This window comes from Adiantum capillus-veneris, chromosome 16 (genome assembly GCF_014529385.1).
Source record: "Adiantum capillus-veneris isolate H3 chromosome 16, ASM1452938v2, whole genome shotgun sequence".
In the NCBI taxonomy this organism is placed as follows: Eukaryota; Viridiplantae; Streptophyta; class Polypodiopsida; order Polypodiales; family Pteridaceae; genus Adiantum; species Adiantum capillus-veneris.
Genome location: NC_140946.1, coordinates 32593589 through 32737767, shown reverse-complemented (window position 1 = coordinate 32737767; position 144179 = coordinate 32593589). Strand labels below are relative to the sequence as shown.

Here is a 144179-nt window from a genome sequence, read left to right as displayed (position 1 = left end):
ACTCATGTGCCAGCTCTCGTTCACCGCATCACTCCAGGGGGGATTTGTTACCATATACTTGTGGTAGTGATGTGTGTGAACACACTAGGACCGCCGGGGCATTTTTTCCCTCTTTAGGAGGTTTTTTCCCCCGAGCATTGTATATATGCCCATCACTCTAGGGCTATCTATCTTTCCATTGCACACTAAGTTATACACTCTCTATTGTGTGCCTTGAGTTTCCTTCGTCTTCTCCAAGCTGTGTGCGTTTCTCTGCAACCCTAATTCCAATAGGGGGAGGTGCTTTGTTTTGTGTTTACCTCTTTCTTTGTAGCGCGGTTGAGCTTCGGCTAGGTGGAGCTTCCAAAGACGATGGCGGAAAACCCCTTCGACGAAACCCCCTTCAATGCTGTGCTTCCAAAGATGATGGCGGAAACTTGGAGGAAACCCTCTTCGATGAAACTTGGGAAGCTTGGAGAGAGAGAGAGAGAGAGAGAGAGAGAGAGAGAGAGAGAGAGAGAGAGAGAGGCCAGGAAGGGAGAGGGGGGGGGGGGGAAGCTTGGGAGCGATAGCGGAGAGCAAGAATGCAGAGTATGCAGCAAAAAATGCGGCATGTCTTCTTGCCTATTTTAGGCGCCAGGTATTACCATGGATATTACCGCGCCTATTGCCGCGGCCGGTCAATTCAAACGGATCGAGGTTGCAAAAGGGGGGGGGAGGTACAAACCACCCCCTCTACCCTTAGCTATCCATTATTTCATTTTTTAGCCTTTTGAGTTTTTTAATGAAGATTTTTAATTTTTTATGGATACTTTATTTTGTAGTACTTTTAAATGTTTATTGATTACATTTTTTAAGTTCTCTTTTAGTTAAAAATAAATTTAGCACTCATTGTCATTTATTCCATTTGACCTTAACTTTACGTAATTTTTTTAATGGAATTTAGGGCTTTTTGAATTATTTATTTGTTAAAACACGACTAAATAAACAACATTTCGCGTGTGCGGGGACATCGACTGGGATGATCGTGGTCCCCTTGGAGGCCTTGAGCGCGATCGTTGGTTCAAGGAAAAACTCCCTTGTCCTTCCACCAAGTGCAAAATGTGAGTGCACGGATGCGGTGCACGTGCGCACAGAGTGCGCAGGGGAGAGAGAGAGAGAGAGAGAGAGAGAGAGAGAGAGAGAGAGAGCACGAAATAGGATGTGGGGTGGAGCTCCCAAATCTCACTGTGTGAGCACCATGTGAGAATGTAAGTGAGAGCTCCTTATTCTTTGTATGTATAAAGAATAAGGAGATAAATGTGGGCAGCCGGACACTGGCCGGCGGACACGGGCAAAGCACGGTGAGGCACACCGCCTTTACCTAACATTCTCCCACTAAAGGTTGTGTGCCGATAAGTGGCGAGAAGACTAGCCTACAACTAGTATATACAAGAGGTGAGAGAAGACGACTCTCAACATATGCCCACTGGCTCACTCCAAACATGCTCTAGTGTAGATGCAACATGCATACCACTAGGGTTAGAGCTACGATGACACTCATGATGCAGGTATCGAGTGATGACCTGCATGGCTCCACAATGCAGAATGCCAGTGTCAGTCATCGCACGACTGAAAACTCCCACTACAAATGCACCAACCGCATAAGCAAGATCAGGTCTCGAAACCAAATGGTCAGACATGAGAGACCCGAAAGCCGATGAAACATGCACTATGTGTGCCAACCTATCCCTGTCAGCAACCTCAGTGCCATATGCATCCTCATCAGAAACCACCTGACTATGCATCACCATGTCAGCATCCTCTGGCAAAGGCATATCTACTGAGAATGATTGCAAAAACGAAAAATCAGCACCACTGCAATCACACACAGCTATCTGAAGGACATTGTCGCCCTCAAACGTATCAGACGCATCATAGAACAATGCATCAATTTGTGGCTCAATTGATGTCACCTCAACTGATCCCCAGAGATACCATTGTCTGCGTGTACATCACCACAAGACAAACGCACAACTTGCTCTCCATACAGCACATCCGCAAAAGAGACACGCCTCGTCTCTCGCTCCAAACATGGCTACAAATACTCAGATACTACACTCCCTCGTGTGTCAGAAATATGCAAAGGGTATACCAGACCACTCCAAATACCTTTGGCTATCACCAGTGATTCCCTATGCATCTGAAATGATCGCTCTCCAAGCAGTACACAATGTCCACTACTCTGCAACAACTGACGCACTGAAATGAGACTCTGACTGAGTCCTGGTACATAACGTACATCTCGTAGCGTAAGCAATGCACCGCTAGATAAAGACATGCATACGTCTCCAACACCCTCTATGTCATATGCTGAACCATCAACAAATTGCACACAACCAAGTCTCCCACTAGAGAAAGAGCAAAACAAATCACGACATGGCGTCACATGAAAAACTGCATGCTCGTCTAGTAGAAAACGTGTAGACAATGTGCTATCCCAAGACACAAAGTAGTATGAAGGCAAGCTAGACTCAAAAGTGACATGCTCGTCACATGCATACTCTCTAGCATCTGTCCTCATAGTAGCACCATGCATCTGCTTCTTTGGCAGCCTCATACACCTGAAGCAACGGTGCCTAATATGTCCCTTGTGGCCACAATACCAACATGTTAGTCGCCGTGAACAAAAATTACCTCTCATGGCCATGCCAAACAATGCTCGAGATCAAAAAACTCTCCCACCTGAGAGCAAACCACTATCTCAAACAGACAAAGTGAGCAAACTATTAAGCTCACAAGCCTCTACAATAGGCAAACAAATTTAACAAAAATTTGGCAGAGTTTCCCTTGTAACTGGAGCAAAAACTCAACAGTAAACCGCAAATGGAGACAACACAAAATGCCCAAATGGCCAAATCCGGGAATGTAGTCGTCTGAAATCACCTCACAGAGTCATACAAAGAGCAAGCACGCTCTAGTCGGAGTACCACTCAACAGAATATTGACAAAACCTATCAACTTGTTTGCATAAACAAGCTTCAATGGATATGCATAAACAAGTGCTCAATTGCGAGCATCAACCATGCATCCAAAATACTTAGCCATGATGGCTCCACATCTCCACATCTGTTCCCACATAGAGTATACATCAACACAAAACCATCTGCCGAGAAACTGCATACGGATGTGCCTTAGTCCAAGAACCATATCCAAATCAGTAATTTCAAGTTAAATCAACACCCAATGGACTCCACAATGTGACGTACATATCCCTAGACGCAATCTACACAACGATTTGCAATATACAAGCCCTTAACTGTCAAATCTTTTGTGTCTCAAAAAAATACAGGTTGCTGTAGAAAATTCAGAGATCAGAATTTCAAAATTCTAATATCACAATTACATCCGGAACGTCGACAAAGCCTGGGGTAGACCCCTAGATCATATATATCTGAGTCCGAGTGTGCAAGATATGCTCAAAAACACTGTTTTCGGCTCAAAAACGCAGCAAAAACTTGGTGCTGTTGCAGAATTTTCAGAGGTCAAAATCAGCTCAAATGGACATCACCATTGCGTCCGAAGCATGCTAAAATCCTAGGTTACACCCTAACCTTGCATAAATCGCATTCCGTATGCAAAAGTTATGCGAAAAACACTGTTTTTGGGGCTCGAAAAATGACCTGCGGAAATGAAAATCTACATTCTTACTGCAAATATGATTGCAAAACAAGCATACACACTTGCAATACACTCTTCCCTCAAGCTTGGGAATGTCCCTCAAGCTTCCATGAGCACAGATCTGGTGGTTGCTCACCGATCTCAAGCTTCCACCGAAAGCAAGCTCACCATAGCCGAAAGCTCACTTCTCTGCGGCACTCCATCTGCCGCAAAGCCAAAGCTCAGATACCAATTTTGAGTGCACCGGTGCGGTACGCGTACGCAGAGAGTGCGAAGGGGAGAGAGGGAGAGAGAGAGCACGACACAGGATGTGGGGTGGAGCTCCCAAATCTCATTGTGTGAGCACCATGTGAGAATGTGAGTGAGAGCTCCTTATTCTTTGTATGTATAAAGAATAAGGAGATAAATGTGAGCAGTCGGACACTGGCAAAGCACGTTGAGGCACACCACCTTTACCTAACACAAAAGGGCAATCCCTCGCTTGAGGCGCCTTGATTTGGAGCACGTGGAGAACGAAGGGCTTTGGCATCTTTGAAAAAGCGCTCGGAGAGATGAGAGCACGACTCACCCGTCGCTTGAGGAGGTGCCCCATTGGTTTGTGTTGGGTGGTGGGGCACCGGCGTGCAAGTCCAAATGGCAGAGGCAAGAGCAACTTGGCGATTTGGGTGCACCACATGGTGATCCTTCCGTTGGCTCTACTTCGGCAGCTCCTATGGCGTGTCCGTCGCACTTTTAGGAAGAGGATAGCACATATTCAACATGTGTGATGAGTTACTAGCTTATGAGCGTGACGTGTGCGAGGAGGATTGTCAGCCCTGCACTAAACGGGATGCCGAAACGAGGATAGATTGATGACGAGTGTCCGAACACCTCTTTACGATGGTGTACTGTACTCGGTGCTCCGCGCATCGTTGGAAGTCCTCAACTTGCAAGCAAAATTTGGCTGGAGTAATGCAAGTATCGATGCATTACTTTTGTAAGTATGGAATGTGGCTTTTATATACTCTCCACTCGCTTTATGGTGCCGTCTTCTAGCAATTATACTAATACGCATGTTTGTTGTAGTTTGATGGGCAGAATGTTGCGAGAAGATCACCGCATGCCTCCAGATCGTCGACGAGCTAGATCGTATGTCACTGTACTTGGAATGGAGTATGAGTGCATCGATGCGTGCGTCAATAATTGCATGATATACCGCAATGAGCATGCACATGTCCCGTGTGCGGGAAGGCATGATACAAGACAAGAGTGAGCGGGGCGCATCTACCCCGCAAGGTATTGAGACATTTTTCATTAATTCCTCACATCCAACACATGTTTAAAAGCAGGTCTATCGTGGAGCTTCTCAGGTGGCGCATGAACCATCACTCAAATGATGGAATGATGTGTGTTCCTAACGATTCACCTGCATGGAGTCACATCGAAACTCAATGGCCAAAGTTTGGGTTGGAGCCTCGACACTTGAGGCTTGGGTTAGCAAGTGATGGTGTCAACCCCTTCGGCACTAAGTCTACTTCATGGAGCACTTGGCCTGTGGTGATCGTCAACTACGATACTCCACCATGGGAGACAACCAAGAAGGGAAATATACTTCTTTCCTTGCTTGTGCAAGGGAAGTACAAAGTGTCAAATATTGACGTCTACCTCAAACCCCTCATCGAGGAGTTCGAGGAGTTATGGAGAGACATTTCTGTTGTCGATGTCTCACTTGCAAAGGGGGGGGGGGGGGGGGGGGGGGGGGGGGGGAGGCCATTGTGAGGGGAATCCTTATGTGGACTATGCACGACTATCCTGGGCTTGGAGAGATTTCTGGTAACCCCCTTTCCTCTATCTCTATCTCCCTCTTTCCCTCTCTCTCTTTAGTTCACTTTAGTTCACTCATATCTCTAACCATATGATATGTATGCAGGGTTTTCCACATCGGGGCACAATGCATGTCCTACTTGTGGGCCATCATTGGTGACGGAGAGGCTCGATTCCTAGCGTAAGGTAATCTATTCAAACAACCATTGTTTCTTACCCCAAGGGCATAACAAGCACAAGGCTCCAAAAAATGGGAAGACCCCTCTAAAGCTCACGATGGTAGATTAGGCAACCATTTGGGAAGAACACCATAACAACAATCCGGCTCCATGTCCTCCACCAAAACGTATGTCAAGGTATTCCATATTTTTAAGGCTTCCATATTGGAAGGACTTAAAAATACAACACCTTTTGGATACCATGCACATATTCAAGAATGTAGCCCAAACATTATGGGACCACATTATTGGCAAGAAGGACTCTTTGGGTGCGAGAGAGGATTTGAGGCTTTTAAAACGTCTCCCCGCCTCTGCTACTCCACGTCGTGCCCCAAATGGAAAGATTGTGCTTCCTAAAGCACCATGGATGCTAGTCAAAGAAGAATTAGACAAGGTGAAGGGTACTATTGCCTCTATTTGCACACCAACAGGATACATGAGGACAAAAGCGAAGAAGGGTGGAAGCATTCAATTGTATGGGTTGAAGTCCCATGATTAGCACAAGATGCTTCAGGTAATCTTCATACTCCCCTATTCTATCTATAGTTTGTGTGTATGACTATCACTCACTTTCCCTTCCCCTGATTTACATTGTAGTTCATTCTGTCGGTGAGTATGTGTATATGTCGGGACAAGAAAGTCAGGGACGCTATTTTCAAACTAGGAGAGCTAGTAGGTACACCACAAGACTCCACTCAACTACACCTTTTTTATGTACACAATAATTTCAACTAGCACTTAGTGTATCCTTGTGTATTTTCTTGCAGATTTGTGAGCTCCATGGAAATCGAAATAGATGCTATCCAAACACTTGCAACAGAAATTGTGTGTGCCATTGAAGATGCATTTCCTCAATCGGTCTTTCTTAGTCAAATTCACCTCTTCGTTCACGTGGTGGAGGAGATCGCTATATGTAGAGTAGTGCACGCACGATGGATGTTCTTATTAGAGATGTTTTTAAAGACTCTCAAAGATTTTGTGCGGCTATGGTCTCAACCAGAGGCATGTATGGCCAAAGGGTGGATTGTTCAAGAGATATTTGTTTACATATCAGAGTATTTGGCACAAGTTTATCCTTTAATGCCTCGCATGTGGTCAGACGAGGAACATTAGGAGAAACTTGGACTCAATTTTGGGCCCTGTAAGAAACGCCAACTTAGCATAGACAGAGGTAATTATGAAAAATACAAAAGTTTTTTTTGGAATTGTATTTCTCATAATACATGCGTAAAAGTTTGCTCGATCACCTAAATGCATGCTCGTACAAAATGCTTTTCGAGAGCTTAACTTCAGTGTACACAAAAATCCATGTCTGTGAATCTTAATGAGTGATGTGATGTGCGATGAGAGAAAACACATAAGAGTTGTTTTCAATATACAAAAATAATACCACAGATGCATCCGCAACGTCCAAAAACCTTAGGATAGCTCTTTAAAACACTGAAATCTGACGTCTCTAGCTCAAGATATAGCGTTTTTAAGCCTAGGGCCTCATGAGGTCAGTACCAAGCAAATAGAGGTCCCAGAGACCCCTCAAGGGCCTCTATTCGCTTGGTTCTTACTCTTTCATAGTTTTAAATAGTACCTATCAATCACTATCAAGTACGATCTGTTCGAATTTAAATTGCGAGTACTTCATAAAAAGGTGATTGATGCTTGTGCAAGATGCACAAGTACAAGTACTTCACTTTATAGGATAGCAACAGCGGGTCATAAGAAGGCGTTCGACGCTTGTGCAAGATGTCATTATGAAGCGCCTTACTTTTTGGATGATAGTGACAATTTCACCAAAATGATTTTCATGGACATTTTCAAAATGAGAAAAAAAAAAGTTTTTCTATGTAACGTTAGCCTTCTTCCTATTGGCTAAGGAGCATTCTCTCACTAGAGCTAAAAGGCCCAAAAATGAGTCCATTTCTTTCCTAATGGATGCAAGGATGACTCCACACTTGCCAAGTGGAAAGGGAAAACTACTTAACATGGATATGAATCTATCCCAAGTGGTCAATAACTTTTGTATTCTCAATGCAAAGATTATGACCAAGTGGGTGGACTTGTGGACAGTGGCAAAGGCAAGGCGTTTGCAAGAGAGGGAAGCATGGAAACAAGCACATGGAGGAAGGAGGGCACCCCCAATGTCTAGACATCTTGCATGTTTCCCAGATCTCATTAGTGCAGAGTGGATTCATGAGAGAATGACCGACCCGAAAGCGCGTGGAGAAGACATCACCAGCAAAGAATGGGAGTATGCACGAGGCTGCGTACCAAAGGTAGAGTACTCATATACCTAAACCGTATTGTAACGCTATTTCTTGAAATTATCTTTAATATACATTTGTTAAATTAATATATTTTTTTATTTTATAGTGCCTTTCCTTTAACTCTATGTGGTCAAAGGGTCGTCACTTTTGTACGTGCCACATTGACGAGCGTAGAGACACCATGGATTGTGCCATCATGGGAAACTTTGACACAGACGGTGATGAAGCCAGGTACTGTGGAACTATTGAAAGGATACTAAAGGTTAATTTTAGAACCTTTCATACCTTCATCTTCGAGTGCAAGTGGTTTGCAAATGTGTATAGACGACATGAGAATGGCCTCTATATGGTGGACTCTAGTGTGCATCACACAGGGAGGTATGACAATTTAGTTTTACCGCACAATTGTGACCAGGTGAGTGACATGTACCTTTTTTATTCTTACTTTCTTGTAGCATTAGTTATGCCAATGTTACTCGCTTTGAGCTTCTATTTTATAGGTCATCTATATCCCAACAATCCACCAATCAAAACTTTGGTTCATAACTCCAGTAACACCTCGGGGAAGAACCATTTTTTCCACTAATGAAGTGGAGACTATCTTTGACCCTCTTCCACCTCCGACTTTGGATGAGGTGGAAACAGAGGAGAGGGAGGTCGATGAATCAAGTCCGGCGGTAGCAAGTCTTAGCCAGGATGATTGTCATGATGATGAAGATGATGAGATGAAGGATGATGAACTCGAAGATGATGAAGGCAATGCATCCACAAACGACAATTCCGTTTCTCTCTTTATTGATTTAGGAGCCATGGGCTTGGAATTGGATGATGCCTCATGTAGAGATCTTTTGGAAGATGATTCATAAACATTTTGTAGTTATGAAGTTTTTTGGCTGTGTAATCCATTCATCTCTCTCTCCCCCCTCTTTCTCTCTTTAGATTTGGGAATATGCTCAATTATGCTAATCAATTGACAGTGATTATTTTAGTTGTAACCAAGTGTAATCTTATATTTCCTCTCTCCTCCTCCCCTCTCTCTCTCTCTCTCTCTCTCTCTCTCTCTCTCTCTCTCTCTCTCTCTTCTTTTTTTAATTTGAAAAATTTATACAATATTCTTTAATTTTTATTGAGAGGAGGGAAACACCAAAATTTTAAGGGGGGGGTAAGCCAGAATTTGAAAGTTTAGGCACTAAATTTGGTTGTCAAATATAATACGCGGTAATAACAGTGGTAATACACGCTGTCATGAGTTTTTTGAGCAACGGATTGCGCATATGTACATACCTATGCATGGTGCATCGAATAAAGGATTGCCCATTTTCCAGAGCCAGGTGGTTACGTGGGGCCCACATGTGTACAGGTAGGACAGCATGTATATAGTGCATCGATTTTCACTATTACCAGTACCAGTGTGTTTTTTCTATAATAATGAGAAGTTGGTAGCACGTAAAACTTCCCGAAGAAGCTATCCGCGGACCGACGACATGAGGTAAGCAGGTACGTCAGATGGCATCTAGTGACGTCAGGAGGTCGAATGGGGTCAATATTTGCACGTGGATGAGTACGAACACAACGTTGGTGTTTTCTTGTGATAATTATGCAAAAAAGGTCATCATGAGGACCATCTTTTGGGGCCACTTCACATGGTGGCGGGATGCATTATTGAAAAAAGTTGAGTGCCAGGTGTGTGGATGGATGCAAAAAGGTGACAACTATGCACTGCGAGGTCAGTTTTTGGCATGTTCGAGGTCCGTTTGAGGTCAACTAAAAAGGCCAAAGGTGCCCAAGTAATAAATCTAAGTGTGGGAACTGAAAAAATAGAGAGAAGATCAGAAAAAACATGGAGAGAACAAGAGGAACAACCGCAACTGTGGTTTTGCTGTTTTTGGAGCCTGTTTTGGCCATAAACTGCTCATCCGAGGTCAGATTTGAGCACTTTGACATTGTAGGCTGGGTTTAGGGCCGTTCCGGACATGATGGCGATGTCCATTTTGCCAAATTCCTCACTGTTTTTCTGTTGTTTTTGGCTGTGTAAGTTTCTCCTATGAGCGAAGCTTCTGGTCCAATTTATGATTGTATATGGCATATTTTACCCATATTGTGTGAGCTATTTGTCCCATTGGTGTTGGCCCAAGCTCAGTTGTATCTAAACATCAGAAATTCTCCTCTTTTGAGCTGAGTTTTTTGGGTGTGTATGTGTGTGTGTCTCTCTATGTGGAGTGGCTAAATGGGTAGTCTCTCTCCTCTCACTCTATTGGTGTGTTTCCTGTCTCGGCCAGGTGGGTTGTGTAAGCCGAGTTGTGCCCCATAGTGTGTGTGTGTGTGTGTGTGTGTGTGTGTGTGTGTGTGTGTGTGTGTGTGTGTGTGTGTGTGTGTGTGTGTGTGTGTGTGTGTGTGTGTGTGTGTGTGTGTGTGTGTGTGTGTGTGTGTGTGTGTGTGTGTCATCCCAAGAGTGTGTGTCGGGTCATTATAGAGGCGTTGTGTGTGTTTTATTCCCATCCACATTCTTTTGGCGCCCCCACGGAGGATCTTCTTCGAGTACCTTCTGCTTCGAGCTTCAAGCTTCGAGATTTGGGATCACAGGTTGCAGATTACAAGTTATAGGTTACAGGGACAGGTACAGGTACAGGTGATTCACACAAGTACAGGTAGCTGGAGTAGAGTGATACACTAGCAAGTGGGAGTCACTTGCAGTTGTTGTGGGTATGCATCATTTGGCACCTGTTTGAGCGCATTGTCTGTTGGATTGTACGTTACTTGTGGAAACTGCCATTGTACGCCTTTGTGGAGCCATATTTGGTTTTATTTGGCAGTCCTAGCCATTTCTGAGACTTGGTCTGGAAGATAGTCATTTCTGAGACTTGACTATACGAGATTTGCGTAAGCCTTCGTGTGAGGGTCGATAGTGTGAGGTTTTATTGAGCAAGGGGATTCTCAAATGTGGAGATCCTTTCGGTGATACAGGTAGCTGGAGCACCCTTTTTGTGACCTCGCCATAGGCTATGTACTAGTGATTCCTACTTGATGCTCGGGTTCTATTGTTGGTAGTTTATGCATACATATACAGTCTAGATTTTGGGTTCTCACTACTCTACTTCTGGGGAAACTCTGCCAAAAATTTTCCGAGTTAGGACGAGTGGTTTTTTGGTCTTTTAAGCCATTTATGCTGTTATGCTGCTGAAATTTTGGCAAAATCAGAGGATAAGTCAGGTGTGCCTTCTTGGGAGCTGTATGGTTGACTTTAATGGATGATCAAAATGGCCCTCAATTCACTCCTTTTCATTTAACTCAAAGAATCCAGATAAATGTTCATGTGTCCAGGAAGATTTTTTTCTAGCAGCGCATAGTCTCTATGTTCGGGCCAAGAAGATTAAGAGAGATACTGGAATGCCCTTTGCCTGTTGTAATTCCGATGATTAACTATGAAAACTCATTTGATGTGCATGTGTTTGTCCTTATCTAAAGTTGAGCTCCATTGAAGTTGCTAGGGATTGGGTCAGTCAAAAATTTTGGGTTCTTGCATGTGTGTTCGAAGGGATTCTCAAAGCATTAAAACTTGGGTAGCCATGGCTTTCTCTTATCCGGAGTTTCATGGAAGAAGTGATGAAGATGTAGAAGACTTTTTGGAAAAGATGGAGGTTGCCTGTATTAACAACCAGATTTATGACCCGGTGCAGATGTTACGTCTTCTCCAAATTTGTTTGAAGAGTGATGCACGAGTTTGGTCCAAAGCATTTGAAGAGGAGTTGCGTGTGGCTGATCCACCTGTAAGATTGAGTTGGGACAATCTAAGGCATGGATTGGAAGTGGAGTTTGTGAAGATAGAAGATCCTGACAAAGTGTGGCAAGAAGTAAGTTTGGTGCAAAAGGAAGGTGAGCAAGTAGATGCGTACATACAGAAGTTTTCATTGGCATGGGAGCGAATGTGCAAGGCCTTAGCACCACAAGTACCCCCACCTGACATGATGAAGAAGGACAGATTCTTGGCTGGTCTTTGGGAGAATATACGTTGGAGAGTGGAGCTAAAGAAGACTAGGACATATGAAGATGCATTGGAGGTGGCAAGGAACAAAGAGTGGAAGTTGAGAAAAATGAGCCAGTTAGGGGTGGAGTCTTTGCCCATGAGGTCTGAATTTCAGCTTATGGACTCTTTACAAGGTCGCATGCTAGGAGTCCAGCATGAACCAGTGGTTTCTATTACTCCTCAGATTATGGCAACAATAGTCACTACAGCAGTGCAAGATGATGGGCTAAGGCAAGACATAAGGCAAGTGGTAGATTTAATGAAGAATCTCAGCCTAAACATGCTAGTTCAAGTGGGAAATAATCGAGGTCGAGGGAGGTTTGCAAATCAACCAGGAGGTGAAGAAAGGCCCAGGAATGGTGTTGGACAAAGCAATGGTAAGTTTTGGAGGCAGACACCCACGTGTTATAATTGTGGAGAGTTGGGTCACATCAGCCCGCAATGTGATAAGCCACTAAGGATGGGGGGAGACATGTATCCATTGCCAAGACAGGTGCTAACTAGGTCAAATGATTATGGCATCGAAATTAAGGGACAAGAAGGAACCAGTGGATTAACCCAGGAGGAAAAGGGAAAGACAAAAGTGATAAGTGTAGTCACCTTGGAGAAGGCATCAAAGCTAGAGGATACATCAGTGATGCCTATTGGGAAGAGGACCACAGAGGACAAGGAAGGAAGAAGTGCCCCAGGTCCTAGTACGAAGCAGGGAAAGAGCCATGAAGGCGAGGATGTCAAGGCCAAGAGGAAAAGGAGGGCTCGTCGCAAGTTTCATGTTTCAGATTTTCCACTAGGGGATGGGCAATTAAGCTATGACTTGAAGGAGGATCTGACAAGCAGGAATGCAGATGTTACTTTTGGGCAGCTTATAGAGATGGTGCCTAAGCTAAAGCGAGAGTGGAAGAGGATGGTTAACCCAATGGAGAAAGAGCAAGAGAGAGGTTCAGTAAAGGTGTTGGCAATGAATGAGCTAGCAGATATTTGTCCAATAGTAGATGTGTTGTACAAAAGAAAAAATATGGGACAAGGTTATGTGGATGGTGGAGCGCAAATATGTGTCATAACACACTCATGCGTTGAGAAGATGGGTCTTATAGTGATTGGGGTGTCAGGCTTCCGGATCAGATTGGAAAACCATCAAAAGGTAAAATGTTTGGGTGTTGTAAAGAGCTTAGAAGTGGAGGCGTATGATGCAAAGGTAGTGGTTGATTTTCATGTGATGCCAGCGGGGTTGGGAGCATATCCTATTATACTAGGCAGACCATGGTTACGTGTAGTGGGAGCTGTTCAAGATTGGAGACGTGGTACTATTAGCCTCTATGGAAAGACAGGTGCCAAGAAGCTATATAATATGGACACAAGGAAACGATTGAAGGAGCTTTATGAGGATGAGGATGAGTCTAGTGATGAAGACTATTCCACAATGTCTAATGAGGTCAGTGATAGTACTACCAAAACAGTGATGAGTATGCTGATGTTGTATTTCTTTTGATGGACAAAGAAACCCAGGAGTCTGGTTTAGTCGCATTTGCAAATGAGGTTGAAGATGAAATTGAAGGGCCTTATGAAGTGATTGAAGGGCTGATGCAAACCAAGGTTGAATTGTCAAAGAAGCAGGAATTGATGGCACAAATGATAAGTGGAGACCTCTCAGCTATGGAGAAGGAGATATATTTGCACAAGCTGGCTAATTTTCCTGACTTGTTCATTACTTCATATGAAGAGATCAAAGGATTCAAGGGCGAAGAGATGCATATAGAGCTGAAAGAAGGTGCTAAGCTAGTGCGACAAAGGCTAAGAAGGATGGGTCAAGAGCAAATGGAAGCCTTGCGGGAAGAGGTGGACAAGTTATTGAAGGGAGGGTTCATAGTCCCAGTGGAGACCCCAGAATGGGTGAGTCCAGTAGTAGTTAGTCCAAAGAAGGATGGTAAGTGGAGGATTTGTGTAGATTTTAAACCCTTAAACGCAGCCACTAAGAAGAACCCATATCCTCTTCCATTCATCGATCAGATCTTGGATTCAGTGGTGGCAGGTTATGAGAGGTACAGTGTGTGTGATGGTTTTTCAGGCTATTTTCAATTGAAGATTGCTCTTAAAGACCGCACAAAGACAACTTTTATTACGCCATGGGGCTGTTATTGCTACACGGTATTGCCATTTGGGTTGTCAAATCGACCATATTTCTATCAAGAGAGAGCAAATTGGGTGTTGGAACCATTCATTGGTAGTTGTGTTAAAGCTTTTATGGATGACTTCTGTGTTTATAACAGTAGGGTTGAACACCATGAGAAGTTGCAGATGGTATTAGCTCGATATGATGAATGTGGAAGACAACTAAATCCAAAGAAATGTCATCTAGCACAGCCAAGGGTGTTATTGGGCCATATGGTGTCAGAAAATGGCATTGAGGCTGATCCAGACAAGGTTAAGTCTATTATTATTCTTCCATCACCTACGAGTACTAAGCAATTGGCAACCTTTATACACAAAGTAAAGTACATGGCGTGGTTTATTCCATTGTCGTCATAGCTCCTTTATCCATTACAACAAGTGGCAAAGCATGATCCATTGCAATGGGATGACAAGTGTGAAGAAGTGTTTCAAGAGGTGAAAGAGGTGTTAGGGGGGTTGTGCCATGTAGGCTCCTAATTGGGAGCAAGTGTTTTATGTAAATCCATCAGTAGGGGATGATGCCATTGGAGCCATGCTATTGCAAAAGAGGAAGGGCAGCCATTATATTCGGCCACTGTATTGTGCAAGCCGAGTGAAGTTGGTAGCAGAGAGAAAATTGTCGGAAGTAGAGCTAGTGATGGCCAGTGTAATATTTGCTTGTCGACGATTTCGTCATTACTTGCTACCACGACCTTTTGTTTTCTTGACGAGTTACGCCTTTTTGCCACAGTTAATTAATGGCACTAACATGTCAAATGTGGTGAAGAAATGGGTAATTGAGCTACAAGAGTTTGAGTTCTCTTTTCTAGTGGAAGACAGTACAAGAGCTACCCTAGCCGATTTGTTGACCTACAAGGAGAATCCCCTTCTTGTTAAGGAAGAGGTGGTGAGAAAGGTAGTTGAAGAAGTGCCACAGATCAACAATGCACATGTGTTGTTCTTTGATGGCTCATACAGAAAGAGCCATGATGCGGCTTCAGGGGCTATAGCACTTTATGATCCAGAGGGGAAGCTAGTATGCAAGAGAGGGTTCAAGTTGGATGCGCATAGTAATAATGAGGTTGAATATGCAACATTGGAAGCCGGATTACACATTTGTTTGAAGCATGGGATTAGAAGGTTGAGCATCAAAGGTGATGCCTTGTTAGTTGTGAAGCAAGTGCTGGGTGTGTGGAAGAGCAAGAACACTTCATTGAAGGAAATGTGTTTCAAAATTAAAGGCTTGTTAAAAAAGTTTGAAGCATGGAGCATTACACACATTGAACGTGCTCTAAATGGCGAGGCACATGAAGCAGCTCAAAGCATGATTGGGAACCTATTTGTGTTGAGGACCAATTTACCTCTTTATCATGGCCGGGAAAGTTTGGCTCAAGAGGAGGAGTTTTTGCTAACAGGAATCATTCCGAAGGACATTCAAAAGTCTAAGAAGTATGGTTTTGTGCGTAGAGCATACAGGTACAAATTGATTGGTCATGTCTTGTATATGAAAGGGGATGATCTCGTGTTGAGACGTGTACCTTGGCGGGAGGAGCTTTATAGAGTGTTGGAAGAGAATCATGAAGGTGCATGTAGCGGCCATTTTGCTCTAAAGATCACCTTGCATAAGATCTTGCAAGAGGGGTATGTATGGCCTAGTTTGCACAAGGATGTTCACCATTGGTGTAGGTCTTTCAATAGGTGTCAAGCATTTGGGAAGAGAGTGTTGAAGCCAGAGCTATGAAAAACCATTATGGCGTTTGATGTGTTTGAAAAGTGGGGAATTGATGCAATAGGCCCGTTACCTATCACAAGCAGGGGCAAAAGCTATATTTTGACTGCAGTGGACTATCTCTCTAGATGGGCAGAGGCTATAGCAGTAAAACAGATCACTGCAAAGGATGTGGCAAAATTTGTGTATGATAAAATATGTTGCAAGTTTGGGGTGCCACTAGAGCTACTTTCAGACAAGGGGCCAGGATTTAGAGCTAAACTGCTAGACTTTTTATGCACGAAGATGAAGATTAGGCATCAGCATACCACTCCTTATTATCCGCAGTGTAATGGCTTAAATGAAAGGTTCAATGGTGAGTTGGTACAGATTCTTTCAAAAGTGACAGAGCACCAAGGAAAATTTTGGGATTTGGAATTGCCTAGTGCATTATGCGCTTACCGTACTTCAGTAAAGACAGGTACAGGGTTTACTCCAGTTCATTTGGTATATGGAAAGGAAGCACTATGCCTGTGGAAGTAGAGTTGCCTGCAGTAAAGATGCTAGAGAAGTTTCTTGGGCCGCCTAGTGATGCATTCAAAGAGAGGCTGTTACAGTTACAAGAGGTTCAGCTGGATAGGATGAGTGCATTGGAACATTATGGGCAGATGCAGGATATGGCTTTGGCAAAGATATATGAAAAGGTCAAAAGTAAGGATATCAAGAAGCATGACTTGGTTTTGCGCTACAACAGTAAGCTGGACAACACCTTCCAAAAGAAGTTTCAAATTAAGTGGGAAGGCCCTTTCAAGGTAGTGGAGTGTTTTCCAAATGGTACTTATCAGTTGGCTAACCTGGATGGGATTCTACATAAGTCAAGGGTCAATGGATTGCGTCTTAAATTATATCATGCCAGGTTAATGATGGTGGAGCAAGATCAGCTGTCTGCAGAGCAAGTAAAGTCTGTGAGCAATGAGGAGACCTGTGATGCGGGGAGTCTCATATCTCTTTTTGCTGCTGTTGGTCATGAATGATCTAGCAGGCTAGGGGATGGGCAAATTATGTCAGGATTTTTTTGGAGCAAGGGATTGCTCATATGTACATACCTATGCATGGTGCATCAAATAAAGGATTGCCCATTTTCCAGAGCCAGGTGGTTACGTGGGGCCCACATGTGTACAAGTAGGACATCATGTATATAGTGCATCGATTTTCACTATTACCAGTACCAGTGTGTTTTTCCTATAATAATGAGAAGTTGGTAGCACGTAAAACTTCTCGAAGAAGCTATCCGCGGGCCAACGACATGAGGTAAGCAGGTGCGTCAGATGGCATCTAGTGGCGTCAAGAGGTCAAATGGGGTCAATATTTGCACGTGGATGAGTACGGACACAACGTTGGTGTTTTCTTGTGATAATTATACAAAAAAGGTCATCATGAGCACCATCTTTTGGGGCCACTTCACGTGGTGGCGGGATGCATTATTGAAAAAAGTTGAGTGCCAGGTGTGTGGATGGATGCAAAAAGGTGACAACTATGCACTACGAGGTCAGTTTTTGGCCTGTTCGGGGTCCGTTTTGAGGTCAACTAAAAGGCCAAAGGTGCCCAAGTAATAAAGCTAAGTGTGGGAACTGAAAAAATAGAGAGAAGATCAGAAAAAACGTGAAGAGAAGAGGAGGAACAACCGCAACTATGTTTTTGCTGTTTTTGGAGCCCGTTTTGGCCATAAATTGCTCATCCGAGGTCGGATTTGAGCACTTTGACATTGCAGACTGGGGTTTTGGGCCGTTCCAGACGCGATGGCGCTGTCCATTTTGCCAAATTCCTCACTGTTTTTCTACTGTTTTGGTTGTCCTATGAGCGAAGCTTCTGCTCCAATTTATGATTGTATCTGGCATATTTTACCCATATTGTGTGAGCTATTTGCCCCATTGGTGTTGGCCCAAGCTCATTTGTATTTAAACATCAAAAATTCTCCTCTTTTGAGTTGAGTTTTTTGGGTGTGTATGTGTGTGTGTCTCTCTGTGTGGAGTGGGTAAATGGGTAGTCTCTCTCCTCTCACTCCATCGGTGTGTTTCCTGTCTCGGCCAGGTGGGTTGTGTAAGCCGAGTGGTGTCCCATAGTGTGTGTGTGTGTGTGTGTGTGTGTGTGTGTGTGTGTGTGTGTGTGTGTGTGTGTGTGTGTGTGTGTGTGTGTGTGTGTGTGTGTGTGTGTGTATCATCCCAAGAGTGTGTGTTGGGTCATTATAGAGACGTTGTGTGTGTTTTCTTCCCGTCCACAATGCGGTAATAATAGCAAAAACAATCGCGGCAATATTTTAAACACAAAAAAAACCCCACCCTCCTCTCTCTTGTTTCTCTATTTGAATTTGCACCTTCTCTCTACCAAAAACGGTAAAACAATGTGGTAAACACTTGAAGATTTTCATAGTGACTTTCGGACGCAGGAGATGGGCCTAGAGGTTCTTGTTGTAAAGGACTAGCCCGATCTAGCAATGGTCCGTATAGTAATTCATACTGTTGCAGGTTGGCTTGGGCCTCTGATAGCTCTATCTCAAGCTCAAGGGTTCTTCCACACAAAATATCAGGTGTCTGTCCTTGGCTTGCAAGATCTTGCCCTTGGCTTGCCAATGCAACGAGCGTCTCTGATTCTTCGAGAAGTAGAAATGGGAAGTTTGCGTGTAGGCATTGAATTATTGGTGTGAGTTGGTGCTACTTTCTCCTCAATTCGACCATGCCCAATGCCAGAATTCATGGGGCAGTCTAACTAATCTACACGTCTCCTAAGGATGTCGTAAAGATAGCATTGCTGTATAAAGTAGAATGTTATTTGGTTATTGTTTGGCATAACTCTCTCTTGACGTATGAATCTTCGTAGCAATACTCGTGCTAGTCCTTTGTGTTGCAAATCTGATATCTTTATATGAGCTGATTCTTTGGCATTGCCGTTGATTCAAAATAAATGTTGACACACAAAGTGGCTTGGACATAGCTTCCTGCACTCCTTAGGGCTGAGAGGATTGCCTTGCAACCTGGACTCATCCTCTTTGATTCGCGCAATAGCTTCGAGGTCTTTCTCTTGGCCATGACGCTCTCTCTCTCTCTCTCTCTCTCTCTCTCTTCTTTGTAGATGGCATGTGCTTCAGCATGGTTAAGTTCTTCTTCCATATCTATCAATCAAGCGAACATGTCATCATTAGAAAGACTTATCGTAAAGTTAACAGGTTATCACTTTCAAATCTTCAAAGAAATAGACAAGATAACTTAATCATGCTGCAAGAAAGAGACATAATATTTATCACCATGTCGTATGAAAGACACAAGAAAACTTGATCAATTTAATAATTTACAAATGCAACACATATGGACAATAGATAATTCATTACTTTAATCATCAATTGGTCGTAGACCAGAAATCATTACAATGTCATAGCCCACTCTATGGGCATTGTTTAGACAGAGAGAAAGATCAAAAGCGTTAGGTCGGGTTGAGGGAATGTTTCGCTTGCCACTCTCAAGGTGGATAAGTACATTGCTTAAAAAATATCTTTTGTTTTGCTCGTGTGGCACTGACATGCACTTCAAGAGTCGTTTACAAGTATGATACATGGAGTAGATATCCATGACTCTATTCCACGGAGGGGGATTAGTAGATATGCATTCTGGGGTAGCCCATTGATAATATCTCTCGCTTTGCTTTTTAGTTTCTACTTGCAAGTTGCAGAGAGGAGGAAATCATTTCTTTGTTTTGGTCTTTGTACATGACCCCCAATCCACAATGCCTACATAGACCCCCTTCTGTCCAAAGTGAAGCATCATGTTGCAGGAGTGAAGTTCATTGTGGAGATGGTCATGCGCATGTAGATACTTTAGGGTCTGAAGCAAAGCGATTATTATCTGCAAAATGTTATTTTGGACAGCTAATTATGTACGATGTTTGGCCACAATCTGAGATTTTTAAATTATCCGTTGAAGGGTGTGTGATGATAAGATTGATTAAATTATCAATCAACATTACAACAACGTCCAATACTTGTGTTGAGTGTACCTCACACAAGCTGGGTTGTTCTCATTCACACTCCGATTGTTTATGTGTATTATGTAACACACATAACAGGGTCCAATTCTTCTGATGAGCGTCCCTCACACTCCTAGCCTGTTCACCTCTCTCCATCTCTCTCTTTGTGTATTCTCCTCTCCATTGTACATTGTATGTGTTGCAATCATAACTTATCATCGTTTGCTATGAATTATGTCAATTGTGTATGGATTAGGATCATGACATGATTTTGAGAGTTTTCCCTCCCCTCTGACAACGTTTATGTTTTAAAAATTATATCTTTGCAGCTATGGCGGACATTAGTCGACGAAACATCAACGAAAATTTGCCTTCGAAGTGATAGTACGTCACTTTCATCACATGCCAGAGCCTAAACTTCGTCATTGCCTAAACCCCTCTACTATGGAACATTATTACCAATTCACAGAGGCCTTAGTGAAGTCTGTATTTGAGCAACTTCAGCACGCATTTACGCCCGCTGGTTTTGACATATCTCTAATGACATCAGGTTCAATATTAAACATGGTCAAGCAGTCTATGGGACAGATTGCAAAGATTTTTCAAGATCTAAAAATCTTGAAATCATTACTTTGCCAGGCATAGCTACTCGCATAGAACTTGTGCAACATTTGTATACTGAGTTCAAGAGCAAGGGAAAGCTGGAAAGAGAAGCAAAGCGCACAAGAGTGGAATTCATCTCTTTTGATGCTACAAAAGAACCAGAAACTACAATTAGAATAGAGTTTGTTGCTAGTGCCACTCTCGCTCTCGATTAGTCTCAGCTCCCCCGTGTATTATATCTTTTGCCAGAAACAAAAATCTTCAACATACAGGCTCCGCAGCTGGAAGAAGGGAGATGGACACATGTGAAGCGTGTAGGTGTCACACATCCTGCATCTAAAGAGCCACTGTATGTGGCGAAGATCTTCAAAGTCCACTTGCATGGACCCATAGTGGATCAGCAGGTCATGGACAAAGCCACAATTTTGGACATCGCTCATCGCGGCATTATTTATCCACTTGCCATGGTCCACCATATAGTGGATAAATAATGCCATGGTCCACCATATAGTGGACGCTCATTTCACATTTTTGGAATGGCGGCCATGTAGAGTAGTGGATAAGAGAGTTCATTGTAGATGGCAGTCAACCTGCCATTCACTATTATGTAACCGCATAGGTATGCATCTCTCCACTCTTAGGTAGACAAACATATCTCTCATATTGCTATGTAGTAAGAACGATGATATGACTCAATCCAATCCGTGATGTATTTTGTGGAACTCACAACACAAACATCAGTGGACAATTCAACAATCTCAGATGCAGGCCAAATATTGTATGTATCTAGTAATGAACAATGATGTGTCTTTGAAGTTGGAAACACGAGAGTAAATAATGTGTCACATAGAAATAAAGAGAACATAAGCTATGCATCTCTCCACTCTCTGTTTGACGAGCAGAACTCTTGTGTGTCTACGTGATACAAACGATGATTTGAACCGATCTAAAATTGAGAATCCTATAGGTCACTTTGAAGTGAGAGGTGTAGCATCATGCCTACTGCACTCCACAAGTCGACCACTAAATTCTAACTCAGCCCTATGGTGAGAGATCAGACTACTGCACCACATGAGTGAGAATCTAAGTATGTCCTAAAAACTCTTCTCTGCAGTGAGCCAAATGGCTGCACAACACGAGAAAAGTGACTAGTTTCTACCCACTTCTGGAGTGAGTCGGATGGCTACACACCACGAACTGGCCTATAACCTGCAAGCCAACTCTGTGGTGAGACAAAAAAAATTGCACCACATGAGTCTGGCAAACACACAAAAACAAATTAGAAAAAAAAGTAACTTCAAAATTATACCTCAAGCTTTAGCTGCCTGATGTTCCTTCTCCTGCTGGTTTTGATCGAAATCAACGAGGGGCTTATATAAATATTTTTTCAAAAAATAAAACGACTATTCGGTGATTATTTGGGATTTTGACATATAATGATGTTTTATACAAAAAAAATTTTCGGTATGGGCATATAAATGCAGCGAAGACTGTAGGAAATCCTCAAGGTCCTACCAAACCAAGCATTCCATCAAAGGCCTAAGGGGACGCCAGTAGGGAGAACTTATCCCTTGGTAGCACTTACAAGTCCAAAATAACCATAAGTTTAAGTAGGGAGAACTTATCCCTTAGTAGCTCTTACAGGTCCAGAATAACCATAACCATAAGTTTAAGTTCCAACTCCAATTGGTTTAAACTCTACAAAAACCCAATTCCCAACGGGATTAGGATAGGGTATACCCTCTACAACATGCCATAATGGGGCTAGTATTTCAAACAAATGCAGGTATCACCAGATCATCCAAATCCTATTACAGGTCTATAAGAGGATACAGTACATGAGGTCGCCAAAGCTCCACGCAACCATAGCGTTAATGTGTATCCATGGACAAAGAGACAAGAGTCCTGAGATCATTAAACAAATGGTATTTAGGCATAGCCTTTACCTAACAAAGATCTTTAGCCATATCCATTTAAGAGGCCCGAATATCACGAGGGAGGTTTTCCATCCGTAAGTTAAGCAAAGACTGGAGAGTTCCAGAACTCAGGTCGTTGTTGGGGTATAAAGCCCAATGTGGTCGCCCAGGTAAGTGGGCGGGCCGCCAGGTATGTACACATATTCTTTTGTAAAAACCTAATAAGAACTCACTATGCTCTACACATTACAGTAGAGCGAGTTCACCATATCGTCGTGCTCTTCTTCTCGCACTCTCTCTCGCGTCGCACTTCCGCTCGTTCTCCTTCAACTGGTATCAGAGCTCAGATCGAGGCTTGGGGCAGCACTGCAGGAGGCTAGAGTCACCAACTCAGATTGGAGTGAAATTCGACAGGCGAAGACACGACCCCAAATCCTGAGGTGTTCTCAGAATTTCATTATGAGGTCATCTCGGCCACCGTTCGGCTTCAACAAAGGTCTGTGCATGCCATTTTCGACTACGTGGTCTCGACGGGTGCAGATCCGACTCTGCAAATTTGGCGTTTTCGGCCTACGACTGCAGGTGTTGAGGATATCGACACTCCCAGAGTGTTGATTTGTGGCTGTCTACACATCGAAGGACGGCTCACAGTTCTTGGAGGTGTGTCACATACGACACGGGCGCATCTACACACAGACTGTAGGCGACATCCACTAGTTCATCAGGTAGCTTGTGTTTGCTGCTTGATATTCCAGATTTCATCCTGACATTGCAGGTACTTCCACATGGGATGTATTGTCAGAGATGATGTATGTCTGTTGAGGGTTTGCTGGCTGTGAGTCACGCAGCAAACAACCGCCGCAGCGGTTACAGCATACAGTGGGAAATTTGTGGATGTATGACTTTGTGGGAAGTCTATGTACTGTCAAATTTACTGCAGCCTTTGTTGAGGGTCGAGTGAGGTTTTATTGAGCTAGGGGATTCTCGAATGTTGAGATCCTTTCGGTGATACAGGTCTTGGAGCGATCCCTCGAGCACCCTTACATAGGCAGCTAGGATGTATTGACTATGAGTTAGACAGTTGGGATTGCATCTTTGCTTTACTGCCGTTGAGGCATTGTCGCAGTCTATGCTTATAGGACAGTGACAGGACAATGAGAGACAGTACAGGTGCAGGACAGGTTTACCCGCAGCTTACAGTGTCAGAGAGACGGTGTTTTTTGAGCTGTTTTTTGGTCTGTTTTTAGTACACCAGAGCCATTTTACAAAGGAGACTCTGCCAAAATTTTTGTAGAATCTGAAGATTTCTTGGTTCATTTGACAGGTTGATATTGGTTCAGAGGTCAGTTTACAGGGGAAACTCTGCCGAATTTTTCCCAGAAAAGTAAACTACTGTGAAGCGTAGCTATGGCTGGATCATAGGACACTACTCTTTACAATATCAAGAAGCTGGATGGAACCAATTTTCCATTGTGGAAGAAGCAGATTTGGCACGTGTTGATACAAAAGAAGCAGATAAAACCTATAAAGCTCAAGGGGATAAAACCAGAAGATATGGACGAAGATGAATGGAGCGAAATGGATGAATTGGCACTTTCTACCATTATGTTGACTTTGGTAGAAAGCATTTACTTCAATGTAGTTGACGAGATGTCGGCTTATCAAGCATGGTTAAAGCTGAGTGATCTTTATGAGAAGCAGAGTGCAGCTTCACAGGTATACTGGCTTAACAAGCTTGTTGACTTGAAGATGAAAGAAGGGACACCTATGTCCAATCATCTGAATGAATTCAACACAATCTATAGTCAATTGTCAGCTCAAGGTGTCAAGTTTGATGAACCTGTTAGAGCTATGTTCCTGTTGATCACATTGCCGGAAAGTTGGGACACTTTTCGCACAGCTTTGAGTAATTCTGCACCTCCAGATGGTTTGAACATAGCAGGTGTAGAAGGAAGTCTGCTTACTGAAGAAACCAATAGAAAGACAATGGACAAAGGCAAAGGAACAGCCTTAGTTGTCAGGGGAAGGACCAAAGAAAAGTACAAAGGTGGAAAGAGGAATCAGTCTCGTAGCAAGTCCCGCAGTGCTAAAGGCAAGAGTGACATAGAATGCTACCATTGTGGCAAGAAGGGTCACATGAAAAGAGACTGCAGAGAATGGAAAGCAGAAAAAGGCAAAGAGAAAGCTGAAGACCATGGTGAGAAGAACAAGTCCTCAGTGAAGATTCAAGAAATAAATGTGACAAACATTGTTGCAGAGGATGACAGTCTAGTGTCAGGAGACATCTACTTCTTGAAGAATACAATGGACTCAGCTCTTCTTACAGCATCTGATGGAAATGCACTGAGTGACTGGATTATAGACTCAGGGGCATCACTTCATGTGTCTCCAAACAAGGAGTGGTTTACTTCTTATGTGACCACTAAAGATCATGTTCGGCTAGGCAATGGGCAGACATGTGAGATCTTAGGTGTTGGAGATGTTCAATTGAAGTTTCAGAATGGCTCTTCTTTCACGCTGAAGAATGTGAGACATGTTCCCGCAATTACAAAGAGCTTGATCAGCACAGGTTTACTTGATGATGCTGGCTACGTCACCACTTTTGGACAAAACATGTGGAAGATATCCAAGGGTTCTATGACAGTAGCACATGGAGTAAAGTCTGGAGGACTTTACATGATTTATGTATCAAATGTCTGTAAAAATGTAATCAATGTAACCGAGCAGGCGAACGTTTCTTTGTGACATAGCCGGTTAGGACATATGTACAAGAAGGGAATGGAAATCTTGTCTCGTTCTGGTTATTTGCCTAGCTTTTCATTTAATGATTTTGAATTCTATGAACATTGTCTGTATGGTAAGCAAACACAGCAGCCACATAAGCATAGAAGCAGTAGAAGAGATACACAGTTGGCACTTGTTCATAGTGATTTGTGTGGACCTATGCCTAACCTATCTCTAGGGGGAGCTTCTTACTTTATGACATTTATAGATGATTACTCAAGGAAAGTATGGGTTTACTTTCTCAAGCACAAGGATGAAGCGTTTAGTGTTTTCAAAACGTTTGTGACACTTGTGGAGAATCAGAGTGGCAAGAAGCTTAAATGCTTACGCACTGACAATGGTGGAGAGTATGTTTCAAAGGCCTTTCAGGACTTTTGTGAGTCAAAAGGTATAAAACGTGAACTTACTGCTCCTTACAATCCTCCTCAAAATGGTGTTGCTGAGAGGATGAATAGGACCATACAAGAGAAGGTCAGAAGTATGTTGTCTAATGCACAGCTGCCAAATGGGTTTTGGGCTGAAGCTATATCAACAGCTGTTCATCTTGTAAATAGATCTCCTAGCAAGGTTTTGCAGAAGGATTCAGTGCCAGAGATGTTATGGTCAGGAAAAATGCCCTCATACAAGCATCTCAGAGTCTTTGGCTGTGAGGCATATACTCACGTTCCAAAGGAATTTAGGAACAAACTTGAGCCAAAGAGTAGAAAGTGCATCTTTCTAGGCTATGGTAATTCTGGTGAGATGGGGTACAGACTTTGGGATCCCGAATCCAGAAAGGTTGTCCGCAGCAATGATGTTCACTTTAATGAATCCAAATATCATTCTAAACCAGAGAGGGTTGAGGAGATTAGAAGAGTTGTCTTCCAAGAAGATGGACCTGCACGTTCAAGACATAATGTCAGGGCTCAAGAGGAGCAAGGACAGGATAGAGTGGAACCACAGGTTGTGGCTGAGCCTGAGCCACCTATTGTGCGTAGATCTGGACGTGTCACGCGACCTCCTGATAGGTTTGTTCCATCTATGAACTATGCCATGTTGACTGATTGCAATGAGCCTTCATGTTACAAGGAAGCAGTGCAAATGAAGGACTCCGGGAATTGGCAATTGGCCATGCAGTCAGAGATGACAACTCTGCATAAAAACCAGACATGGAAGCTAGTTAAATTACCACGGGGCAAAAAGGCTCTACCCTGTAAATGGGTTTACAGGTATAAGATCACCGCTCATGATAGTCAGCCAAAGTACAAAGCAAGGCTTGTTGCCAAGGGCTTTAAGCAAGAACAAGGCATTGACTTTGATGAAGTCTTCTCTCCGGTGGTCAAGATGACTACATTGAGATGCTTTCTTGCATTGGTTGCCATATTAGATTTGGTGTTGCACCAAATGGATGTCAAGACAGTGTTCTTGCATGGTGATTTAGATGTGGAAATTTACATGCAGTAGCCAGAAGGGTTTGTTGAGAAAGGCAAGGAAGATTGGGTATGCCAGTTGTTAAAGAGTCTTTATGGCTTAAAACAATCACCGAGGGCATGGTACCATAAATTCCACAAGTTTATGCTTTCTCAAGGCTACAAACGTAGTGAGTTCGATCACTGTCTATATACAAAGAAGGCTAAGGATGGCAGTTGGCTGATCCTTATTTTGTATGTGGATGACATGTTGATTGTTGGCAAGCACTTGGAAGAAATTTCAGCTTTGAAGTCAAAGATGGCAAAATCGTTTGACATGAAAGACATGGGTGAGGCAAGTCATATACTTGGTATGCGCATTGAGAGAGACAGATCAAAGAAGTTGATTTGGTTATCTCAAACAGAGTATATTGACAAGGTTTTGCAACGTTTCAATATGGAGAAGGGAAAGGCATTGAGTGTTCCATTGCCACCATATGTGAAACTTAGCAAACAAGATTGTCCTGTGTCTGAGGAAGAACGGGCTGAAATGGATAAGATTCCATATGCATCTGCAGTGGGTAGTTTGATGTATGCAATGATTGCTACTCGCCCAGACATTGCATTTGCAGTGGGAGTAGTAAGTCGATACATGTCAAACCCAGGCAAGAAACATTGGGAGGCAGTGAAAGGAATATTGAGATACCTGAAAGCTACAAAGAGTATGCGTATATGCTATGGGAGTCAGGAGCTAAGTGTAAAGGGTTTTACAGACTCAGATTATGCAGGTGACTTAGACAACCGAAGGTCTACGTCAGGGTATGTCTTTACATTGGCTAGTGGAGCAGTATCATGGCGTTCTAGATTACAAGATTGTGTTACTCAGTCTACTACAGAGGCTGAATATGTTGCAGCATCAGAGGCATGCAAAGAATCAATTTGGCTTAATCGACTAGTAACAGATTTGGGAATCAAAGAAGAGATGCATGTGTTATATTGTGATAGTCAAAGTGCTATACAATTGGCTCGCAATCCAGTTTATCACTCAAAGACAAAGCATGTGGATGTGAAGTATCATTTCATCAGGGAAATGCTCGAGGATAATCAACTTCAGCTTGTCAAAGTTCACACCACAGAAAATCCTGCTGATCTACTTACAAAAGGACTTCCCTCAGAGAGCTTTGCGCATTTTCGCAAGCAGTTAGGTGTAGGGTAGTACATCACTTCTCTACATCTCTTGTATATTAGCTTGTATAGTAGCTTCTCTCACACTTAAAGTACCACATTAGACTTTAAGTGGGAGGTTGTTGGGGTATAAAGCCCAATGTGGTCGCCCAGGTAAGTGGGCGGGCCGCGAGGTATGTACACATATTCTTTTGTTAAAACCTAATAAGAACTCACTATGCTCTACACATTACAGTAGAGCGAGTTCACCATATCGTCGTGCTCTTCTTCTCGCACTCTCTCTCGCATCGCACTTCCGCTCGTTCTCCTTCAGTCGTTAGTGGAGAGCACAAGAGCACAAGTCGAGCACCTGCTAGGTAGAGAAAAATACGAGGAGAGAGTGAGAGAAGGGGAGGCAGTTATTGCCATATCATTTCTCGATGGTGCCAACTACCAAACCATGGTAGAGGGGAGTCCCACCAACCCCAAGTTTAGCCGAAGGTGAGGGAGGGCAAGGGCTCCCTAAGGGAGTTTCCCACATAAAAAGTATGTGAAAACGATCCTTCAACATAGTGAGAAACAAATTAAATTCATCATCAAGTCAAGCAAAGCCATACATGATTACTGTATGTATTCCAATCAAGGCCAAGGAACCTAACCAAATTTGAGAGGTAACAAGAAATGTTCACCCAATATTGTAAATCTCCCAAACTCAAAGCCTAGCGGACAGATGATGTTTATCACAAGTATTGACGTGTAAACTTAAACACCCCAATTGTATCAAGCCAAAAATTGTATTAGGGAGACAAGGTATCGTTACCAAGATATTTAAGAGTTAGATGGAGTAAGTACCAGCATCAGTACAGTGATAGTGTGTGTGTGTGTGTGTGTGTGTGTGTGTGTGTGTGTGTGTGTGTGTGTGTGTGTGTGTGTGTGTGTGTGTGTGTGTGTGTGTGAGAGAGAGAGAGAGAGAGAGAGAGAGAGAGGAAATGGCAAAACCTTTATGCTACCCAAGTGTGATAGATTTGTTATCCAAGTTCTTGAGTTTAAGACTCGTCCGATAGATCTCTTGGGATTCAGGTCTCTTGGGATTTTTCATATGTTTTAAAATCTTCTCTCTTCTCTCTTCTTCTTCTTCTTCTCTCTCTCTCTCTCTCTCTCTCTCTCTCTCTCTCTCTGTGTGTGTGTGTGCACCAAAAGTGATTGAATACTATGTACAAAGAGACCTCTGGGGATTGTAAGGAGCCTATCACCCAGAGGATGTATGAGATGACAATTATAGAGCGAGTGCTATGTATAGGGTAAAGGGGCCAATAAAAAACCGGGTCCCTGTGAAGGGACCCTGGCCCCCCCTGCTTTATGTACTTTAAGACCAAGAGCTAGGACACAAGTTCCTCCATGGTGGGATGGTTAGTCGAGCATGAAATGAAATCGTTGCCATTGGGTCTAGGTTCAAGCCTTGTTGGCCGCTTTGTCTCACATTGCACCCTAGGTGCAGCTTCTCATTCACACTAAATTTTGTCGTTGTCGTGCGTCGCCCTCGGAGCTCCAATCATGGTGCAATTTTTACTACAGGTAGGTGTTGCTCCGCTCTTTCGATCGCGCCCATTCAGCTCAAACAAAGCATTCATCTGCCGGCAATTTGCTTTGCGGCTTAGGTGGCCCTAAGTTGGCCCCTTTACCCTACATCAAGGTGGCATGTACGAAGAATGCAAAATGAACCACTGGGGAGGTGTGTAGTCCCATGTGATATGTCCATGGTTCGAAGTGAAAGGAATTGAAGATTCACCCATGTCTTGAGGAACAAGTATGGATGCCTCTCTTCCACCTTGGAGGAGCCCATTGAAGCATCCCATTGGCTGTGAAAAGTATCCAGCAGCTCGTGTCAAAAGTGGCCGATGTCGGGGAATACCGTGAACTCAAAACTTGAGCACACAAGAGCCTTCCACAGCATCCATAGAGTGATGCTGCAAATCATAGTAAGAACTGCATCCCTTGGAGAAAATTCTGGCTGTTGGACAGTATCTGGAACCAACTTTAAAGTGCCCTATCTATATCCCAATGATGTAAGCATGAGTGTCGGATCTGTCAGGGAGCCCTAAACAAGAGTGCGATCCCAAAAATCTCTCTCTCTCTCTCTCTCTCTCTCTCTCGTGGGTCCCAGCATGCAGGTCTCAACATGCAGCATCTTCAGCGCGCAGGTCTCTGCTGCTCTCTCTCACTAAGCATTAATGGGGAAGATGATCAAGGGTATCTTCACAGAGCTGTTGTTGGCAGCACGTCACAAAGAACATCCAGGTCGCGCTAAGGTTCTCCCCGTATCTGTCTCTCTCTCTCTCTCGCACGTGTAACCTGCAGTCCACCCCTTGCTCATTCTTTTTTTCATGCGTATATCAGTACATTCACAGAATTTTCAGAATTTGCAGAATTGACAGTTGCAGAAAGAGGGAATTTGTTTTGATTTGCAAAATTGCAGGAAAGGCAAAACGTATGCCATGTATGCATAGTGCGATGCACGTAGGTCGGTCTCTTGCTACCATCACAAATTTCCCTCTCGTTTTTTGCGGTGACGAAGCATGCGAAAATGGAATGATAAGCTTGACCCTTTAGGGAACAAAAATGCAAAGAAGAAATGGCCGAAACAATTAACAAAATCAATCGCAACTTATTGGGCACAATAAAAATGCTCAATGAATGCGTGTTGACCCAAGAAAGCAAGATAGCTACACTAGGAGATCGTGTGACGGCCCAAGACGAGGAGATTGTGTCACTCAAGAGGGAGCTCGCAGATGCACGGTCGTAAAATACACTTGAAGAGGGAGAATTACAACCTTCAGTAACAGAAGAGCTAAACATGATCAAAGAGCAAGTGCGAGCCATCAAAGAGGGGAAAGAGCAGCACAAAGAAATGACGACCTCTTGGGTGGACGTTATTACAAAGACTCAACAGAAGGCAGATGAGGCCGAGAAGTGTTGAGGTTTCCAAGAAAGGGAATAGCAAGGAAACAACTACGTCCACACCCACCATCATTAACCTGACAATTGAAGAGGAACAAAGAAGGCGTGTGCGCTTTCTACATGTGAGGATTTGCGGTCTTAAAGACAGATAATGTGGACGAAGAGGTAAAAGAACTCATGACTTTGAGGGGGGTTCATGAGCTGATGCACTCAAGAGCTTGGAGAGTGGGCAACAAGAAAAACGGGAGCAAGGGGGAAACCTCGAAAGAAAGGGCACTCATCCTTCATTTTCCCTCCATGAAAGCGAAGGACTTTTTGAAGAAGAAACCAACTCTTAAGAAAATGGGCATCTTCCTGGGGGATGACCTTACCCTCTCATAGATAGCTCAAATGCAGGAGGTAATGCTAGAGATTAGAGCGGATCCACGCTCCACATGACGGTGTGAGACCTATGGGACCACACTCAAAGCTGCTACCTGGAATTGTAATGGATCTATGCGTCGAGATTTAGGTGCTTTTGAGGAAAGTTTTCGTGGGAGAGATATCATCTTCTACTCTGAGACACATCAAGCCCTTGGGCAATCTATGCCTCACATTAGTGGATACAGATGGGAGACCGCATGTAGATAGGAGACACGATCAGAGCACAGAAGGCGGGGCTCAGGTGGAGTGACAGTGTTATTCAGGGAGGAGTTGCAGCCATTGATACATATAGCTTGCAGAGATGAGCAAGCTAGGTACATGTGGGTAAGATTGAGAGCAGAGACAGGCAAATATCTTTACATTGCTATTTGTAATTCCCCTTGATTACATTAGTGTATGCACCACCCAGAGGACAGTCCCCCTTTTCTATTTTGGATGATGACAGCTGGGAGTTCTTTAGAGATGGTGACATCATCATTCTAGGGGATTTCAATGCTAGGACAGCTCATCATCAGACAGGTTTTTATGATACTTCAGAGGAGATGGTGAGAGAGCTGGATGTTGCAGAGACGAGCCTATCCAGACTATCACAGGATGGAGAGCATACTAAGTATGGACGACACTTGATAGACATGGGGACTACACATGGATTGGTCATCTTGAATGGCCTACAGAGATTTCCCGTTGTGGCGGGTTTTACATGCTTTCCACACAGACATGGAGCTAGCACAGTGGATTATGTCATGGCGTAGCCGAGTCTCATCTCTAGTATCCAGGACCTCACAGTTGGACCCAGACCTGTTGGTGTGGCAGTGGACCATGCTCTTGTGTCGTTGACCATCTCTTTCGATTTTAGTGTAGCACACAGGCCACAGGCAAGAGCTCCTACTCGCTACACCTTCACGCAGGAGACGGACTCTGTATACATAGATGGGATCTACATACGCTTGTGTACAGAAGAGCCAAGGCGACCTTTGCAGGAGCTTACTACTGTACCGACACAAACGTTACATGATGCAGCAACAGAGGCATACCCACACACACAACCTAAGCAGAGACGCCATTATGGGAGCATGTCCCAAAACAGCTGGTATGATGAGGAATTCCGCAAGACCAGAGCTAGACATCAGAGGGAGGTTCTTTTGGGGTACATCACTCACAAACGGTCACAGATTGACTTCCGATGCCTAGTGCGGCGGAAGAAGAGGGCATTTTTGGCTTGCCTAGAGCGGGATCTATACCAGCTATTCTTGAGTCAGGTCTCACGTGAGGCATGGCGGCTCTTTCATGAGCACCCCCCCCCGGCGCCGCCATTAGCTCTACAGAGGCCTGGGGCCAGTATGCGTCATCTCTGTACACGGTTCTTGGACAGCCGCCCCTTCCCGACCCCCCCGATCCATGCCCCCACACGTGCTTTTTTCACCGCCGCTGAGATGGTGAGGAAGGCCATTGACAGGATGAGGACTGGGAGAGCATATGATCATGATGGCTTAGTGACTGAGCACTTCATGCATGCCAGAGATCTACTAGCAAAGCTCCTAGCAGTTATGTTTAATTGTGCCATGTGTGAGGGCTTGCCTGATACTTGGAGACTATCTACTATTGTACCTATCTTCAAGTCAGGAGACTCTATGGAGCCTGGGAATTATCGCACTATCATGATCGGACACACATTGGCACGGTTGTACGTGTCCATTCTTGAGCAACAGTTAAGTAGATGGGCAGATATGGAGGGGATATGTGCAGTCGGGCAGGCAAGATTCAGGGGAGGTTTTTCTACTCTTGACCATATCTTGACACTCAGAGCCATCATTGAGGAGGGCAGATCACATGGGAGATGGATCTATTGCAGCTTTGTGGACTTCCGCAAAGGATTTGACACAGTACCCAGAGCTAGATTGATGTGCAGATTACAGGAGATGGGAGTACCCACAAAGCTCATTTGGGGGGTCATGGCACTATACAGGTCAGTAGTGGGGCATGTACGCACCTCAGAGGGCCTATCTATAGCAGTTCATTCCACTATTGGGGTGAAGCAGGGTTGCCCGCTCTCTCCTAGTCTCTTTGGTATGTATGTGGACTACATTCAGAGAGACGGTGATAGAGGTGCACAACTGGCAGGAACATGGATTCCACTATTGTTATATGTTGATGATATTGTGTTGATCTTCGACTCTCCGGAGGGGATGCAATGTCACTTGGATGCTTTGCATAGGTTTGCCCATGAAAGTGGTTGTCAGTCAACCTTGGTAAAACCAAGGTCATGGTATTTAATACCACCCCATAGTGGATCAGGAGGTCAATGCCCGCATTCACATTTGGCTAGGAGATAGTGGAGTATATAGATGCTTACACCTACCTTGGAGTGGTTTTTAGTGGACCAGCATTTTCATTGAGAAGAGCAGCAGAGACTAGATTGACCAGAGCCCATACAGCATTGGGTAGATTGGAGAGGATGTGTTCACATGTTCAGTTTCAGGAGCCTCTGATGAAGCTCTGGCTCTTTGACACCCTGGTGGCTTCTGAATTTCTCTATGGAGCTGAGATCTGCGGACCTTCATTGGACCGATGGGGGGGCATGGAGAAGCCACTAGTCTCTATGATCTCATGGCTCATTAGAGCCAAGGCTTCAGTACCACGTGCCATTATCCGAGCAGAGCTAGCTTCCCCCCACTAGTGGTTGAGGTGCTCACCAGATCTGTCTCCTTCATACATCGCATGTGGGAACTTCCTAGAAACAGATATGCCCGCCTTGCACTTGAGTCCTCTCGACAGTTAGCCATGCAGGGAGATACAGCATGCTGGTATGGGGAGATGACATCATGGTTTCAAGCACATGGGTTCGCATACACAGATTGCCCCCCTTCCAGTACTCACTAGATGCACCCCCTCTGACGCTCACACAGGCCGAGATCACCAGGCTCATCCGCCAGGACCTGACTCAGCTAGACACCAGGAGGATATGGATACAGCCAACACAGGAGCTGGCACGAAGATGGCTTTCTATAGAGAGAATTTTCTCCAACTCATGGAGGACGGTTTGTGACGAGACCCAAATACATGGACACCCACTTGTCTCATGGGATACGATGTGCTATTGGCCAAATACACACATCTTCATACTAGCTGCGGATCGAGACTGGGAGATACAGGAGAGTACCAACAGAGGCCAGGACATGCCTCCTGTGTGACCTAGAGCCTGAGATAGAGTTGCACTACACATGCCACTGCCCCATCTACTACGAGATACGCGGCCGCTTCCACTGCTTGTTCAGAGAAGGGCTTTCGACCACTCTCCAACATCATGCGGTACGAGGATTAGAGATGCTTGAGTCTGTTTTTGCTCAAGCTGCACAGACACAGAGAAAGCTTGATGAGGGGAGAGGTCAGCCAATCTCAGAGAAAGGATCAGACTTCTTTAGAGCAGACACTGGACACCCGGAGGAGCTATTACCACAAGAGAGCTCGCTGCCTCACATCAGAGGCACACCGAGCGACCGAGCTAGGAAAATCCAGACACCCATGACTGCAAAGGACTACACAGCATTGATGGAGGCTGCATCAAAGGATTCAAATCACTTTGGCCCGACATGCATGATCCCCAGTCAAGCTATTGACCATGGAGGAGATTGATGAAATCTACCAACGACCAATGCTAGATCTTTTGTGATCTGTGATTTTAGCTATCCGACCTAGCTGTTTCGGATTCTATAGAATTTTATTTTGTCATTTTATTTTATTTTGTCATTTTCATTACTCTTAACTTTGTATCAAATCCACCACATTGTAACTTTCTGGTCTCATAGGTCATTCTAGCCTTCTGAAGACGTTAATATAACATTTCATTTCTCTCTCTTTGGGAGTCTGGTTTAAAAAAACACTAATTGCACTTGGCCTCTATTCCCCTCACTACTAAGAATTTTCCAGTCACAAGCTAGCTGAGACTGTATTCTTAAGCTCAATCTTTCATTATTGAGGATTAACAGTAGGGACAATGGAGTAACTTGCGGAGAATGCGAGAAGTGAAACTGCATGAAAAGAAACTTCACCGACATAATGACTTTATGAGCAAAATGCAAAAGAGTGACAACACAAGCAAGGAGTAGGAAGAAGAAGCTTTCTTTCTTGCAAAAACTCCACGAGACACCATACTGGTACATGTTACAACATACAAGGCATTACAACATGTCAACACTCTTCACCACAAGAACTGTTGTTTTTCTCTCTTTACACAGAAGCCATTTCCGAACGTCTACCTCTCCTCTCACTTATGTCTTTGCTGTAAACGGGGGTGATGAATTCTCACTTCTCCCCCCATGTAATTGTATTGCTCCCAGAAATCTCTTGTATTCTATATCTGATGTATGCTGGGACGCCCTCTTAAGATTTTGGGTTATAAGATGAGGTAGTGTGGTTGTGCTGCCAAAATCACATCTTTCATTAGCTAACACTCAGATTAATCCATCCAAGCATCCTCCATAAAATTGCATTGTGCCATGCTCAAGGCTCTGGTTGGACAAATTGTCGATATATGATGCCCATCGGACACAACAAAGGTCACTTCATAATGTCCTGAAATGTGTACCCGCTTGTGGGATAACATCCAAAGATCCGGATCTGGCCTCAAGCAGAACTTGTTGCGTTCGCATCATGTCATCACGAAGGAGCTGAAGCAGAGAAAAATTGCCTCCTGCAAAGAGCATGAGCGCAATTAGTAGGCCAAGCCAAGTTTGGCATTATAGAAAGGCATTGAAGATATGGGCTGAAACACTATGCTTACTTGCCTGCAAGCTGGAGCGTTTGCTGTTGCAGACGCTGAATATCCTCTTCTATCCCATCGCATGGCGGAGGATGAGCAGTCTCTCTCAACAGCAGGGTGGTTAAATGTGGCTCATGGTAAGCCTCTTGCTCAAGTATAGTTGGCTCTAACTGTAGACTTTCATGTGTGGGAAAGCTGTCATCAGCCAAGGCCATGGAGCTTGGTGTCATCGAAGAAACAGGAGCACCTTCCATTAGTATCACCTTAAACAGATGCTTGCATATATTTCCTTTAACTCCCCAATCACAAGTACAACAAGCCCAACCAGATTGAGCATTAAAGACCTCATGCCAGATTTCTCTCTTCGACTGGCTGCGCACATAGGCAACACTTGGAAAATGGATATTTCGAGAGTACCGTACATCCGTATCAGGAATTCTTAGCGCACGCGCAACGGAGCTCTCTACATTGGTAGGCATAGCTGCTAGAATTTTTCCATCACCCTCCTTAGCATGTTGTTGGTACCAAAAGTAAGGAGTGGCCTCCGTGGTCAACACATGAAACAACCAATCAATTGGTTGTCCATGTATGTTCTGCTTGCCCGTCAGAAAGCGTTGTTTCAGTATGCCATAAAATGCCTCCATCGATGCATTTGTCTCTAGGTTTGCATGACTGAAGGTCCTTGCTGCCCACACCCAAGTATCTGAAACGTAAAACCAATTATTATGCCATGAGCCCCAAAGACAAGCATCTTCTTAAACAAACCACATTTACCCAGCTTCACCTATTTCCTTTTCCCAACGCTCTCTAAAATAAGCCATGAACTCCCCTTGCGCATTGAACTGCGTCATGAATTCATTGACAAGCAGATCGGCAGGTCTCAATCTTTGCATGTTTCCTTGACCAAGCTGGCTTGGTACATTCATTATTCGTCCAAGAGCATTGAGCATTGCTGCTCTGATATCCCATCCTTTCACCTTCCGAATAAGGTGCTTTAACCAGCACCTCCTAACATGCCATAAGCATAGTAGCATGGGAATGTTGAAGACAGACCTGCAAGATTTGAAATTGATTAGAACGATGCAGGCCTTGAGATAGTTATCTACCAAAACAAGTTCTTTGCACAAAACCTAATTGCCTCCACATCAACAGCAGCATCATCTATGGCAAATGCATTTGGTTTCCACTCCCCGTTCATTGAGACAGCTCTGTTGTGTAGCACTTGAAGCCATCGCTTGACTGTAGGACCACAGCAACTAGATGTGATGATCCATGCAACTGGTATAGCACTTTGATGCTGATCCAAAACCACAATAGAGAGGAGGTAGAGCTGCCATCAACAAGAAGAAGATAAATAGCTTTGATAGCAGGGAGGCCTATGCAGACAATTGTGATACCACTCACCTTGTATTGATTTGCCCTCAAAGTAGAGTTCATTGCTATTAATCTATCATGCCCAAACTTAAGCATCACCTCCAGTTGCCAGTCTGTTTGAAGCCCTAAAATAAAATGAACATTGTCTGCTAGATTCTGTTCCTGGTAAATGAACACGTCCCGTGTGTTTAGAATGCACCATAATCGAGCACTTAGGGCATCCCCATTTTCTACCTCCTGTCTGATACGTGCTAGCTGCTTCGCAATGTTTGACACATCCTTGGGCGTTAAGAAGTCATCCCTACTTATCTGATAGCTGAGATTCCTCTGCCGTCTTTCATGTAGAGCACGAACATGTCTATCGAAAACTTGCTGCAATGTGAAGCCCGCACAAAGAAAGGCAACAACCCACCTTTTTATCTCATAGGATAACCATGGTGCTACAATGCCAAGACCAAGTTTCAGGCGATCCAAATCTACTGCATGGCAAATCAGGTCATCATCATTCGTATGATGAGGGTGAACGTAAGAAATGCGAGCTGCATCAGGAAGTAACACCAGTCGATGAACAATAAAATGGCAACCACACCCCTTCTGAAATCGACTTGGAGTAACCCTTGGGCGCGTCCTCTTGGTATCAGTCGAGCTTACCGCCTTCTTATGCTTCCTTGGCTTTGTATCTGGCCCATATACACACCAATACCTATGTATAACAATGCCAGTTACAACCTACCCAAAAATAAGAATTTGCAGCATACTTTGAAGGCTGAGTCTTATTTTCAAGTAAGCTTTTATTTTTCCTCCCCTCAAAATTTTACATTTTTTCATTTCCCCCCTCACTGCCCCTTTTGACTATAAGCCAAGTCCAGCACATCTTACACACAAGTTCTCAGGCTTCACAATCTATTACTGTTCTAGCATGCCTATTTTCAAAGCAAATGAGGAGGAAAGAGAACAGTGATTCAAGTGGGAGGATACAGAGTTGACTAACACACTGACTTGGAACCGCCAGGGGTGACCAACCCCAAGAAAAGAAACTTTTTTCCTTGCTTGTGATTTTTCGGCATTCCTACCATCCATAGGGGAAAAATGTGACAACAGGTGTTCTCATCTATTTACATACCTATTTAAACCTCAGAAACCACCCGTTTTGGGATCCCCCTGAATTGTTTTTCTTCCTACCATCCAAGGAAGGAGCAATATGACAAAGGCTGTTCGTCATTGATTTTCTTTAACACCACCCTCTTTGTTGAGAACAAGTTGTGTGGCTTCAAAGTGTTCACATAGAAATGCTCAGATTAGGGACAGCAAGTAATGGAACCAGAGAACCAGCTTCAGAGCAAACAAAGAATGCAGGAGATATAATATCTAAGGGAGCATGGGACATTTTTGCTTCTTTTGTGATAAGGAATCGGGACCACAGCAGCTTCCAAAAAAGTCAAACCTAGTGAACCAGGCTGTCACTAAAGCAATTTTCTACTAGGAAATTGACCAGTTATTTCTTCGTTTCCTTTTGATGGCCCAAATACCTATAAAGGACATGCAGCTTACAAGCTCATGGAGTATGGTAATCATCCATAAGACAATCTAGCCATCAGCTCCACTCTGCAAAACATCCACTTAATACTAGAGCATCTGCACTACCGTTATCAATGCCCAATAGCGGGTACAGAACTAGGTATAAATCCACGCTCCCATAGTGCGCACACAACCTCCAACACACACAAAAGACACACACACACACAAACACAAACACACACTATAACCGGCCTGTACACAATAGAGGGCGGTACTATTTCAATTACCTGTTAACTTTACACAGAGCACTGTGAAGAAAGAGAACACAGATGCGTCCACTCTTGCCTGCGTTGGTCTCTCTGCGCCTAACGCTCTTATCTCCAAGGCCACTTGTTTGTCTTCGGCCGCCAAGCGTGCTTGCTCATGCTCACGCTCCAAGGCTACCCTTCTACCTTCGACCGCCAAGCGCGCTTGCTCGTGCTCACGCTCCAAGGCTAACCGTCTTTCTTCACGCTCGCAAACCAATTCTGCCTTTCTTTCTTTGCGCTCGCGATCCAATTCTGTCTTTCTTTCTTCGCGCTCGCGATCCAAGATTGCCTTTCTTTCCTCAGCCGCCAAGCGCACTTCCTCACGCTCGCGATCCAAGATTGCCTTTCCTCAGCCGCCAAGCGCGCTTGCTCACGCTCGCCATCCAAGGCTGCCTTTCTTTCTTTGCGCTCGCGCCCCAAGGCGGCACGTTGCGCTTCTTGTTGTAACATCATGTCCATCATCATCTTGACCAAAGCCTCCATAGGATTTGGTGCAACCCTTGGCGTAGATGGGGAGGGGGGAGGGTCAAAAAAACCTCCTGGTGGGGAAAATTCTTCTTTGTCACCTCCATGCTCATCACCTTCACGCAAAGTATCAATTCCGCTTCAGGTGATGACCATACACTGAGTTCTTGATACTTAAGTCCACGAGGAACTTGGGTTCTTGAGGTTCTTGGGTTCTTGAGTCCTTGAGTTCTTGAGGTTCTTGAGATCTTTCTTTAGCTTGCAATCTGTGTTAGAGAAGGATCTTCTCTTACTCGAGCTCGACTCTTCCCTGTGGGCGCACCCCTTGGCGGCCTTGCATTCACACCAAGGTTACTTTTTCCCACCTCACGTCGATTGGCCGGCCGCTAAGTGCACGGTCCGCTCTCGATGAGTGAAAAGAGAAACAAGGGGAGTCCGGACAAGCCCTTCTTTCTTGGGTTACCTGTCACTTTTCAAAAAGACGATTAGGAATCGAAACGCCCAAGTGGATTTAGGTTACGTGCGACCGCAACTAGCAAAAAAATTATGTGGTTCTTTCCTTGAGTGATACAAAAACACTGCCAAAGCTCTGATACCAATGTAAGGTGCAGCGGAAGTGAATGTTGAACTTTGCTCAAGATGAGTGCTCCGAACTGTGCTCAAGGGTTCCTTCTACTTACGGAAGGGAGAGCCTTCCGTTCCTTTAGTGAGAGAGTGCAAATGATCAAAACAAAGTGAATGACACTATGAATGAAGGTGCTGAGAGAGAGAGAGAGAGAGAGAGAGAAGAATACGACACCAGAATGTTGTCAAACCCTCCTCCAAGGGGCCCACCCTCTATGGCGAGAGAGGTCTATGCTATTGATCGCACAAATCTGGTACAATCGTCTAGATGCAATGGACTTGCCGACGATGTTGATGACAATGATGACAACGACGAGATGGGCTGAATCTGAAAACCCTAGGGGCTGAAATGCAAATCTGATATCTGCTGAATTCTGACACTGTGTCGAAGAGGACGGCGCTGACGACGACGCGGCGACAACGCGCTGAAAGCGCAAATGCTGAAATCTGCGAATAGCGGGCTGAAACTGAAAACGCTGGCTGATCTAACCGTGCGGCGAGGATCTGCTACGAGAAGGTGAGATCTGCAAGGTTTGGGGCTGCTTTTGCGGAGTCTAAATGCTGAAAATGGAAAACGTTGATGCTATGGCTGATTCTGTCACCAGGAATCTACAAAACGCTAGGCTGATCTGCAATTTGCAAAACTGCTAGGCTGATCTTTTATCTGCTGCAAAAACGCTAGGCCTTCTGTTGCAGAAACGCCAAGGCTGATCTGCAAGAGAAAACGCTGGCTGGTCTTGATGGCTGAAAACGCTAGGGAGTCCTGTCGATCTTGCTGAGAAGGTGCGCTGCCAGATGCTGGGTATATGCTACCTCTTCTGCCAGAAAGTGCCAGCGCTAGTTTCCTTATATATTTACTTAGCCAATTTGCCCTACCCAGTTTCCCACAAAGTCACGTATTTCTAATAAGTGAAAAATGGCTACATTGGGGAAAATGGGTTCTGTGCACTGTAAAATGCTCATGATGGCTACTAACTATCATGCTGATGATCATGTTGTGTGCAACCAGAGGATATGCAACTACTCTAAGTGCCTGGGCATGCACGGCCTGCACACAGGCTCACATAGGTGCCAGAACACTTCCTAAGCAGACCTGAAACCTGGACTTGAAGTAGCTTGTCCACATGCACATACGGTTAGATGTGCACGTGACATAGCCCGAGTCTTCTCAAGAGCAATCTTTATCTTCCTGTATGTTTCATCCATATCTTGCACATATTTGTCTGTCTCAAATATCTTATCCTTAGTCTGCAAAATGGGTGGGACTTTCTTCCGTCCTTCCGCTATCTCAAATAGTGCCTTACCTATTGACATATGCACAGTGTTATTGTAAGCATATTCAACCATTGAGAGATGGTGTTCCCAAGTTGCCTTATGCTCTGACACATAACATTTGCGCAGATCTAGGACAGTAGAATTTGTCTCTTCTGATTGTCCATCAATTGTGGATGGAACGAAGATGAGAACTTTAGCGTAGTGCCCATGTCCTCAAACAATGCCTTCTAGAAATAACTGGTCATACGTGGATCCCTGCCACTGACAATTGACTGAGGCATCTCGTGATACTTAAAGATATTGCTCATGAATAACTTGACCATGTGTTCTGGCTTTATCTTCTTCCTAACAGGAATGGAAGGGGTTTGCTTATTGAACCTACAAATGATAGTCCAAATCCCATCATTGCGCGCGCGAGAGAGAGAGAGAGAGAGAGAGAGAGAGAGAGAGAGAGAGAGAGAGAGAGTTTTCTTTCCAATTAACTTTTGGATCAAACTCATGAAACCACTTCATGCCAAATATCACATCACATCCAGACACAGAAGAAACAACAAACTTAAGACAAAAACCTACATTACAAGGTTTCGACAAAGACAAAGTGCCATAATCCACCTTTTGTGGGCATAGACGCATTGAGAGTATCCTCCGAGACACGAAACGTATTGACCACAGATTTTCCTTTATCCTTAGCATAATCTAGTTGTTCAGAATTCGATGATGTTTCCGCATTGGAATTTCTTTTCAAATTAGACGGATTTGGTCTCTTTGGACATTGATACCATCTTTGGTCACCACCGCAAATTGTACATAAACCATCCTTCTTTGAAGTCAAAGATGCATTTGACGAAGAGCCTTGCTGAATATTGGAATGCCGATCTTGAGAAAAATCACGTCCTTTACCACGATCAAGTCAAGGAATATTTGAAGAGGATCTACTTTGAGATTGTCAATCTTGAGAATAGAACCTTGAAGTTGAATAAGGTTGTGTTGTTTGCTGTCTGAACTGAGACTGATGTTGCTGACTTTGGCTATAGCTGTCTCTGTGATCGCGTTGTGAAAAGCGAGCATTATTTGAAGATCTTTCACCAGGGAGAAAATTCCGTGTAGGGCGCCGATTATCGCCAAGACGCTCCACATAGGCAACTGCAGCATCCAAGGTGGTAGGGTTGTATTTGTGCACATCGTCCTTCAAGTTGGGTTCGAGTCCATCGATAAAGCTGTGAAGTTTATCAGAGGGACTAAGGGTCTCTATCTCCAGAGTTAGCCTTTGGAACTCTGTGATGTACGCGGCCAAGGAACCTGTTTGGCTTTGGCGACGGCGAAGAGAGGACCGGGCATGAAAATCCGCATTGGCAGGCTCGAACGCCTTGCGAATAGCATGCCGGAATTTATCCCAAGAAGGTGTGTGTTTACCATCAGCAACCCGTCATTGCCACCAAAGAAATGTTGTGTCCTTGAGCAGAGAACTAGCAAGTGAAACTTTTTTACTCTCGACCAAGTCCGTGTTGGACAAGTAGACCTCCATTTTGAATAGCCATTGGTCCAACACGCGCTTGTTGCGACAACCAGTGTACGGTTCCGGCAGTTTAACATCAAGCTTCTTCTTCTGTGTAGTATTAAAAATTTTGTAAAGTAATTGAACTTCGCGATTGTCTACCTCCTCAATTGGATTTGGTTCGTTTGGTTCGTCCACTGAAGCTTCAGACGAAGGTGGTGGAGAAGCATCATTAGTTATCCGAGAAGTCGTAGGACGACTCCGAGAAGTATTTTGCGTCTGCATCTCATCCAAGCGAGTGTGTAGCGATGCGAGGCTTGTGGAAAGTGTGGCCATCTGATCCTTGATAAGAGTAAGGGCGTCGTCAGATTAACCACCTCTGTCCTGAGAATTCGGCATGGTTACGCCTTAAAGGGAACTCTCGAAACAGGTTCTGGGACTGGTATTTTGGGAACAAGAACTAACTCTGAAAGGGGTTCCAATGCTGCCAAATCTAGAATAACTATGATCTCTGGCTTTGGCGAATCGAAAATGGTGATCACCTCGTGCAAGAGAATTTTTCGGAAAAACTCCTTCTGGAATCTCGTCTACGTACGAGAAATACGAAAAAGGCACGTAAAACTGTTTGTCTGCCATGGCCAGGGAAGGCATCGCACGAGAGATTGCCGCTGAGCCGGTGATGGCCAGGAGAGATAGCACACCATGAGAAATGTGCAATGGTTGAGTGTTCTTCTTTTTTTAAACGCAAGTTTGTTTTGAGGAATTTCATACAAAAGGTTGCTTTCATATGGGGTTTAAATTTGAGCTAAGTTCACATTGGCTTTAAATGGGGTAAGTTGGCCAACCAAGGGACTCTCCAAATTAAAAGTAAACTAGTAAAACGGCGCCGCCTTCGGCGGCAGCATGGCCCCTCTTCCCTTTAAGCCCTTTGCTCTTGAAAATTTGCATAAAAGGAGATCAAGAAAATCTCTCTCTCTCTCTCTCTCTCTCTCTCTCTCTCTCTCTCTCTCTCTCTCTCTCTCCAGTGGAGTCTCTCTTTGTGAAACCGGCCTGTACTTTCAAAAAGGGCGGTAGACTTTAGACTTAAACCTTATTTGCTTTCACCCATTAAATTTGTCGCCCACTTTACCTGTACTTTCAAGACAACAAAGGGGAAAGGGCTACAAGCTGCTAGATTGCACCTGTATGAGAAGACCGACACCAGATTGGCCCCTAACTTAGGCGCCCCTTTCAAGTATTTCTTTATTGTCTAAAAGAGGGAATAAACGTTGTGGTTCCCTACAAGCTGCCCCGCACAAGCTTGGCTGAATTTCAACTGTTCCGGCCCGGTTTCGGCAACATAACTGTACTAGGACCCTTCACAGTCAATATTCCCACGCATAGAATGACTTTCCCGACGCATACGGGCACTTTGCAAAACTTGGCGAGAATCTGCAGCACGCTGAATTCTCTGTTTTTAGCCCCGAAAATGCGCCAGATCACCTGTACAACGGTCCCCTCACGTTCCCAAACCTCCTGGGGGTATAAGGGACCGTTTAGGGCCAAAACCCTAAACCTGCAAAAATACACAGCAGGCTGTAATTTACTGTTTCGGGCTCCGTTTCGCGTGCCGGTCGCATCCGTAGCAAGTCCTCGAGCTCCCGCACCTGTAAGGCTACTTGCCCTTTGAATCAGACGAGATTTCTGGCGTGAAACCTCTCCGAATTCACCTGTACCTGCAGCGGGGGATTAGCCGCTAGCTAATCCAGTACCTGTGCAAGAGGCTCTTGCCTCGGCAATCGCGCATGAACCCACACAACTGTACATTGGTCAATTGAAAATCCCACTAGAGGGGCATAACATACTGCCATAGGGGAGAGAGAGGACAGTGCGTAGCGTGCAGGGCATCACTCCTGGCACCGCACTGTACATAAGAGGGAAAGGAAGCACTCCATAGCTCATAACCTATGACAAGAACTTGCAAAATGAGCCTCCCAGCTATAAATTCAGCGCCACTTCTTGTTGCATGAGGAAAGTGCACAGAAATGTGCCACTTGGCACATTTACAAGCTCTTTCCCGTTTCAAGGTTGCCACATAAAAATCTCCTGACCCGTTGCCCGGTTGACTTCACGGCAGAGTAATAAAATGTTCCCCTTGTCATTCTGGAGGTAATGACGCAGACACATTTTCAGGTCCCAAAATAGCAGTTCCCTAAATTTTAGGAGATGCTGCCATTGTATCTTTCTAGGTCATCTGACCCCCGTTGTACACTGCAGCCACACCCAGAATTGAAATGTAGCCTCTGTAGCAAAGGATTCCACTTTGGCTAGTCAATGACCCCTCTTTGGCTAACCATAGTCCTTGTCCAACCTTAGTGCTCTCTTGCCCTCAGGCCTGGACTCCCTCTGAACAGTTCCACACTAGCTATGCAATGCAGGGCAGTTAGATTTCCCGAGGGGTGTTTCCAAAAAGTGAAAGTAAATAAATAATAAGAAAGAAATCAACAAAAAGGATAGATAGTAGTCAAACGCTGGTGACATACCCCCTTCTTGAAATCTCAAACGTCCTCGTTTGCATCTATGTCGTACATGCTCACAGTCAACACTGATATATTCAACACCTGTCGACCCATGTACGACACATACATGCTCATTGTCAACCCTGGTGTATTCAACGCCTCGTCGACACATGTATTGCCTGCGTGTGAACCCTGTCCCAATGACATAGTGGTAGCTTCGCACTCTGCCATTGCTTTGAGTCACTAACTTTCCAATGACAAAATGGTAGCTACACATTTTGCCACTGTCTTATAGTACACGTTGGGCCCAGTAACACTTTCGAGCATACCCAAACCGACAGTTTAAGAATGCAGTTACACATGTACCCTTTAATAGAAGCAATTACTGTATCCTTGACAAACTGACAAGAAATACTCACTTCTATAGATCTAACCAAACTTTTGGACATTCCATAAGAGCAATTGCCAAACTGACAATCTGTACAGCTCTACATTCATGTAACATGTATTTGATTTGAGCTCACTTGTAATACCATGTACATCATTTCTTTCAGAAGCCATTGTCACACTGACAATCCATGTAGCTTTGAAACTCAAGGGGTCAAGGTAGGTTGCAAATCGAAGGCTTCAAGGTAAAGTGATAACACAATTGGTGACTGTGCAAGTTCACCTTCTTCCATCCACTTAGCATCCATTGGTGGATAGTTTCTGAACTTTACCAAGTAACGCATAGCAACCTTGCCTTTCACTTTTCTTTCTTTATGTGCCAAAATCTGTTCTGTGACCAAGATCTCGTCAAGTTCCTCGACTTCCGGCTGATCTTCACATGGCATATTCTCTGGCACATCACCCACATAGGGTCTGAGAAGACTCACATGAAACGCATTGTGAATCTTCCAACTGTCAAGCAATTTCAGCCTATATGCAACATCACTGATTATGTCGCACACTTGAAAAGGCCCATAGTAACGCATGCTGAGCTTTGGAAACAGTCTTTCCTTGCCCTTCATCTTCTTTAACCTTGCCTTTTCAAAGCGTAAAAGCACCCAATCACCAAGTGAATATACCACTTCACGACGGTGACGATCAACTGCTTTCTTTTGCTTTGCCTGAGTCTTTTCTAAGGCCACTTTGACCTTCTTGTACATTTCATCCATGTCCTAAACATACTTATCTGCTTCAAATATCTTGTCCTTTGTATGCAGTATAGGAGGAACTTTCTTGCCACCTTCAACTATCTCAAAAGGTGCCTTGTCAGTTGATGAATGCACTGTATTATTGTATACATACTCCACCAATGGCAAATATTGCTCCCACTTTCCTTTATGCTCTGACACATAGCACTTCAGCAAATCTAGGACAGTAGAATTTGCCTCTTCTAACGGCCCATCTGTTTGAGGATGAAATGACGAAGAGAATTTGAGCATTGTGCCCATATTCTCAAACAAGCCTCTCCAGAACAAACTTGTCATGCGTGGATCACGGTCGCTAACAATCGACTGTGGCATGCCATGATACTTGAAAATATTGCTCATAAACAAGCGTGCCATCTGATCTGGCTTTATCTTCTTCCTGACAGGAATAAAATGAGCCTGCTTGCTGAATCTGCAAATGATGGTCCAAATACCATCATTTCCTGTCTGCGTTCTCGGAAGATCAAAGATAAAATCCATAGCAATACTTTCCCATGGTTTATCTGGAATAGGTAGTGGTTACAATAACCCTGGTGCCTTTTGCCTGTCAAACTTGATCTTCTGGCATATTAGGCATTCTCGCACAAAGGCATCCACATCTCTTCTCAATGTAGGCCAGTAGAAGAATGTCTCAACCGCTTTAACAGTAGCATTGATACCACGATGCCCTGCATACGGTGGGACACGACTCTCTTCCATAACTTTGCGTCGCAATGGCTTTGTGACACACAATCTGCCATGTATCATCATGAACCCATCTTTGAGAAGATAGTGTTCATGACGTTGTCCATCCATTAGCTGCTCGAAGACCCTTGCAAAATCTTCATCATTTGCATATTGTTCCCTCATATCATTAAGTTCATGATGATAAGGAATTGACACAACTGAAATTTGTGGCTTCCTTGACAAGGCATCAGCCACAGCGTTCTTCTTGCCTTCCACATGCACAATCTGAAAGTGGAACATGGACAAGATATTTGCCCATCGCATATGCTTCTCAGATAACTTTGCTTGTGTCAAGAAGTATCGCAAGGTCTGATGGTCCGTTTGGACAACAAAGTCTGCACCTAGCAGGTAGTGTTTCCAACTTAAGAGCGCATGAATCACGGCCTGCAGTTCTTTTTCATAGACTTGCATAGTCTTTTCTGGCCCTTGCAAGATTCTACTCTCATAGGCTACTACCCTGCCATCTTGCATTAGCACTGCACCAATGCTACTACCGCATGCGTCGCACTGGACCACAAATGACTTCCTAAGATCTGGCAACACAATGACTGGATCTGAAGTCATCTTTTCCTTTAAGAGATTAAAAGCTGAAATCTCTTTCTGTGTCCATCTAAAGGTGACTGCCTTCTTTTGAAGAGCATGTAAAGGTGAAGCAATCTCAGTGAAATTTCGGATAAACCTTCTGTAATAGGAGCATAGTCCCAAGAAACTTCGGACATGGTGCACCGTCTTCAAATCTGGCCATGACTTGATCGCTTCAACTTTTGCAGGATCCATTCTGACACCATCCTTTGAGACAATGTGTCCCAGAAAGTGAATCTCTTCCAGAAAAAATTCACTTTTCTTTGCATTGATGAGCAACCTATGACTGCGTAGCTCTTTGAACACAATGGCCAAGTGATGCCTATGCTCCTCTTCATTCTTTGAGTAGACTATCATGTCATCAAAGAATGTACCAACAAACTGCTGGTGTGGACGGAAATTCTGTCCATCATCCTATTGAACGTAGCAGGAGCATTTGTGAGACCAAAGGGCATCACTAAAAATTCATAAAGGCCAAACGTCGTTCTAAAAGCAATCTTGGGCACATCCTCTGATCTAATGCGGATCTGATGGTACCCACTCTTTAGATCTATCCTGCTAAACATAGCTGTTGCTTCTAATTTGTCCAGAATATCATCAATTCTAGGTATAGGGAACCTATTCTTGATGGTATTCTTGTTCAGTGCACGGTAGTCAATGCACATACACCATGAGCCATCCTTTTTCTGCACCAACAACACTCGAGAACAGAATGGAGATGAACTGGGCTGAATCAGCCCTTTTTCTAACAGCTCCTGTACTTGGCTCATTATCTCTTTCTGTTGAGCCGCACTAACCCTGTACGGAGGCTTATTTGGTGGGCTACTAGTAGCCTGGCACCAAATCTATCGCATGGTCCTCGGGTCTCTCTAGCGGTAATTGAGACGGTAATGAATCGGAAAAACAGTCACTATACTGTTGTAAAAACATTGACCTTTCCTTATCTAACACAGATAGCTGGTCCTTCTAATTTGTCCAGAATATCATCAATTCTAGGTATAGGGAACCTATTCTTGATGGTATTTTTGTTCAGTGCACGGTAGTCGATGCACATACGCCATGAGCCATCCTTTTTCTGCACCAACAACACTGGAGAACAGAATGGAGATGAACTGGGCTGAATCAGCCCTTTTTCGAACAGCTCCTATACTTGGCCCATTATCTCTTTCTGCTGAGCCGCACTAACCCTATACAGAGGCTTATTTGGTGGGCTACTGCCTGGCACCAAATCTATCCCATGGTCCTCGGGTCTCTCTAGCGGTAATTGAGACGGTAATGAATCGGAAAAACAGTCACTATACTATTGTAAAAACATTGACCTTTCCTTATCTAACACAGATAAATATGATTCATCACAATCTAACACTTCACGTGCAAAAACCAAGTACGCAGAAAGATGCTTTTTCATTACAGAAGTAATAGCAGAAGCTGATACAGTGGGAATAGACTCCCCTTTAAGCTTTACATCCAGAATGTGAGTCGTTCCCCTGCTCTGTACAGTGATCTTTTTGTTGTAGGCATCCATGATTCCCTGTACACGAAAAAACCAAGGAATACCTAACAACACATCACATCCGTCCAGTGGCATGATGTAAAATTCTTCAGCATCTACATAGGACTGGATATGTAGGCGCAACTTTCCAATGATGGGTGTCACAGCCTCTATATGGCCGGGACATGCCAAACCTGCCTTTGCTGTATTTTCCATCTCTTCAGGTCTGATTCCCAACTTTGAAGCCAATTCTGGGGAAATGAAGTTGGCTTTGGCACCTGGATCAAAGAAGATAAGAACTCTTTGATCCCTGACCTTTCCCCATGCTCTGCAAAGCTCACTTGCATCTGAATTTGGCTTGTCGCCCACCATATCTGGCACTAGACCAGCCATGGGCTTCTTTCCTTTCCTGTCCTCCTGGTCTTCAGAATCAGCTGGCCTTTTCTTTGTAGGACAATTGTAAGCAATGTGGCCAGGCTGCTCACAGATGAAGCATTTGTTCTCTGACCTCAGGACCTTCTTTTGCTCTTCCGACTTGCGAGGAAAACGTCTTTTCCATTTCTTCGCTGGTCCCTTTTCTGATTCAGCCGTAGCTTTGTCTTTCCCTGCGTTGGCTGGCTCCTGAGTCACTTTGGGAACCTCCTTGGGAACATACTTCTTCGCTGAATTTTTCTTGGCTGATCCTTCCTTGACGCCAGTATTAAATTCACAATCTTCTCCCTTGAGCAAACCATTGCCAGTGTTTGCTACCTCGATGAGCTGCGTCAAAGTAGTGACTTTGGTCTTCGTGCAGTACTTTCTCAATCCTTTGGGTAGGCCACAACAGTATTTTTCAATCTGTTCTGTCAATGGCACAAACCTATAGGAAGTCACTGGAAGTAGAGCTTTCCAAAACTTCCGATTGTAGTCATCCAGATTCTTGCAAGTGGCAGCATTAAGCTGGTGCCATTCTGTCATGACATCTGCTTCAAAGTCATCAGATAACCATGCTGCTGCAAAAATCTGCTTGAAGTAAATCCATGTGGACGGAGCTTGCCCTTGAAGCAATAAAGTTGTCCACCATTGTCCCGCATTCCCTGTCAAGAAAGTGGCTGCCTTGCGAACCTTTGAAGCCTCTGTAAAGTTTCCCCCTACATAGGCCTTGTCAAACTGCTGGAGGAATGAGAGAGCCTTCTTCCTGTCATCAAACCTGGTAAAGGTCGTGAAGGTCACACCTTTGCCACCTTTGTACGGAGTTGGCCTCTCCAACGGCGTTAAATTGTCATATGGAAGTGACTGAAACTTGGGAACACTGTTAGAGTTCATTTGTGTTCCCTGACCGCAATTAAGTTGACCTGGAAATGCCATATTTGGCTGGGAAGTGTCACCAGCCAGTCGCAATTCCATTTTTGTTTATTTTCTCTTTCTTTGGAGAATTTCGTTTGTTTTACGTTTTGAAAACACCCCTCTGGAAATCTAACTGCCCTGCATTGCATAGCCAGTGTGGAACTGTTCAGAGAGAGTCAACGCCTAAGGGCTAAAGAGCACTAAGGTTGGACAAGGACTATGGTTAGCCAAAGTGGAGTCATTGGCCAGCCAAAGCGGAATCCTTTGCTACATAGGCTACATTTCAGTTCTGGGTGTGACTGCAGTGTACAAATAGGGTCAGATGACCTAGAAGAATGTAATGGCAGAAACTCCTAAATTTTAGGGACTGCTATTTTTGGACGGCAAAATGTCTTCGCGTCATTACGTGCAGTTTCACATGGGGATCATTTTGTTACTCTGTGGCCAAGTCAACAGAGGCTGCAGGTGAGATATTCTAAAGCGGGAAAATGCACAAATGAGTGACACTTGGCACTCTGAGGCCAGTTTACTAATTAAAGAGAAGGCAAAAATGTGATTTTCAACTGTGAGCTCGTTTTTGAGTGCTATCACAAGTGGGACAACTTCAATGGAGTGTTGGCTTACCCTCTATGTACAGTGAGGTGCAAGATGTCATGACCTGCACACCTCTCACTGCTCTCTCTCCCCCCTAGTGGGTTCATCAGATTGACCAATGTATAGTTGTGTGGGTTCATGCGCGATTGCCGAGGCAAGAGCCTCTTGCACAGGTACTGGATTAGCTAGCGGCTAATCCCCCGCAGGTACAGGTGAATTCGGAGAGGTTTCACAACCGAAATCTTGTCCGATTCAAAGGGCAAGTAGCCCTACAGGTGCGGGAGCTAGAGGTCTTGCTACAGATGCGACCAGCACGCGAAACGGAGCCCAAAACAGGGAATTACAGCCTGCTGTGTATTTTTGCAGGTTTAGGGTTTTGGCCCTAAACGGACCCTAATACCCCCAGGAGGTTCGGGGACGCAAGGGGACCGCTGTACAGGTGATCTGGCGCATTTTCAGGGCCGAAAACAGAGAATTCAGCGTGCTGCAGATTCTCGCCAGGTTTTGCAAAGTGTCTGTATGCGTCGGGAAAGTCATCTAATGCGTGGGGATACTGCGGTCCTAGTACAGTTATGCTGCCGAAATCGGGCCAAAACAGAAGAAATTCAGCCCAGATTGTGCGGGGTAGCTTGTAGGGAGCCAAAGCTTTTATTCCCTCTTGTAAAGAATAAAGAAATACCGAAAGGGGCGCCTATTTAGGGGCCAATCTGGTGTCTGACTCGCATACAGATGCATTTTAGCATCTGTATCCCATTCCCCTCTCTTGTGTCATTATAGCACAGGTAGAATAGACGACTAATAATGGGTGAAAGCTAAATCAAGGTTTGAAATAAAGTCTACCGCCCTTTTTGAAGTTAACAGGCCGGTTACAGGAAGACTTGTTGCATAGCCTGTAGGTTGCTTCCCTGCCCATTAGAACAAGCTATAGGCTGCTGAAAAGTGGCTGGCTGAACTGGTACAGCTTGAAAGACTGGCATCTCAGCCACCTGTTCTTGCACCTTAGGCACAGGTTGTGGAGACTGCATGTTCTCCGTCAAGTGCACAGGTGTTTCCATTGACTGTGCAGTATGAATCACCTGTGCTCGAGCCTTAACAGGCTTTTGAATATGATCCAGTGACCCAACTTGCTGAGACGGAAGAGGAGGTTGCAGAAAGGCTAAAAACCTCGGGTTCTGCATTACTTGTGTGAACATAGCCACAGCAGTAGCCAACTGGGTCCTGAATATATCATCATCCGTCTGTGGTGGTCTTGAAGACTCACCCACTTCATGTGTCTGTTGACCCTGTGAGGAGGAAACCTCTTCAGTCACATCATCTGGTCTGTCAGCCATAATTGCAATTCCGTGTGTCTGGTCAGTGATCCCCTGTGCCTTCAAGCCCAACCTGACCAAGGCTCACTTCTATGGGAAAAAGTGATTTAATCCCGGAGATGGAACCATGAAACCGGCCTGTACTTTCAAAAAGGGCGGTAGACTTTGGACTTAAACCTTATTTGCTTTCACCCATTTAATTTGTCGCCCACTTTACCTATACTTTCAAGACACAACAAAGGGGAAAGGGATACAAGCTGCTAGATTGCACCTATATGAGAAGACCGACACCAGATTGGCCCCTAGCTTAGGCGCCCCTTTCGTTATTTCTTTATTGTCTAAAAGAGGGAATAAACGTTGTGGTTCCCTACAAGCTGCCCCGCACAAGCTTGGCTGAATTTCAACTGTTCCGGCCCGATTTCGGCAACATAACTATACTAGGACCCTTCACAGTCAATATTCCCACGCATTGAATGACTTTCCCGACGCATACGGGCACTTTGCAAAACCTGGCGAGAATCTGCAGCACGCTGAATTCTCTGTTTTCAGCCCCGAAAATGCGCCAGATCACCTGTACAACGGTCCCCTCGCGTCCCCAAACCTCCTGGGGGTATTAGGGACCGTTTAGGGCCGAAACCCTAAACCTGCAAAAATACACAGCAGGATGTAATTTACTGTTTCGGGCTCCGTTTCGCGTGCCGGTCGCATCCGTAGCAAGTCCTTGAGCTCCCGCACCTGTAGGGCTACTTGCCCTTTGAATCGGACGAGATTTCTGGCGTGAAACCTCTCCGAATTCACCTATACCTGCAGGGGACTAGCCGCTAGCTAATCTAGTACCTGTGCAAGAGGCTCTTGCCTCGGCAATCGCGCATGAACCCACACAACTGTACATTGGTCAATTGAAAAGCCCACTAGAGGGGCATAACATACTGCCATAGGGGAGAGAGAGGGCAGTGCGTAGCGTGCAGGGCATCACTCCTGGCACCGCACTGTACATAAGAGGGAAAGGAAGCACTCCATAGCTCTTAACCTGTGACAGGAACTTGCAAAATGAGCCTCCCAGCTATAAATTCAGCGCCACTTCTTGTTGCATGAGGAAAGTGCACATAAATGTGCCACTTGGCACATTTACAAGCTATTTCCCGTTTCGGGGTTGCCGCCTAAAAATCTCTCGACCGGTTGCCCGGTTGACTTTACGGCAGAGTAATAAAATGTTCCCCTTGTCATTCCGGAGGTAATGAATGACGCAGACACATTTTCAGGTCCCAAAATAGCAGTTCCCTAAATTGTAGGAGATGCTGCCATTGTATCTTTCTAGGTCATCTGACCCTCTTTGTACACTGCAGCCACACCCAGAATTGAAATGTAGCCTCTGTAGCAAAGAATTCCACTTTGGCTAGTCAATGACCCCACTTTGGCTAACCATAGTCCTTGTCCAACCTTAGTGCTCTCTTGCCCTCAGACCTAGACTCCCTCTGAACAGTTCCACACTAGCTATGCAATGCAGGGCAGTTAGATTTCCCAAGGGGTGTTTCCAAAAAGTGAAAGTAAATAAATAATAAGAAAGAAATCAACGCTGGTGACACTTTATCTCGCCTAGCTTTTGAAGGAAATAGTGTTTTAAATTGGTTAGAATTTGCTTTGATTTTCACAATTTTCTCTTGGAAATCATTAAACAGGAAATGTTTGCCAAAATAATTTTTGTTGAACAGTGTAGTGCTCTCTCTCTCTCTCTCTCTCTCTCTCTCTCTCTCTCTCTCTCTCTCTACTGACAAACGGATTAGAGGTAGACTCAAGCGGGCAGCTGGCAATGGGCACCACGCAAGAGAGGCTAAGATCTGGAATGTAGTTTCCTACGACGCTAAAATTCTTTTCTTCTTCTTCTTCTTCTTCTTCTTCTTCTTCTCTCTCTATCTGTGCACACATTTGCTATGTCACTGGGGTTGTAGCGAGCACGCCCGGTCAAAGGAACCTCTTCCCACGTGGTTGGAGGGAGGGCCATAGTAGCATTTGCATACAACAACACAATTACTTAAAAGATAAAGCTTAAAGGTAAAGTGAAATATTTACGAATACTTAAATTCTCTTATTCGTCCTTATGTTGAATACATTATCAATATTTAGAAACTCTCAAATGAAAAATCTGAAGATCCCAAGAAGCTTAAGCAATGCATGGATGAGGCTGTGAGAAAGAATATGCTTTGTCTTTTTATTGATCTGTGTTGGGCTCTTTGTTGTAGGCTTTGCAAGATATATTAATGCCCTCAATTCCCATCGGCTGAGAACAGCCCAGAGCTTTTGCATCTTGCCCTGGCTTTCTTAGGCATTGCCAAGCACGACATCTTTTTTAAACACCCACCTCACCTATACATGCCTTCAAGATGCAATGTGTACACGATTGCATCTCTCGGAACGGGCATGCCAAGCACGACATCTTTTTTAAATAGCCCCCTCATGTGAACATGACTTTAAGATGCAATGTATAGGTGATTGCATCTAAAGAGATTCCTTGCTTTGCTCCTAGGAGTCGACATTCTGGACTGGAAAGCTCTTCGAGCACTCTTTGTTCTTTCTAGAGAGATGCCCTCACTTTGCATTGGCTGAAAACAGCCCAGAGCTTTTGCATCCTACCCCTAGTGGCCCTAACTCGCAATCAATGCGTTCAAAGAGACTACATCCCAGAAAGGAAGCTCCTCGAGCACTTTTGTGCTTTTTGATGTACGCAACTTTTGGCATACATGTCCACCAAGGCAATGCCAAGCAAGATGTCCTCATATCGATTGCAAGGCACATGTATTGTGATTGGAAGAAAGTTGTTTCCGTGAATTGAGAGATTAAGCAATGTAAGGTTGAGATTGCAACATGGCTATAGCTTGCCATGTCCCCCCAAAAGAAAAGAAAACCCTTAAGTCTCACATCGACACAACCCTTGTAATCAGCTGTTTGTGTGTATATGAGAGAGATAGAGAGGGAGGACTCCAATATTGGAGGAAACACATTTGTGTACCCTACTCTATTTCTACCTCCCACTCAACCACCATAGCTGCTGGGAAGTGTAGCCAGCTTGACAGTGGGATCTGCAAGCACTAAACAGTTCTTTGAATCCTAGCACCTCAACCTATGTGCACTGTTGAATAGGTATTCAAATGAAAGCTTCATCGTCATTATCATCATGCTGACCATTAACACTGCTGCTTTCATTTGCATGACTGCTTCCTCCATTGCTGCTCGCTTGGCCGCCGTACCTCCCTCTTTTATGTCACCTTACCAAGGAAGATGCAAACTCGTCAACAAACACGCGGGGAGAGAGAGAGAGAGAGTGGCCCTGTTTTCAGAAGGGGGGCTGGAACAGTGGATAGTGGGTAGGAGCAGCGGCCCGAGAGCGAGCAGAGAATACTGCTGACAAACATACTTCGTCCCAACTCCTTGCATGCTATCGATGTGTAGCCCTCCGTCACTGGCCCTCAGCTGCGCTGCCATTGTCGAAGGTTTAAGCCAGAAAAGAGCCAAAGCTATTTGATCTCTCTCTCTCTCTCTCTCTCTCTCTCTCTCTCTCTCTCTCTCTCTCTCTCTTCAGCTCTGATCCCAACTCGCAGGCAGGCTGTTCACCTTCTGCAGGCTGGCCTCGCTCTAACGAAAAAAAAGTCTCCCACGACGATGGCCGGAGTCCCATCCTAAGCTCAGAATCTGAGATCTCATCCATGTTCCATTCGGAGCAGCTCAGCTCATGAACTCCCCCGTAGAGAGAGAGAGAGAGAGAGAGAGAGAGGCCATGTGTAGCGAGCCTGTCTCATCCTGCCTGGGCTGGGGCTTCTCGACTGCTTCTGAAGGTTGCCATTGCTCATGAACCATGTGAGTACTTTACCCGCTGTTCGATGCCACTATTCAAGAGCTCCAGTGTGCCTGGTTGACAGCGTGCTGCTTCACAGCACTGTCCCACCTGTGACCTCTCCTTGGCTATCCCACTTCTCTCGAGAGTGCTGCTGACTATATTCCCTGCACTTACCGTTGTTCACATGTGCAAGGCATCACAACAGCCCCAGTCCCAGGCGACCCGACGTGAGCAAACAAAAGAGAGAGAGAGATTAAATATCTCCGGAGTCTGGAGTCCAACGGCACACACTCTCGCTGTCTCACTGTTCATGTGCAGAGTCTGTAGACACACTGCCTATTGGTGCCGGAGCAAGCAGGTGTTGACATGTGGCAGGGAGGGGGGGCCTGAATCCCTCCCTCCATTATTGTAGTATAGATGATAGCGTAAAGTAATACTCAACGCTATTGGCTATTTACGTAAGGAAATAACCAGCAAAAGGTTGCAGCCCAGCCAGCGTTTCAGAATTTGCAGCAGCCAGCAGTGCGAAGAGGCATAATTTGCGTAGAAAAGCACTTTCAGCAGCCAACGCTGGGAAAGAGGGGTGCCTCCTGGTGAAGGGGTGCAGGCAAAGTGTCAGGTGCAGCGGAATTAAAATGGTCAAGATCTAGTTTTATACTTCCGCAAAATCCTTTCCTTCTTTCCTTGCGTTAGTGAATGCTTTGTACTTCAATGAATGTTCCTTTTATGTTCCCTTGCAGAGAGGGGTTGAGAGAATGCAATAGAGAAGTGTAGAGGGAGAGAGAAGAGAGCGACACCTGATGGGGCCCCAACCAACCCTCTCAAGGGCCCCCCACACCGTTACCGATGTGGTATTTGCTTTAGATTGCGTAAATGGAATGTATGCACAATGCAATACCTCAATGCAGACTCTAATGACTTGACGACGACAAATCACCGCGGTAACTCCTCGGGAAGAGGCACCTCCGGGGCTGATTTGATGCACCTTTGGATCCTTCTCGATGTGGGATTACGGATGGCCATCAAGGGTAGATTTGGGGCTGATTTGCGCTCCCGATGTGAGAGGAATAAAGGGCTGAATGATGGCTGCAAAAACGCAGATCTGCGACGAAAAACGCAGCAGATCTCTCGCATAGAGCAGGGCTGAAAACGCAGACCTCCATGACGGCGATGATGGGCAGCAATGTGAGCACTCAATGCCGGCGAGGGAATGGCCGAGAGGAGGTTCGATGGGCTGCCAAAGCACCGGATGGCAACCATGAAGGTTAGATCTCACCTGCACCACGACGGCGATGGACTGAAAACTGAAAACACTGGCTGTTGTGCATGGTTGAAAACACCAAGGGCTGAATTCTGAAAACGTTGGTTACTCCTCTTCAAAAACACTGGCTGAATTGCAGTCCCTAAGAGAATGAGAATAGCGCTAGCGCCTTGGGTGCCTTTATAGGGAAAGAATAGGCCTTAAGTAATTATTAGGCCTTAGGTAGGGCAAGTGTCCACCAGTTTTCCCAACAATAAATCATAAAATGACTAATTAAAAATTGGTCCAAACTTGGTGAGATTGTCGCATATCTGCCCACCTGGGAATCTAATCGACGCGCAGTCTGACACGTCGAATTCCTCTAACCTAGAACTACATGCTCGTCATGCCAGATGCCCACCGTAGTGTAATAACATCTGTCAAAATGCGTATACAAACCATTTATGCAAGAGCGTTCCAAACTGGAAAACCTAATCTAACGGATTTGTTCGGACATGGAGGTCCTGCGAACAAGCTCACAAAATTGCCGGTACTAATCCTCCTAGAATTCTTGACATCCCTATCTAGGAAGAAGGGGAAAACTGGCTCTGGAAGTCGATGAAGTATGTCCACATGGCTCACAAAGCCATGTGCACGTGACATCCCCTCCTGCTTAAGGTGAGGTACGGTTACCGATCTGCATGGCCTCCTTGTATGAGGCTAGCAACTCCGGGTAATCGATGAAGAATTCCTCGTCCACCTACGCCGCTTCATGTGTCCCTCGATGTCACAAAGTGATGATGTGTGCCCGGGAGCCGAAACCATGACTACTGCTGAAAACCCTAAATCTGCAAACCCTAACCCTAAAACCTGCAAACCCTAAAATCTGCCAAAAATCCTAAAAATTGCAAAAACCCTAACCCTAACCCTAACCCTAAAAGGGCAGCAGTGAAAAAGCGCCAACTGATGACGTGGCAAAATCCCGAAAATTGCGTTAGCAGTTGCTTCTGCGTCAATTGCTTTTCCTGCGCAAATTGAGAAGAGAGAGAAAGAGTTTGCTTTATTTTAAAAAAAACTCAAGTGAGTTTGATAGAGAGAAAAAGAGTCTTTGCTTTTATTTTAGGCTTTTGGATCTGAAGCTTTTGGGGCTCTGCTTTTGGCAACCCTTGTAAACTATAAATAAGCGGTTTGGGCACACACTCTACAGAGCATCTGGACGCAGAGTCTGAGAGTGAAACCCTAACCGCTCTCTTGCACTTCGAACATTGATTAATATATAAAGAAATACCGAAAGGGGCGCCACTCTTTGGGGCCCATATCTCTAGGCACGGAACTCCGCCGGGCAGTGCAAATCTATTGTGAACTGTGAACTGTTTTGAAGTGGTTATTTGGTGCTGTTGTGATTGATTCTTGACTTGGAGTGTCCAAGTCTGTTGTAGTGGTATCAGAGCATGGCCGATTTCTCTTCTACGGGAAATCCGATCCCCAATTTTTTTTTTCCGCGGCACTTATGGCTTCACGCAAGGATCATTCGACTCCCTCTGCATCTGGAGATGCGGGCAAGGATCACAACGAAGATTCCGGCAGAGAGTATGGCCCACCTCGGCCTACTCAGGCGAAGCAACGAGAGATGAAGCGTCGTCAATTGATCGGCGATGCAACAAAGATGATGCTCAGTTTTGCGAAGGACCCGAAATTGGCAAAATATATGAGCAAGACTTCTTTTCAGGAAGTGCATGCGCAGTGGCAGAAAACCACACCACCACCCCCGAAACCCGCTCTCAAGAAACGTTTTGATCACAAGCAATATTCAGAGAAGGAATTAGAAGAGGTGGTTGATGCACGGATTGTTCAACTTTTTGACGCGCAGAAGAAAGCCAAAAAGCACGCCAAAAGGCAGAAGAAAGGCACTGACTTCCCAGGTTATTTGGGTCGTCAGTCGACATTTGACAAAGCAAAGAAATAGAAGAAGCGTGTTCAATTTGAAGGAGTACCCAGTTCTTCTTCTTCTTCTTCTTCTTCTTCTTCTTCTTCTGACAGCTCTTCAGATTCAAGCGACGAAGACAGAAAAGGTAAAAAGTGAAGCAAGAAACAACGCTTCGGAAAGGGCAAGAAAAAGGCAAAGAAGTCTAAATTTCGCCCAGTGAGTGACAGTTCTACAGAGGACTCGTCTACAGACAGTTCAGACTCCGATGATGGAAAATTTTATGCGAACAAGAAGAATTTTTATAAAGCCAACCAGTATGACTTTCTGGAAGATAAAAGCAAGAAAGTCCGAGAATTTCAAGAAGGTGGACAATCGATCAGATTTGACACTTTTTCAAGATACAAAGATGCTTCAAAGGCTTTGTCTTTTATACAACAGTTTGACATCGCTTTCGTGGGAGAACGCTACTCAGAGCACTCCAGGATTCGGAGAGTTGTCTCTTACTTTACGGGAAATGCTCGAACTTGGTGGTCCACGCTTCTTTTAAACAATACTACGCCAGTTAAATGGCTGAAATTTAAAAAGCTTTTTATTTCTTCTTGGTTGACGCAAGAGTATGAACGTGATATACGAGCTGCTTGGAACCATCTTCGGATGACCAAGAGAGATACAGTGGATGCTTACTATGAGAGATTCTGGAGCTCTTTTCTACCGGACTCTTCATTCAAGAAGATCTCGTTCAGAGAACAGATTGAGCGGTTCACCTTGGGTCTACCTACAGAGATCCGAGATCACTGCTTGAAACAGAAGTCAGCTTCTATTCAGGAGTTGATGAGTCATGCGAAGCGGGCCTTTGCCATTCACTCTTGCAGTCTGACCTACACCATTGATGGGGTCATGACACAACAAGCCGAACAGACTTCAGGGGATGAAAGTAGAAAGAGAAAGAGCAACCCAGAAAAGAAGGATGCACGACCCAAGCTTACTCATGAGGAGAGAGCTCGCTTCATCAGGGAGGGGAAGTGCTTTGGATGCGGGGAACATGGACATATCTCCGCGAAGTGCCCTAACAAGGCACCGAATGAACAAAATGAAGAAAGGCCAGAAAGTTCTAAAGCAGTTGAGAGACGTGGCAGAAAAGGGAGATAAAAAGCAGAACTGGTACCACATGGCGTGGGACCTGAACCGAATCAAATAAATGAAAGTACAAACTTTGCCGCTTTTGGGGCAAAGTGAAGGATCAGAAAGCTCTTTTGAAGGAGCCAAGGCCAACTTCTTTTCACTTGGAATTGGCGGCTCAATTTGGAATTACACCCGACAGGCTGAGGCCACAGGCGGAAGTAGTTCGACTGCACCCGGACGGGATGTTGCCATTACACCAAGCATTGGCAAACTTCGTTTGCAATGACAGGGGCGTTCAGGGCACGAGAGTGACGTCCTACTCGGAATCCCTTGGTACCACAAGAACTACGCCGTGGTTGAATACCGGGCCGAGAAAGCGACTTTGACAAATGAAGGGCTCAGAGATTGTACTTGATGAACTTTAGTTTCTTTACTCATTCTTGTGGGAGAGAACTGAACGATGGATAAAGATTGAATATGTTTTGACCTGAACAAAAGAACGCCAAGATTTTTCTCCAAACTCATGCCGTTGCTTTTTCGAGGGCCTGAAGATCATACCATTGATCTGATACCTGGAAGCACACCACCGAACCGGCCACCTTACCGTGTGAGCCGAGCACAGAATGAAGAGATTATGAACCAAGTGAAAGACCTCTTGGAAAATGGTCTTGTCCAGCCTACTACTTCACTGTATTGCTCTCCAATGTTGTTGATTTTGAAGAAAGACGGATCTTAGAGAATGTGCATCGATTATAGAGCTCTCAACAAAATCACCATCAAGAACAGACTTCCGATCCTTAGGATCGATGATATACTCGACAAGTTACAGGGATCCTCGTGCTTTAGCAGGATTGACTTGAAGAGTTGATATCATCAGATCAGAATCGCGCTAGGAGACGTCTACAAGACAACTTTCCGAGCGACTTTTGGGTTATTTGAGTTTTTGGTGATGCCTTTTGGCTTAACCAATGCTCCTGCGACATTTAACCGGATGATGGACAAGATTTTTCGAGAGTACAGGCTATTTGTTGGCACTTTCTTTGACGATATCATTGTTTTCTCCAAGAATGAGGCAGAACACAGAGATCATCTGCTTCAGAGATACACTTTTTGGGACACATTGTCTGAGCAACAAGAGTGCAAATGGATCCGGCCAAGATAGAGACTATCCGTGATTGGCCCAATTTGAAGAATGTCCATGAAGTTAGAAGCTTCTTGGGACTGTGTTCGCACTACAGGCGGTTCATTCGAAAGTTTGCAGAGGTTGCTTCCCCTTTGCATATCTTGACACAGAAAGGAGTCCCTTTCTCGTGGGGATCCACACAGGTGACTGCCTTTCAGACATTGAAAGAGAAATTGACTACCGGACCAGTTTTGACTTTGCAGGACTTACAGAAGTCATTTGAAGTATATTGTGATGCTTGTGGTCGTAGTCTCGGTGCGGTCTTAATGCAAGAAGGCCATGTCATTGCTTACGAGAGCCGATTGTTCTCAAGGCCGAAGATGACAGCACAGATTTATGAGAAAGAGCTTTTGGCGGTTATCCATGCTCTTACTCAGTGACGGCATTACCTACTCGGAGCGGATTTTATTGTCTTTACAGACCATCAGAGTTTGCGCTACTTCTTGTCACAGAAAAGCAGATGTGGTGGGCAAACATCTTGTCACAATTTCATTTCCAGATTGTCCATGCGCAGGGACAGAAGAATGTGGTGGCAGATGCTTTGTCTCGGAAGCCGTTGGTTCTGGCTATTTCCGCAATACATCATAGGAGCTTCGAGGATATGGTCGACCAGTATGCCACAGATACAGATTTTGCAGACGTTTTCACACGGATACGGAATGGAGAGACAGTAGCGGGATATTCCATTCGGGATGGCTACTTGATGAGAAAAACCATGTTGTGCGTTACACAGCCGTTGAGGGAAAAGGTTATGATTGAATGCCACTATCCACCTTTTACGGGTCACCGCGCCATTGCTATCATTATGAAAGGGGTAGAGAGATACTTCTTTTGGCCGAGACTCAAAAAGGATGTGGAAGAGTTTGTGCGCAATTGCTTAGTATGACAGAAGGTCAAGTTTGACAGGCATAAAGCACAGGGATTGTTACAGCCTTTACCCATACCCATCCGCCCCTGGGAAAGTATTGCAATGGATTTCATTTTTGATCTCCCGAGAGCACAGAATGGTCACGATGATTTTCAGATTACATGGCATGCCTGAGACGATTGTCTCCGACAGAGACCCCAGATTTACGAGTTTGTCTTGGAAGGCACTTTGGAAGAACATTGGCAGGCGGTTACAATTCTCGTCATCGTTGACTTGAAATTGAAGGAGGATGATTGGGTGCTCTTACGTTTTGAGAAGGCACGCCTGAGAAAGAAAAAGGGAAAGGAGAGGCTTTTTCCAAAGCTTAATATGCAATACTACGAACCTTTCCAGATCACTGAAAAGATAAATGATGTCTCCTTCCGACTGAAACTGCCTGCTACTTGGAGGATTCACAATGCATTTTAAGTGAGTCTCTTGAAACCTTTTAAAGGTGATGTGCCTAATGATGGGGAGCCTGATGAGCAACCCGAAGTGGAAGAAAACGAGGAGATCCTTGTTCCTGGACAAATTTTTGCACATAAGGATACGAAGAATAAAGGTAAAGTCCGAAGGCGGTTCTTGCTTAAGTTCAAGAACTATCCTGCATTTGATGCGAAGTGGATGGAGGAGGAGGACCTAGCAGATACTCCTCGGATTGTGAAACTTTACCTCGATGCTTTTGGTTTAGCATAGTCTACTGCAAATGGAACCCAAAATTCAACTTGGCCGGAGATTTGGTGCAGTGGGATGCACAAGAGGGGAGTCACTCCGCTCCTTTGTCAATAGATGCCTTGATTTTTGATACTAAAGTCATTGATGTCTCTTTGAGCTTCAAGGATACTGACAGCTAACAATATTTTGCTGGATGACTATGAAATGGAATTCCTGATTATGATACTGATTTGTTCTTCACTTCTTTTAAGTGCAGAAACTGATAGACGAAATGATTGCAACATTTTGGTTTGATTGATCTCGAATAGACATGGTTGCAATAGGGGTTAGTCAATTGGACATCGATGAGGTCCCGATTGGATCTAGATGCAATTGCTAGCTACATTGCCAATAAATCATGGTCTAAGATCCGAATGAATGTTGAATGTCATGTGATGTCCTGTGATGTCTAGTGATGTCGTGTGATGTGACTGTCGATTGGTACATGTGCTAGATGTGTGTTCCTAGTACGTAGGTACTAACGATCAATGTCTGCTAAGACGGTTTATGGCCTCTGTCTATTTTACAGCCGTAATCGAGGGCGATTACAATGCTTTCAAGAGGGGGGTATGTCACAAAGTGATGACGTGTCTGCCCGGAGCCGAAACCATGACTACTGTTGAAAAAATTAAATCTGCAAACCCTAACCCTAAAACCTGTAAACCCTAAAATCTGCCAAAAACCCTAAAAATTGCAGAAACCCTAACCCTAACCCTAAAAGAGCAACAATGAAAAAGCGCCAACTGATGACGTGGCAGAATCCTGAAAATTGCGTTGGCAGTTGCTTTTGTGTCAATTGCTTTTCCTACGCAATTTGAGAAGAGAGAAAGAGTTTGCTTTATTTTTTTTAAAACTCAAGTGAGTTTGATAGAGAGAAAAAGATTCTTTGCTTTTAAGGCTTTTGGATCTGAAGCTTTTGGGGCTCTGCTTTTGGCAACCCTTGTAAACTTTAAATCATAGTTACCCGGAACGGGAACTCGCAACGAGGAATGGGGAACGGCAACATGCATGAAATGCCATTCCCTGTTTCGGATACTCACGTTTGAAACACGGAACGGGGATCCGGAACAAGAAATTGGGATGGGAACCGGGAACACGGACATGAAAGTGGCCATTCCCTGTAACTATGCTTTAAATAAGCGGTCTCTGCAGAGTCTGAGAGTGAAACCCTAACCGCTCTCTTGTACTTTGAACATTGATTAATACATAAAGAAATACAGAAAGGGGCGCCTGTCTTTGGGGCCAATATCTCTAGGCACGGAACTCCGCCAAATCTATTGTGAACTGTGAATTGTTTTGAAGTGGTTATTTGGTGCTATTGTGATTGATTCTTGACTTGGAGTGTCCAAGTCTGTTACACTAGATCCTTGAATTTGAGAAATATTGTCTCGCATCTTTCTTATTGCCAAACTGAAATGGAAGCATTCAAAAACACTTCGACTTGGTGACTTTGACTGGAACAATGATCTCCGGTGGTTCTTCTTTTGGATTGCTCCTTGGAAGTCCACCCTTGTGGCAGCAACTTAATAAGTCCACTTTGGAAACTCGTTGTGCCTCCTGTGGACGTTCCAAAGGAACGGCCACGTGAGGTCTCATCTTCTCGAATTTGACCATCCTTGACTTGAGTGCCATAAAATCCACACAAAATTGAAATGAGTTTGATTTCTTACGAACAAAGAGAATGGTAAACCAAAAGACCGTACCTTGGGAGGGCGAAGCCTCGTAAATGAGAAATCACCTGGTTTTGGCTTCTCTTTATCCAATGGAGAAAAATTCTTACCTACATGTTCCTCGTCATGCAATTTGTCGGAGACAATGTCCATAGGTCGATGGGGAGGGTGTGTAGGGGAATGATGATCCTGGGAAAACACCGAATTGATCTTAACAAAACCTTCACTATATCTGTCAGGAATAACTAAGTTCCTTGATGTGGGGTTAACATAGATGACCGTTGCTTGGGCTCCTCGACGTAGTTCTCTATTTGCCTAGATATGAGAGATGAGAGGGAGAGAGGGAATACCGCTCTCGCCTCGAATGAGGACGGGCTGCGACACATTATCTTTGATGAGAAACGTGAGCTTCTCCTCCCAATCGATAATGGGTTTGAACATGCAAAACCACTTAATACCCAAAATGATATCACATCCTGCAAGTTTAGGGACTACAAAACGACGAGTGAATTGGGTTTGTTGAATGAACAACTTGACATCATCACATTCTTGAAAAATCGAAGCGTCCATGCCTTTAGAGAACCCCTGCACCAGGAGGGTGGGGATGGGAGAGTCTGAAGACGTGCACATTTCACAAGAGATTCACTTATGACATCTTGAGAACTTCCAGAATCAAACAACACAATGACCTTTTGACCAGTAACATGTCCATAACATTTTATGAGTTCATCCTCTTCGAAAGTTCCTTCCTGCTTAGCTTCTTGCTTTACCACACTCATAGCATTCACTTGAGGGGTAGCATCGGAAGTTGATGCAATAGAGGTTTCCTTGTTAGATTCTTTCTTAGGACATTCCCTTTTCATGTGACCGACTACATGACAATGAAAACACCTATGTTCCTTTATATACAATGCTTGTTCTTCTTCACTTAATTGACCACCTAAAACTCCTTGGGCAATCTTTTCATCAGGTGTGAGTTGAGGTTTATCATATTTTCCTTTACCCTTATCCTTAGAGTTATCGCAAATAGATTGAGATTGAGAGGTAGAAGTAGATTGAGAAGAATTTGCAGAGTTCTTTTTTTGAAAACCATTCCCAATAGAATCCTTGTCCTTTTCCTTAGACGAGTCATGAGAGGAAGAAGTACCATTACCTGAGGCCGTCTTAAGCTTACCCTTGTTGTGCTTCATCTCTTGGAGTTGAGCCAAGCGGATTGCTTCTTGCAATGTCTTTCGATCACCGGCATCCACGTCAAACTTGATCGAGTGGTCCAATCCAAAGAGAAAAGCCTCTAACCTCCCATCATCCGATTTCCGCAATTGTCCACCTAGCTGTGACACACGGTTATCATACGACATTACCAGTTTACCTTGTTGAGACAAAGCCCGAAAATCCTCCTTCAAACGCTTCAAGTATTGTGGAGGGAGGAAGCGAGTCTTGACATCCTCCGTGAACTCCTCACAACTAAGCTCGAGAGGGGAAACGAGGTAGGACTCGGCATGGGCAACCGCATGGGCCACCTCTTGCTTCTCCATCCATTCATCCTTCCAAGTGATGGCATCACCCGTGAGATGCATGGAAGCCAAGAGAACCTTGTTATTTTCAGACTTTCTAACAACCGCAAAATAGGATGTAAATTGATGCAACTACGAGTAAATGACAATAGCATCCATCTTACCGTCATACTTACTGAACGTGATCTTCTCGGGAATTGGATCACTGGTCGTTCGTGTAGCAATAGTTGCCTCCGCGATGGTCTTGGCAAGCTTTTCATAATCGGGCTCCGAAGATGGGGGATCGGGTCGCACCGCCAAGGTGGTGATGAGATCACCCATGGAATCCCTTTCCAGCCTACGAGCCTCGGCTTCGGCCGCCAATCGATGCTCTACCGCTTCCACACGCTCGTGTCGTCGAGCTTCATCTTGCCACATCATCATGCACATCATAGCATCCATCGGATTTGATGGCGAAGGTGGAGGAGTTGGGGGAGGGCTTGGACGATCCATAGGTGGCTCTTGCTCGCCTTCTTGATTTGTGGAGGTATTCATATCGCTACGAGTCTTGACCATGCAAGGATTTCTCCTCTTGGTTCAAGGAAGGTCGCAGACTAATCTTCGGGAGACTATCTACCCCCTCGTCGGCGCACCCCGCATGCAACACCCGGTATACAATTGGTTGCTATTTTCCGATGCTCAAGGCGCACGGCTCTACGCGGAATGGCAGGCCTGTTGCTCCAAGAGTGGGAGGAGTATACACCGAATGTCACAATGATGACGTGGCCACCGAGAGCACAAACCTTAACTCCTACAAACCCTAATTTCTGCCAAAAACCCTAATTTTGCAGAAACCCTAATTTTTGGAAACCCTCACCCTAACTGCTGGCTGAAACCCTAAATTTGGTGGAAACCCTAATTTTGGCAGCTGAAATGCCACGTTGCAAGCAGTACGGATTTCCAGAAATAGCGGCGGATTCTACGGCGTTGAAAAGCAGTCTATGAGCGACGCAAGTTGATGCTTTTGTCCACGCAAATTGTGGAGAGGGAGCAAGAGAGAGAAAGATGTTGCTTTATTTGGATGCAAAGCCTCAAGAGGGCTTGTGAGAGTGTTTTTGCTTTTTAACTGGAAGCTTTTTGGGGCTCTGCTTTTGGGCATCCCTTGTAATCTTTAAATAAGCGGTGAGGGCTCACTCTGCAGGGCATCTGGACGCAGAGTCTGAGAGTGAAACCCTAACCGCTCTCTTGTACTTTGACATTGATTTAATACATAAAGAAATACCGAAAGGGGCGCCAATCTTTGGGGCCAATATCTCGAGGCACGGAACTCCGCCGGGCCAGTGCAAATCTATTGTGATCTGTGAATTGTTTTGAAGTGGTTATTTGGTGCTATCGTGATTGATTCTTGACTTAGAGTGTCCAAGTCTGTTACACCGAAGGGCTGCCAACACAACCATAAAACACAAGAGAGAAAAAACTTCTTGTGGATTAGCGGACTAGTGCAAAATCTTCAAAGCTCTGATACCAATGTCAGGTGCAGCGGAATTAAAATGGTGAAGATCTAGTTTTACACTTCCACAAAATCCTTTCCTTCTTTCCTTGTGTTAGTGAATGCTTTGTACTTCAATGAATGTTCCTTTTATGTTCCCTTGAAGAGAGGGGTTGAGAGAATGCAATAGAGATGTGTAGAGGGAGAGAGAAAGAGAGAGAAGAAGAGAGCGACACCCGATGGGGTCCCAACCAATCCTCTCAACCCTCTCAAGGGCCCCCCACACCGTTACCGATGTGGTATTTGCTTTAGATTGCGTAAATGGAATGTATACACAATGCAATACCTCAATGCAGACTCTAATGACTTGACGACGACAAATCACCGCGGTAACTCCTCGAGAAGAGGCACCTCCGGGGTTGATTTGATGCACCTTTGGATCTTCTCGATGTGGGATTGCGGATGGCCACCAAGGGTAGATTTGGGGCTAATTTGCGCTCCCGATGTGAGAGGAATAAAGGGCTGAATGATGGCTGCAAAAACGCAGATCTGCGACGAAAAACGCAGCAGATCTCTCGCGTAGAGCAGAGCTGAAAACGCAGATCTCGATGACGGCGATGATGGGCAGCAATGTGAGCACTCGATGCCGGCGAGGGAATGGCCGAGAGGAGGCTCGATGGGCTGCCGAAGCACCGGACCGCAGCCATGAAGGTTAGATCTCACCCGCACCGCGACGGCGATGGGCTGAAAACTGAAAACGTTGGCTGTTGTGCAGGGCTGAAAACACCAAGGGCTGAATTCTGAAAACGCTGGTTGCTCCTCTTCAAAAACGCTGGTTGAATTGCAGTCCCTGAGAGAATGAGAATAGCGCTAGCTCCTTGGGTGCCTTTATAGGGAAAGAATAGACCTTAAGTAATTATTAGGCCTTAGGTAGGGCAAGTGTCCACCAGTTTTCCCAACAAATAAATCATAAAATGCTTTATTAAAAATTGGTCCAAACTTGGTGAGATTGTCGCACATCTGCCCACCTGGGAAACCGATCGACGCGCAGTCTGGCACCTCGGATTCCTCTAACCTAGAGCTACATGCTCGTCATGCCAGATGCCCACCGTAGTGTAATAACATCTGTCAAAACGCGTATACAAACCATTTATGCAAGAGGGTTCCAAACTGGAAAACCTAATCTAATGGATTTGTCCAAACATGCAGGTCCTGCGAACAAGCTCACAAAATTGCCGGTACTAATCCTCCTAGAATTCTTGACATCCCTATCTAGGAAGAAGGGGAAAACTGGCTCTGGAAGTCGATGAAGTATGTCCACGTGGCACACAGAGCCATGTTCACGTGACACAAAGAGAAGGTGTGGTTGCCTATAGGGGCAGTGCCTTTTCACGTGAAGGGGTGCGAAACTCTCGGAGCTGAAGAGGCACTTCCGCTCGAACCTCCTCATGAATGTCATTATCACCGGTACGCCCGCACACACACATTTATACTATTCTCCGTTATGTATAGAATTGGAACAAAAAAGGTTAAGTTACCTCATGCTCATAGTTGGGTGTATACCACCTTTCTTCTGCTTCCATACAACTCCGGGAAGGGTAGAGTGTAGTGGCAAGGGTGCAAGGCTCACAACCTTCGGGTCTCGGGAACAAAATTTGCTCTGATACCACTGTAAGGATTCTAGGTACTAATCCTTAATTAAGTACTTACACTCAGGATTAAGACTTAAGAAACTTAAACTGAACTCAGAAACAAGACTTAGAAGACTCTGTGTTGATTGATTGACTCTGTGTTGATTGATTGAATGTGTGATACAAGGGCTCCTTATATAAAGACGACGAGACATAAATGAAAAGACACGCTTCCTGGTGAAGAGACATGACTTTAGATGTAAAGACACATCCTTTCGGCGAAGAGTCGCACCCGTAGAGCGAAGGGGTGTGACTAGTCGTCGAAGGAGTGTGGCTTTTGGCGAAGAGACACGTCTTTTGAGCGAAGGGGTGTGACCACATGGCACTTCGCTTATCTACAACTGGGAGTAGATGTAATGTTGTTAACATAGTCACAATCGTGACACTCAGAGTGGGGATGATGGCATCTGGACAATCATCGACCGGTTCAATAAACAGGCTCACTTTATTCGGGTAAAGTTGACAGTAAAAGCCGATCATTTGGCCAAGCTATTTGTCTCTCACATTTTCGGATTACATGGTATGCCTGAATCTATCGTGTAGGATAGAAATCTCCTCTTTACAAGTTTGTTTTAAGGACGATATGGGAGAATATAGAAACACTACTTAAATTCTCGTCCTCATTTCATCCAAGAATGATGGGCAGTTGGAGATAGCCAATTCTGTGATTTTAAACTTGTTTAAGCCATACATCTCTAACCAGAAGACTCGATGGGAAAAGTTTTTGTCCTTGGTGGAGTTTGCTTACAACACACTTTACGTGTATACGAAGAAGGCGCCATTTAAGATTGTCGAAGGTATCAGAAAGGTTTCACCCATTCTGAGAACCAAAGCCTCATTGTACATATGCTATTTTTCATTGGGAGAGTCTCCCCATCATGGTTGTTGTAGCCCTCTCTTGTAGAGGTGGTTGTAGCCCTATGGGCAGTTTCATTAACTAATAGAAGGATCTTTTTCTCGAAAAAAAAAAGATAAGATTTTTGAAGCAGATCAGTATACACAGGATTTGGACATTGCTTTTGCCAAGGTACGGGAGGCTTTGGAGAAGTCTCAAGCACGGCACAAGCAGGCAGCAGACAAGCATTGACACGACTTGCACCTAAAGGAAAATGATTAAGTGCTACTCAAGTTTGAGAAAGCACGACTATGGAAGCAAAAGGGTAAGGAGAGGCTTTTTCCGAAGCTAAGTATGCGGTACTATGGACCTTTCCAGATACAAGAAAAGATAAATGATATATCCTTCAGACTGAAGTTACCAAATACTTGGAAGATTCACAATATATATACCTAGATCAATCCAGGATAAGCCCATATTCACCCTTGAAGGAAAGTGCAAGGTATAGACCCATGGTAGTCACCCACAAGACGATATAACCATCAGCTCCATCATGCATAGTATTGACTAAATACCACGACATCCCCACTAACGTCGTCACTGCCCAATAGTGGGTGTAGAACTAGGTACTAACATATGCTCCCCAACACAACACACACCACACGCACACACATGAGCATACATCAACACAAAGTTCAGCGTACTGAGTTTCTGTCGTGACTCCGGAGATCAAGGGCAGACTCAGTCATAATGAAGCCTAGCACTAAAAGAAGCATGAAATCGAAAAAATTAGCACAAATGAGGTAGTTGATAGGGCATACGCACCACAAAAGATAGAAAGAATTAGCACAATATCAATTGGTCGTAACTCGGACGAAAACTTCACAATGTGAAGTCAGCATGTCCGCTATACGACTAAAAAATATACCTAGATGAATCCAGGATAAGCCCATATTCCATAGTCACAAGGGACGCATTCCGGGATGGGGAACGGGGGACGCAGGACGGGACTCAAATGGATTTTTAGTGTAAAAAAGAGGGCGGGACGGCAAGTGGGGACGGAAAAGTGGGGACGGGAAGCCCGAAAAAGGGCGTCCCCTGTGACTATGCCAGATTCACCCTTGAAGGAGAGTGCAAGGTATAGACCCATGGTAGTCACCCACAAGACGATATAACCATCAGCTCCATCATGCATAGTATTGACTAAATACCACGACATCCCCACTAACGTCGTCAATGCCCAATAGTGGGTGTAGAACTAGGTACTAACATATGCTCCCCAACACAACACACACCACACGCACACACACATGAGCATACATCAACACAAAGTTCAGCATACTGAGTTTCTGTCATGACTCCGGAGATCAAGGGCAGACTTGGAAGATTCACAATGCATTTCAGGTGAGTCTATCGAGACCTTTCAAAGGTGAAGTGTCAATGGACAGGATGTCACGTGACACATCCAACCCTATGTGTCCGTGGACAAGCTCCAGCATGACCAGGGTTTGGTTCAGTCAAGTCAGTTGTAACAGACTTGGACACTCCAAGTCAAGAATCGACCACGACAGCACCAAATAACCACTTCAAAACAGTTCACAGTTCACAAGAGATTTACACTGGCCCGGCGGAGTTCCGTGCCTAGAGATATTGGCCCCAAAGACTCGCGCCCCTTTCGGTATTTCTTTTTGTATTAATCTGAGTTCAAAGTACAAGAGTGGTTGGGTCTCACTCTCAGACTCTGCGTCCAGATGCTCTGCAGAGTGGGAGCCCAAGCCACTTATTTATTTACAAGGGATGCCAAAAGCAGAGCCCCAAAAGCTTAGAATCAAAAGCCTAAAAATAAAGCCAAGGCTCTTTTTCTCACAATCTCTCTTGAGCCAATTAAAAATAAAGCAAAAGCTTCTTCTCTCTCTCTCCCATCCTTTGCGTAGGAAAAGCAAATTCCAAAAAACTGTGTAGCTTTTTCCCTACTGTACAGTCCAGTGTGAAACGCACCGCAAAATCCGGGATCTGCCGTACGGTGCCACATCATCACTCGGCTGTTTTTCCCTGCTGCCTTTTAGGGTTAGGATTAGGGTTAGGGTTAGGGTTAGGGTTAGGGTTAGGGTTAGGATAGAATTAGGGTTTCAACAGAGCAGTTAGGGTTTGGCAGAAATTAGGGTTAGGGTTTTTGCTCTCGGGTAGCCACGTCATCACTTTGTGAGATACCCCCTCTTGAAAGCATTGTAATCGCCCTTGGTTACGCCTGCAAAACAGACAGAGGCCATAAACAAGAGCTCCAACTCCTCCATTGGAGTTAGTGCAATCGGTGTCGTAGATGGGGAAGGGTCGAAAAAATCTTCTGGTGGGGAAAATTCTTCTTCGCCTCTCTCATGCTCATCGCCTCCAAGCGAAGTATCCATTCCGCTTCGAGTGATGATCATTCTGAAGTCGTGGTTCTTGTGGGTTCTTGTGGTCTTGGGAACTTAAGGAACTTGGGTTCTTGGAGTTCTTGGGTTCTTAAGTTCACGAGGAACTTGGGTTCTTGGGGGTCTTGGTTCTTGAGGTTCTTGAGGTTTTCTTTCGTTTGCAAACCGCATTTGAGAAGGATCTTCTCTTCACCTGAGTTCTACTCCTTTCCGCGGACGCACCCCTTGGCGGCCTTGCACTCACACCAAGGTTGCTTTTTCCCACCTCACGTCGATTGGTCGGCCGCTAAGTGCACGGTCTGCTCTCAATGAGTGAAAAGAGACACAAGGGGAGGCTGGACAAGCCCTTCTTTCTTGGGATTCCTGTCACTCTTCAACAAAACACGATTAGGAATCGACACGCCCAAGCGAACTTGGGTTCGTGCGACCTCAACAAGCAAAAAAAATTATGTGGTTCTTGTGGTTCTTTCCTTGAGTGATACAGAACACTGCCAAAGCTCTGATACCAATGTTAGGTGCAGCAGAATGATTGTTTGCGCTTTGCTCAAGATGAGTACTCTAAACTGTGCTCAAGGTTCCTTTTGTTCTTATGAAAGGTAGAGCCTTCCGTTCTTAATGAGAGAGTGCTATGATCACAAACAAAGTGAATGGACACTGTGCGTGCGAGTGTATGAGACTGAGAGATAGAGAGAGAAGAGAGATACGACACCAGAGACGTTGTAAAACCCTCCTCCGAAGGCCCAACTCTCGTCGGCGAGAGTGGTATGGTCTACTTATGATTGCACAATCTGGTACAAATGGTATGCATGAGACTGATGCAAGTCTAGGCTATGTCGACGATGACGACGGTGATGACGAAGTCGACCTAAGGGCTGAAATCTGCAATCTTTCTACTGCTGTCCAAAAACGCTATGGGCTGAAAACTGCAAATCTTCTATCTGCTGAATTCTGACTCTATGTCCGTGACGATGTCGATGGGGACGATGGAACAACAACGCACTGAAAATGCAGATGCTGAAATCTGTGTTTTCCGGGCTGAAACTGTAAACCTTGCGGAAACTGACTGTGCGGCGAGGAACTGCTGCGGGAAGGTGAGATCTGCGAGGTTCGGGACTTGATCTACGGGTACTAACTGCTGAAAACTGAAAAACGCTGATGTTCCTTGACTTTCTGTCGCGGTAAAGGTGCAAAACGCCGGGGCTGATCTGCAACCAAAAACGCTAGGGCTGAATTTTGGTCCTTCTGTCACCGGGATTCTGCAAATGCAAAAACGCTAGGCTGATCTGCTGTGTCTAATTGTTGCCGGGTTGATCTGCCATGCGAAACGCTGGGGCTGATCTGCAATGGAGAAAACGCCAGGCTGTCCTTGGCTGAAAACGCTAAGTCTCCTGCCCGGGGGGGTTTTGCTGAGAAGTTGCCTGTTGACCGTGGAGCTCCTACTGCCTCTTCTACCATTTTGTGCTAACTTTGGTTTGCTTATATATTTTCTTAGCAAAAATGCCCTACCTACTTTTGGTAAAATAGGCTAAATGCACTGGAAAATTCCCCTGATGGAATCTGATGGATTCTGGTGGGAATACTGATGATCATGTTGTGTGCAACCAGAGGATATGCATCTATGCTAACTGACTAGGCATGCACGGTCTACGCATAGACTCACACAAGTGCCAGATCACTTCTAATCTAGACTGACTGGACTGACTGAACCCTATAATGCTGTAGCTTGTCCACGGACACATAGGGTTGGATGTGTCATGTGACAGTAATCGCCCTTGGTTACGCTTGCAAAACAGACAGAGGCCATAAACCGTCTTAGCAGACACTGACTGTTAGTACCTACACACTAGGAACACACATCTAGCACATGTACCAATCGACAGTCACATCACACGACATCATAGGACATCACTCGACATCACAGGACATCACATGACATTCAACATTCATTCGGATCTTAGACCATGATTTATCGGCAATGTAGCTAGCAATCGCATCTAGATCCAGTCGAGACCGCATCGATGTCCGATTGACTAATCCCTATTGCAACCATGTCTATCCGAGATCAAGTAGACCAAAATGCTACAATCATTTCGTCTATCAGTTCCTGCACTTAAAAAGAAGTCAAGAACAAATCAGTATCATATTCAGAAATTCCATTTCATAAAGTCATACAGCAGAATACTGTCAGCTCTCAGTATCCCTATCCCTAAAGCTCAAAGAGACATCGGTGACTCTAGTATCAAAATCGAGGCATCTGTTGACAAAGGAGAGGAGCGACTCCCCTCTTGTGCATCCCACTGCACCAGATCTCCGGCCAGGCTGAATTCTGGGTTCCATTTGGAGTAGACTATGCTAAACCAAAAGCCTCCAGGTAAAGTTTCACAATCTGAGGAGTATCTGCTAGGTCCTCCTCCATCCACTTCGCATCCAATGCAGGATAGTTCTTGAACTTAACCAAGAACCGCCTTCGGACTTTACCTTTGTTCTTCGTATTCTTATGTGCCAAAATTTGATCAGGAACAAGGATCTCCTTGTTTTCTTCCACTTCGGGTTGCTCATTAGGCACATCACCTATGAAAGGTTTCAAAAGACACATGAAATGCATTGTGAATCCTCCAAGTATCAGGCAATTTCAATCGAAAGGAGACATAATTTATCTTTTCAGAGATCTGGACAGGTCCGTAGTATCACATACTAAGCTTGGGAAAAAGCCTCTCCTTTCCCTTTTTCTTTCTTAGGCGTGCCTTCTCAAAACGTAAGAGCACCCAATCATCCTCCTTCGCTTTCAAGTCGCAACGATGGCGATCTACTGCCTTTTTCTGTCGATCTTGAGATTTCTGCAAAGCCTCACGAACCTTGGCAAAAGCCATGTCTAAGTCTCGTGTATACTCATCCGCTTCAAAAATCTTATCTTTCGTGCTTAGGAAGGGTGGAACCTTCGCAGCACCTTCAACAATCTCAAATGGCGCCTTGTGTATCGTGTTATTGTAGGCAAATTCCACCAAAGGTAAGTACTTTTCCCATTGAGTCTTCTGATCCAAGATATAAGACTTCAATAAATCTAAAACCACTGAATTGGCAATCTCAGATTGCCCGTCAGTCTGCGGGTGGAAAATCCATTGCAATACTTTCCCGGGGGCGGGTGGGTATGGGTAAAGATTGTAACAATCCTTGTGCTTTATGCCTGTCAAACTTGACCTTCTGGCATACCAAGCAACTGTGCACAAACTCTTCCACATCCTTCTTGAGTCTCGGCCAAGAGAAGTATCTCTCTACCCCTTTCATGGTGGTAGCAATGCCGCGGTGACCCGTAAAAGGTGGACAGTGGCATTCAGTCATAACCTTTTTCCTCAACGGCTGTGTAACGCACAACATAGTTTTTCTCATCAAGTAGCTATCCCGAATGGAATATCCCGCTCTTGTCTCCCCATCCCGTATCCGTGTGAAAACGTCTGCAAAATCTGTATCTATGGCATACTGGTCGACCGTATCCTCAAAGCTCCTATGATGTATCGCAGAAATGGCTAGAACCAACGGCTTCCGAGACAAAGCATCTGCCACCACATTCTTCTGTCCCTGCACATGGACAATCTGGAAGTGAAACTGTGACAAGATGTTCGCCCACCACATCTGCTTTTTCGAGAGGTGCTTCTGTGAAAAGAAGTAGCGCAAACTCTGATGGTCTGTAAAGACAGTAAAATCCCCTCCACGTAGGTAATGTCGCCACTGAGTAAGAGCATGGATAACCGCCAAAAGCCCTTTCTCATCAATCTGTGCTGTCATTTCCGGCCTTGAGAACAATCGGCTCTCATAAGCAATGGCATGGCCTTCTTGCATTAAGACCGCACCCAGACTACGACCACAAGTATCACAATATACTTCAAATGACTTCTGAAAGTCTGGCAAAGTCAAAACTGGTCCCGTAGTCAATTTCTCTTTCAATGTCTGAAAGGCAGTCACCTCTGTGGGTCCCCACGAGAAAGAGACTCCTTTCTGTGTCAAGATATACAAAGGGGAAGCAACCTCTGCAAACTTTCGAATGAACCGCCTGTAGTACGAACACAGTCCCAAGAAGCTTCTAACTTCATGGACATTCTTCAAATTGAGCCACTCACAGATAGTCTCTATCTTGGCCGGATCCATTTGCACTCCTGCTGATGACACAATGTGTCCCAAAAAGTGTATCTCTAGTAGGAAAATTTCACTTTTCTTTGCATTAATCACTAACTTGTGATCTCGTAATGCCTGAAAGACCTGAAGCACAAGATCTCTGTGTTCTGCCTCATTCTTAGAGAAAACAATGATATCGTCAAAGAAAGTGCCAACAAATAGTCTGTACTCTCGAAAAATCCTGTCTATCATCCGGTTAAATGTCGCAGGAGCATTGGTTAAGCCAAAAGGCATCACCAAAACTCAAATAACCCAAAAGTCGTCTGAAAAGCTGCCTTGTAGACGTCTCCCGACGCGATTCTGATCTGATGATATCCACTCTTCAAATCAATCCTGCTAAAGCACGAGGATCCCTGTAATCTATCGAGTATATCATCGATCCTAGAAATAGGAAATCTGTTCTTGATGGTGATTTTGTTGAGAGCTCTATAATCGATGCACATTCTCCAAGATCCGTCTTTCTTCAAAACCAACAACACTGGAGAGCAATACGGTAAAGTACTAGGCTGGACAAGACCCTTTTCCAAGAGGTCTTTCACTTGGTTCATAATCTCTTCATTCTGTGCTCGACTCACACGGTAAGGTGGCCGGTTAGGTGGTGTGCTTCCAGGTATCAGATCAATGGTATGATCTTCAGGACGAGCAGGTGGTAACTCGCCTGGTAGGCTCTCTGAGAAGCAATCGGCGTGAGAGTGGAGAAAATCTTGGCGTTCTTTATCAAGTTTAGACATATTTGTCCTATCCTCACCACTCAACTCTTTCATAAAGATCGAGTAAACAAACAGACTGGATTTCATTAATTTAGAAATGGCCGAAGCCGATACAATAGGGACAGACTCGCCCTTCAGTTTAATGTCAAGTACAATGATTCTGCCCTTCTCTGTAGCCAAAATCGCTTTCCTCACCCGGCAATCGACCACTGCGTTGTTCTTGTGGTACCAAGTAATTCCCAAGAGAACGTCACAACCTTCCAAAGGCATTATGTAAAGTCCTCATGCCCCAAATACCGTTGACAATGCAACCGAAGTTTGCCAATGACAGGTGTAATGGCTACGTCCCTGTTAGGTGCCGCTAGAACAGCCTCGTGGTCCCATCCGATCGGGAGTGATCTCGAGCCGCGCCGCCAATTCCGATGAAATGAAGTTTGCCTTGGCTCCTCCATCAAAGAAGATCAGGGCCTCTTGGTCTTTCACTTTGCCCCAAGCTCGGCAAAGCTCTGTACTCTTGTCCATGATGTTGGGATCGATACCCACACAATCTGGAACCAATCCTGTTTTCATCTTGCCTTTTCTTCCACGTTCCTCAGCTGCTCTCGAACTCTCAGGCCTTTCGTCGTCCTTGTCATTATGTTCTTTCTGTGTCTTTTTGGGGCATTTCGCAGAGATATGTCCATGTTCCCCGCATCCAAAGCACTTCCCCTCCCTGATGAAGCGAGCTCTCTGCTGAGGAGTAAGCTTGGGTCGTGCATCCTTATTTTCTGGGTTGCTCTTTCTCTTTCTACTTTCATTCGCTGAAGTCTATTCGGCTCGTTGTGTCATGACCTCATCGGTGGGGTAGGTCAGACTGCCAGAGTGAATGGCAAAACCCCGTTTCGCATGACTCATCAACTCCTGAATAGAAGCTGACTTCTATTCCAAGCAGTGATCTCGGATCTCTGTAGGTAGACACAAGGTAAACCGCTCAATCTGTTCTCTGAGCGAAATCTTCTTGAATGAAGAGGCGGGTAGAAAAGAGCTCCAGAATCTCTCACAATAAGCGTCCACTGTATCTCTCTTGGTCATCCGAAGATGGTTCCAAGCAGCTCGTATATCGCATTCATACTCTTGAGTTAGCCAAGAAGAAATAAAAAGCTTCTTAAATTTCAGCCATTTGACTCGCGCAATCTTGTTTAAAAGAAGCGTGGACCACCAAGTTCGAGCATTCCCCTTAAAATAAGAGGCAGCTCTCCGAATCTTGGAGAGCTCTGAGTAGCGTCCTCCCGCGAAAGAGATGTCAAACTCTTGTATAAAAGACAAAGCCTTCGAAGCATCTTTATATCCTGAAAACGTGTCAAATTTGATTGACTATCCACCTTCCTTAAACTCTTGGACTTTCTTGCTTTTATCTTCCAAAAAGTCATACCGGTTGGCTTTATAAAAATTCTTCTTGTTTGCATAAAAGTTGCCGTCATCAGAGTCTGAACTATCTGTAGACGAGTCCTCTCTAGAACTGTCACTCACTGGGCGAGATTTAGACTTCTTTGCCTTTTTCTTGCCCTTTCCGAAGAGTTGTTTCTTGCTTCGCTTTTTGCCTTTTCTGTCTTCTTCGCTCGAGTCAGAAGAGCTAGAAGAACTGTCAGAAGAAGAAGAAGAAGAAGAACAAGAGCTGGGTACTCCTTCAAATCGAACACGCTTCTTCTGTTTCTTTGCCTTATCAAATGTCGACTGACAACCCAAATATCCCGGGAAGTCAGTGCCTTTCGTCTGCTTTTTGCCGTGCTCTTTAGCTTTGTTCTGCGCGTCAAAAAGCTAAGGAATCCGTGCATCAACCACATCTTCTAATTCCAGAAGGTTTCTTGAGAGCGGGTTTCAGGGGTGGTGGTGTGATTTTTTGCCACTGCTCATGCACTTCCTGAAAAGAAGTCTCGCTCATATACTTTGTCAATTTTGGGTCCTTCGCAAAATTGAGCATCATCTTTGTTGCATCGCCGATCAATTGACGACGCTCCATCTCTCGTCGTTCCGTCTGAGTAGGCCGAGGCGGGCCATACTCCTTGCCGAAATATTCGTTGTGATCCCTTGCCACATCTCCGGATGCAGAGGGAGTCGACTGATCCTTGCGTGAAGCCATAGGTGCCGCGGAAAAAAAATTGGGATCGGATTTCCCGTAGAAGAGAAATCGGCGGTGCTCTGATACCACTGTAACAGACTTGGACACTCCAAGACAAGAATCGACCATGACGGCACCAAATAACCACTTCAAAACAGTTCACAATTCACAAGAGATTTACATTGGCCCGACGGAGTTCCGTGCCTAGAGATATTGGCCCCAAAGACTAGCGCCCCTTTCGGTATTTCTTTTTGTATTAATCTGAGTTCAAAGTACAAGAGTGGTTGGGTCTCACTCTCAGACTCTGCGTCCAGATGCTCTGCAGAGAGGAAGCCCAAGCCACTTATTTATTTACAAGGGATGCCAAAAGCAAAGCCCCAAAAGCTTAGAATCAAAAGCCTAAAAATAAAGCCAAGGCTCTTTTTCTCACAAGCTCTCTTGAGCCAATTAAAAATAAAGCAAAAGCTTCTTCTCTCTCTCTCCCATCCTTTGCGTAGGAAAAGCAGAGTCCAAAAAATTACGTTGCTTTTTCCTTGCCGTACAATCCAGTGTGAAACGCGTCGCAAAATCCGAGATCTACCATACGGTACCAGGTCATCACTCGGCTATTTTTCCCTGTTGTCTTTTAGGGTTAGGGTTAGGGCAGAATTAGGGTTTCAACAACGGTTAGGATTTGGCAAAAATTAGGGTTAGGGTTTCTGCTCCCGGGCAGTCACGTCATCACTTTGTGACATCAGTCTAGAATAGGAAGTGATCTGGCACTTTTGTGAGTATGTTCGCAGACTGTGCATGTCCAGACACTTAGATTAGATGCATATCCTTTGGTCGCACACAGCATAACCATCAGATTCCAGTCAGAACCCATCATTAGCATTTTTACAGTGCATAGACCTATTTTCCCTATTTTTGACATTTTTCACTTATTATTTTTAAGTGACTTTTGTTGGAAAGTAGGTAGGGCAATTTTGCTAAGTTTGTATAAATAGAAACCTAGCACTAGCACTTCCTGGCAGAAGAGGCAGCAGGGACCTGACATCCACAGTGCACCTTCTCAGCAAGACCCCCCCCCGGCGGATGACCTAGTGGTTTCAGCCAAGAACAACCAGTGTTTTTCTCCACTGCAGATCAGCCCCAGCGTTTTGCATTGCAGACCAACCTGGTGACCTCAGACTCTGCAGATTCCATAGCGTTTTTGCAGCACGACAGGAAACTGCCCTAGCGTTTTTGATCTGCAAGACAACTCAGTGTTTTTGCAGATCATCGCGACAGAATCAGCCATAGGACCAACGTTTTCAGTTTTCAGTTTTTAGCCTTTAGACACAGCAGAACGAGTCCCGAACCTCGCAGATCTCACCTTTCCGCAGCAGATCCTCACCGCACGGTTAGATCCACCGCAGTTTGCAGTTTCAGCCCGGAAAATGCAGATTTTCAGCGCGTCGTCGTCGCATCGTCGCCATCGACATCATCACCGACATAAGAGTCAGAATTCAGCAAATAAAGATTTGAAGATTTCAGCCATTAGCATTCTCAGATTTCAGCCCGTCTCGTCGTCGTCGACATCGTCGGCAAGTCCAAGCATTGTGGAGATTTGTGCAATCATAAGTAGAACGCTCTCGCCATAGAAAGTGGGGCCTTCGGAGGAGGGTTTTACAACGTCTCTGGTGTCGTATTCTCTTCTCTATCTCTCAATCTCATGCACTTCCATTCACAGTGTCCATTCACTTTGTTTGTGTCAATTGCACTCTCTCACTAAAGGAACGGACGGCTCTCCCTTCCGTAAGTAAAAGGAACCCTTGAGCACAGTTCGGAGCACTCATCTTGAGCAAAGTTCAACATTCACTTCCGCTGCACCTTACATTGGTATCAGAGCTTTGGCAGTGTTCTGTATCACTCAAGGAAAGAACCACTGAATTTTTTTTGCTTGTTGCGATCGCACGTAACCCAAGTTCACTTGGGCGTGTCGATTCCTAGTCGTGTTTTTGAAGAGTGACAGGAATCCCAGGAAAGAAGGGCTTGTCCAGCCTCCCCTGTGCCTCTTTTCACTCATTGAGAGCGGACCGTGCACTTAGCGGCCGGCCAATCGACGTGAGGTGGGAAAAAGCAACCTTGGTGTGAGCGCAAGGCCGCCAAGGGGTGCGCACGTGGAAAAGAGCAGAACTAGGGTGAAGAGAAGATCCTTCTCTAACACAGATTGCAAGCGAAAGAAGACCCTCAAGAACCCAAGACCCACAAGAACCCAAGTTTCTCGTGAAATTAAGAACCAAAGATCACAGTGCATGGTCGTCACCCGAAGCGGAATGGATACTTCGCATGGAGGTGATGGGCATGAAAGTAGTGAAGAAGAATTTCCTCACCATGGAGGTTTTCCTGACCCTCCCCCTACGCCATCTTCGCCCGGGATTGCACCAAATCTTATGGAGGCCTTGGTCAAATCAATGATGGACATGATGGCACGACAAGAAGCGACTCGCATTGCCTTGGAACGCGAGCGCAATGAACGAAAAGAAAGAAAAGCACAAAGAAAGGAGGAAGCCGAAGCAAGACGAGCGGCCTTGGAGGCTGTTCGGGAGGTTCAGCGAGACCTCCGCACTCAAGAATTAGTTCGACAGGTTTTAGCCTCGAAGTCCGAACCAACCAAAGAGGTTGGTAGTTTCTCAAGTGGCGCAACCCGAGATGCGGACTCCAACAACCAAGTCACAGAGAAGTTGATTTTCAGTAAGTATGATGGTAAGATGGATGCTACGGTTATTCATTCTTGGTTGCATCAATTTGATGCTTATTTTGCGACAACTAAGAAGACAGGACATAACAAGGTTTTGACGGCAGCTATGTATCTTGCCGGTGATGCCATCAATTGGTACCACACATGGCAAGAGGCACAGTTAGCCACGCACCTAGAGGAAGCCGACGAATTCACGCCCCTTTCCTTCAATTGGGCTGATTCGCAAGACAAGCTCAAGGCGCGGTTTATGCCACCTCAGTACCTCACACGATTGAAGGACGATTGGCGAGCTCTCAAGCAAAATGGTATGCCAGTTATGTCTTTCTCTAATCGTGTTTTGCAGCTAGGTACCCAATTATGCAAGTCAGATGATGAGCACAAAGAGGCATTCCTTTATGGATTGAACGAGTATATCAAGTATGATATCGAAGTGTTCGATCCAATCGATCTCAACAAGGCGGTAGCGATTGCTCTCGCACAGGAGATAAAGCACAATAAGGGCAAGCCTAAGCAAAACAAGACATCCACAAGTACCTCTCAAACTTCTCAAAACCCTCACCCTCAGAATGGTAAGAACGGTAACTCTTCTAACCAATCTTCCAATAGTCTCTCAGAAAAGAACTCTCAAAATGAACCTAAGGGTAAAGCTACCACAATTGCTAAACCTAAGCTCACTCGCGATGAAAACGTAGCACAAGGAATTCTAGGTGGATACATCACGTCGGAAGAGCAAAGCACTTATTCTAAGGAAGGTCGTTGTTCTCATTGTCACATTAAGAGTCACATAAAAAGAACATGTCATAAGCTTGAATCGAATGAATCTAAAGGATCCACAGAACCCACTTCCTCTGTCAATGCAATCAATGACAACACGAGTGTGCCCCAAGTTTCTCATGACCCTCCCATTGATGAGTCTCTCATTAAATGTTATGGTCATATGACGGGGCAACGTTTTGTCATATTGTTTGACCCACGCAATATGCATGATGTGATCAATCCCTCTCTTGTTGAGAGAGCCCGCCTAGAGGTTAGTCAAAAATCTCCTCTCGAGGTCTCTGGCTTCGCTCCCGGTATGGACTCTCTCATCACAAAAGAGTACCTTGATGTGTTGTTTACAGTCCAACAAGCTGCTTTCCGTAGAAAATATTTTGTCTCTCCTCTCTCAAGATGTGATATGATTTTGGGCATTCGATGGTTTCGTGAGCATAACCCTCTCATTGATTGGGCAGAAAATACATTCACTTTCAATGCCAAAAGTGACTCTCCTATTGTCATTCGTGGAGAGCAAGTTGTTCATTCTCCATCGCTCATTGCTAATGTGCAGGCGAAGATTGAACGGATTCAGGAGAAGGAGACTCTTTCGGTCTCGTCTTCTCCAAAGCATGATACACAGGATTTGCATGATGATCAAGATGTGATTTCTCACAAGCATGATGATTTGCAGGATAATGATGTGATGTTCACAAGGATGATGGTTTACTTAATACTTTTTCTAGTGAAGCTAACCTCATTGCAGATTCGATCAATCACGAAGAACTGATCTTGGCTCTCGAGTCGAGGTCCAAAGATTCCCCGCAGGAAGATTCGATAGATCCCGAAGAACCCATCTTGGGCCTCGCGCCTAGGTCCAAAGAACCCTTACAGGAAGTACTTTGGTTCAAATGATTTGTCAGCACGCATTGTACGAGTATTTCATTCGTGATCCTTTCCGATATTTTAGTCAGCGTGTTTATGTGATCCCTTTTCCTAGGCATGACATATTGTACGTTAAGCATGTTTCACTCATGGATGAGCACAGATGTACGCGGATTGTTCATGACAAGCTGAAAAGTATGCATTCAAGGAAGTTACATTCCATGTCTCTTCTTTGGCATGACACAATATCAGAAAGAGCACAAGAAAGTATGAGCACCAAGCATGGGCATGTCCATTGTGATTTGCCACAGTTGAATGATTTAGATCATAAAGAAAAGATTCGATCCCATTGTTTGCATGTGTTTGATGAACGGTTTGGCACTCTGTCTCTATGTTCATCTAGATTGCATACACAGTCATTAGATAAGACGAGATTTTTTCCACTCACTTTACATGGAATGGGTATGTTCATGTTTTTGTGTTGGAAGTAGTTTCAGGAATTTTCAACCATGAAGATTCTTGAAGAAGGAAGAAGCATGACTCTAGACGAAGTTGAAGCATTGAAGGAGCCACAGATTACTTTGTGTCGCTTTCGGCGAAGCCCAAAGAAGCAAGCGTTGCAGACCTTTATGAAGTTCAAGTACCGCACGACCCACACATCATAATGGGCCGGCGAAGAGTCCCTTCCAGGATTCCGGATGCTATTGGCGATCTCCCTCGACGCCATACAGTTCGGTACCAGTACCTCACTTTGAAAAGGAGGGGATGTCACGTGACACATCCAACCCTATATGTCCGTGGACAAGCTACAGCATGACCAGGGTTCAATTCAGTCAAGTCAGTCTAGAATAGGAAGTGATCTGGCACTTTTGTGAGTCTGTTCGCAAACCGTGCATGTCCAGACACTTAGATTAGATGCATATCCTCTGGTTGCACACAGCATGACCATCAGATTCCAGTCAGAACCCATCAGTAGCATTTTTACAGTGCATAGACCTATTTTCCCTATTTTTGACATTTTTCACTTATTATTTTTAAGTGACTTTTGTTGGAAAGTAGGTAGGGCAATTTTGCTAAGTTTGTATAAATAGAAACCTAGTGTTAGCACTTCCTGGCAGAAGAGGTAGCAGGGACCTGACATCCACAATGCACCAGCATCTGCGTTTTCAGCGCGTCATCGTCGCATTTTCGCCATCGACATCCTCACCAACATAGAGTCAGAATTCAACAGATGAAGATTTGCAGATTTCAGCCATTAGCATTCTCAGATTTCAGCCCGTCTCGTCGTCGTCGACATCGTCGGCAAGTCCAAGCATTGTAGAGATTTGTGCAATCGCAAGTAGACCGCTCTCGCCATAGAGAGTGGGGCCTTCGGAGGAGGGTTTTACAACGTCCTCGTGTCGTATTCTCTTCTCTATCTCTCAGTCTCATGCACTTTCATTCACAGTGTCCATTCACTTTGTTTATGTCAATTGCACTCTCTCACTAAAGGAACGGAAGGCTCTCCCTTCCGTAAGTAAAAGGAACCCTTTGAGCACAGTTCGGACCACTCATCTTGAGCAAAGTTCAACATTCACTTCCGCTGCACCTTACACACGAAGCTAGACCAGCAACCAGAAGTGGAAGAGAAGGAAGAGATACTCATTCCAAAACAGGTCTTGACTCACAAGGAAAGGAAAGTGAAAGGTAAGTTGACACGACGGTAACTCATCAAATTCAAAAATTATCCGGCCCTTGATGCCAAGTGGATAGAGGACGACGACTTAGCAGACACTCCTCAGATACTAGAGCTTTACCTTTAGGCTTTTTCTAACCGGCCCGTAGGGCGGTAAGCGTTGGCTTTCACCCGAAATTCTTTACTTTAGACACACACACAGAGCATTTTGCAAAGAGAACCTACGACGGGAATTAACACTTGAACACACACACGGCTCAGAAGCTAGAATGCTCCAAGCAGACACCGACAACCTGTAGGCCCCAAAATTGGCGCCCCTTTCGGTATTTCTTTATTCTTTAGGAGGGTAAATTACAAGGTAAGGTCCTGGGAATCCTTCACGTGTATCCACCTAGATACCATTTGATTTGGCCAAATTTCGGCAACATAACAGCCCCAAAACTTGCACGAAACCAATTCCCCTGCTAGAACTCACTTGCACTGGCGTATACCTGCCCATAAAACAGTAAATTCAGCATGCTGTATTTACTGGTTTTTGCCCTGTTTTCAGCCCCAAACAGTCCCCTTACTGTCCTCTGCCAGTGGGGCACGATTCCCAAGTGTCCTAGCGTCCGTATGGCTGAAAAACAGTCAAATTACAGCGCATACACAGCGCTGATTTTGCACCTGTATAGTGAGGTTATGACCCTCACTAGTGCCTGCTTTGGAGTAGCAGTTAGCTACCCCTGTTCCTGCTCAAGGAGGTTCTTGCCTCAGCACGAAAGCATGAACCCACACAGCTGTACATCAATAAATGAGGAGCCTTCTTGTGGGGCATCACATAACTGCACGTAGGGGGAAGAGAGAGCAATGTGTAGTGTGCAAGGCATCACTCCTAGCACCACACTGTACATGAGAGGGAAAGGAAGCACTCCATAGCTATTAACCTGTGACAGATTGCATAATGAGGCCTTCCCAGCTTAAAAATTCAGCGCCCATTTTTCTGGAAGAGGCAAGTGCATAAAAATGTGACACTTGGCGCATTTACAAGCATTTTCCCGTTTCGGGTTCGCCACTTAAAAATATCCCACCCGACGCGTCAGTTGACTTCGCGGCAGAGTTATAAAGTGTTCCCCTAGTCATACCGGAGGTAATGACGCGAACACATTTCACGGCCCAAAATAGCAGTTCCCTAAATTTTAGGAGATGCTTCCGTTGGGCTCCCACTGGTCTTCTGACCATCTATCCTCATTGGGACTGCATCCAAAAGTGCAATGTGGCCCAACTGTCGGATACTTTTTGTTGGTAGTCCCACCTTGACTTTACGCCTTAATTGAGTTCACTTCCTAGTATCCACCAACTTGCTAAGTGCGACGGGGGAACCTATATGATCTTGCTCTGAGCCTAGACATCCTCTTACCATACGAATTCCAGTGCCGACCACTTCCCGTCTGCGGGTGAATGTACCGTTCACATTGGCCATACAATGTCCGACCGTTTGCTACTTCAAAAAGAGGGTCTCAAAACAAATAAAATAAACCCCATTGGAAAGAAACCAACAACCAAGGTTAGCAGTAGCCACATCCTTGTGACATGGTTAATAACTGCCACGTCCTCGTGACATACCCCCCTCTTGAAATCGCAAACGTCCTCGATTGCATACCATAAATACACGCCATTGATGATCTTGTGCTATTAACACTCTTTTATCATCGCATGTATCCGCAAGAAAGGTCGTAACATACATAGATACAAATGACTTAATGAGACCTTCATACTTTTGCCATTTCCATCTATGGCACTAAATTCATATGTACATTTGATGTACTAGGTCTATCATTACCCCTCCTTTGCACACGTTGGGTTGGGGCATAAGTAGGCTGTAACCCAAAGGCTTCAAGGTAAAGCTGCAATACATTTGGTGACTCTGTCAGTTCATGCTCTTCCATCCACTTTGCATCCATAGGCGGATAGTTCTTGAACTTCACCAAATAGCGTCTTGCAACTTGTCCTTTAACTTTTCTGTCCTTATGTGCCAAAACTTGCTCAGGTACCAGGATCTCATCAAGTTCCTCAACTTCTGGTTGATCCTCATCTGGCATATCTTCTGGCACATCACCCACGAAGGGTCTTAGAAGACTCACGTGAAACGCATTATGAATCTGCCATGCATCAAGCAATTTCAGCCTGTAAGCCACATCGCTGATCTTGTCAAGCACTTGAAAAGGCCCATAGTAATGCATGGTGAGCTTAGGAAACAGCCGTTCCTTGCCCTTCATCTTCTTTAACCTTGCCTTTTCGAACCTTAACAGAACCCAATCACCAGGTGATAACAGCAATTCACGACGGTGACGATCAGCAGCCTTTTTCTGCTTTGCCTGAGTCTTCTCCAAGGCAACTTTAATTTTCTTATACATCTCATCCATGTTCTCAACATATCGATCTGCCTCAAAGATCTTGTCCTTTGTATGCAAAATGGGAGGAACCTTTTTGCCGCCTTCAACAATCTCAAAAGGTGCCTTGCCAGTAGATGAATGCACCGTATTATTGTACGCATACTCAAGCATAGGCAAATACTGTTCCCACTTGCCCTTATTATCTGACACATAGCATTTTAGCAGATCTAAGACAGTAGAATTAGCCTCTTCTGAGTGTCCATCAGTTTGTGGATGAAACGAAGACGAGAATTTGAACGTAGTGCCCATGTTCTCAAACAATCCTCTCCAGAACAAACTGGTCATGCGAGGATCACGATCACTGATAATCGATTGTGGCATACCATGGTACTTAAACACATTGTACATGAACAAGCGTGCCATCTGATCAGATTTTATCTTCTTCCTGACAGGGATGAAATGGGCCTGCTTGCTGAACCTGCAGATAATGGTCCATATACCATCATTCCCTGTTGGCGTCCTTGGAAGATGAAAGATAACGTCCATAGCAATGCTTTCCCATGGCTTATCCGGAATCGGCAGTGGTTGTAACAGCCCTGGTGCCTTTTGCCTGTCAAACTTGACCTTTTGGCAAACTAAGCATGCTCGCACAAAGGTATCCACATCTCTCCTTAAGGTAGGCCAATAGAAGAACGTCTCTACCGCTTTAACTGTTGCATCAATGCCACGATGCCCTGCATACGGTGGGACATGACTCTCTTCCATGACCTTATGTCGCAGTGGCCTAGTGACACAAAGTCTGCCATGCATCATCATAAAACCATCTCTGAGGAGGTAGTCCTCGTGATGTTGCCCCTCTTGTAACTGTTCAAAGATCCTTGCAAAATCTTCATCGCCAGTATATTGTTCCTTCATGTCATCTAACTCATGATGATAAGGAATTGACACAGCTGAAATTTGTGGCTTTCTTGATAACGCATCAGCCACAGCATTCTTCTTGCCTTCCACATGCATAATCTGGAAGTGGAACATGGAACGAATGTTTGCCCATCGCAGAAACTTTTCAGATAACTTTGACTGTGTCAAGAAGTATCGCAAGGTCTGATGATCTGTTTGGACAACAAAATCAGCACCTAAGAGGTAGTGCTTCCAGCTAGAAAGCGCATGAATCACGGCCAAGAGCTCTTTCTCATAGACTTGCATAGTCCTCTCTGGCCCTTGCAAAATTCGGCTTTCATAAGCTACTACCCGTCCATCTTGCATTAGCACTGCTCCAATGCTACTGCCACACGCGTCACACTGGACCACAAATGACTTCCTAAGATCTGGCAAAACAATAACTGGATCTGAAGTCAACTTTTCCTTTAAGAGACTAAAAGCTGAAATCTCTTTTTGGGTCCATCTGAGAGTGACCTCTTTCTTTTGCAATGCGTGAAGAGGCGATGCTATCTCTCAAAATTTCTGATAAACCTTCTATAGTAGGAACACAATCCCAAGAAGCTTCTGACATCGTGCACAGTCTTCAAGTCTGGCCATGTCTTGATAGCTTCGACCTTTGCGGGATCCATTCTAACACCATCCTTTGAGACTATGTGGCCCAAAAAGTGGATCTCTTCAAGGAAGAATTCACTTTTCTTAGGATTGACAAGTAACCTGTGAACTGCGCAGCTCTTCAAACACAATGGTCAAGTGACACCTATGCTCCTCTTCATTCTTCGACTACACTATCATGTCATCGAAGAACATTCCAACAAACTGTTGATGCGAGCGAAAATCCGGTCCATCATTCTGTTGAACGTGGCAGGAGTATTTGTTAGCCCAAACGGCATCACTAGAAACTCATAAAGACCAAATGTCGTTCTAAACGCAGTCTTGTGCACATCCTCTGGCCTTATATACGAATCTGATGGTACCCACTCTTAAGGTCTATCCTGCTGAAAATTGCAGCACCCTCTAAACGATCGAGAATATCATCAATTCTAGGAATAGGGAACCTATTCTTGATGGTATTCTTATTCAATGCACGGTAATCAATACACATGCGCCATGAGCCATCCTTCTTCTGCACTAGGAGCACTAGGGAGCAAAAGGGTGAAGAACTAGGCTGAATCAGCCCCTTCTCTAATAACTCCTCAACCTGGCCCATAATCTCTTTCTGCTGCGCCGCACTAACCCTGTAGGGAGGTCTATTTGGTGGGCTACACCCTGGCACCAAATCTATCCGATGGTCCTCAGGTCTCTCTGGCGGCAATTGCGACGGTAATGAATCAAAAAAACAGTCACTAAACTTTTGCAAAAATGCTGATCTTTCTTTATCTAACACAGATAAATTTGATTGATCACTATCTGAGACATCACGTGCAAAAATCAAGTACACAGAAAGATGATTCTTTATTACAGAAGTGATAGCAGAAGCAGATACAATAGGGACTGACTCTCCTTTAAGCTTTACATCCAAGATGTGAGTTTTGCCCCTATGTTGTAGAGTGATCTTTTTGTTGTAGGCATCCAAGACTCCATGCACTCGAAACATCCACGGGATCCCCAACAAGGCGTCACAACCTTCCAGTGGCATGATGTAAAACTCTTCTGTGTCCACATATGACTGAATATGCAGACGCAGCTTTCCAATGATGGGAGTAACACACTCTGAGTGGCCAGGACATGCCAACTCTGCCTCTGCTGTATACCCCATCTCTTCAGCTCTGATGCCCAGCTTAATAGCTAACTCTGGTGAGATAAAGTTGGCTTTGGCACCTGGATCGAAAAAGATGAGTGCCGTCTGATCCCTAACTTTACCCCATGCCCTACATAACTCACAGGCATCTGTGTTGGGCCTGTCACCCACCATGTCTGGCACTAAACCTACCGTGGGTTTTGGCTTCTTGCCTTTCTGGTCTTCTTTATCCTCTGAGTCAGCTGGCCTTTTCCTTTGTGGACAATTGATAGAAAAGTGACCAAGCTGCTCACATATAAAGCATTTGTTCTCAGCCATTAGGACCTTCTTTTCCTCGAGCGACTTGCGCACAAAAGGCTTCCTTTTCTGTTTCTTTGCTTGCGCTCCAAAAGTGCCGGCTGAATCCTTGTCTTTGGTGGCCTTTTCTGACCCCTGTGACGCATCAGGAGCCGTTTTCACAAAGGGCTTCTTCGCTGAATTTTTCTTTTGTTGCCCTCCTTTGTCACTACTCGGAAATCCACTGTCCTCTCCTTTCAACAAGGCAAGACGAGTGTTCGCAACTTTCATAAGCCGAGTAAGAGTAGCCACTCTGTTCTTTGTACAGTAATCGCGAAGCCCTGTAGGCAGCCCACAACAGTACTTCTCTATCTGCTCTGTCAATGGCACAAATCTGTAGGAGGTCACTGAGAGTAATGCTTTACAAAACCTCCTATTGTACTCCAGCAAGCTCTTGCACGAAGCTGCAGTAAGCTGGTGCCAATCTGTCAGGACGTCGGCTTCAAATTCATTTGACAGCCAAGCAGATGCAAACATTTGCTTGAAGTAAACCAAAGTGGCGGGTGCTTGTCCTTGCATTAACAATGTCATCCACCATGTAAGCGCATTGTCCTTTAAGAAAGTGGCATCTTTCCTGACCTTCGAGGCCTCTGTAAAATTCCCTCCCGCATAAGCTGTATCAAACTGCTGGATGAAAGTGAGTGCCTTTGTCTTATCCTCGAAACCACTGAAGGTACTGAACTTTACCGCTGCACCACCTTCTTTGTAAGCCTTCGGCTTCTCTAGTGCCCCCAAGTTGTCATAGGGAATGGTCTGCAACATGGGCACTGTACTAGGCATCATCGGCACGCCTTGGCCATTCACATTTTGCGTCAGAGGTGCGATATCTGGCTGCTGTCCAGAAAAACCAGCCATGCCAAAATGACCCTGTGGCACCCCAAACTGGCCGTGGTTGCTCTGAAAACCCTGTTGCATGCCGATACTACCATACATGGGGTTTGGCATGATGCCTTGCATACCCCCGAACACTGTTCCTGGCATGTACGGCTGACTTCCAGGCGCATAACCAGCCATACTTTGGAACACTGATCCACCCCCGAAATACCTAGGATGTACAGTGGGTGGTGGAAAAACTGAGTGCATAGCCTGGTATCCAGCTCCCTGTCCATTCAAGACAGCATCCTGGCTCTGAAAGGTGGCGGGCTGAACTGGCATAACCTGTGGAATAGGCCTTCTAGCCACCTGTTCAAGCACGGGAGGAACCTGCTTTGGAGCCCCCGACTCCGCAACATGCGAGTGTTCCCTTTCCTCCTGCGTCACATGAAGTACTTGGGCTTGAGCATCAACAAGCTCCGTACGCGGCGTAGGTTGCCTATTTTGCTGTTGCACTGGTGGGCTGAACTGGCATAACCTGTGGAATAGGCCTTCTAGCCACCTGTTCAAGCACGGGAGGAACCTGCTTTGGAGCCCCCGACTCCGCAACATGCGAGTGTTCCCTTTCCTCCTGCGTCACATGAAGTACTTGGGCTTGAGCATCAACAAGCTCCGTACGCGGCGTAGGTTGCCTATTTTGCTGTTGCACTGGTGGCGCTTGCAAGAATTCCATAAACCTCGGATTCTGCACCAGCTGCGAAAAGACATTCACCGCGGCAACTAACTGAGTCTTGAACGCATCATCCTCAAGTTGCCCTGTCATAAAGCCCTGTACTACTGGAGGGACATTCACGTTGACAGGAGGTACAGCCTGACGTGGCCGTGAGCTCTCACCTATCTCAAAAACCATAGGAATCTCCTGCCTGTCCTTTGAAGAGGAACCCTATTCCATAATTCCCTTCCCCTTGTCGGCCATAGTGTAATCCCCGCGTTCCTGCACTCTGTTTCTTTATCCCAAAACAATCCAGGCTCACTCTTTAAGGAAAAAGTGATTGATGTCCCAGCAATGGAACCATGTAACCGGCCCGTAGGGCGGTAGGCGTTGGCTTTCACCCGAAATTCTTTACTTTAGACACACACACAGAGCATTTTGCAAAGAGAACCTGCGACGGGAATTAACACTTGAACACACACATGGCTCGGAAGCTAGAATGCTCTGAGCAGACACCGACAACCTGTAGGCCCCAAAATTGGCGCCCCTTTCGGTATTTCTTTATTCTTTAGGAGGGTAAATTACAAGGTAAGGTCCTGGGAATCCTTCACGTGTATCCACCTAGATACCATTTGATTTGGCCAAATTTCGGCGACATAACAGCCCCAAAACTTGCGCGAAACCAATTCCCCTGCTAGAACTCACTTGCAGTGGCGTATACCCTCTGATTCCTGCCCAAAAACAGTAAATTCAGCATGCTGTATTTACTGGTTTTTGCCCTGTTTTCAGCCCCAAACAGTCCCCTTACTGTCCTCTGCCAGTGGGGCACGATTCCCAAGTGTCCTAGCGTCCGTATGGCTGAAAAACAGTCAAATTACAGCGCATACACAGCGCTGATTTTGCACTTGTATGGTGAGATTATGACCCTCACCAGTGCCTGCTTTGGAGTAGCAGTTAGCTACCCCTGTTCCTGCTCAAGGAGGCTCTTGCCTCGGCACGAAAGCATGAACCCACACAGCTGTACATTAGTAAATGAGGAGCCCTCTTGTGGGGCATCACATAACTGCACGTAGGGGGGGGAGAGAGCAGTGTGTAGTGTGCAAGGCATCACTCCTAGCACCACACTGTACATGAGAGGGAAAGAAAGCACTCCATAGCTCTTAACCTGTGGGACAGATTGCATAATGAGGCCTTCCCAACTTAAAAATTCAGCGCCCATTTTTCTGGAAGAGGCAAGTGCATAAAAATGTGACACTTGGCGCAATTACAAGCATTTTCCCGTTTCGGGTTCGCCGCTTAAAAATATCCCAACCGACGCGTCAGTTGACTTTGTGGCAGAGTTATAAAGTGTTCCCCTAGTCATACCGGAGGTAATGACGCGAACACATTTCACGGCCCAAAATAGCAGTTCCCTAAATTTTAGGAGATGCTTCCGTTGGGCTCCCACTGGTCTTCTGACCATCTATCCTCATTGGGACCGCATCCAAAAGTGCAATGTGGCCCAACTGTCGGATACTTTTTGTTCGTAGTCCCACCTTGACTTTACGCCTTAATTGAGTTCACTTCCTAGTATCCACCAACTTGCTAAGTGCGACGGGGGAACCTATATGATCTTGCTCTGAGCCTAGACATCCTCTTACCATACGAATTCCAATGCCGACCACTTCCAATCTGCGGGTGAATGTACCGTTCACATTGGCCATACAATGTCCGACCGTTTGCTACTTCATGAAGAGGGTCTCAAAACAAATAAAATAAACCCCATTGGAAAGAAACCAACAACCAAGGTTAGCAGTAGCCACATCCTTGTGACATGGTTAATAACTGCCACGTCCTCGCGACACTTTTGGTTTAGAAATTAGCATTGACTATTCCAAGAGTTACCTGCTTGAATTTGGTGGAGAGTGACTCTGCTCCTTTGTCACAGGTTACCTCGACGGAAATAAAGTCGCTCATTTCTTTCGAGATTTCGAGGATACTAACATTGTAACGAGACGGGCACCACGTGCCAACGGAAAAGAACAGACTAAGCAACTTTAAGCAACGTTTTCAGCCCTCCTTCTCACCAACGTTTTCAAGCACCATGATCAGCGTTTTCAGCCCAATTTGACAAGTGTTTTCAGCCCATGAAAAGCGGTGTTTTTCAGCCTTGGAGCGCTTGCAGATTTCAGTCCCTAGCCTCGTCGTGGTTGTAGACCCAAGGATCGACAGTGCTAGCAGATCCGGCATTCAGCCATAGACCTGTCGTCGTCGTCGACACAATACCCCAGCACCTAGTACCCCTTGTACCTTGGCTCGGCATAAGGATCCACAAAACCCATCAAGAACCTAGTCGTCGTCGTCGTCAACACACACCCATCAAGAACCTCGTCTTCCCCGACATAGATCCACAGAACCTCATCGTTGACATCATCATCGTCGACATAGGCCCATCAGTACCTCGTCGTCGTGTAACAAACTTAGACACCCCAAGTCTAGAATCTGTCGCGACACGAGAGAGAATCACTTAAATTACTTCACAACTTTTAAAATCACAATTCAATTTGGCCAACACAGCCTGGCGTAGTTCCGTGCCCAGAGAGATTGGCCCTAAAGACTGGCGGAGTTTTAAGATTTTGCTAAGCAATGTACATGATCTTTTTTCTCTTATTCACTACATTTGAGATACATATAGAAGCATCAGCAGCATGTCACCACGTTCAAGCAAACATAATGCTAGTCAGCCTAGGAATATAAAGATGTCAAGCTAAACAGCTTGCTGTTCCCCCTATCGCACTGCAAGTAGCCTCACACAATGAAATCTCCAGAACAAGAGATATTTCTAGTTAATAAAATGCAAAGATTTGAAATAAAGTCACCAATTCACTCAAATTCCCTTATTCCCATCATAAACAAGTTTTACAAACTTCCTCTAAAGCCCTTGATTTATGCAAAGTGATACTTATCACAAAAGGTCCTAAAGCACATTTTACTCGATTCAAGCTTAAGAGGGCCAAGACGCCATACGTGAGCTCCTCCGAATAAGTACGGAAGGTGGTTGCAGCTGTCTTGGAGTGGCGCCGACGTCGGCGACTGGAGTAAATGCGAAAGGTAGTAGGGTGCTCCGGATTCTCTGCCTCACCCCGAATAAAATCAGGAACCCTGTCATAAGGTATGTGACACACCTGTTGCACAGGATATGGCGAATTTGAAAGCCTGAGGTACTGCCACTGTATATTTATGGAGGAGAATTTGCCAGGAGGTGGGATCTGCACTATAGGCTTTGCATCCTTATCAAAAAGCTCCATAGTCCTTCTTAGAACTTGCAACCTCTGCCCCTGTCTTCTCTTGTCTGTAAAACTTTTGCAGGCTACTCCAATCCTGATTTAGTGTCCTCGTAGCACAGCCTTAATCGACAACCAAACTTCAAATTTTATTAAATAATTTGGGGTCCTACCTTTTGCTTCAGATGAGCTCTTCATGATTGCGAGCCCCACAGCAACAATGGCGCAAACAGCTCTCTGTTGTCCTCCTCAGAGAGAATCCTTGTTTCCTTACGTTCAACCATTATCGATAGCTTTTCTTCAGCTGTAGAAATCCCTAGTCTCTCATCGAGGTCAACCCTTCTCGTAGATGGGCCTTCTTCTTGCTTCCAAACCCTAAAAGCTTCCAGGTGTTGTCTTCCTGCAAACTGTTGTTGCAAATTCCCTATGGGCTTTCCCAAGCTTCCTGGCATTTCAACGATCCCCTCGTAGCACAAAATGCGCCGCCCGTTGGAGAACAGCGGAGCTCGACGACATATTAGTAGCCAAGAACAGCGGTAATCTGCCAGGTAACACCTCTTTATCCCTCTCTCTGTCTGGTTTTTGGCCTCCCAAATGGTTTAATCTATGGGAAAATTACCAAAATACCCGTCTAATTTGTGGAATTCCCAAAATTCCCGAAGTACCCCCATAATTTGTCATAAATTCCCAAAATGCCCTTCAAATTTTCCAAAATTCCCAAAATACCCCTAGTTGTAAAAGCAAATTTCTCTAAAAACAAAAAAATTTGTAGCTTTTCATAAGAAGAGTGATTGTCTACTATATAGGATGCTAAAACTAAAATTTGAGTTGGTTATGAGGCTTTGGAGATGAATTGCTTCATTATTTTTAGACATAATTGCCTATTGTAATTTGCGACAAATTACATGTTAAGCACTCAAAAACCGATCTCAATTGTCAAACAAGACTCTAAAGATTAGAAAATCTTGAAGAATCCAACAAAAATAGATTAAAGGGTATTTTGGGAATTTTTGAAATTTGAGGGGTATATTGGGAATTTCCACAAATTAGAGGGGTATTTTGGTAATTTTCCCTTAATCTATCTATATCAAGACTATTTTTTATGGGTGGAGGATTCTGGGCCCCCCTCCCTACCTCGTGTCGCCTCCTCCTTCGTCCGGCATGTGGTCTCTGCAGCCCCGGCCACACAACAATACTGAGAGAGAGAGAGAGAGAGAGAGAGAGAGAGAGAGAGAGTTGCACGGATCCCTCCCCCGACACATGTCGATGCCTCCTCAGTCCGGTCAGTGTGCCCTGCACCCAACGCGCTCAGTGAGAGAGAAAAAGCCTGCGCGGAGAGAGAGAGAGAGAGAGAGAGAGACGGCCGAAGGTAGTACTAATAGTAACTAGTCTTGCTTGGTGGGCGTTGCTATAGAACATATATAGCTGTCTATAAAAAGGTCCAATTTTGAGAGAGAAAAAGCCTACGTGAAGAGAGAGAGAGAGAAAGAGAGAGAGAGAGAGAGAGAGAGAGAGAGAGAGAGAGAGAGAGAGAGAGAGAGAGAGGCAGCCACCGGTAGTACTAGTATTAACTAGTCTTGCTTGGTGGGCGTTGCTATAGAACATATATAGTTGTCTATAAAATGGTCCAATTTCACGGCTTTCTCCCAACTGTTTCAACAATGAGACCAAGGCACTGCTCTTTGCCATACGTGTCCTGATAGATTTTGGAGCACAGTTGGTTACTTGCTTAGTTAGTTGTGATAACTATTGCACGGCTTTTGTTGTGGAACAAGAGCGGATGAGTAGAACCAATTAATAGGCAACAACAATAGCTCAGCTTGGAACTTGATGAGCATTGAGAAGGAGCAAGTTGTGTCCCATAGGGCTGACTATACAACAAACGGCTACTAAAAGAGGTAATTGAATCGAGAAAAGGGTTACAGCTTAATCATTCTGCTTAAACCCTACTCCTTAACCTATTTTAATACTTGTTTGTAGATTGTCATTCAACCTGGTAATATTGGCCATTTAGTCTCTCGATCGAGGACCCAAGTTACTCAAAATCAAGCGTAGTGAATTTTTCCTTATTTCTCGTAGAGAGAGAGAGAGAGAGAGAGAGAGAGAGAGAGAGAGAGTTACGTGTTGTCTTGGCTGTCAATCACAAAACCTATTGAAAAACATATCTGAGGAGAAAAACATTCGGATAAAGGGTTGTCTTCGTACTAAAGAATGGTTATGTAGAGGAGAACGTTGGGCTGCAATATATAAGATACATTGCCAAACAAGGACATACGTAGATTGACATCAACCACCTAGGAATAAAGTAAACATGTACAAAGTGCATGGATTACTGCAATACATAAGTTAAATTGTCGAACTATGAGAAAAGAAGTGTGTGTCTATTTGAATTATTGATACGATGATCGAGATTGAGCATGCACTAGTGAGGAAAACATGTAGCTAAACTAAACTTAAGGAAGCATCGACAAACTCAAAAAATACAAAAAGCGTGATCAATAGACTATAAAAATTAAACTGCACTACCAACCTGATATTCGTGTATGGGTGTCGTCCTATTGTCCAAACCGGAGAACAATGTTTGTGTCAAGCTACATAAAAGCAATGTGAATAGTTAAACATTTTGTCTTGCAAAACGAAGCGCCACCGAGTGAAAATGCTAAGTATACAATGCCCATCATGTAGAAGTGTCATACAAAAGTATGGTGGAGAGTTGGCATTGTGGCCTCTCCAAAAATTATAAGAAACGGAAGTCATACCCTGTCCTGTAGGATTTATGTGTTGGACCAAGCAAATGCATTGGCATGGGAAATTGGATGCAGATGACAGACCTTGTAGTGTTATCGAGCTGGCGTCGTCAAACAGGTGAGCAGTGCATCCATGGTTGAGCATGTTGTGGGTAGGAGTGGGACCGAAGGTTGTTATTACTATCAAACCATCAATAAAGCTTGCTCAAGTTTGTGTGATTGGTGCCTTTTTGAAGAGCTATCATTCAATTCCTCCTACTCCGGTCTTTGCATCTATCAGCATCATCATTGCCAGCATATCCTTTGTATCTCTCCGTGTGATCATCATGCTACTCTGGTCTTTGTATCTATCAGCATCATGAACGCCATCATATCCTTTATATCTATCCGTGCGATCAGCATGCTCTCTATGAGTTTTTCAATCACCATCTCTATGGCTACAATGCCTTCTATATTCATCTTCTCTGGCATGGTCTCTTCGTCTTTCCTACCTTGTCCCACGTCATCTTCATCATGGTGTTGATCATGTCTAATGCAATCTCCATCATCATCTCTTCCACGAATTCTACCATCGTATCAAATGTCACCTTCACTTCCGCTATCATGTCTACCATCACCACTGCTTCCATGATGTTGTCGACCACGATCTCCATCATCGTATCGATCCTGTCTACTATTACAATCTCCATCATCACCACTGCTTGTGTGTTGTTTATCTTCTATCAACTTAGCCTCATGCTGAAGCTCGTTTTGCATATTTTGTATTCCTCCCCTATGAGCAGGGATAGAAATCCCATGGAAGGTGGAAGCTTAATGCATACTTTTGAGTTTCTCCTCGTTCGAAGTGTTGCTTTTAGGAGAAAGAACTGCATAAAGGCTAGTAAGAAAACTTTTGACAAAGTACTCAAGAAGCTTAGTTTGTGTGTGTGCAGACATGCTATAAGTATCATTTGTGGTTGGTGATGACCATCTGTAGGCTGACCAAGCTTCATGCAAAGCTTCTGTGGGTTTAGATTCCGTAACCTCTTTTGAAAGACCCTGCAGGACTGTTGTTAAAAAAATTGGAGGAAAATTGGGCTATGGTGGTAGTAATGAAGTGTTGAGGCTCTGAGACCCTTCAATGGTTGCTAGCATTGCAAATGACTTTGGTGACTCAGTTCGTTCCTTGAACAACTGATTACGACTACCTTTATCATGTTGGAATATTCAACTCACGCAATTGCCGGTTCTATGCGCTTTCCTATGCGACCTTGGGTTTTTTGTTCTTGTAGGACGTCGAATTATGATGCACAATAAGATGCACCTACCTCAGCTGCCTCTTTGTTTTTCATCTCTCTCTTTGCTTTGTGAAGATTTTTTTTCCTACTAGCATATGCGTTGTGCAGTGCCATGGTCATCCAAGAGAGGACAGCTTGGGCGTGTGCGACAAAAATCAAGCCCTAATGGACATCACCGTCTAGCAATAAAATTATCGACCAACAAGATATCGATGATGCAAGGTCTCTACGGATCGGCAAAATGAAAAACCAACACTATCTTCAGCAAGCAATAAATAGCCTAGACAAGGTAAAACCCCCCACTACCTATGGCCCTATCAACTTAGCATCGCCCGACACCACATGGTGCCACCACACCCAAGCAGCAAACACCACTTGCATCGCATGTCACTACATCATGCAATACTGCCAAGACCACAGGAATCAGCACAACTCGAATAGGCTGCTTTAATTGAACTGCAAGCTAATTTAGTTTCTGTGTTGCTCCAATTTTTCTTTGCAACTCCTCAATGGAGGCTGCTTTAATTTGCCTGCTTTAATCCAGACACTGCTCCAGATTTTTAGGCACCCTGCTTTAATCTAGACACTACTCCAATTGCTAGTCGTGCAATTTGGGCCAAGGGTAATGGTCTAGATCATGCCAAATGGCCACTCCTAGAATCAAGAAACTAAAAAAACTCATTAGGCTTACCAAGTAACTAGCCTTGGGAAAAATTATGTTTACTTGGTTGGCCTAACAGGTTTTTATCAAATGAGTGGTCTAAATTGGCCATGTAGCCATTGAATTCTAGAAGTCTCTTGACACTTGAGATTCTCAGTAAATCCACAAGGTGTTTTTTCAAACAGCAGATTCAATTGCCTCCACCTAAGGCTTTTGCAACAACGAGCATAAGAAGCCTCTACTAGGGCTTTTGAGGGGAATGTAAACACCGTGCATCACACAAACCTGCATTGCACACATTAGCCTATGTTTTTGCAACATCCTCGTTGCAAGCAGCACCGTCTGAAGCTTGCCTGCGTCACAGACAACACCATATGAACATTGTCTAAAGCTTTCAACATCTTATGCTTTTGGGAACAACGTCACTTTCAAACGAAAACTCATTTCACATGCATATCTATGATGTTTCCATGGATATGGTAAGACATATATGTGGCTACTAAATGGAAAGAAGAACAACAATACAGAAGCAGTGGTGATGGTAGCATGATAGCGAATTTGAACGCAACAATTGAGACGAGGGTAGAAGTTACAGAACGATGATAAAGATCGCAATAGACATGATTGACACAACGATGGATATTGGCGTAAACATAATTGACGTGAGATACGGCATGAAACACGAAGATATCATGACAAAAAGGATGAATATAAAAGGGAAATTAGCCCGTCCCATTCTCTCTCACATTTATTTGGAGCTGACAGAAGGCCCTACTCCAAGTGCAAAATTCAGCATGCAAGATTTTAAGCTTGTCAATGAACGTGTAGCTCGAAAAGGATGGGCAAAGACAATCAAAAACAAAGTTGAGGGCATGTGGGTTTTACCTTTAAATTGAGAGAGAAGCTTCTTAAAAGGGAGATTGCTTATGTGATTACTTGGTTGGCCGAAGACCTTTTTATCAAATGAGCCACCAACCTCCTCCACGTCGCCAAGTTCTCTAACATCAGATCAAGTTCATCATCTTGTGGTCAAATCTCCATTGGAAAATTTGTGTAGCTTTTCAAGCCCAATTGTGTGCATGCTTCTCAATATTCTATATTGGTGTTTATCTAAGGCTTCTCAAACTGTCAACTCGAGGCAACAAGAAGTACCACTCTAGGCTTCTCTTTGATTGAAGTCTTGGCCACAATCTTCAGTTCCAAGAAAGCTCTCTCTCTCTCTCTCTCTCTCTCTCTCTCTCTCTCTCTCTCTCTCTCTCTCTCTCTCTCTCTCTCAGCAGGGGATCTAGGACCACCAACACTCGAGGGGTCACTATGTATAAATTATGTATATCGCGTGGGTTCAAGAACTATTTCTAAAACTCCTTATCTGTGACTTTTGGACAAATAAACTATTACACCCTTTTTCTATTCAATTTGTAAATTTTTTTTCAATTCCATTTTATGGTACCCTTTAAAATTCAATAACCCCTTCTGTTGCACTCACGTGATAGTCACATAATTTTTAAGTGACCCCCCCCCCCCCCCCCCCCCCCTCCCCTCCCCAACAAGCACCAACACAATTAAATTGTCAAAAGTTGATGTGCCACCCATGCCATCACTCGGCAACCCTATCCCGTACATGCTCTCATATGACAGTGCCAAGGCAAAGAGTTTTTCTTTTTGATTGAACAAATACATGCGCTCACCAAAAGGATTTGTACCAAGTCAATGGGATACACAATAGTAGGTTACTTCAAGAAGATGCATATTCTACATGGAAACACTCTCAAGGTGAGTGTGGACATTGAACTTGACAACACATGTGGAGTTCAATGGCTGGGGCACGAATGCTTGGTTGCACCATCATTTATAGTGGCAAGGAAAAATACTTAAGCACCAACGAAGGGGAGTTTGACAGGAGCAAGAGAGGCTATAAGACAAGCAACAATACAAGATTGAGGGGAAATGAGGTTGCTCCATGCAGACGTCGAGGTGGGGATAGTCATTCAAGGATATGACAACAATGTACATTTTGGAGATACAAGCTTCAAGGTTTGTAATCTGCTTATAAACCTCCATGCCTATGTGTTTTCTTGGTCAACACAACCAATCTACAAGGCAATCCATTCCTTATTATCTTTTGGGAGACACAGTGCCGACTCTCCACCATACTTCTATATGGCACTTATATGTGGTGCACACTATTTGATCTATAGTGTTTCTCTTTTGCTTGTTGCATGAAGCATATAGTTTAACTACTCATGTTGTTCTGCTGTAGCTCAACAATCGTGGAGTCCTCTGTGCTCAAAAGTCAAACGATACCACTGCTCGGTATCCAGGTTAGTAGTATATTTCAATCTTTACACTTTGCCATTGCTTGTTATTCACTAGTTTTAAACTATGTTCTTGATTATTGTTGTACTTTCTTTTAGTGACATCTTAATATCATTGCCAAAAACCCATGCCAAGGCCTAAACCAAACATAAATCAAGTAGGGAATGAGTCTAGCAAGTAAAAGTATTATTGTTGCAAATAAACTAGTGCAACCAATTGATCTTTTAGCTACCAATGGACAACGGTTAGGACACTTTGAATGGTGACAACAACCTATATATGGTGATGGTACAGGGTTAAGGGGCAATGAGGCTACTCCATGCAGAAGTTGAGGTGGGGATAGTCATTCAAGGATTTGACAACAATGTAAGTTCCGAAGATACAAACAAGCTTCAAGGTTTGTAATCTGCCTCTAAACCTCCATGCCTATGCGTTTTCTTGGTCGATACAACCAGTCTATGGGGCAGGGCACAACTTTCATTCCTAATTATTTTTGGGGAGACACGGTGCCGACTCTCCACCATTCTTCTGTATGACACTTTTGCATGACTCAAACTATTTGATCTACAATGTTCTCTATTTATTGTTGCATGAAGTATAAGTTTAACTACTCATGCTATTCTATTATAGCTCAAAAATAATGGAATCCTTTGCATTCCAAAGTCAGAGGATACCACTGCTCATTATCCAAGTCAATAGTACATTTCAATCTTTACAGTTTGTCATTGCTTGTTGTTCACTAGTTTTACAATATGTTCTTGCTTATTGTTGTACTTTCTTTTAGTCACATCTTAACATCATTGCCAAAAAACCCTGCCAAGGCCTAAACTGGCCATAAATCAACCACGGGAATGAGTCTAGCAAGTAAAGGTGATATGGTTATGAATAAACCAGTGAAACCACTCAGTCTTTTTGCTTCCAATGGACTATTGTTAGGAGACATTGCATGGTGAAAACAACGTATATATGTCAGAGTTGGTGATGCAAAGAGGTTTTACGTGAGGGCAAGAGCAAAGAGGATAGCTAATAGCTACCATTTTCAGCCAAGGCAACCAGACACACACTTATCTGCAACCAAGCCGCGATAACGAGATAGTGGGGACGTTCATGTAAGGTGGTGGCATTATTAATGGGCATTATATTGTGTACGTTGCAGTTCACTTGGCACTAATTCATCATGCATTTTGTAGATCTTAATGCATGAAAATTTACTTGGTCGGCCTCAAACGGTTTTGTTCAATGCGGCCAGAGGTTGCTCCGCATAGCCTATCTTATTTGTCAATGAAGTACCACATTGTATGCTTTTCAGCCTAAATCTGTGCATGTTACCATATCTTATCCTCCTTGGGTCTCCCTTTACTTGTATCTCTCCCCAGATCTCTGCATGTAACCACGTCATAGCCTAAATCTGAGCCGTCAACAAAGTACCCACATTGTATGATTTTCAGCCTAAATCTTTGCATGTAACCACATCGTATCCTCCTTGGGTCTCCTTTTATTTGTATCTCAAATCTTTATTTACACTCTAAAATTTTCTTCTTTACAGATAGAAAGGCCAACCAAGCAAGAGTAGTTTTTTTACTAGATTACTTAATAGATTTTTATGGAATGAAGGCACCACAAATTTCCAAATTGATAATTTGCGTAACCTCTACAATGCTCAAAAATATCACCTTGTATTGAAAAATATTTAATAAATTAACCTCCGTGATGCTAAAAAGTGAGCAACTAAAAAACAACACACTAGGCAACATTGTGCAAAGGTAGGGTGAATGCTCCACGAGTAGACCGAAGCCGATGCTTTCTTGCTTGAGTCGCGAGCCTCATGCGGGTGCTCATTTCTTCCTTGGAAGCTACCAATTTTGGCCCTCCCACCATGCCCCATAATTGGCTCCCTAACATTTATGTTCCATGCTGGCTGAAAGTGTTACATGTACAAGTAAAGAGTTCCCACATAGAGGTTGGTGGAAGAGCATGGAGACAGAATCTCTCATTGCTTAAATAGAGGGGCTATCTTCTTGCCTACACAGCTTCACATTGTATTAATTGGCATCTTGCCATTGTATGCAGCTAGAAGAAAGCTTAATGGAGTCATTCCAAGCAATTAATCAATCATCTTTTTAGCCTCAAGTTTGAAATTTTGCGCCTACTCGCAAAGTACCTTGTGAGCATCTTGCACTCGGTTGACTCAAGGTCTTGTTGAAGAAGCACATTGCATTAAGTGTTGTTTTTATTGGTATGTATGCAAAGTATGGTGCTCTTTGTTAAGCGTTCCCCTTGTGGTATGAATGCAGGGTGTCGTACTCTTTTTTGGGTACAAATTTCCCTAGAGAATCACCATTTCCTAACATTATCTATTGGAATGCCCTATTTGTAGGATATGCTAAAAAGAAAGCTCTTAACTATTTTGAGCAGATGCAATAGGACCAAATGAAGTGTCCCATCTATTAAAATTGCATGTTACGTTAAGTGTTTCCCTTTTAGATATGTATGCCATGCCCATAGAAGCTCCCTTTGACAAGAGAGCAAATCCATCATGACATTTTGAGTCGAGGGCTGTTAAAAAAACATGTTGCATTAAGTGTTGCTCTTGTGGGTATGCATGCCAAGTGTGGTGCTCTTTGTTAGGTGCAAAGTGCTCATAGAATCTCTCTTCTAACTCTTGTGGACATGTATGCACAGTATGGTGCTCTTTGCCATAACAATATGTCCTAATGAGCTCTCTTCTCGCAACATTGTCTCGAAGATATGCTCAAACTTGAGAAGGCCAACTCTAACCCTCACTGCCTGATAATTAGCAAACTAAAGCAAGGGTTATCATAAAGTGCAAGCAAAGAAAGCATGAAAGTACAAGAGTCCAAATGAAGAGTTTACCCATCCACTAAGCCTTTGGTGAGTGTGTTTGATATTTTGCACAAGCAATAGGCTGAGAAGGGGGAAGCTAAGATGCTTACATAGGGAAGGACATAAAAGGCTATCTACAAAATAAGCCTTTTTTGTGTACACAAACTCTTATGCCCTTCTTGTGTTGCACCCATTTGGTGTCAATAGAATGAGAAAGTTGGAACTTAGAGTTGGAGCTTGCTGTAAGGGATTTTGTTAATTCCACCTTAAGCTTTATACATGACTATGAACAACCTTTGCTGCCCAAGATGCATTATTTGTACCTTCTTGTTGTAGCTCGATCATCTTGATGCCACCATTTCTATAAACATAAAGATAAATGAAAGCCTCTGCATGCATTATGGATCCCAAAAAATAGTGACTCTTCAAAACTAGAGGAGAAGCAAATGACCCCCCAACACTAGAGAAGAAGCAAATCATATCCCTTAACACAAGAGGAGCAAACAAGGATACAGGCAAAGGGCATGCTCCCTATGCTTTATTAAAATTGGGTTAGGATGGATCCACCTCCCCGCAAGAAGTATGTATGGTTTTTTCTTTTCTAGGGCATGATATTTTACACACGTAAATCATTTCTCATTATCTTATGAAAATCATGTTAGAAAATATCTATCAACATTGAAATTGACTACCTCTCAAAATTTCAAGCTTGCAAGGTTTGTACATTTGAGAAATTCTATACAAGCAAATTGGGTCAACCTACACAATAAAACTGAGGCAAACTGCTACCCTTCCTTTGGATTGTAGTCACTTAATGATGATTCACAAGTGCACCTTTGCAAGTTGTAAGTGAGATGTTGCAAGAAACAATGTCTTACAAAACGTGCAACACCTTCTAAAGCAATTATGAAAAGGGTAATATTGTTCACAGTGGTCTTAAGTCATGAATCAGTCATAATTTCATGATAACTTTTATACACAATTATACCATTATTTGAATGCATGTGAATTGAATTGAACCGTTCCTTGCAAAGTAGTCATGACACACTAGATGAGGAATAATTTTGATAGGTGAAAGAATTGGAATCACTCACTAGAAAGTAACTATGTAAAAGTGTTGAATAGAATTGTAGTGGATGTCTAAATCAAATTCATAAAGCTTAAAATTGGGATATGGGAACAATGACTTGTAGGTAGTGTATGTGATAGAGGGTGGTGTGTATGGAAAGCTTGGTGAAAACTCACATGTTAATCATATCACCTTCCTTCTCCTTTGCTATTGTGGTAAAGCAGAGGTATAAAGAAGGTGTGTGAGGTCATGGGTTTGAGACCGTGAGGGAATTGATGTTGTGTTTTATAAGTGTGTGCATGGTGCTTGAAGCTTCCATCTTCATTGCACCAGCAAGTTATTGAAGGAACACAAAGTATTGTTGCTACAACGGGATGCGTGGTAGCCCTGCAAAATACCAAAAAACAATATACTACAAGCCGTAAAACGGACAAATCTCCATACCCGGTGAATCCACGAGCACATAATCGACGATATACGCGAACAAAGAGAGATAGAGGGCGGGAGAGAGAGAAAGGAAGCCTGCAGGCGCACCTCCTAGAGCGGAGTGCTACGCCGGCACGACGAGAGAGAAGAGGGAAGAGGGAAGAGGGAGAAGAACAACACAAGCACTGGGTGCAATCTCCCCCCGTGCAAGAGTGACCATTTCCCTCTTGCACGTATTTCATTTATAGATTTCTTAAATGGTCAAATTGAGTACAAACTGGCCGGCCGGTCATAAATGGCCAAAGCTCATAAAAGAGCACTTGAATAATAAAATGTACAATGTATATACTTTCATTCGCATAGGCCTAGCTCGGTCCCAGTCTTTTTCCACCTGTCAGTTGCAACAAATAATAAAATATCAATTCCATAACATACCTCTCCGTTGGAAAGCAACTGTCCTCAGTTGCGAAGATAGAAATCTGCAAATAATACTTGTCAAAAACAATGATTAGAAATCTGTATCAAATAGTAACAAAATTCATAAAATTAGACAATATTGCTTATGCTTGCCGTCATCCACATACTACCTATTCTAGTGTCCCATACCACTAGAATAAACAGTATATGTCATACCCTGATGAATTGGGATATCATTGGTCACGCTCGTCATCAATCTCATAATGTCAAGTCTCATCACATAAACACTGCTAAATAATCACCAGATACCAAATCCCAATCCAATTTCACAATATAAGTTCAAATCCAAATCACTTTCATTATTTACCCGGGTAACAAAATCATACCAGTTGCAGTGGTGGCCAGCCACTGCAGCATGATTTTGTGATTGGTGTTGCCTAAATCGGCGAATCTACACCAATAAGACGTGCTGCCTAAACCGGCGAATCTGCACTAATGTTGCCTAAATCGGAGAATCTGCATTGGATATTGTTTAAAAAGCGTGAATTTGCAGTTTGTTGTTGTGCTGCCTAAATCGGCGAATCTGCACTAGATGAGCATTGACACACTGCCTAAATCGGCGAATCTGTGTGCATGTGACCAATGGACTAGACAAGACATAAATGAGAAAAAGTATATTTACTACGTTGTCGACATCACAGTGTAGTATATCACCAAAAGACTTACAAATGGTTGTGCACTGTCCCAGAGCATCTTAGCTCGCATGAGTAGTTGCATAGCTTACTGACAAATCATCCCAACAAAATTTCTTTCAATATAATTAGAGGGCATGGCCTTAGCGGTGCAAGAGGGTATCATAAAGTCGGATAAAATATGGTTAGTGTATTAGTACAAAAGCTGTAAATATGAGTTTGAAAAATAAAGCAAAGAGATTACTTATCTGACGTCCTCACATTATGGCCTGCATAGGTTTTTGTGAATCCTTAAATGAGTTAGAGAAATGGAACAAGTGAAGATCATGATAAAAATCACTTGATTACGGTCAAGCAAGACAGATACATTTATTTCCTTAAAATTGTGGTAAACGAACTAAAACATAATGGTGTGGAGCAGCGCTAATGTACAACAACTAGTAAAATGTAACAATGAGCTATTCGAAAGGAGAAAACCCAGAATCTTCACAGTTTGAGAAGTGTAACAAATTTTAAGTCCCTAATTAAGAATGCAAGATATTTGATCAATACAAGGAATTTGAGAAAGAGCATGCAATAGAGCCGGGTCGTAACTAGATGAAGTTGCAAAAACATTTTGTACTAACGTGTGCTAGCATTAACCAACTGAATATAAAATGCTAATAGCATTGCTAGGAATCGCAAAGGTGTTTAAAATATTGTGCCACGTACCGAGAGAATACCATAAAAATCTTCAGTAAAATAAAGTCTCTGCAATTAGTGTGATATAATCCATTGTGTTTGAAACACTTGCTGCGTAAATTTGTGTTGTTACCCATCGCAATTTTGTATCATCCGTTAATGTTCCTCACTGTGCTTTAGTTAGCTTTGTGGATATATTATTATCTAGCCAGATTGTAGTTGTTGATGGGGTGTATTGGCAACATAATTAAGGGTGGGGAAGGAAGAGGTAAAGGGACACGGATACGAGCAGAGGCCATGATACCGGTACCAAGATAAGGCTATATCACAGCATGGCATCATCCAGTATACTATGAGATATGAAGCCACTTGCATTGTCTATTTAGTGAGTGAGACCACTCATTAGAGTTATGAGAGTCCTCAGGTTGTTTATGCTAGAGTGGGCCAACACGAGGAGAGACATTCACAGGGGGATATGTTTGATTGTGTGAGAGTAGAGACTAGACATTTAGAATAATGAGAGAAATTGGATAGAATCCGAGTGGATCTAATCCAATATATGGGTGCAAAAATTAAAATGAAGTAGAGCAAAAGATGTAAAAACGAAGAGCTTAAAAACATCAGATTAAAAGGGTCATGATCATGTCAATGCCTGAGAATGCTCGATAATGGGCGTTGTCGCAGAAAGTAGTACATCAGTCCCACTGAAGCATGTCTTCAATGTCCATTTTTGCAGTAGTGGTACGGGGGGAAAGAGAGAGAGAGAAATGAAGTGAAAAATTATATTATTCGTTTAAAAGCCATGGGGTCAAACTCCTACAATCCTCATGGATCTAAGACAATGTCGAGTACAAAATAAAATGAAGTGTAGTGAAAAAATTGAATTAAAAGATTAAAATTAATATCGGCAGACTGAAGTCATCATCATCATGATCATCCCAATGCCCGAGATGGTCGGCAATAGGCGACGTTATCACAAGAAGTTGGTCGTTGAGAAGCTTGTCGATGTCCAAGTATGCTTGGCAGCCCGGTGATGTCCGAAAGGCTATTGTATGCTTATTGGTATGTCAGTCCATAGTGGAGAGCGAAATGAAATGAAATGTTTTATGAATCGTCTTTACAAGGGGTGTGGGATCAAACTCATAAAATCTTATGGATCGAAGACAGTGTCTAGGTACAAAATGAAACAAGGTAGAAGACAATGACTAGGTACAAAATGAAACAAGGTAAAATAAAAGCTGATCAGGATGGCTGACGTCGTCGGAAGATGTATTGCATCCGCTTGCAGAGCTTAGTCAATGCCCGCCACTGTAAGCCGTCGTCAGAAAGCGAAATAGATTGAGAGACTTGCTCCTGCTTGCTAGCTGAATGAGAGCACATTAGTTCCACTGAGAGAGAGATGCACACCAAGTGTGACCAGTTGCGGAGAAGGAGGGTCATCAGGGTGTTGAAAGTAGGGCCTCGAGGCTTGCTACGAATCAGGGAGAAGAAGAGCTCTGCAAGGCAAGGCCGGGTTGGATTTAAAGGATCATAAGCTGGCCGTGTCAAGGGTCGATAGGGCCCGTACAGGAGGGCGCTTTTCTCACTAGAGCAGTGAGCATGGGGTGCCGCAGTCACCGTTGCACGGAGTTGAAGGTTGCCGTTGACAAAACATGATGCCAGAGAAATTGTTGAGGGGTATGGGTTGCCAGCGCCACAGAGCAAGGGCAAGGAGGAGCGCTGAATATTGCATGAGGGAGAGGTTGACAGAGTGTGTGAGAGCCGGTGGGTGTGTGTGTTTGTGGTGGTTGCTGTAGCTCCTACCACCAATCTCGGGTAGCAAAGTGAGCACCCTTGCATGGCCATCAAAAGATGATGGGTCGTGACTGCAACTCCGAGAGTTGGGGGGGGGGTAGGCACGGTTATAGAGAGAGAGGCTTATGAATGTATCGCGGGCTGGCCGTTGGTGTCTGTGTGTGTGTGTGTGGCATGGGATGAAAGAAAAGGCGGTGCCCACACAACTGCGTCCTTATGTGTAGTGAACTACAACTTCATCATGGTGGTCAGAGAGAGAGAGAGTCGGTGGTTACTGACTGGAGAGAGAGAGATTGGTGGCGACGTCTACATAGGACAAGAGAAGGACTGCGGGATAGACAAAGAGAATGAGAGGTAGGGGTTGCAACTTCGTGTCTGGTGGTTGGTGAGTTTGGGTAACTGGTGACCCAGAGGTTGAGAGGGAGGGTGCCGCCAAAGCTTGTGGGAAGCTGCATGGAGGTTGACGGGGAATTCTATGGTGGGCCAAGCATGCACGCTCGGGTCCACTGTAACCATCCATGCACTGGAGTATAAGTGGTTCACGATGAAACTGAGAGAGAGGGCAGTTGTGACTGGCCAAAGAGAGAGATCGACTGACGTCGTCCAATGAAATAAGGAGAACTCCCGCAAGAGAGAGAGAGTGGAGGGAGACGCAAAGTTTGTAGGGGTGTGTGTGTGCACGCATGCATGCACACATGCAACGTACAGTGGTTTTGACGTTCTCATATCAAGTTTGATGAAGCCGAGCTGTGGCAAGGGTTCTCGTCACGACCCTGATCCGTGATTCCGCCACATCGGATTGGTATTGTTTGGCTACTTCTCTCACTGGATCCATGTACCTAGTATCGTAACACTCTTCTTCTTCTCAAGCTAGTAACACAAAGCATACCCAAGTATGCACAAAGGAGTGGTGACTATTCTATACTATTATGATAATTATGCTGATTACTCGTCCCATATTCCCACTTAATTGTCTAAATCAAGCTTATAATATGAAATAATACCGATACTTATTATATATAATTAGTATGATAACATCAATGCGCTTAAAATGATGAAAGAATAATGTTCATGTCTTTGAATATTGTAGCAGAAGCACAGAGAGGAAAAACAAAACAAAACAAAAATAAATAAAAATTAATAGCATAGAAGAGGTGATGTAACTTAGCTGAAGAGAAAAAATTTGTAATGTTCCATGATTTGTTGGAGGCAAATCATGGAGTTCTACTCGGAATGCCCGACTCTTTGTTATCCTAACCGTAGCCTAAAGCTCTGATACCACTGCTACAATGGGATGCGTGGCTGCCTTGCAAAATACCGAAAAACAATATACTACAAGCCGTAAAACGGACAAATCTCCATACCTGGCGAATCCATGAGCACATAATCGACGATATACGCGAACAAAGAGAGATAGAGGGCCGGAGAGAGAGAAAGGAAGCCTGCAGGCGCACCTCCTAGAGTGGAGTGCTACGCCGGCACGACGAGAGAGAAGAGGGAAGAGGGAAGAGGGAGAAGAACAACACAAGCACTGGGTGCAATCTCCCCCCGTGCAAGAGTGACCATTTCCCTCTTGCACGTATTTCATTTATAGATTTCTTAAATGGTCAAATTGAGTACAAACTGGCCGGCCGGTCATAAATGGCCAAAGCTCATAAAAGAGCACTTGAATAATAAAATGTACAATGTATATACTTTCATTCGCATAGGCCTAGCTCGGTCCCAGTCTTTTTCCACCTGTCAGTTGCAACAAATAATAAAATATCAATTCCATAACAATTGTATTGTAAAATGTCTCCCTTGATGGGGGAAGACTATAATACAAAGCCTTTTGGAGGGGGGACCGGCTCCATGTAAATCCGGTCCTCAACTGTTGTCAATAGCTTAATTTCTCTCTCTTTTGAAGTATTGCTCATGCCTATCTAACTAGGTGTTATGCTTTTTGTTGCTCTCTCCATCCAAGCACTCTTGCTATTCTCATTAGGAATCTATTCTAATGAAATGTTCACTATGTTTATGCTATTTTTTACTACACACAAGTTACTAGGCCATTAAATGTTACATTGGTATCAGAGCACAAGGTTTCTCTTTTCTTGCTCAAGAAGGGAGGTCCTCAAGCTAACTATAAATGGTTGGTATTATTAATTGCAATTGAGTAAGTAGAATATAGATTTTTTAGCCTTGCATAGCGCCTGCTTCGTGCAGATAACGGGGCATCAACGTTGAGAGCTATGGTCTTCATAGTGGAGTCCTACGGGGCTTGCCTACGGCTTAACCACTATTGAGCTATTGAGAGCTTGACAGGAGCCGGTACTGTTTTGGTGTTGAAAGACCCTTTCTTCTATTCATTGGAATTAATGATATTCGAGCCACGCGTATAGGAGCTTGAGTGCTTTTCTAAAGGGGTAAAGAGGAGTAGCAACTAGGGCTTGAAGTGCCAAAGTACACCTAAAAAAATTTACACCTAAAAGTTGTTAGAATGGCTGACAATAGTAAAGAGAGTGAAATCAATGTTGATAGCTTTTATTTTGCTAATGAGCATGCTACTAATGATGCCCCTATGCTTGTTAACTAGCTTGTTTCTAGGCTTCAACAAGCCATGGGCAATCCATCCCTCCAAAGTGAAGTGCAATGGTAGCTTCGTGCTCATGGGATTCTCCAAACTCCCCACCATGAAGAGAGAGTACCTAGGAAGCCTCCTTGTGAGACTTCCAAAAGAGGCCTCTCTCCGATTTGGGAAGAAGAAGAGGATCCGTACGAAGGGCTCAAAAATCTACTACTTGACGACGCATCTCCTTCCCAAAGGAGAACTCTAGAGCCCCCACCAAAAGAACGAGAAATAAGTGAGTCTCCTGCCACCTCGGCGGAGATAGCTCCACGAAGACGGCGGGAAAAACGCTCTCCAACGCCCCCTAAACGGAGAAGACCATCGCACACTTCTCCACACCATAACTCAAAGAGGGATGACAAAAAACAAGACAAACAAAAGGCGACCCTCTTCTTCATCTTCTCATCCTCTTCCTCTTATGAAGAAAGTGATGGTGCAGACAAGGAAGACCAAGGGAAGAAAAAGGCGAGAAAAAGGTCACCCTCTTCTCGATCCTCCTCAAATTCTTCCTCCTCTAAAGAAAGTAATGGTGCAACTTTAGAACCACCAAAAAAAAGAGGCCATAGGAAATCCTATGCCGCGTGGAAGAGGACATCCAAGCTCAAGAAGTTCAAAGAGGGAGGAAAGAACATCTCTTTCCTTACCTACAATGGCACCTTTGGTGCTACGGACAAAGTCTTGGCTTTCATCCAACAATTCGATGTGGCGTTTGGAGATGGGGGCTTCACGGAGTCCTCTAAGCTACACCATGTAGCTATGCATTTTCAAAAGTGCGTTAGGCAATGGTGGTCTAGCCTACGGGCAAACGGTGAAGCTCCACAAACATGGAAAGCTTTAAGAGATTCCATAATGAAGTAGTTTTTTGGCTACCGATGCCAAAGACAAAGTACTCACCAAATGGTGAAGCTTGAAGCTCTCTCCCTACGAATCTATTCACAAATATGTAGACAAGTTTTGGGACTTACATCTCAAAGCCACTGTCTTGAAAAATCTCTTCCAATGATATTACGATGATGATGGTTTATGAACACACATAGAACCAACATGGAAATTTTCTCCTTACCAAGAGATGTTTTTCCCCTCACTTCTATTACACCCATCATTCTATGGCATCAAAGATCTATCTATTAGCACATTAAGTATCCTTATAGTGTTGTGTGCAGCCCTTTCTCTTCTCCTTCTTCTTCCCAAGCATTGAGTACATTCCTACAATTCTGTAGTTTCCAAAAATTGCTATCAAAGCAAGCTTTGGCCTGTAGCATTGCCAACACCTTCTTGAATTTTGGTGAGCATTCATAGGATGACATAAGCTTCAACGATGCTTATAGAGCTAGGTGTTTTTAGAAATTGATTTGCACACATTTTTACCACCATTTTTGCTGCAATTAGTATTATACAAGCAAGTTTGTCCTCTTGTGCAGGGTCTTTTAATACTACATAGGACACCTTGATTTTGTGTATTATTTCCTCTACACAAGCAGATTTTGCATTAGGCATAATCACCATTCATGATGACAACAATGATGTTTTTCCATGTCGTCTGCTAAGCAAAAATTGGATAGGACAACAACCTCGCAAAGAGCAATCAGAACAACATGCAAAGTCATAATGTATGTGGTTCATTGTCGATGGTGTAGGCTCTAGCACTTTTACTACTATAGGCATTTTGCTCATTGTTGAGTAGGCACGTTGGGATTGAAGAGATGCACATAAAGTCATTTTATTTATTATCCAACAATTTGATTATTTGACTATATACAAATAATATACCAAAATAACAAATACGTCATCATTCAATACAATGACACAACACCAAGTGGGTTCCCATTGATGCATTTGACGACAAAAACATTCGATTGATCATCTACTTATTGAACTTACATCAATCATATGATCGAACTTACATTCGATCATATGTTTTTGAATAAAATGTAATACAATCGATTTTTTTTGTCCATAAAAGGGAGAATCGCCATACATTATAATTTTCCTTAGCATCTAGATATTGTGAATTGCTTTTTTGGTGATCCAAAATAAGTATCCTTCAAATCAAATAAAACATTATTTTAATAAAGTGTATAAAACTATACTTTATAGAGACTCAAGTACACAATTAATTACTACAATGTGTTACTACTGCAATGATGTATACATATTATAGAGACTCAAGTACACAATTAATTACCACAATGTGTTATTGGTGAAATGATGTATAAAATAAAAAATGTTAAATATATTTGATTATAAAGTTATTTTCTATCCAGAGTTAGCTTAGTGGTAGGGTGTGCACATGGTTACAATCAAGGGTCTTGTGCAATTGGATACATACGCTACCATCTGAGAAATTTTAGTGTTCATACAAATTTAGCACTTTTTATGGTAGTCTACTTACCCTATGGCCATGCACTACTGGCTAAGGTGATTGTGTTAAGATATCTAAAGGATGACAGGTTAATAGTACATCGGCTTTAAATATAGTCAGGATTATCACACAATCGAAAGGACAGACATGCTTACTTATGCTTAAGATAATGAGGGTGAGTGTCAAGGTATATGTTGGGGTGGCTACGTTGTCATTTTTTAGTGGCAAGGGTAACTATACTAGATTAAATTAATGGCTCTAGTGTTATGAGATAATATTTGATACAACTCAGGGTGGCCATACTACCATTGGCCAATCAATGAGATTGGTGAAGGTCATAACATTATCTAATATAAGGAATTGACATTTAATATATAGAAGAACTTTGTTCTACACTATGTATGTGGATGATGTGATTGTTTAAATGACAAGGGTCTGCTTGCTTTTATAGCTATAGCTCTTATATCACTTTATTAATTTTTATAATTTTTCGTTCCTTATCTTCTTAGTTCTACTTTTTAGGACAATTATGGCTACCACTTAAATTGCTTACAAATATAAAGCATTGACTAGTAACTCAATGGTGACACACATGCTAGATTAGAGTGAAGCTACCCATAAATTATATATATAGTAGAGAAACATGTTTTTGCATTTTTAAATATTGGCATAATACATTCAAACTAGATACATAGTTGAAAATTGTAAACATTTTCATTTCTCGAATCGTTGGATGGATATGTGAAAAACCCCATACACAACATTGATGTGTGGTTGCATAATGAGCACCTAACCATTTTGAAGATAAGGCCCATGTGCACATTACAATAGCTATGCTGGATCTAGAAAATGAAGAGATTAATTTGCATATAGCCTTTGTCTTTTAGATATGTGGCAACAAGCTATAAAAAGTATGATCCTTTTGTTGTCACACTTTTTTGTTTGTGAATAAGTACTTTTTACTATTGCTCTGCTGGCTTGTAGGTCCCAAGAAGTAGTGAAAAGAAGGTCTTTTGCAAGAATGTGCTAGAGGGAATTATACATCTTTTCCCAAGCTCGAGCACACTCTACTACCTATAAAAGGCAATTTTTTCCCATTGTCTACTACCAACAACTGACATTTTGTACAAAACCTCTTGATGTGAATGAAAATTACTTGTTTGGTGCAAATGGTACTTGTCTCAGTGGTCTCACCATTTTTGTGTGCTTGGTTGATATGAAAATATTTACCAATGTGCTTTGTACTTTAGGTCTTGCCATTGGTTTCAATTTTTGGAGTTGTCTATGTGCTTGATTTTTGTGCCTCAACACTACTCAAAAAACTTCCCATTGCTACATGAAATGGTAAAAATTTTGATCTAAAAAGTGATCAACCTTATGTTCCAAATTCACTCACTCAAAGTAGGGAATGAGCAATAGGAATAAATAAATGGCCAAGGATGAATACTCCTCCTTCATCCATCAAGTAATCGGAAGAGCCAATGATGGATTTGGCATTTAATGTAGATGATGAAATTTGGCCAAAGATTGGATAGGCTTGGGATAGAGTTTGATAAAAAAAATATCAAACTCGACAACCTTAGCCAAATGTATTGTGCGCTTCTACCACACGTGTCGGAGGCTGGGGACTTGTTGAGCACTATGTGCAAGCCACAAATGGCGGCAAGCACACAACCAAACTATCCTAGTAAGCTCAAAGGGGGCAATGGTGTGTCACTCACCACTCTATGCTTGCCATCGTGAAGGATTCCGTGCTACTAAGAAGAGGGAGCCGCCGTTCGCCGTGCTCAACCGCCTCGCCATTGCCAATGTTGCTCCAATGCTCAATCACACTCTCTCTCTCTCTCTCTCTCTCTCTCTCTCTCTCTCTAGCATACACACACACACACATACACATACACACACACACTCATGAGCACACGATGGAGAAGAAGGTAGATGTTAACCCTCACGGCTCACGGACACCCCATCACCTACGACGGACGTGTATTATGTATTTGGTAGAGTCAGGTACCGGGCTTGTCAGACCAATAGGAAAAGGGTAAGAGTGATCACCGATGAGAGGCACACTCTAACTGGGACATTCAAGGGATTAGTTGGCTAAGCATGGGCGCCCAAGTGTGAATGGGGTGAGCTCATATAAAAGCCAACTAAACCTAAAATTCACTCATTCTCTCATTTGTGCAATAGAAGAGTGCTCTTGCTCCATCTCCATCTCCATCTTCTTCTTCTTCACCTCCTTGTGTGTGTGTGCATGAGAGAGAGAGAGAGAGAGAGAGAGAGAGAGAGAGAGAGAGAGAGAGAGAGAGAGAGCGATCGAGCATTGCGGCGGCACGACGGCGGTGAAGCGGTTGAGCGCGACGTAGCGGCATCTCCTTCTTCTTCGCGACGAGGAATCCTCCACGGCAGGAGCATAGAGCGGTGAGTGACACACCATAGCCCTCTTTTGAGCTTACTAGTTAAGCTAGTTGTGTGCTTGGAGCCGTCTGTGGCTCGCAACAGTGTTAGGCAAGGCCCTTGCTTCGACAGTGCGGCAAGGAGCGCACATTTTTGGCGCCGCTGGCGGGGAATCGCCCTGCACTAAGCCCAAGAGGCACTTTGTGCTTCTCCTATGAGTTGTTTGTAGTAGGAAAGAAGAGGAAGAGGAAGAGGAAGAGGAATGAGTTATTTTTCTGCAAGTTGTTAATTTCTGTATTGTCTGCAAGTTCTGTGATTTCTGCATAATGTTGTGTTTTCTGTTTGCACACAGTCTTTGCCCAATTAGTAGTCATTAGCTTGTTCGCGGTGAATGAATAAGTAGGTAGGCAGTTAGCAATTTCTGTTTGCACACAGTCTGTACACAGTTTTCTGTTTGCACACAGTCTGTACACAGTTTTCTGTCAAGGTTTGCCTGCACACAGTCTTTGCACAAGAAGGTAGTGAGAGAGGAAGTAGGTGGACAGTTAGCCCACTGTCAGTAAGCAGGTAGATTAGTTAGTGGTTAGCAGCACTGTTAGTAAGTAGATAAGGTAGTGAGCTGTCTGTGAGCTGTTGACAGAGAGGTTAGGTAGGTGTTGACAGTGTGGTGTGGCCAAGAAAGGGTCACCTAGACCGCGCGCGATCGTCGCCTTAAAAAAAAAAAATAATAATAAGAAAAATAAAAAAATAAAAAAAAACCGAAAATATTTAAGCGTGAGTGACTGGGGGGCCACAATAAAATTTTGATCGGGATCGAGCCTAAGCCCAAGCCCAGGCCCAGGCCTCAGTCCTCAATCTTATGATATATACTAGGCTCACTCTTATATATATACCCTACCCCCTCAAGAGGGAATGAGAGCATGTGGGGCAAGTCCTCCACTCTCCTCCCTTCTCTTCCCACTTGCACCCTTAGACTTTCTAATTTGGGCCTAGTTCCCTACTAGAAATTGACGGTTTTAGGGATTCCGAGGGCATAAAGTGACCAAATGAAGGGCTGTAAAGCACGGCACGTCCCTTTGACCGAGACGCTCGTTTTGAGCTATCATACGTTCTATTCTATAGCTGGGTCAGAAAAAAAGGACCAAAAAATAAAAAAATAATAAATTAAGAAAAGACTTGGGTTGTAAAACACCCAAAAATACTAGGTGAGCAGCCTTCACGGGCACTCACTGACACTTCTAGGGGATCCAAGTCATATGAACCTACGCTCTGGACAAGTGTTAGAGCACGAGCATATTGGTAGTGTCTCCATTTACGCGGACACCCATTATTCCTCCACCCTAGGTTCTGGACCTTCTGCCGGGACTCAAGGTAGCGCGACCCAAGATCCTCATATCGCGTCTAGTGATTCTTCCTCTGACTACGAAGTCATGGATGGGTATCCTACACCAAACCCTGATAGTTCAAGTCAAGACATGCATGCCATGGGCCCACGGCCCGGGTCCAGCGTGTTTAGCCGCTTAAAAGAGACCCTTAGTAGAGCTACTCGCTCCGAACATGCGGTTAATGAAATAAATGAAGGGAGTGGGGAAGTAAATTCGTCATTCATGCCTAAAATAGACCCTATGCTTCTTGAGAGTGTGCATGTGAATGTTCCATCTACTGCACCTCCTTATCCTTTAGGACTATCTCCCTCTGAGGTTCTACTACCTGATGGTAGGAGTCTTGCCGAAGTGCAAGAGATCGAACGCTATATGCAAGCAACAAGGGAGAGGGAAATTGAGAACCTACGAAGGCTAGAACAAAGTCGAGCCCTGAAAGCAAAGGCTCCTATGACAACAATCATGCCAGCCGAGCAATCGAGTGCTCCCAAGGTAGCAGTCACGGAGGGGCAAGCGATGGGGAACAATAATGCTTCCACTTCGAGGGAAACCTCCAGCACGCCAGGCCTAGATGGGATATTTCTAAACGAAAATTGGGAGTATGACCTACAAGCAGAAGCTTTAACTGATCGGTACACAGGACACACCTATCATGTGGGTTGGTTAGATGTTCTACAATCCACATCGGGTGCTACTAGCATAGATGAGCAACAACAGAAAGTCTGTGATGTCCTCCATAGGATTGTCGAGTTAGAAAGACAGAACACAGGGATCAACATGCCTTCAACAGGCCTAATGAGATTCTTGGATACGGGAAAGGCCAACCGACCAACCCTGTCACAAATGGAGACTCCCTCAGTGAGCCCCATTGATCCTCCATATGTTGTTTCGCCAGGAGCCTCAGTACAATTTGAGCCCACAAGTGGCAGCTTTACCTTCCCAGATCTAGCTCATCTTTCTCTTAATGACACTACGGCTACCATGCATATCCCAGTGGTGAGCATGACAAGAAGTACACCATGGAGTTCATTTGTTAACACTGCGCCGATGCCTAGTAGCACAGTGCCCCCAACTATACCTACATGTATGTATCAATCATGTGCACCTGTCGTACCTCAGCCTCATGTAGCTCCTACACCTCCGATTATTCCAAGAGCTTACAATCCACAATGGAATTATCCAAGCTCTTATACAAGTGGAGCCATGCCATTTAATAATAACATGCCATATCAGGCACCCCCTATGCCTAGGGCCACGCCTGTAAAATTTGGACCACCGTCTGGTACACCACCATACGAAATATGGGACCCAAGAGCCGCGTGCATGGCAAGGCCAAGGCCAACTCCCATCTCACATGTGGTTCCAGGAGCACATACACCCATTATACCTGCTCAAATAGGAGATTTGGCAGCATTTGCTCAAACTATCGGTCGCTCTATTGTGGAAAACATGCGTAGTGCACCTGATAGAGAGCCTAGGAGCAAGGCAGTTCAAGTAGCTAAGCTCACACAGAAATTCGGTGGAGACGAAGATGCTAGAAAGCATATGGAAGTCTTTGAACATGTGTGCGATTCCTTGGAAGAGCACAATGAGCTACATAAGTGTAAGGCTTTGAGTTTGACCCTAAGCGGAAAGGCTGGAGATTGGTATAGAACCTTAAGAGTAGAAGAGAAAACGATCTACTCTACTCTTAGGAGACTGTTCTTAAAAGAATACATACGAGAGGGAGTACTTTGGGGTGTAGCCTCTCAGCTCCAGAAAGCCCAACGAGAAGAAGGTGAATCTGTGAGAGACTTCATTAGTCGCCTAAATAATTTGAATTCTCGATGCAATCCAAACGAGCGATTCAACAACAACCAATTGCTCGATAGATTCATTAGGGGACTACGACATGATAGTATTTATAATGGCCTAGTCATTAGAGGTATCACTACTTGGGAAGCAGTCACCATGAATGCAATCCAATTGGAGGATAATTTAATGATTGCAGGAGAAAGAGTGTCTGCCGAGCTGAAGTCTAGTAGCTTGCAAGCATCAGGGCATGAGCCAATGAAGATAAAGCCAATCGTGAAAGAGAAAACGATATCTGAGATGACTTTGGCAGATCTCACCAAGGCCATCCAAGAAAGCCTTAGGGGTAATCGTGCTCCACAAAACACTCATATGTATCCAAGAAGGGAGCAGCAATGGTGCTCAATTTGCTTGGGCCCACATACTACGAGTGAATGCCCTACTTTCAGAGTAAAGTTTAACGGGACTTGTAACGCGTGTGGTAGGTATGGCCATCAAGCGAAGGATTGCCTAATGCTTAAACGCATCATGGAAAATAGACCGCCTATAGCTTGGGCAGACTCACCTCGAGTTCTTGCATTGATGCCTACCCCACCCATGGAGCAACAGTTGCCATTACAGCACATGGTCCCTAGAACCCAAAATGTGGTCCAAACCACACCGTTGCCACCTCCAATGCTAGGACCGCAACCCCCTCATCCAAGAGTTACACCTATGAACCAAATAGGTTGCGAGTCATCTAGTACTTATGTAGATTGTGAAGAGGACATAGACTCTAGTATCACCTATGGAGTCGACATGCTTGAGGAGTGTCCCATGTACTATATGGAAGACCATTTGGGACAAATCAAACCGGTATATCAAGCTACTGTGCTAGTAGCAAGAGGCCAAAACATTAATAGTTTTGCCCGGAGACCACCTCTTCGGTGCTACGAATGTGGTGGACCACATCGAGTAGTTGAGTGCCCCATTAGAATGCAAAAGAATGCCGCACTAATGCAAACAAGTCAAGGGAGTGCATTGGCAATGCCAATACTCACTTGTAATCGTTGTGGCATAGATCATTTGATCGCATAGTGTCCTAACAATCCAAACGCACCGAAAATCACACCATTGAACCTAATAGAGATTGTTGATGGGACACCACCAACTATAAACATAGCACCAGTGAATGCACTCACACGGTCGATGCTCCAAAAGCAAAATTACATCCTCGAAGAGAGAGATGCTGCATCCATTGGCTGAGCGAGAAAGAAGAAAACACGAAGAAAGAAATCCCTTAATGCTTCTAGCTCAAAACCTAGTTCAAAGACTAACATAGGGAGAGGAGAGGATCCCGTGTATATGAATGACCCTGAGGATGACTCAGATTCGATAGAGACCACGGAGACCAAAACTGTTACTACAAAGGAAAAAGCCAGTGAGGAGGATCACGAGAGGGAATTACGACGAACATCAAAAGAGTATTCAAAGTTAAACCACACAGTTGTGAACCCCCAAGATAAGCCACGAGAGACAAAAAATGAGGATTGCAAGAGAAAGATTGGAACCTATCCAAACCCGAAAGTGGAAATTGAACGAGTCCAACAACTGAGGGGTTTGGTGGAAGAAACTCAACGAACATTAGAACCTGAACCCAAACATATCCAGATGTACACGGTGTTTCCCACACAAGTTCAACCTCACAAGAACTACAGGCCGTTAGCTATACCCAGTATCATTCGGGAAGAGAGTGAGGGTAGGACATCTGAAAGTGGACACACACCTTTCCTACTAGAGAGAATGTTTGGTGAGGGAATGCCCGACCCCCTTGAGGAAGTGGAGATTCCATCTTCACCATTCTCTTGTCAGGGTCCTACGTCCCACAAGATGCCATTAAATGTTGCCAAATTTATGGATTTCATGTCTTCAGAAGTTAGAACTACCATCATGTCCAAACTATATAAAGACCCCGAGCTAGTCTCAGCACTTCGAGCCTTCCTCAATGGAGAATTACAGGCCGGATTACCATGGTTTGCACATATGAACAAACCTGACTTGGTAATGAATGATGAGGAACATTTAGCACCACCATCTGACCTAGCGGGACATGAATCTGTAATTGAAGTACCCGTTAACAAGTTGGGGCAATACTTTGAAGGTGATGAATCTAATGCTACTCTACCAATCACTACTAAAGGATTAACTATAAAGGGGGTCCTTGACGGTGGTGCGAGAGTCAGCATGGTGACAAAGAGTTGTTGGGAGTCTATGGGGCGACCTCACCTTGAAGCCACAAGCGTAGTGGTAAAAATGGCTAATGGATCTATTGTTATGCCTATTGGAATGCTAAAGGATCTCAGAATCAAGGTCTTGGGACACAAGGTAAGGCAGACTTTCATTGTTATGGATTTTTCCAAGCATCCTATGTCATTTGAGATGATCTTAGGGCGTCCATTCATGAGGGAAGCAAAAATGGTGCATGACTCGTCCAAAAACCACGTCTACTTACAGTTCCAAGACTCTGTCATTCGAGTTGATCTTTTAAGTGGTCGAACGCATCCTCTAGGAAATAAATTCATCATTGATAATCGATCAGACACAACAATTCACTCAGCTCCATTTTAGTATTGTTACACGTGTAACGAAGACACGGATATTGGGGAGAACTCTCCTTATATGGATATCCTACCCGGAATGGCTGAGTCAGACAATGTCGATTGGGTACACCTAGCGGCAACTATAGATACATGGGGAGCTAGAGGAACAACTTGGGTAACACCAGATGGGGAAGAGATACCACACATTGCACAAGTAAACATGTTAGGTGTAGCGCATGTAACATCCGATGATAAGAAAGAGGCACACCTACCTGAGAGTGAAACCGATGATTCCTCAAAGGCTTCAGGCCAATACACATCAGAAACGGAATCTCAGGGAGAAATGGATTCAGAACCTGAAGAAACATCGAGTGAACCAAGTATAGAAACTGAACACTCAAGGCCTAGTAAGACCATCTATGGTAATTTATATGAGAGTGAAGAAGATACAAGCGAAGACCTATCAGGCGAGTCGAGTTCAAACATTTACCAAAATCAAAACCTTAACAAGAAACAAAGGTCATATAAGAGACGACGATATCGAGTAAATGTGAGAGCTAGGATAAACAAGGAAAGATCTACTGCAGAATGGCTTAGCTATCTAGGAGCATGTGATGCTCATCGAAAGCTAGTAGACAATTGGGGTGAACATCTCCAGAGTGTCATGTGGTGCAGCCCGCGACCCATTGACCTCGCTCAATTGGAGGGTACCGAGCCGAAATTGAGTCGAACTATAAGAAGACGTCAAAACCGAAAGTTAGCACAACAACAAAAGGAGGCAGAACTAAAAGAAAGGTCTCCGTCAGGACAAGAGCCTGCTGACTTACATACGGCTCCTGAACATTTTAAATCTTATACCACGGGGGAGCGAAAGGTTGTGTATGCCAAAGCCCAACGAATACCTACCAATGGAAGCAGTGGAGTCTATGATGGTCCAGCGGTAGTTAAAGAGATAGAATTAGCAGAACCAGGTGAGGAGTCTAAACCAGTCTTTATTGCTCAAGACCTTACCGAAACTGAAGAGGCTGTACTTAAGGAGCTCCTCAAGGAATACAAGGATATCTTTGCTTGGACATATCATGACATGAAGGGCGTTCCACCTTCTGTGGTGCAACATACAATTCCCATGATCAACACTGCTAAACCCGTCCAACAACGACCCTATCCAATGAATCCTAAGTACGCCAAAATTGTACAAGAGGAGATTGAAAAACTTATCCAATGTGGATTCATATACCCTATTGAGCACTCAGAATGGGTTTCTCCAATAGTCATTGTGCCAAAAAAGAATGGGAAACTAAGTGTGTGTGTGGACCTCAAGAAAGTTAATGCAGCCACTAGGAGAGATCATTATCCCTTGCCATATTCAGAACATGTGCTTGAAAGAGTTGCGGGCAAGGAAGCTTATAGATTTTTAGATGGGTACTCTGGTTACAATCAAATCACAATTGCATTAGAGGACCAAGCTAAAACTGCTTTTATCACAGAGTTTGGAGTGTTTGCATTTCGTGTTATGGCTTTTGGCTTAACGAATGCCCCTGCTACATTCCAATGATTAATAAACACTGCGTTTAAAGAATTTCTAAGGGAGTTTTGTGAAGCTTTCCTAGACGACCTTTGTGTTTATTCTTCTTGGGAGAAGCCTTTGTTATATCTACAAAAAATATTTGAAAGGTGTAGATTTTATCGCATCTCATTGAACCCTTTCAAATGCCAATTTTGGGTTAAGCATGGAGTCATTCTAGGGCATATAGTGTCCAAGAACGGGATATCCACAGATGAGAGTAAGATTAAAGCCATTGCCGATTTGCCACCACCTACTAACTATAAAGGAGTTCAAAGATTTATGGGCCATGTTGGTTATTATCGAAGGTTTATTTTAAACTTTACCGAGATAGCGCGTCCATTGTACAAGCTTCTTATCGAGTTTCACTGGACGGAAGAATGTCATCAATCTTATGAGTTATTAAAGAAGGCCCTAACAAGTGCTCCAATCCTGCGAACACCTGATTGGAATGTACCTTTTCATGTGCATATTGATGCATCAAATTTTGCTATTGGGTGTGTTCTAACTCAACCAGGAGAACATAAATTGGACTACCCTATTAGCTTTGCAAGTCGCCAATTAAATGATGCCGAGATGAACTACACTACTACAGAGCGCGAAGGTCTAGCTATGATTTACGCAGTAAACAAATTTCGCTATTACCTTCTTGCTACCAAGTTTGTGTTTTATGTTGATCATCAAGCATTGCTATATTTGGTAAACAAGCCGTGTTCCACAGATCGAATTACACGATGGTTGTTAATTCTTCTTGAGTTTGACTTCACCGTTGTTGTGAGGCCTGGGAGGAAACATGTCATGGCGGATCATTTATCTCGTATCCCTAATGGCGAAGCTCCTACGGGGGTTGATGATGAATTGCCTGATACTCCTTTGTTCATTGTTGAGACAATGCCTGAATGGAGTGAAAAGAATGTTAACTTCTTAGTTAATGGTTTTCCACCCAAAGAGCTGCGAAAAGATATAGCTCGAAAATTAATCAAGGAATGCGAACCCTATTGCTTACTGGCTGGAACTCTCTATAAGAGAGGAAAAGATGATGTTCTTAGACGCTGTGCCCGCGAGGATGAGTATTTATATATTCTACAAGAGGCACACATGGGCTTAGCTGGTGGTCACTTTTCAGGAAAGTTGACTGCCCGAAAGATCTTACAGTCAGGCTATTGGTGGCCCACTATGTTTAAGGATACATCACTTTTTGCAAAGGGATGTGATGAATGCCAACGCTTCAAGAAGCCACAAAGAAGTGATAGGATACCTCTACATCCCATCAAGGTAACCCAACCATTTGAAAAGTGGGGCTTAGACTTTGTAGGATCGATTAGTCCGGCTGCACGTAACACGCAATCACGATATATCATTGTGGCTACCGACTATGTAACCAAATGGGCTGAAGCAAAAGCAACACGAAAGGCGGATGCAAAAACAACAGCTAAGTTCCTCTTTCAGAACATTATCACACGTTTTGGATGCCTCTTTGAACTTGTGAGTGACAATGGAACTCATTTTATAAATGAAGTAATAAAAGAACTCACATCAAACTTCATGATATCTCACCACAAGTCTACACCCTATTATCCCCAAGCAAATGGCCAAGCTGAGAGTACCAACAAAACTCTCATCTCCATTTTGACAAAGACAGTCGAGGCTCATCGCACTGATTGGGACCTAAAGCTTACATCAGCTTTATGGGCTTATCGTACTGCGTATAAAGTTGCTATTAATTGCACACCATTTAAGATGGTGTATGGCCAAGAAGCAGTTATGCCATGGGAGTTTGTCATTCCTAGTATTCGAGTAGCTTCTCAAGAAGGTTGGGATGGTAACCCCTTAGTGGAGCGATTATATATCCTGGAAAGGCTAGATGAAGAGAGGCAATTAGCTGTGCGAAATGCTCTAGTGGAGAAGGATAGGAGAAAGAAGTGGTTTGATAGCCATTTAAAGGATAAAGACATCAAGTTTGGTGATAAAGTTCTTATGTACGGGGTACGTAATGAAAAGAAGAAATTGAAATACGTTGGTAAGGGACCATATCGAGTGTGTGAAATTACCCCGCAAGGTACCATTTGTGTGGAGACTCTAGATGGAGTTGAAACCATTGGATTCCTTAATGGGAGTAAATTCAAAAGATATTATGATCCTCTAAGCCAGGAAGAGTTGCAAGCTATCCATCAAAAGAAGGCTGCCAAGGAACAAGCAGAGCTTAGAAAAATCCAAGCAAGAGTTGAGGCTCGAGAACGACAACAACGTCTTAGACGCCAATGAGAGACTAATCTGGGAATCACGCAAGCATTTTTTGAGGACACAGATGACGACTCATTAGAATCTGAGCCACCGCTACGATACCCAATTGAGCTAAATAGCCCCTATGGGAAAGTACTATACAATGCCTTATTAGATACGGGAGCTAAACACAATTTGTTATCCTATGGAGTTTGGTGTCAATTAGGGAAACCGACCCTATCCCCGAGTACGATGCAAGTCAAGGGCATTAATAAAAAGAAAACTTCTATTCTTGGAGTCCTTTAGACCCCTGTTGTCTATGACAATGGAAGCATAGTGAAGAGATTTCTAGTCATGCCCGCAGGAGCTATGGAAGGTAACGTAAACCTCGGACGCACGTGGATGTTGGCAACCAAATTCACTATTGATTGGGATACTGGTAGTGTCACGACGCGACCACCGACTCTTACCCCTATCATTCAAGCAAAGTCACCTACATTGCAAACTCTAGCAAAGTTGAAGGATAGCTAACATTCACAAGCCAAGGTGGTTAACTCGTCTTTGCCGGCTACCCATGAACCTAGCACTTCAACACTTGTAGTTGCAGCAAGCAGTAATATTGCAAGTACTCAACCTGCACGACCTAAGAGTACATATCAATGGGTCCCCAAGGCCTTACTTCCAACTACCTCAACCCTCCCATCCATTCCAAGAAAAAATTCCCCTGGAAAACCAAGAGTGCGCTCTAGGAGAGTCAAGACCAAATCACGATGGATTCCAAAACGACTATTAGAAGCCCAAGGCTACTATGATGGAAATAAGCAAATCTGGGTACCTAAACGTAAAATGTGTCGTTCCCTATCGACAACAAACCCATATGAGTCAAACAGTGTAACGCTAAAGCCAATGGCAGACCGAGGGAAGGGAAAGATCACAGAATGCTACACCCCTAGTCCAGAGCTAGTTTGGGCTCCAAGGCAAAACCAATTTATTCCACCTAGCTCAGGAAGGGTTGAGTTCCATGAAGCTTCTAGCTCCTCATGTAATATATCCATAGAGGTAAAAGCTTCTACACAGCCTCCACCTACAATAGTGGACCTCCATGAAGCTACAAAGGAATCCACACCTTCCAGTGTTCAAGAATCACCTAATGAACCACTTCAAGTTCGATCCTGGGAGAGTACCTTACCACCCTTGCAACTCGACGAGGCACCTAAGGTAATAGAATACTACTGGCAAAAATCTTCACCTATAACAACTTGGAACAACTGGTTTCAAAGGGTGACGACATCATTTCAAACGATATGATCTACCCAACGAAGGGGGGAGTGTTTGTGGACATCCATTATTCACTTGCTTCTCTCTCAACCTTTCTCCCTGACCTCTTAATCTCCAATCTTAGGGAATGTATATATAAAGCCTTATACTCACAAAAACAAGATAAAAAAGTAAAAGAGCAAGAGCCATAACACAAATCATAAAAACAAATTATGCACAAGAACACGACCCTTGTAATATTTGCACTCTAACCATCATCTATTTGCGTGTACAGATATGGCTAGTACGCTAGAGTCATCCACTCCTGCCTTGGGTGAGAGGTACCCTCGTTACTTTTCACAAATATTTCACATGGTCTTTCCAGTGCTTGCATGTGAATGGGATTTGATAGGTACGCTAGCATGTGAGAGAAATTTTGAGGACTTAGATCGGCTGATACGTCTCTTTACCACGTCTGATCCATACTTAGTAGAGAGCGTTTCTCCCATTGCACAAGCCTACCCTTTTGACCAAGATGACTATAGGCGTCTAGTGACCTTCTTAGTAAACATGGGCACCTATGATGAAGAAGAAAATTTACAGGACTACATGGATGGCACATATGGTCTCATGGATGATGACTTTGTTTATCTCGACGACGAGGATAGGGCTTTAGCCTTAGGGTTTCCCCCCAACCTCTACAATATCCTATTCCCTTCACTCTCTAGGGAGAGTGCAAATAATTAGGTTAGGGTTCCTTATGTTTTTTGTTGTGTTCAATAAGTGTTGGTACCTTTTCCCACTAATGTGCCTCCTGGAGGTATTCCTTTTGTTTCCTAGTGTGTACAGGAGCGTGTTGCTATTGATAGGATTTGGACCTTCATGGAATCTTTATTTCGACTCACTCTTCAAATCAAGCGCGACCATCGACACAAACGGGTGTTTCTTGTCCATTAGCATTGCCCCTTATCTTTTTTGCATCTATGATTGTCTGCTTTAATTGTGATTGGTAGCCTAATATTCACCACATTTGCTCAGTATCAAACATTTAATTCAATGTAATTTTTTGTCATAATCACTTGTCTAGGTTTAAAAATCAAGCAGTCCGATTAAGCTAGTTTTACCAAGTTAGGTGTTAGAGATCTTCTCTTAATACCATGGGGAATACCTTCCTAATAATCAATGGTTACTTAGGTTCTTAATCCGATTTAGGCAGCATTGTGTGAAATGTACTAGGGCTTTCTAGTGGGCTTGACCCTATTGACCTTTAGCTTAAGTATTATAAAGGGAGTTTACTAGTGTGATGAGCCTGGGGAGGTGTATCAGTGTTATATGACCCCCCAAAGTTACAAAATTAAAATGCTGAAAATGAACAAACAAAAAATCAAAGTGCCACAATGTAAAATCTTAAGCTGGAAGAGAAATCTCAGCTTGATTTGGTACTTCACTCACATGTATTGCCTATGGTACTAGAGCCCTAGAGGTTCCCAGTGTGGGCGCTTTTCCATGAAAAGCAAAAAACCCAAGGCATACAAAATAAGCACACTCATCAAATTGAATCACTGTGAAAACACTTTGGGGGGTCAAAGAAAAAGTAATCAGGCAGGCGATGAGTTCATGAGAAATTCCTTTTATGGTAGCTTAACTACAAGGTCTTCTAGATATAGCCTCTAGTCAACCCTCGAACATGAATACTTGGCTCTCGCGATTAAACAACTTAATTGACCACAGAAAATTAAGAAGCTTACCCATGGTATTAATATTCGATCTCTAGTGCCTTTCGACTGTCAAATCAGCGACCCCAGACTTGTTTAATTTTTTACCTTTACATCTGTTTATGCATTTGATTACATTGCAATTTAATGTTCATTGCTGACAAATTGTTTGAAATTCTTTTACCAATCAATTTGTCTACCTAAAATTGCATATGCTTTTTAATCACTTATGAGAATGCAATTACTGTGCCAATGTTGTTTGATTTTGCAGTGACTGAAGAAGGGTAAGGACATTCATCTCAAATGCTCTTCCACCTCGACGAACGAGCTTCAACTCAATAGCTTCCGAGGACGGAATCTACATCAGGAAGGGGGGCATGTTAACCCTCACGGCTCACGGACACCCCATCACCTACGACGGACGTGTATTTGTCGGACCAATAGGAAAAGGGTAAGAGTGATCGCCGATGAGAGGCGCACTCTAATTGGGACATTCAAGGGATTAGTTGGCTAAGCATGGGCGCCCAAGTGTGAATGGGGTGAGCTCATATAAAAGCCAACTAAACCTAAAATGCACTCATTCTCTCATTTGTGCAATAGAAGAGTGCTCTTGCTCCATCTCCATCCCCATCTCCATCTTCTTCTTCTTCACCTCCTTGTGTGTGTGTGCATGTGAGAGAGAGAGAGAGAGAGAGAGAGAGAGAGAGAGAGAGAGAGAGAGAGAGAGAGAGAGAGAGAGAGAGAGAGAGAGCGATCGAGCATTGCGGCGGCACGACGGCGGTGAAGCGGTTGAGCGCGACGTAGTGGCGTCTCCTTCTTCTTCGCGGCGAGGAATCCTCCACGGCAGGAGCATAGAGCGGTGAGTGACACACCATTGCCCTCTTTTGAGCTTACTAGTTAAGCTAGTTGTGTGCTTGGAGCCGTCTGTGGCTCGCACATAGTGTTAGGTAAGGCCCTTGCTTTGACAGTGCGGCAAGGAGCGCACAGTAGAGGTAGAGCAAGAGCACTTCTTTAGCATGCACCTCAAGAATGAGGATTTTAGGTCAAAATGGACCTTCTGTACGAATCTGATTCACACACGGACGCCCACAATGGACGATCATAGCAAAAATAATGTAAAAATGAGATAAGTGGTGCGCCTCTCATCGGCGATCACCTACGCACCTACAAGACCGACAAGCCTGGTCCATGACTCAAATAAAGTGTTAAGGCATCTGTCAAAGGTGATAGGGTGTTCGTAAGTGGTTAACATGCCCCCCCTCCTGATTTAGATTCTGTCCTTGGAAGCTAGTGAGGTGAAGCTTGTTCATCGAGGTGGAAGAGCATCTGAGATTGAATGTCTTTAGCTTTCTTCAAACACTGCAAATTCAACCAAAAATGGCACAGTAATTGCATTCTCATAGAACATATATAATTAAAAAGCATATGCAATGAATAGGCAAAGAGACTGATTGGTAACAGAATATTAAACAATTTTTTAGTAGCAGTAAACATTAAACTGTAATATAATCAAATGCATAAGCACTTATAAAGGTTGAAAAATAAACAAGTCTAGGGTGACTAATTTAACTATCGAGAGGCACTAGAGGTCAACTATTAATACCATGGGCAAGCTTCTAAATTCTCTCTGGTCAATTAAGCTGTTTAATCATGAGAGCAAAGTATTTCATGTCTGAGGGCTGACTAGAGGCTATACCTAGAAGACCTTCTAGCTAAGCTACGATAAAAGGAATTGCATATGAAATCATCGTCTGAATTATTCCCTTTATTTGACCCCCCAAAGTGTTTTCCACATTGATTCAATTTTTGACGTGTGTGCTTATTTTGTATGCCTTGGGCTTTTTGTTTCTCAAGGAAAAACATCCACATTGGGAACCTCTAGGGCTCTAGTACCATAGGAAATACATGTGAGTGAAGTACCAAATCAAGCTAGGATTTCTCTTCCAGCTTAATATTTTACATTTTTGGTACTTTTGTTTTTTTTGTTTTTCACTGCATTCCAATTTTGTAACTTTGGGGGGTCATACTGACACTGTTACCTTCCCCAGGCTCATCACAATAGTAAACTCTCTTTATAATACTTAAGCTAACGGTCAAGAGGGATTAAGTCCACTAGAAATCACTAGTACATTGCACACAATGCTTCATAATATTGGATTAAGAACCTAAAGTAACCATTGACAATTAGGAAGGCATTTCCCATGGTATTAAGAGAAGATCTCTAATGTCTATCTTGGTCAAACTAGCTTAGTCAGACTCCTTGATTCATAAACCTAGACAAGGGACTATGAGACAAAATTATATTGAATCTAATGTTTAATACTAAGCAAATGTGCAGAATATTTTGCTACAATCACAGTTAAAGCAGACAAACATGGATGCTAAAAAAGATAAGAGGCAATGATAATGGACAAGAAACACCTGTTCGTGTTGATGATCGTGCTTGACTTGAAGAGTGAACTAAACAAAGATTGAATGAAGTTCAAAATCCCTACTGCAATGCATTCCCATACACACTAGAAAACACAAGGAATATCTCTAAGAGGCACATCAGTGGGAAGAGGCACTAACCTTTATTGAACACAATCAAAACAACATAAAGAACCCTAAACTAAGTATTTGCACCCCCCTAGAGGTTCAAGGGAACATGAAAGTGTATAGTCGAGCGGGTAGCCCTATGTCTAAACCTTAATCCTTATCATTGTCAAGAAAAATAAAGTCATCATCAGTGAGACCATACGTGCCATCCGTGTAATATTGTAAATCCTCCTCATCATTAGATGCACATATGTTCTATAACAATGTCACTAGGCGTTTATAGTCATTTGCTCAAAAGGGTAAGCTTGCGCATTCAGAGAGACGTTCTCTACTAAGTAGGGACCAGTCATGGTCAAGAGACGTATCGGCCATTCTAATTCCTCAAAATTTTTCTCACACGCTGCTAGGAGTTTTTTGGAGCAAGGGATTGCGCATATGTATATACCCATGCATGGTGCATCAAATAAAGGATTGCCCATTTTCCAGAGCCAAGTGGTTACGTGTGGCCCACATGTGTACATGTAGGACATCATGTACATAGTGCATCAATTTTCATCGTCACCAGTATCAGTGTGTCTTTTTTATAATAATGAGGAGTTGCTAGCGCGTAAATCTTCTCGAGGAAGCTATCCGTGGGCCGATGACATGAGGTAAGCAGGTGCGTCAGATGGCATCTAGTGGCCAGGAGGTCGAATGGGGTCAAGACTTGCACGTGGATAAGTATGGACACAACGTGGTAGTTTTTTTGTGATGAATTATGCAAAAGATCATCATCAGGACCATCTTTTGGGGCTACTTCACGTGGTTGCGGGACCAAAGCTATGGCCTTATTGAGAAAAGTTGAGTGCTAGGTGTGCGGATGAATGCAGTAGGGTGACAACTATGCACTGCGGGGCCACTTTTTGGCCTGTTCGCGTCCGTTTGAGATCAACTAAAAGGCTAAAGGTGCCCAAGTAATAAAGCTAAGTGTGGGAACTGAAAAACCTAAGAGAAGATCAGAAAAAACGTGGAGAGAAGAGGAGGAATAGTTGCAACTGAGTTTTTGCTGTTTTTGGAACCTGTTTTGGCCATAAACTACTCATCCGAGGTCGGATTTGAGCACTTTGACATTGTAGACTGAGGTTTTGGGCCGTTCCAGACGCAATGGAGCTATCCATTTTGCCAAATTCCTCACTATTTTTTTGCTTTTTTGGCTGTGTAAGTTTCGCCTATGATGAGCGGAGCTTCTGCTTCAATTTGTGATTGTATCAAGCATATTTTACCCATATTGTGTGAGCTATTTGCCCCATTGGTGTTGGACCAAGCTCAATTGCATCTAAACATAAAAAATTATCCTCTTTTGAGCTGAGTTTGTGTGTGTGTGTGTCTCTCTCTCTCTCTCTCTCTTTGTGGAGTGGACAAATGGATAGTCTCTCTCCTGTCACTCCATCGTTGTGTAAGCCGAGTGGTGCCCCATAGTGTGTGTGTATCATCCCAAGAGTGTATGTCGGGTCATTATAGAGGCATTGTGTGTGTTTCCATCCCGCTCACATTCTTTTGGCGCCCCCACGGAGGATTTTCTTTGAGTACCTTCAGCTTCGGGATTACAGGTTGTAGATTACAGGTTACAGGTTACATGGACAGGAACATGTACAGGTGATTCACACAGGTACAGGTAGTTGGAGTAGAGTGATACACTGATAGTGGAAGTCACTTGCAGTTGCCATGGGTATGCATCATTTGGCGCCTGTTTGAGCGCATTGTCTACTGGTATTGTACGTTACTTGTGGAAACTGCCATTGTACGCCGTTGTGGAGCCATACTTGGTTTTATTTGGCAGTCCCAGCCATTTCTGAGACTTGGTCTGGAAGATAGTCATCTTTGAGACTTGACTATACGAGATTTGCATAAGCTTTCGTGAGAGGGTTGATAGCGTGAGGTTTTATTGACCTGGGGGATTCTCAAATGTGAGATCCTTCCGGTGATATAGGTGGCAGGAGCACCCTTTTCGTGACCTCGCCATAGGCTATGTACTAGTGATTCCTACTTGATGCTCGAGTTCTATTGTTGGTAGGTTATGCATACATATACAATCTATATTTTGGGTTCTCAGTGCTCTACTTATGGGGAAACTCTGCCAAAATTTTTCCAAGTTGTGATGGTTGGTTTTTTGGTCTTTTGAGCCATTTATGTTGTTATGCTGCTGAAATTCTGGCAAAATTAGAGGATGAGTTAGGTGTGCCTTCTTGGGAGCTGCATGGTTGGCTTCAATGGATGATCAAAACGGACCTCAATTCACTCCTTTTCATTTAACACAGAGAATCCAAATAAATGTTCATGTGTCCAGGAAGATTTTTTTCCAGGAGCGCATAGTCTTTATGTTCGGGCCAAGAAGATTAAGAGAGATACTAGAATGCCCTTTGCCTGTTGTAATCCCAATGATTAACTATGAAAACTCATTTGATGTGCATGTGTTTGTCCTTATCTAAAGACAAGCTCCATTGAAGTTTCTAGGGATTGAGTCAGTCAAAAGTTTTGGGTTCTTGCACGTGTGTTCGAAGGGGTTCTCAAAGCATTGTAACTTGGGTGGCCATGGCTTTCTCTTACCCGGAATTTCATGGAAGAAGTGATGAAGATGTGGAATACTTTTTGAAAAAGATGGAGGTTGCCTGCATTAGCAACTAGATTCATGACCCGACGCAGATGTTACGTCTTCTCCAAATCTGTTTGAAGAGTGATGCACGAGTTTGGTCCAAAGCATTTGAAGAGGAGCTGTGTGTGGCTGATCCCCCTGTAAGATTGAGTTGGGACAATCTAAGGCATGGATTGGAAGTGGATTTTGTGAGACAGAAGATCCTGACAAAGTGTGGCAAGAAGTACAAGGTTTGGTGCAAAAGGAAGGTGAGCCAGTAGATGCGTACATACGTAAGTTTTCATTGGCATGGGAGCAAATGTGCAAGGCCTTAGCACCACAAGTACCCCCACTTGACATGATGAAGAAGGACAGGTTCTTGGCTGGTCTTTGGGAGAATACGTTGGACAGTGGAGCTAAAGAAGCCTAGGACATATGAAGATGCATTGGAGGTGGCAAGGAACAAAGAGTGGAAGCTGAGGAAAATGAGCCAGCTAGGAGTGGAGTCTTTGCCCATGAGGTCTGCATTTCAGCCTATGGATTCTTTGCAAGGTCGCCTGCCAAGGGTTCATCATGAACTAGTGGTTTCTGTTACTCCTCAGGTTATGCCAGCAGTGGTCACTACAACAGTGCAAGATGATGGGCTAAGGCAAGACATAAGGCAAGTGGTAGATTTAATGAAGAATCTCAGCCTAAACATGCTAGGTCAAGTGGGAAATAATCGAGGTCGAGGGAGGTTTGAAAATCAGCCAGGAGGTGAAGAAAGGCCCAGGAATGGTGGTGGACAAAGAAATGGTAGGTTTTGGAGGTAGACGCCCACGTGTTATAATTGTGGAGTGTTGGGTCACATCAACCCGCAATGTGATAATCCACTAAGGATGGGGGGAGACATGTATCCATTGCCAAGACAGGTGCTAACTAGGTCAAATGATTATGGCATTGAAATTAAGGGACAAGAAGGAACCAGTGGATTAACCCGAGGAAAAGGGAAAGAAAAAAGTGATAAGTGTAGTCACCTTGGAGAAGGCATCAAAGCTAGAGGATACAATAGTGATGCCTATTGGGAAGAGGACCACAGAGGACAAGGAAGGAAGAAGTGCCCCAAGTCCTAGTAAGAAGAAGGGAAAGAGCCATGAAGGCGAGGATGTCAGGGCCAAGAGGAAAAGAAGGGCCCGTTGCAAGTTTCATGTTTCAGATTTTCCACTAGGGGATGGGCAATTAAGCTATGACTTGAAGGAGGATTTGACAAGCATGAAAGAAGATGTTACTTTTGGGCAGCTTATAGAGATGGTGCCTAAGCTAAAGCGACAGTGAAAGAGGATGGTTAACCCAATGGAGAAAGAACCAGAGAGAGGTTCAGTGAAGGTGTTGGCGATGGATGAGCTACCAAAAATTTGTCCAATAGTAGATGTGTGGCACAAAAGAAAAAATCTGGGACAAGGTTATGTGGATGGTAGAGCCCAAATATGTGTCATAACACACTCATGGTTGAAAAGATGGGCCTTACAATGACTGGGGTGTCAGGCTTTTGGATCAGATTGACAAACCATCAAAAAGTAAAATGTTTGGGTGTTGTAAAGAGCTTAGAAGTGGAGGCGTATGATGCAAAGGCGGTGGTTGATTTTCATGTGATGCCAGCGGGGTTGGGAGCATATCCTATTATACTGGGCATACCATAATTACGTGCAGTGGGAGATGTTCAAGATTGGAGACGTGGTACGATTAGCCTCTATGGAAAGACAGGTGCTAAGAAGCTATATAATATGGACACAAGGAAAGTAGTGGAAGAGCCTTATGAAGATGAAGATGAGTCTAGTGATGAAGACTATTCCACAGTGACTGATGAGGACAGTGATAGTATTACCAGCAGTGATGAGGATGTTGATGTTGCATTTCTTTTGATGGACAAAGAAACCCATGAGTCTGGTTTAGTTGCATTTGCAAATGAGGTTGAAGATGAAAGTGAAGGGCCTTATGAAGTGATTGAAGGGCTGATGCAAACCAAGGTCGAATTGTCAAAGAAGCAAGAATTGATGACACAAATGATCAATGGAGATCTCTCAGCTATGGAGAAGGAGATATATTTTCACATGCTGGCTAGTTTTCCTAATTTGTTCATTACTTCATATGAAGAGATTAGAGGGTTCAAAGGAGAAGAGATGCATATAGAGCTGAAAGAAGGTGCTAAGCCAGTGCCGCAAAGGCTAAGAAGGATGGGTCAAGAGCAGATGGAAGCCTTGAGGGAAGAGGTGGACAAGTTATTGAAGGCAAGGTTCATAGTCCCTGTGGAGACCACAAAATGGGTGAGTCCAGTAGTAGTCAGTCCAAAGAAGGATGGAAAGTGGAGGATTTGTGTAGATTTTAAACCCTTAAATGCAGCCACTAAGAAGAACCCATATCCTCTTCCATTCATCGATCAGATCTTGGATTCAGTGGTAGGTTATGAGAGGTACAATGTGTGTGATGGTTTCCAGGCTATTTTTAATTGAAGATTGCTCTTAAAGACCGAACAAAGACAGCTTTCATTACGCCGTGGGGTTGTTATTGTTACACGGTATTGCCATTTGGGTTGACAAATGGACGTTCTTTCTATCAAGAGAGAGAAAATTGGGTATTGGCACCATTCATTGGTACTTGTGTTAAATCTTTTATGGACGATTTCTGTACTGTCTACAGCAGTAGGGCTGAACACCATGAGAAGCTGCAAACGGTATTGGCTTGATATGATGAATGTGGAGGACAACTAAATCCAAAGAAATGTCATTTAGCACATCCAAGGGTGAAATTATTGGGCCATATGGTGTCAGAAAATGGCATTGAGGTTGATCCAGACAAGGTTCAGTCTATTATTCTTCTTCCATCACCTACGAGTATGAAGCAATTGGCAACCTTTATGTCTTCACAGCTCCTTTATCCATTACAACAAGTGGCAAAGCATGATCCATTAATGGGATGACAAGTGTGAAGAAGTGTTTCAAGAGGTGTTAGGGGGGTTGTCAGCCATGCAGGCTCTTGATTGAGAGAAAGTTTTTTTATGTAAATCCATCAGTAGGGGATGATGCCATTGGAGCCATGCTATTGCAAAAGGGGAAGGGTAGCCATTATATGAGGCCAGTGTATTGTGCAAGCCGAGTGAAGTTGGTAGCAGAGAGAAAATTCTCGAAAGTAGAGCTAGTGATGGCTAGTGTAATATTTGCTTGTCGACAATTTCGTCATTACTTGCTACCACGACCTTTTGTTTTCTTGACAAGTTATGCCTTTTTGCCACAATTAATTATTGGCTCTAACATGTCAAATGTGGTGTGCGCGTATGTCGCACGTGTCAATGCAAGGAACTTGCCGATACACTGTGTGCGAGCCACAAATGGCTCCAAGCACACAACAAGCTTAAACTAGTAAGCTTAGAGATGGCGTTGGTGTGTCACTCACCGCTCTACGCTTCCTGTCGTGGAGGATTCCTCACCACGAAGAAGAGGGAGACGCCGCTATGCTGCGCTCAACCGCTTCGCCGCCGTCGTGTCGTTGCAATGCTCGATCGCACACACTCTCTCTCTCTCTCTCTCTCACGCATACACACACACACACACACACAAGGAGATGAAGAAGAAGAAGATGGAGATGGAGCAAGAGCACTCTTCAATTGCACAAATGAGAGAATGAGTGAATTTTAGGTTTAGTTGACTTTTATATGAGCTCGCCCCATTCACACTTGGGCGCCCATGCTTAGCCAACTAATCCCTTGAATGTTCCAGTTAGAGTGCGCCTCTCATCGGCGATCACTCTTACCCTTTTCCTATTGGACCGACAAGCCCGGTACCTGACTCTACCAAATAAATAATACAGCGTCCGTCGTAGGTGATAGGAATGTGCGTGAGGGTTAACATGCTCCCCTTCCTGATGTAGATTCCGTCCTCGGAAGCTATTGAGTTGAAGCTCGTTCGTCGAGGTGGAAGAGCATTTGAGATGAATGTCCTTAGCCTTCTTTAGTCACTACAAAATCAAACAACATTGGCACAGTAATTGCATTCTCATATACAATTAAAAGGCATATGCGGTTGTAGGAAAATAATTTGATTGGTAACAGAATTTTAAACCATTTGTCAGCAATAAACATTAAATTGCAATATAATAAATGCATAAACATATGTAAAGGTAAAAATTAAACAAGTATGGGGTCGCTAATTTAACGGTCGAAAGGCACTTAAGATCGACTATTAATACCATGGGTAAGCTTCTTAATTTTCTCTGGTCAATTAAGTTGTTTAATTGCGAGAGCCAAGTATTTCATGTCCGAGGGCTGACTAGAGGCTATACCTAGAAGACCTTGTAGTTAAGCTACGATAAAACGAATTTCTTATGAAATCATCGCCTGACTGATTACCTTTTCTTTGACCCCCCAAAGTCTTTTCATAGTGATTCAATTTTGATGTGTGTGCTTATTTTGTATGCCTTGGGTTTTTTGCTTTTCAAGGAAAAGCGCCCACACTGGGAACCTCTAGGGCTCTAGTACCATAGGTGATACATGTGAGTGAAGTACCAAATCAAGCTGAGATTTCTCTTTCCGCGTTAGATTCTACATTGTGGCACTTTGATTTTTTGTTTGTCTGTTTTCAGCATTTTAATTTTTAACTTTGGGGGGTCATATAACACTGTTACCTTCCCCAAGCTCATCACATTAGAAAACTCCCTTTATAATGCTTAAGATAAAGGTCAATAGGGACCAAGCCCACTAGAAAGCCCTAGTACATTTCACACAATGCTCCCTAAATCGGATTAAGAACGTAAGTAACCATTGATTATTAGGAAGGCATTCCCCATGGTATTAAGAGAAGATCTCTAACACCTAGCTTGGTCAAACTAGCTTAGTCGGACTGCTTGATTTTTAAACCTAGACAAGTGATTATGACAAAAAATTACATTGAATTTAATGTATGGTACTAAGCAAATGCATTGAATATTATGCTACCAATCACAATTAAAGCAGACAAACATGGATACAAAAAAGATAAGGGGCAATGCTAATGGATAAGAAACACCTGTTTATGTTGATGGTCGTGCTTGATTTGAAATGCGAACGAGAGAAAGATTCCATGAAGGTCCAAATCCTAACCACAGCAACACGTTCCTCTACACACAAGGAAACACAAGGAATACCTCTAGGAGGCACACCAGTGGGAAGAAAGAACTTTGCTAATCACTCGACTCTAAAACAAAAACACTCCTATTGTACTAATCCTACCTACCCTCCATCACTCGAGTGATGAGGATCAAAGGTGTTTTATGACATAGGTTTCTGTTTCAGTGTACCGGATGTGAATGTGTAGGTCTGGGTCAATGTTTTGACTTTTATTGTGCATACTCGTTTGCTAATTGCTCTTGCTCTTTATTATTTTTGCTTTTTATGAGTATAAGGATTTATATGTACATTCCCTAAGATTGGAGATTGAGAGGTCAGGGAGGAAGGTTGAGAGGAGAGTAAGTGAATGATGACTGTCAGCAAACACTCCCCCCTTCCTTGGGTAGATTATACCGTTTGAACTGTGATCGTGACCCTTTGAAACCAATTGTTCCAGTTGGTAATAGGTGGGGATTTTTGCCAGTAGTTTTCTCTTACCTTAGGTGCCTCATCGAGTTGTAAGGGTGGTAAGGTACTCTCCCAGGATCGAACTTGAAGTGGTTCATCAGGTGATTCTTGAACGCTGGGAGGTGTGAATTCCTTTGTAACTTTATGGAGGTCCACTATTGTAGGTGGAGGCTGTGGAGAAGCTTTTACCTCTATGGATGCATTACATGAGGAGCTAGAAGCTTCATAGGACTCCCCCCTTCCTGAGCTAGGTGGAACAAATTGTTCTTTCTTCGGTACCCAAACTAGCTCTGGAGTGGGTGTGTAGCATTTTGTGATTTTTTTGATTGTTGATTCGTTTTGGAGCTACGGGATTGGGCTCACATGGGTCAGATGACAAGTAAGAACACAATCTACGTCTTGGCACCCAGATTTGATCATTTCCTTCATAGTAGCCTTGGACTTCCAATAGTTTTTTAGGAATCCAACGCCACGTTTCCTTACATTTCTTGGAGCGAGTGGGACGTTTCTTACAAGGCTTCTGTTTTTTAGCACTAGTTATGGTCGCTAAAGATGCTTTAGGGATCCACTTGTATGTTTTCTTTGTTATATGAGGACGAGTCTTGTCAGAAGCTATATGCATTGCTTCTAGCATATTTAAGGGTACGGGCATTTCATCCCCCTCAGGTGTTACCCAAGTTGTCCCCCTCTTTCCCCAAGTGTCTATGGTTGCTGCTAGGTGGACCCAATCCACATTGTCCGACTCAGTCATCCCAGGTAGTACATCCATATAAGGAGAATCTTCCCCAACATTAGTTTCCGCTTCACACGTGTAACAATACTGCAATGGGGCCGAGTGAACTGTTGTGTCAGATCTATGATCAATTATAAACTTGTTTCCTAGAGGATGTGCTCAACCAATAACAAGATCCACTCAAATGAGAGAATCTTGGATCTACAAGTAGACATGGTTTTTAGACCAGTCATGCACCATTTTTGCTTCCCTCATGAAAGGAAGTCCTAAGATCATCTCCGATGCCATAGTGTGCTTGGAGAAATCCATAACAATGAAGGTAATCCTTATTTTATGTCCAAAGACCTTGATCTTGAGATCTTCTAGCATCCCAATAGGTTTAACAATAGACCCATTGTCCATCTTCACTACTATAGTTGTGGTCGCAAGGTGAGGTCTTCCCATAGTTTCCCAGCAATTCTTAGTGACAATGCTAATCCCAGCGCCACCATCAAGGATTCCCTTCATGGTTAATCCCTTAGTAGTGATTGGTATGGTCGCATTGGATTCATCACCCTCAAAGTATTGTCCCACCTTGTTAACAGGTATTTCTATAACAAGGTTCTCATCTCGGTTGGGTTGTGGATCTAAGTGTTCCTCCTCTATTGGCATCTCCCCAGCTCCATCCATCTGGGCAAATTGTGGTAGCCCAAACTTTAGCTCTCCATTGAGGAAGGCTTGAAGAGCTGAGACTAGCTTAGGGTCTTTATATAGTTGGACATGATGGTGGTTCTAACTTTTGAAGACATGAAATCCATCAATTTGGCAATGTTTAACGGCACCTTTTGGACTTCAGCCCCTTGACGTGGGGATGGGCTCTCCATTTCTTTGATAGGATCAGGTAGTCCCTCTGTAAATTGCTTGACTCGCTTAATCTCCTCTGTATGGTTTGGATAAGTTCCTATCTTCTTCTTGGATCCCTGCCATTGTGGCTCATGAAGATCTTCCTTGTTGGTTTCTATCTTAGTGGTCGTTTTGGTCTCCATTGTTTCTCCTGAATCAGAATCCTCTTCAACATCATTCATATATCAGGGTCATCACCAGTCCCTATGTTGGTCTTTGAACTGGGGTCTGACTTCGCTGCTTTTTGCGATCTCTTTCTTCGTGTTTTCTTCTTTTTCTGAGATTAGGCACTTGATGCCGTGTCTCTTTCCTCAAGAATATAATTTTGTTTTTGGAGCATCGATCGTGTGAGTACGTTTACTGGTACCATAGGTGTACTTTGTGATGGCTCCTCGGTAACTTCAATCAAGTTTAATGGCGTGATCTTTGGTGCATTTAGATTATTTGGACATTGGGCAATCAAATGATCTATGCCACATCGATTACACATGAGTATCGGCATTATAGACGTGCTCGCTTGATTGGTTTGCATTAGTGTGGCATTCTTTTGTAGCCTAATAGGACACTCGGCTACACGATGTGAACCTCCACACTCACAGCATTGAAGAGGTGGTCTTTTTAGAAGTGTAATTGATATTTTGGCCTCTTGCTGCAAGAGCAGCTACTTGATATACATGTTTGACTTGTCCCCAATAGTCCTCCATGTAGTATTATGGACTTTCTTCAAGCACATCCA

At 43.9% G+C, this 144179-nt stretch overlaps 1 protein-coding gene across 4 annotated transcripts; it reads right to left on the bottom strand.

Annotated features, from left to right (window-relative positions):
- Positions 1–35154: 35154 nt before the first annotated feature.
- On the bottom strand, positions 35155–96634 carry LOC147438823 (uncharacterized). Of its 4 annotated transcripts, none has more exons than XM_086484790.1 (7): positions 96467–96634; positions 96037–96379; positions 37218–37890; positions 36944–37143; positions 36598–36866; positions 35835–36516; positions 35155–35744 (listed from the first exon to the last, which is right to left on the bottom strand). In XM_086484790.1, the coding sequence occupies exons 1-7, from the start codon at positions 96489–96491 to the stop codon at positions 35711–35713; spliced, it is 2226 nt and encodes a 741-aa protein (XP_086340916.1). In that variant the 5' UTR covers positions 96492–96634; the 3' UTR covers positions 35155–35710. The 4 variants fall into 4 exon arrangements, with proteins under 4 accessions (XP_086340916.1, XP_086340915.1, XP_086340918.1 ...); XM_086484789.1 differs by having other exon boundaries at positions 35839–36516; XM_086484792.1 differs by lacking the exon at positions 96037–96379 and having other exon boundaries at positions 35839–36516; positions 37218–37867.
- Between the last annotated feature and the right edge of the window lie 47545 nt (positions 96635–144179).

Coding starts and splice junctions, on each gene's coding strand:
- LOC147438823 (XM_086484789.1), bottom strand. CDS start 96,491: ATGAAGAGCTCATCTGAAGCAAAAG. Junction 37,891..96,036: donor ACTTATTCGGAGGAGCTCAC/GTATGGCGTCTT, acceptor TGTTATACATAG/GTATTGGTGTGTATATGGGC. Junction 36,517..36,597: donor GCGTTGGGAAAAGGAAATAG/GTGAAGCTGGGT, acceptor TTTACGTTTCAG/ATACTTGGGTGTGGGCAGCA.